At 36.5% G+C, this 144,179-nt stretch overlaps 10 protein-coding genes and 1 pseudogene across 13 annotated transcripts; 3 read left to right on the forward strand and 8 right to left on the reverse strand.

Moving 5' to 3' along the window:
• Positions 1-12,939: 12,939 nt before the first annotated feature.
• On the reverse strand, positions 12,940-19,405 carry LOC306855980 (granzyme K-like; annotated as a pseudogene). The gene is made up of 7 exons (XR_013785805.1): positions 19,289-19,405; positions 19,053-19,185; positions 15,990-16,099; positions 14,749-14,903; positions 13,549-13,626; positions 13,203-13,455; positions 12,940-13,111 (listed from the first exon to the last, which is right to left on the reverse strand). The product of XR_013785805.1 is annotated as a granzyme K-like (transcript).
• A 4,684-nt stretch (positions 19,406-24,089) lies between these two features.
• On the forward strand, positions 24,090-26,871 carry LOC306855981 (relaxin-3 receptor 1-like; the record flags this gene model as incomplete). The annotated part of the gene is made up of 2 exons (XM_079394944.1): positions 24,090-24,116; positions 25,639-26,871. The coding sequence occupies 2 exons, from the start codon at positions 24,090-24,092 to the stop codon at positions 26,869-26,871; spliced, it is 1,260 nt and encodes a 419-aa protein (XP_079251070.1).
• Positions 26,872-29,529: 2,658 nt separating this feature from the next.
• On the reverse strand, positions 29,530-43,298 carry LOC306855541 (membrane-associated transporter protein-like). Its single transcript, XM_079394301.1, has 7 exons — positions 42,255-43,298; positions 41,367-41,543; positions 38,490-38,836; positions 34,401-34,544; positions 32,289-32,412; positions 31,669-31,874; positions 29,530-29,786 (listed from the first exon to the last, which is right to left on the reverse strand). The coding sequence occupies exons 1-7, from the start codon at positions 42,703-42,705 to the stop codon at positions 29,571-29,573; spliced, it is 1,665 nt and encodes a 554-aa protein (XP_079250427.1). The 5' UTR covers positions 42,706-43,298; the 3' UTR covers positions 29,530-29,570.
• A 405-nt stretch (positions 43,299-43,703) lies between these two features.
• Positions 43,704-56,291, reverse strand: LOC306855542 (alpha-methylacyl-CoA racemase-like). The gene is made up of 6 exons (XM_079394302.1): positions 56,235-56,291; positions 55,640-55,894; positions 54,758-54,901; positions 53,020-53,180; positions 48,997-49,183; positions 43,704-46,271 (listed from the first exon to the last, which is right to left on the reverse strand). Exons 2-6 carry the CDS (start codon positions 55,884-55,886, stop codon positions 45,862-45,864), a joined length of 1,149 nt encoding a protein of 382 aa, XP_079250428.1. The 5' UTR covers positions 55,887-55,894; positions 56,235-56,291; the 3' UTR covers positions 43,704-45,861.
• Positions 56,292-70,241: 13,950 nt separating this feature from the next.
• On the reverse strand, positions 70,242-76,431 carry LOC306856038 (probetacellulin-like). Its single transcript, XM_079395005.1, has 6 exons — positions 76,179-76,431; positions 75,703-75,798; positions 73,702-73,819; positions 73,479-73,625; positions 73,236-73,366; positions 70,242-72,236 (listed from the first exon to the last, which is right to left on the reverse strand). Exons 1-5 carry the CDS (start codon positions 76,216-76,218, stop codon positions 73,237-73,239), a joined length of 531 nt encoding a protein of 176 aa, XP_079251131.1. The 5' UTR covers positions 76,219-76,431; the 3' UTR covers positions 70,242-72,236; position 73,236.
• A 407-nt stretch (positions 76,432-76,838) lies between these two features.
• LOC306856150 (sterile alpha motif domain-containing protein 3-like) lies at positions 76,839-85,365 on the reverse strand. Of its 3 annotated transcripts, XM_079395194.1 has the most exons (12): positions 85,270-85,365; positions 84,313-84,400; positions 81,643-81,757; positions 81,495-81,530; positions 81,207-81,398; positions 81,015-81,102; positions 80,747-80,899; positions 80,600-80,665; positions 80,265-80,474; positions 79,719-79,878; positions 78,092-78,171; positions 76,839-77,459 (listed from the first exon to the last, which is right to left on the reverse strand). In XM_079395194.1, the coding sequence occupies exons 2-12, from the start codon at positions 84,392-84,394 to the stop codon at positions 77,169-77,171; spliced, it is 1,473 nt and encodes a 490-aa protein (XP_079251320.1). In that variant the 5' UTR covers positions 84,395-84,400; positions 85,270-85,365; the 3' UTR covers positions 76,839-77,168. The 3 variants fall into 3 exon arrangements, with proteins under 3 accessions (XP_079251320.1, XP_079251322.1, XP_079251321.1); XM_079395196.1 differs by lacking the exon at positions 80,600-80,665 and having other exon boundaries at positions 81,845-84,400; positions 85,270-85,361; XM_079395195.1 differs by lacking the exon at positions 80,600-80,665 and having other exon boundaries at positions 85,270-85,335.
• Positions 85,366-88,454: 3,089 nt separating this feature from the next.
• On the reverse strand, positions 88,455-94,973 carry LOC306856106 (heparanase-like). Its single transcript, XM_079395130.1, has 12 exons — positions 94,496-94,973; positions 94,278-94,417; positions 93,695-93,823; positions 93,188-93,361; positions 92,891-93,062; positions 92,715-92,762; positions 92,526-92,619; positions 92,299-92,405; positions 89,550-89,664; positions 89,308-89,432; positions 89,053-89,205; positions 88,455-88,883 (listed from the first exon to the last, which is right to left on the reverse strand). Exons 1-12 carry the CDS (start codon positions 94,711-94,713, stop codon positions 88,724-88,726), a joined length of 1,635 nt encoding a protein of 544 aa, XP_079251256.1. The 5' UTR covers positions 94,714-94,973; the 3' UTR covers positions 88,455-88,723.
• LOC306856105 (helicase POLQ-like) lies at positions 94,817-104,097 on the reverse strand. The gene is made up of 18 exons (XM_079395129.1): positions 103,629-104,097; positions 102,971-103,550; positions 102,699-102,877; positions 102,371-102,571; positions 101,799-101,871; positions 101,605-101,702; positions 101,429-101,527; positions 101,153-101,298; positions 100,665-100,904; positions 99,609-99,750; positions 99,411-99,515; positions 99,113-99,323; positions 98,771-98,928; positions 98,385-98,483; positions 97,865-98,038; positions 96,165-96,278; positions 95,923-96,057; positions 94,817-95,266 (listed from the first exon to the last, which is right to left on the reverse strand). The coding sequence occupies exons 1-18, from the start codon at positions 103,821-103,823 to the stop codon at positions 95,183-95,185; spliced, it is 3,033 nt and encodes a 1,010-aa protein (XP_079251255.1). The 5' UTR covers positions 103,824-104,097; the 3' UTR covers positions 94,817-95,182.
• A 741-nt stretch (positions 104,098-104,838) lies between these two features.
• On the forward strand, positions 104,839-106,220 carry LOC306856086 (small ribosomal subunit protein bS18m-like). The gene is made up of 6 exons (XM_079395094.1): positions 104,839-104,966; positions 105,150-105,208; positions 105,306-105,389; positions 105,462-105,519; positions 105,605-105,664; positions 105,794-106,220. The coding sequence occupies exons 1-6, from the start codon at positions 104,894-104,896 to the stop codon at positions 105,868-105,870; spliced, it is 411 nt and encodes a 136-aa protein (XP_079251220.1). The 5' UTR covers positions 104,839-104,893; the 3' UTR covers positions 105,871-106,220.
• Positions 106,036-111,275, reverse strand: LOC306856085 (BRCA1-A complex subunit Abraxas 1-like). Its single transcript, XM_079395093.1, has 9 exons — positions 111,044-111,275; positions 110,826-110,916; positions 110,698-110,734; positions 110,330-110,396; positions 110,022-110,218; positions 109,805-109,924; positions 107,215-107,299; positions 107,000-107,114; positions 106,036-106,595 (listed from the first exon to the last, which is right to left on the reverse strand). Exons 1-9 carry the CDS (start codon positions 111,128-111,130, stop codon positions 106,219-106,221), a joined length of 1,176 nt encoding a protein of 391 aa, XP_079251219.1. The 5' UTR covers positions 111,131-111,275; the 3' UTR covers positions 106,036-106,218.
• Positions 111,276-111,665: 390 nt separating this feature from the next.
• On the forward strand, positions 111,666-118,443 carry LOC306856087 (glycerol-3-phosphate acyltransferase 3-like). Its single transcript, XM_079395095.1, has 14 exons — positions 111,666-111,806; positions 113,116-113,313; positions 113,597-113,663; positions 114,271-114,565; positions 115,073-115,147; positions 115,338-115,427; positions 115,892-115,985; positions 116,073-116,188; positions 116,274-116,329; positions 116,738-116,823; positions 116,919-117,047; positions 117,418-117,497; positions 117,882-117,957; positions 118,337-118,443. Exons 2-14 carry the CDS (start codon positions 113,170-113,172, stop codon positions 118,427-118,429), a joined length of 1,401 nt encoding a protein of 466 aa, XP_079251221.1. The 5' UTR covers positions 111,666-111,806; positions 113,116-113,169; the 3' UTR covers positions 118,430-118,443.
• Positions 118,444-144,179: the final 25,736 nt, after the last annotated feature.

Below are 144,179 nucleotides of genomic sequence, written 5' to 3' on the forward strand. Positions count from 1 at the left end.
ACTTTCTAATTTACAGTCATTAGCTACGACCAACAGGAAGTCGGCTATATTTATTTTAATGTGGGTTTTGTTTTTAAAACGGGCTGTAAACAAATTCATACTCCTCCAAACAGAAACACGTAAATCACACCAAACATTTTTTCTCATGATGCCAAAATACTGAAGATGCTACATTGCGGACGGATTTAGGATATCTTGAACGATGATTTAATGGCAATTTATTAAAGTTACAGAAAAGAGAAAACTTTTTTTTTTTATCTTTTAAGAGCAGCTTCCAAACACTTCATAAAAAATTACATACACAGAACAATACAGTCTGAGGATATGTGATTAATTTCATGAATTTACAATACACTATGGAGAGCAGAAAATTAAAACTATCAGAGATCTCCTGTCACTGCTTCTAATGTGTGCGGTGGGTGACTGGGTGGGTGACTGACTGTGAGTTCAGTGAGTGTGGAGGGGGAGAGAGAGAGAGAGAGAGAGAGGGTCTGTTTAAACTTCTCAATAAAATCCTTAAAAAATGCTTATAAAGCATTAAAGGTTTTGATAACACTTTATAATTAAGTCTCATTTGTTAACAGTAGGGAATGCATTAATTAACATGAACTAACAATGAAAAATATATTTTTTACAGCATGTTAATTCTTCATTGATAGTATGAACTTACAATGAACAAAATATTTTTAATATTAGAAAAATAGTCATGTTCAAAAGATAAAACTTTAAAATGTAATAATATATTAACACATTTTGGAATTGATTTTGATCAACATTAAATGGTATATATTTATTAATGATGTAAATTAACAACAGTTAAATAATGTTGTTTTTTAACATTGGTTAATTCACAAATAACATTAAATATTAACAATATATTTTTTACTTTATTCATTTGTGTTAGAAAAAATTATTCATGTTAGTTAATGGAAAAATAAATCATTAAAAAATGCTTATAAATCATTAAAACCTTTGGTAACTATAATAATTTCTCATTTGTTAGCATTAGTAAATGCATTAACTAACATCAACTACCAATGAAAAATATATTTTCACAGAATTTAAAGTTTTATATGTTGTTCTGTGTGTGTGTGTTTCACAGAGTTGATGGTTTGGATTAACCCTTTAATTGCCGTATCCCTTAAAACCAAACTGCCAGAGGGTTACTGTGATGCTTGTGCTCGCTGGGCACCGTTTTATCGATGCCACCGGGGTGGCGTATGCTGACGGCTTGGGCCCGTCATCGCTGCTCGCAGCTATATTTATTATTTTTTTTTTTTTTTTTTTTTTTTTTTATTTCAATCATCCGGGCACTTTTGGGGGCCTTAACGTGCCCGAAAACTCTCGAAAATTGGCACGCACGTTGGAACCTGCGGCCATTAGGACGCCGCTGAGGCTGGGACCCGGGCGTGGCACAGGGGCTCTACGGCGCCCCCTGGAAAATTGTCAGAAAGCTTGATGTATAGCTCACACATACTTGCACGTATTCATATGAAACTCGGTACACATATAGAACTCATTGAGCCGAACAACTTCCGCGCAGCATGTCATAGGCTCCGCCCAACAGGAAGTCGGCTATTCAGGGCTGTTTAAAAAGCGCATGCTCTGGAATTTGATATACTCCTCTGAGGATTTCCATACGATTGCCACCAAACTAGGTGAACATGATCTCAAGACATTGGGGACGCTAAATTGCGAAGATATTTTTGATATGTCGAACGGTTTGCCCGTGGCGAGGCGATGAAGTTATGGCGAAAAATGAGACCCAGGAAATGCCTAATAACGTCCACATACATTGTATGATGTATATCAAACTTCAGTGATTTGTTCGTTGTATGATGCCGATCGGATAGATGTGACTATTATGACTGAAAGTTATAGCGCCACCAACTGGCTGCAGGAAGTGTGTCGTTTTCAAAATGCTTTGAATTCAGCATCTTCTTTTACCTCGATTTGCTTCAAACTTCACCAGAATAATGTCAAAACACGGCCGATGTAAAACTGTGAAGGGAATATTGATATCTAAAATTATGTTGCCATGGCAACGTGTCAAAGTTGAAAATTCGTTTCTGGTGATTTTGAGGCAGATAACATGTTTAGAATGTCATGAAACTCAACACACATATCAGTATTAATGATAGTTAGACACTGGAAAAAGCTCATAAACGGGCGTGGAAGAGACACTCTATAGCACCACCTTTTGTCAAAAATGAGGGGGTTAGTTTTAGCTACAGACACCAAACTCGGTACATAAATTGTTCTTATTAATCCGGACAATTTTCTAATTTACAGTCATTAGCTACGACCAACAGGAAGTCGGCTATATTTATTTTAATGTGGGTTTTTTTTAAAAACGGGCTGTAAACAAATTAATACTCCTCCAAGCAGAAACACGGAAATCACACCAAACATTTTTTATCATGATGCCAAAATACTGAAGATGCTAAATTGCGGACGGATTTAGGATATCTTGAACGATGATTTAATGGCAATTTATTAAAGTTACAGTAAAAAAGATAATTTTTTTTTTTTTTTATCTTTTAAGAGCAGCTTCCAAACACTTCATAAAAAATTACATACACAGAACAATACAGTCTGAGGATATGTGATTAATTTCATGAATTTACAATACACTATGCTTAGGAGAAAATTTAAAAACTATCAGAGAGCTCTTAGACTGCTTCTGAGTGAGAGATCCCTGTCAGCCTGCAGCTGAGTGAGGGGTGGGGTGGGGTGGGGTGTGAGTGACTGTGTGAGTGACTGTGTGGATTGAGGAGCTGGGTGAGAGAGAGAAAGAGAGAGAGGGTCTGTTTTTTAAAATCTTTAAAAAATGCTTATAAATCATTAAATAAGGTCTCAATTCTTAACATTAGGAAATGCATTAATTAACGTGAACTAACAATGAAAAATATATTTTTACATCATGTTAATTCTTCCATGATAGTATGAACTAACAAAGAACAATTTTTTTAAAGCATTTATTAATCTTTTTAATGTTAGAAAAATAGTCATGTTCAAAAGATAAACTTTCAAATGTAATAATATATTAACACATTTTGGAATTAATATTGATCAACATTAAATGGTATATAATTATTAATGTTTATATATATATAATGATAGCTACAGACACCAAACTCGGTACATAAATTGTTCTTATTAATCCGGACAACTTTCTAATTTACAGTCATTAGCTACGACCAACAGGAAGTCGGCTATATTTATTTTAATGTGGGTTTTGTTTTTAAACAGGCTGTAAACAAATTCATGCTCCTCCAAACAGAAACACGGAAATCACACCAAACATTTTTTCTTATGATGCCAAAATACTGAAGATGCTAAATTGCGGACGGATTTAGGATATCTTGAACGATGATTTAATGGCAATTTATTAAAGTTACAGTAAAAAAGAGAAAACTTTTCTTTTCTTTTTTTCTTTTAAGAGCAGCTTCCAAACACTTCATAAAAAATTACATACACAGAACAATACAGTCTGAGGATATGTGATTAATTTCATGAATTTACAATACACTATGCGGAGGAGAAAATTTAAAAACTATCAGAGTTCTCCTGTCTCTGTGCTTCTAATGTTTGCGGTAGGTGACTGGGTGGGTGACTGACTGTGTGAGTTCAGTGAGTGTGGAGGGGGAGAGAGAGAGGGAGAGAGAGAGAGGGTCTGTTTAAACATCTTAATAAAATCCTTAAAAAATGCTTATAAAGCATTAAAGGTTTTGATAACACTTTATAATTAAGTCTCATTTGTTAACAGTAGGGAATGCATTAATTAACATGAACTAACAATGAAATATATTTTTTACAGCATGTTAATTCTTCATTGATAGTATGAACTTACAATGAACTAACAATGAACAAAATATTTTTTATATTAGAAAAATAGTCATGTTCAAAAGATAAAACTTTAAAATTTAATAATATATTAACACATTTTGGAATTGATTTTGATCAACATTAAATGGTATATATTTATTAATGATGTAAATTAACAACAGTTAAATAATGTTGTTTTTTAACATTGGTTAATTCACAAATAACATTAAATATTAACAATATATTTTTTACTTTATTAATTTGTGTTAGAAAAAATTATTCATGTTAGTTAATGGAAAAATAAATCATTAAAAAATGCTTATAAATCATTAAAAGCTTTGGTAACTATAATAATTTCTCATTTGTTAGCATTAGTAAATGCATTAACTAACATCAACTACCAATGAAAAATATATTTTCACAGAACTTAAAGTTTTATATGTTCTGTGTGTGTGTGTTTCACAGAGTTGATGGTTTGGATTAACCCTTTAATTGCCGTATCCCTTAAAACCAAACTGCCAGAGGGTTACTGTGATGCTTGTGCTCGCTGGGCACCGTTTTATCGATGCCACCGGGGTGGCATATGCTGACGGCTTGGGCCCGTCATCGCTGCTCGCAGCTATATTTTATTTTTGATTATTCAGTTTCTGTACCTGGACACCTACAAATTTGAAAATGTAAACTTTGTGTAAATAGCACAAATAAATATATAGAACAAACATATATTAAACTATTTCAAACAGGGCCCACAGGTACAAGCTGCACAGGTACAAGCAGCACCGGGGCCCCGCAAACCCCAGCTATGGCCCGGGGAGCAGTGACAGATCAGTCAACTGTCCCAAGCATCTTTCACACATGCAGTCAACAGTATTTTGAGTTTCTCAGGCCAACATAGCTAATAGCTTCAGTAACATTAGTTTGCGGATCAATGAATGCAGGAGAAGGGGAGAGATAACACGGATATGTGTGTGTCTGTGTACAGCAGTTAAACTGAATACAATGTTTATATCTCCTTGTTTCAGATGATGAGAGAGATGAGAACTCCTGGCCAGCCTTGTGGACTGAAGATCAGGCTAGGGAATTAAAATTGAAAATTGCCAGCTGATAAAACATGTGCTCCAGGGACCATATTCAGGACAAATGTAGCTCTTAACTGGCTGAGTTAGATGATTAACACAGTAGAAAATCAGTCCAGTCTCCCCAGCTGTAAATGTCATTGGCTGTCTTGTGTTGTTTATAATAAATTGACATGTTGATATCGCATAAGCAGTCTTTCAGAATGCTGTCATACATGTAGATGCATACGGTAGTGTACACATTAATGAGTGGTGTTTATGGTGTCGCTTTGGGATGGGTGAGGGAGGGAAAAAAAATCACAGTATGCTCACTACAAAAAACTAGACTACACCACTGAGTGACATACAGGATCGTGCATTAGGCGCGCGTTGTGTCTGTTATAATGAAACCATGTAATATAACGAACCGTGTATGTGCGCTCTCGGCGCACTGATCACTATAACATCACATTTCTGCTTGAATACAGCTCAGTATATTCACGTAGTTTAATACAGTGAGTGTTTTAAAATGGATGCTCGTGTGTTTTTGAGAAGTTTGCGAAGATCTGTGGTGTTTATGTACATATGGGCATCAGACTCCAAACAGCGTTCTGGTAGGAACTATCACTGTGGCGTCGAGTTCTGAATGGTTTCATTTTTCATTTGTATTTTGGTGTGTTTAATGATTCTGAATGCACCCATATGGACTGTAGTTTATATGCAGTCTTTTGGCATCTCCCTGTGGTATTGTTTGGTATGACTGTTTGACTCTTGCTTATGTTAAAATTACTTTATAATTGAGCTATAAATAATTTTAAGTTGTATAGAATATCTGCAGTGACATTTTTGCAAAGTATGTTTGCAAAAAAGAACATGGAATATTTAAATCTATTTTGAATTTGTTTTGTTTAAAAAAATACATGTAATTGAAAATTAATAACAAATACAACGGTTTTTGTGAATAGAAAAGTTTGGGCTTGCAGTATTGATTTGGAGAGGAGGGGGTCTAGGAATAAAAACAGTTGAGAACCACTGCTTTGTAAATGCAGGCACCGTTCTACATGGGTACTAAGAATTTAACATTATTTTATTATTATTTTTATTTAATTAAAAATTAACTTAATGCAATATAAAAATACATTCCAACAAGCTTTTTTTTAATTTTTTATGTATTTTATTATTTATTTATAGGCTACTATAAAGATGGTGCAACTTTCAGAAAGCAGCTAGAAAGGCAAGAGCTCAATTCTTTTCTGATATTATCAGTAAATACTCTCATACCCCTAAAATCCTGTTCAGTACCATAAATTCAATAATTAATCCCCGTACTTCCAATGAAGCAGAACCTTCTGCTCGCATTTGTGAGAGATTTTTGAGGTTTTTCATTGAAAAGATTGATGGCATTCGATCCTGCCTTATTCCTTCTTACTCTTAACACTCTGCTTAAATGTCCAGTTAATACAGCCAAATTTAATAGCTTTCAGCCAGTGTCTTTGTTTGATCTGAGGAACTTAGTGATGCAGCTGAAATCTACAACCTCGCCCCAGGATGTTATTCTTTCTGATGTCATTAAAAGTTCTTTTGTTATAATTGGTTCTAGCATCCAAACAATTATCAATTCCTGCTTAGTCTCTGGCACTGTTCCTGCATTTTTAAAGCATGCAGTTGTCCACCCACTGCTTAAAAAGCCCAAGGCTGGTGTAAAATGTTTGAATAATTATCGTCCTATCTCAAAATTACCTTTTCTTTCAAAAGTTATGGAAAAAGTTGTCCAATCACAGTTACTTCCGTTTGTAAATTCGACTCTGGTATTTGAACCATTTCAATCAGGTTTTGCAACCTATCATAGCACTGAAACGGCTTTGCTAAAAGTGATGAATGATTTACTACTTGCGGTTAACTCTGGTGAAAATGCAGTTTTGATTTTATTGGATTTAAGTGACACAGTTGTTCACGACATCCTTTTGTCACGCCTTGAACATTGGGTAGGTATTAAGGATACAGCATTATCGTGGTTTAAGTCATATTTTAAATCCAGGACACTTTCAGTGGCTATCGGCCAGTTTTCCTCATCATCAGTTTCTCTCCCTTGTGGGGTTCGTCAAGGGTCCATTCTGGGGCCCTTACTTTTTAATCTGTGCATGCTCCCACTTGGTAATATAATTAGGACATATAAAATCTCTTTTAATTTCTACGCTGATGTTTCTCAGTTATACGTTCCATTAAAATCTAGACATTCTCTGCAGCCTCTTATGGACTGTCTGAAGGACATTCAAATTTTGATGGCGAATAATTTCCTCCAGCTAAATAATGAAAAAACCGAGGTGATTATTTTTGGTCCCTCTAAAACCAGAAACTCTATAGTTAGTAACACAGTCTCACTCCATATGTTACGCCACATGCAAAAATTTAAGTGTTATTTTTGACTCTGAGCTTTGCCTTGAAATGCAAATTAGTTTAATTTAATAAATTTAATTTAATTTATGCATTTAGCAGACGCTTTTATCCAAAGCGACTTACATTGCATTCAAGTTACAGTTTTTACACTTTATCAGCTCTCATTTATCACATCATGATTAGACTACTCTAATTCCTTATACCTAGTTCTTCCCCAATCTTCACTGGCTCGTTTGCAGATGGTCCAGAATGCAGCGGCCAGATTGTTAACTGGTGCAAAAAAAAAACATGATCATATCACTCCAATTTTAGTGTCTCTCCACTGGCTTCCTGTCTCTTTTAGAATTCAATTCAAAGTTTTGTTGATTGTTTTTAAGGCACTTAATGGCCAAGCCCCATCATACTTTTCTGATCTTATCTCATTTAATTCTGCTCCTAAATCCCTCAGATCAGCTAATAAAGCTCTTTCATATGCCCCACGGTCACGACTTAAGTTTAAATGTGACAGAGCCTTTGCAGTAGCTGCGCCACGGCTATGGAATCAGTTGCCACCTGACATTAAGAGTGCTCCGTCTATTTCGGCTTTTAAGTCGAGACTTAAAATGCATCTTTATCATATGGCCTTTTCCTGAATTTTAATTTATGGATTATGGATTAGTATTATCTTGGATTTTAATTTGCATTTTATTTTATACTTTACTGTATTTTATGATTGTTTTGTACAGCACTTTGGTCAGTGCAAGCTGAATTTAAATATGCTCTATAAATAAAATGTACTTACTAATATGAGAAGTGCCCTTTTTTCCACTTGAGCCCCTGCCCCTCAAAATGTCTGTGCACGTCCCTGCTTAAAGGGATCCTATTATGCTCTTTTACAAAGTCTTGATTTTGTTTTGGGGGTGTACTATAACATGCTCTCATGCTTGGTGGTTCGAAAATCGCATTATTATTCACATAATTTACATTATAACAATACCTTTCTCCCCAGCCTGACACAAACGGCTCGATTAGTTCTGGGTTTGATGAAGGCCCGCCTTCCAAAAAACTAAATGTGTTGTGATTGGTTAGCTGTCCCAGTGCGTTGTGATTGGCGAACAGCTTAGACGGTGGTTCAGTACTGCCCCGCCCCTTGCCAAAGCAGCAAATATCAATTCACATAGACATATTATTATCTGTCAATTCAGACCCCGAGAATATTGAACAAGAGGATCGCGCAGAACCTTTGCACGCACAAATATTGCAATACATATTAAAGTGGTAACGTTATTGTCACAGAGAGCCTGTGACCTAAGACTAAAAGGACTTTTATTTTGAAAGGACTGCTGAAGTACTTGTACCCCCATAAACAGTTAACACCAATATACACACACAATCTACATGCCGGCAAATTAACATCGTATACTAGATGTGTGGTTATTTTTCTGTTTAGGTGGTGTGATAGGCTCTCTGCTTAGTTCCATGTTTTTTTATATAATTTTCTTTTCTTTTGTTGGTTGTTTGTTTTGTCTCAATGCTAAATGTTTTGTTTTGTTATATGATGTAACCTTCAAAGAAACCACACCAAACTCTTTTACAAATGTTAAGTTTATTTCCCCTGTAACAAACTAACATGTAGACATAAAATACTGTTATACTCACATTGTGGGTCACCTCTCTACTGGCAAACCCATGTGCAGCGACGGCTGCCATTTTAAAGCTTCTAATTGCCCAATTGGAAGGGCACTTCCATTATTAGTGACATCACAGGGGGAAAACAGGGAAATTATAATTTCTCAGACATTTTTCTTTGTAATGTGGAGACATAATTTTGTAATTAATAATGTGATGCATAGGTTGTATGTTAATACCATTTGTTTAATATATTTGTATAGTTTTATCTTGCTTTAAAATTATCATTTATTTATACATGGTATGTTCCAGAAGTGGGAGGAGCCTAACTCTATAAAAGGGCTCCTGGTAGCCATTTTTAAGAAGAGTGTTTGGGGTGTGGGATCACTCCTTGTATTTTTGGGCCTGAATATTGGCATAGCCAGAATACATGTGAAACTCTTATGGATTTATATATATATATTTCTTTTGCCTTATTTTTTGTTGCTGTATATATTTTTTCTTGGGAATCACTTTTGCACCAAAATAAACACCCTGGATTGAAAATTCTTCTCCATCATCACTGATTTTACACCTTCACCGACGGTACATCCTAACAGTTATTTTTTAAATTTTTTTTTTTTTTACTATTTTGATGAATAATTTTCTGAAAACAGTCGGTTTCCATCAGAAATACAGTGATATAAAAACGTGGAGTGCTCAACCAAGCTTTCTCCCCACACTCCAACCATTCAAATTTCAGTAGGCGGGATTTATTTTTGTGATATCACAAATACAGGAAAACAACTTTGTAGTCCAAATGAGCCGTTCGTTGTAGTTCTTGAAAAGGTTTTTTTTTTATTACGAAATATCTCCCTTTGGAGTGGACTTTGAGATTTGTAACTTTGTGGATCTTTTTATGCCCAAACATACAAACTACACACTGACTAATATTCAAAAAGTCAAAAAGCATAATAGGACCCCTTTAGAACTGTACAAGTAGGCTACAACGGCGTAAAAGGCGCCTTTGATATTATTTTCATCTAAACAATATATATATATATATATATATATATATATATATATATATATATATATATATATAATTTTAAATGTTGTAGATTTAAGTAGAAAATGAGAATCGCTAAAATTAATGCATATATTTTGAGACAAAGGTCTTCTTTATGATTTTCAGTTTTGTTTAAGATATTTAAAGCAACAGTTTTTAAATAGCCTAACGAAAGAATATGTTAAAAGTATGATATTTGGGGTAAAAAGCGTCTCTGCTGTTGGGGCTAAGGGGTACAGTAATTAGCATGATAATTAATAGATGGCTGACTTTTCCATTTGTGGACATGACATGGTTAGATTCAGATGGTAAATATCATATATTATGTTGGGTGTCCATATTAGAGATAATCACCATGCAATTTATTAATCATATCATATAATAAATATAATTTGTTGTTACTACTGTAAATATATATTCAATTATTATTGGATCTTCAATACTTTCAGAATCTTTACTTATTAAAATGGGTATGTTTCTGTATTTTAAAATATATTTTTTATATTACCATTTTAGTGACATTTATTGAACACATTTTTTTTTTTCAAATTAACAGAAAACAGTACAAACTTTGCTAAAGTGATGGTTTTGAACAAGTAAACAAAACATTATTTTAGCTTAAGTATTTGTATCAATACTGTGAGCCTTTTACCCTGTGTGTGGGGTAAAAGGCCCCTCTTGCCACCTCATACATTTGTAAGATTTTGAAACAAAAACAACTTGAATGATTTCTTTTCACATAAAATCTGTTGCTCCATTAATGTTCAATACAACTTACAGTGGTGTGAAAAAGTGTTGGCCCCCTTCCTGATTTTTTCTTTTTTTTTTTACATGTTTGTCACACTTTAATGTTTCAGATCATCAAACAAATTGAAATATTAATCAAAGATAACACAAGTAAACACAACATGCAGTTTTTAAATGAAGGGTTTTTTTTTATGAAGGGAAAACAAAATCCAAACCCACATGGCCCTGTGTGAAAAAGTGAAGTAGACCAAAAGATCCTCAAAAGCTACACATCATGTTGAGATCCAAAGAAATTCAGGAACAAATAAGAAAGAAAGCAATTGAGATCTATCAGTCTGTAAAAGGTTATAAAGCCATTTCTAAAGCTTTGGGACTCCAGCGAACCACAGTGAGAGCCATTATCCACAAATGGCGAAAACATGGAACAGTGGTGAACCGTCCCAGGAGTGGCCGGCCGACCAAAATTACCCCAAGAGTGCAGCGACGACTCATCCAAGATGTCACAAAAGACCCCACAACAACAGCTAAAGAACTGCAGGCCTCACTTGCCTCAGTTAAGGTCAGTGTTCATGACTCCACCATATGAAAGAGACTGGGCAAAAATGGCCTGCATGGCAGAGTTCCAAGACGAAAACTGCTGCTGAGCAAAAAGAACATAAAAGCTCGTCTCACTTTTGCCAGAAAACATCTTGATGATCCCGAGACTTTTGGGAAAATACTCTGTGGACTGACGAGACAAAAGTTGAACTTTTTGGAAGGTGTGTGTCCCATTACATCTGGCGTAAAAGTAACACAGCATTTCAGAAAAAGAACATCATACCAACAGTGAAATATGGTGGTGGTAGTGTGATGGTCTGGGGCTGTTTTGCTACTTCAGGACCTGGAAGACTTGCTGTGATAAATGGAACCATGAATTCAGCTGTCTACCAAACAATCATGAAGGACAATGTCCGGCCATCTGTTCGTGACCTCAAGTTGAAGCGAACTTGGGTTCTGCAGCAGGACAATGATCCAAAACACACCAGCAAATCCACCTCTGAATGGCTGAAGAAAAACAAAATGAAGATTTTGGAGTGGCCTAGTCAAAGTCCTGACCTGAATCCTATCGAGATACTGTGGCATGACCTTAAAAAGGCGGTTCATGCTCTCAAACCCTCCAATGTGGCTGAATTACAACAATTCTGCCAAGATGAGTGGGATAAAATTCCTCCACAGCGCTGTAACAGACTCATTGCAAGTTATCGCAAACGCTTGATTGCAGTTGTTGCTGCTAAGTGTGGCCCAACCAGTTATTAGGTTTAGGGGGCAAGCACTTTTTCACACAGGGCCATGTGGGTTTGGATTTTGTTTTCCTTTCATAATAAAAAACTTCATTCAAAAACTGCATGTTGTGTTTACTTGTGTTATCTTTGATTAATATTAAAATTTGTTTGATGATCTTAAACTTTAAAGTGTGACAAACATGCAAAAAAACATTCTGCAATTATACATTTTAGGCACAGTGAATAACACATTTTTTCTTAAGGTGGGCCCTTAGCCCCGTTGTACTCTATATTTTACAGAACATGAAATCTTACATTGTTATGATTATATATATATATATATATATATATATATATATATATATATATATATATATATATATATATATATATATATATATATATATTAACAGCCCATTCTGCTGTTCTGTCCTCGACGCTGTATGGAGTTTGTTTAATGTCCTCACCAGCAGGTCTCTGCTTGTTTTTGACACTTTGAATTATTTCGAGGAAGTGTCTAATTGTGTTTGCATACAACGAATATTCTAAAAGCCAGTGGGAGTTTACTTGATGTGCTTTGGTCTTAATGCATAATGTGCTCAATGTAATGGAAGTCAAACAAAAAAAAACAATACTAACTAAATAACCAATTCACTCATTAACTAGTGAAGTTTTGAAAATGTCATCTATCAAATTGAGGATAAAATGGAGTTTCGGTTGGCAAACAAACCATATAAATAAATGTGTGTTCACCAGACAATGTAGGTCATCTTCCAGTCTTTGTTTTATGAGAGTGTCCATCAAAAATAAAGCATAGTGGAAATGTATTCTTCACTAAATTTGTATTAATGCAATATCGGATACATATTGCTAAATTTGAATACTTGTTAAAAAAAAGTGTGAAAAATAATCCAGTATTGCTTTGTCAATATACATTTTTAGTTACAGCAATCTGAACTAATCAACAGTCTACATGCTGGAAATGTTTAGCTTCTTAAAAGGATGTGCTGTTGAATTGCTTTTTCAGTATATTATTGATCCAGAGGATGTGTCTTTGGGAGAGAAAGGTGTATACAGTTGGTTTCTTGGGATTACCGCATCCTTTTGACCCTGATACCACTTCAACTATGTTTTTCTTACATTCCAAAAGGTCCACCGGAATCTCCCTGAAAAAAAGAACACAAGGTTATTTTTCCTTTAGACAGGTAAAAGGATGATTTCAACCAGCCATAAATCCAAGACCACACTATGACATACCCAACAGGTGCCTCTTTTCTTGCTTGCCTCCTGCACACAGCATGTCTTCGGTGATCACAGGGTCTCCGTTGTAGTAGTGGTTGCATCGTTTCCTGTGCATCACTGACACCTCTAACATTTGCAGTTTATCAGAAGGTTCCTCGCTGTTAGAATCAATAGTTCCCCAACCTGTCACAACACAATTTGTTCCAGGTGGCACATCCTTTTCCTTTTTAGGGATTTTTTTGGGTTTTGCTTTCACTTTTTTGTTTAGCTGCAGAACAAATGGCAACGCACAAAAACATACCGTGAGAAGAGTCATACGCTCACCATGTCTAAACAACAACCACATTCAGTTTATCCTTACCTTAATGAGCATGATGTCATCTTGTTTAGTTCTTGCATTGAATGTTTTAGGGTACTCGTAACGGAGGATGCCAACACGCTGAGTGCACATTTAACACTGTCACATCAGCTTTCCTTTTAATTACAATGATTCATGGTTTGGGAATTAAGGATACTAATTGTTAAAGTTTTGCAAGCAATATTTTTATCCAGTCTCTCTTGAAACAAGGCTTCAGATGCTCAGCAGTCTGTGATTGTCGTTGTCTGATTCTCCTTTTCATGACTGGTCATACATTTTAAATAGGAGTCAGATCTGGGCTGCTGGTAGGCCAGTCTAGCACATTCACTTTGAGTCTACGAAACCACGCTGTTGTAGCACATGCAGAATGAGACCTGGCATTGTCTTGATCTAATAACCATGGACTTCTCATGAAAGACATCATCTTGATGGCAGTATATTTCTCTGTGCAACTCCAATATATGCCTCCATGTAAATGGTACCTTCACACATGCAAGTCACCCATGCCATTTACACTGATGCACTCATATACCTTGACAGATATTTGTTGCATCACTGCATAGAATTGATGTATAGCTTTCTCCTAGAGTAACAGAGTTTCAAGTTGCATTTCTTGATGCAGCAGCAGACTGTGGTAAATGACAGTGGTTTTCTGAAGTACTCCTCAGCCCATGTGGTTATATTTCACGAGTTCACACTTACATATAATAATAACGGAGCAAGTTTGCGTATTTGGCGTGCTGTCCGGGGGGAGGGCTCCGAGCTCGGTAATCATTCCCGAGCCCGGGGTACTCCCCTCGACCGGGGAGAGGGTACGAGCTCGGCATTTAGCCCAGACCCAAAGTGCTCCCCCCCAGCCCCCCCGTGCTGGGGTAGGAACCGGCTGTAGGTGAGGAGTCGGGGTGGTGGAGGGATGTTGGAAGACGAGAGATAATGACGGTAAGACTGCTGGGTTATTTATAGAGATTCTCTCTCGTGCTGATTGGATAGGTGGTGTAATTGCTGATGATGAATTGGCCGTGTTAATTATCTGCGCATGCTCCTCCCAAAATTTGTTAATAAAACATCACTTCACGAGTTCACACTTACATATAATAATAACGGAGCAAGTTTGCGTATTTGGCGTGCTGTCCGGGGGGAGGGCTCCGAGCTCGGTAATCATTCCCGAGCCCGGGGTACTCCCCTCGACCGGGGAGAGGGTACGGGCTCAGCATTTAGCCCAGACCCAAAGTGCTCCCCCAAAACGCTATTATTGCAGGACAGCAGCCGAAGAGGGGCTTGATAACCCCCAAAAAACTTGCATGGCTTAGGCTGAAGGGATGCTGGATACTGCTGTGGTAGTGGTACTTCTGTGGAATCTGGAAGTAGAGATGAGAGGGAGGTAGAGATGCAGGCTCCTGCAGGAGCAGTCACTGCTGCGGCAGTGGAGGAATATAGAAAAGGCTCCTGCGGGAGCATTCACTGCTGTGGCAGTAGAGAAATATAGAAAAGGCTCCTGCGGGAGCGGTCACTGCAGCGGCAGTGGGGAAATACGGATAGGGCTCCTGCGGGAGCAGTCACTGCTGTGGCAGTGGAGAAATATAGAAAAGGCTCCTGCGGGAGCAGTCACTGCTGCGGCAGTGGAGAAATATAGAAAAGGCTCCTGTGGGAGCAGTCACTGCAGCGGCAGTGGGGAAATACGGATAGGGCTCCTGCGGGAGCAGTCACTGCTGTGGCAGTGGAAAAATATAGAAAAGGCTCCTGCGGGAGCAGTCACTGCTGCAGCAGTGGAGAAATATAGAAAAGGCTCCTGTGGGAGCAGTCACTGCAGCGGCAGTGGGGAAATACACATAGGGCTCTTGCGGGAGCAGTCACTGCTGCGGCAGTGGAGAAATATAGAAAAGGCTCCTGCGGGAGCAGTCACTGCAACGGCAGTGGGGAAAATACAGATAGGGCTCCTGCGGGAGCAGTTACTGCTGCGGCAGTGGAGAAATATAGAAAAGGCTCCTGCGGGAGCGGTCACTGCTGCGGCAGTGGAGAAATATAGAAAAGGCTCCTGCGGGAGCAGTCACTGCAGCGGCAGTGGAGAAATACAGCTTGGCTCCTGCGGGAGCAGTCACTGCTGCGGCAGTGGAGGAGTACAGACAAGGCTGAATGTAGTGCTGTTGGAATGAATGGAGTGGGGATGGGCCGTTGAAGGTGGATATAGGAGATTTTAAGAGGGGTTGGCTATGGAGGGTCTGAAGTTCGGGTTCCCAGGGATGTATATCATTAAAGGGGTTGGCCGATTAGTGTTTGGTGAGCTTCCTTGATGTGGGAGCGGTCTGATCGAATATAGCTTTTGAAAGCTTCTGACTACCAGTGACCAAGCGCTTTAATTTGCTGCTAGGAAATGCCTTTATGGGCCGCTATGGTTGCTGCGCCTATTCGGAACGAATGGCTGGAAAAGTTTTCGGCTGGGGTACCAGATAGGAGCAGGACTGACTTAAGGTGCTTTTGGAACCAGAAGCGAGTGACGGGGCGGTTGGAGTCGTCTGTAAACAGGGGGTCGGATGGGAGTTTGGCCTGTGATTTCCTGAGGTGGAGAAAAGCTAGGAGGGCTTGGTATGGTAATATGGGCGATAGGAGGTTGAAGATGTAAACAAAGTGGCCTTCTTTGACTGGTCTGTTTTACTTGCTTAATGAAGTAAGAGATAGTTTCATCATCCAGCACCGCTAGATCAGAAATGGTGGGGTGAAATTATTATTATTATTTTTTTTTTTAACTGGACAAATCAAGCGGGCGTGAGCACCGCCACAAAAATCACGAATATGAATAAACCGGCAGTGCTGTCTTGAGCATCTACCCATATTGAAACTGATGCAGACCTGGCTGTCGGAGAAAAAAGGGCGGTGGCGAAGTAAAGGAGATGGGTTGGATGAGACGTTTGGAATGCTTGGCACGTAGCTGGTGGATTTGGACGGAGATGATTCTGGGCAGGGGGGAAAGGATGGGTTGATGAAGGGGCATAAGGTGGTGGAGTGGGAAATGGATCGGCAGATCGCGCATGTAATGTTACGGCAGCCTAAAAATATTCTGTTATGGAGTTCGGTGTCCAGGGCTCCCCAGTAAGGGGCTTGATTCCACTGGGCCACTCGAATGGCGCATTTAGCTGCAAATAGTTTATGGTACGTATAGAAGTGGGAGCCTCCGTATGATAATGCGAGTTCGGCAACTATCGCGAGATAGTCGCCGAGCTCGCGTCTTCTGTGGGGAAATTCGGTGCAAATAACTTCCGTGTAGCGGTTGAAAGTGATCGTGAATTCGGTGAATGATAAGAAACATGACGGGTTGTTAGCTGTGTTCTTTAAAGTGACGGAAAATTCGTCAATTTGGCGATCAGCAGACGGAGGTGAAATTGGCGACAAAAAGGGAAAAAGGTCTATATCCTACAAGATCTGTGTTCTGATGGAGTTGGCTACGGGGCTGGTTCCGGTGAGAGCACATTGGCGGGATGGGTAGGGGTGTGGCTGAAGAAAGTGAGAATGGACCTCGGGAGAAGGGAAGGGGAAAGTTAGCCGTTAGTTAGTGATCAGCAGAGTTTACACGTCACGTTTTGGTAACAGTAAGGCTCGCTTGGAACCTCGGCCGAGGTGGTACTAAAAAAAGTGTAGGATATCATAGACTGAATCAGACAATTTTTAAGATGCATTGGAACATTGAAACCTGAGGAGCTGGAATGCAGAGAGGCCTTAAGGAACAGGACGTCATAAATCTAGTTTGGGTCAAGCAACTCCCAACTAGCAAGCCTTTTTCACCAAACAACTTACAACACTGAGGACAAAGAAACACTTATTGATAATTCCAATTCAAGAAGGAGACTGTCAAATTTGTTGCAAGTAATCAAGACTGATGTTCACATGTAAACCTGTGATAGAAATTCATTAGCTACAGACTCTTTCGGGCGTTTCTCCACATAGAAGACAGACCAAACCAACATTCCTTCGTTCTCCTTAGAACTATACAAAGACTTTATTTTTCATATGCACATAAAATCATCCTAAAAGGACATTTTTATGCAGAACCCCACATATGATTTTAATATCCTTGTTTTAATCACTCATTGTGTATGTCTTGCTTTTAATCATTATTGAATAGCTCGAGCCTTAAAGATAAATATTGCATATTTAGTATGTATGAGCTCGAAAATGCATGCTGTGAATGTTTCTTCCAATCAATTCTTTGTCAAATGCATCATAGTCTTATTATGAAATCATGTTCAAAAAGCTATACTTTGCCAAAGCCTGTAAAATTCGGACCATGTGACTGATAACAAGCTGATTTATGACGTGAAGAACACACCCTAGCTAAGCAAGGACAGTTTCTAATTGGTCAGGACCATCCAGATGGGACGGTCCAGAAGCTGAGTTTAAAACCTCAGGACATCGTAAAATACTCTCTCTTGCCTTTTTACTCTCTCCAACTCTCGTCCCTCTCACCGCGTGCGTGCTGCTCTTTGAGCATGCTCAGGCCTCATGTGCCATAATGAGAAGGAAAACAACTTAGTCTCATTACATCATTTTATTTTATTATTTTACGTTGGTTTTCTTTTCTTTCCGTGGAGTTTCGTGTGTTAATGTTAAAGCTTCGACTGCACTTCTTCAAACGTCCAGCAAGCCAACGCCCAAGAGACATCACTTCAAAGACTACTGAACTTCCAGCCAATCAGACACTTCGGGAAACCCCCTGTCTGCAACGAGGACACAACCCCGTTACGCAGGCAAAGCAACACACACCTCCAGATTCTAACAGGTTCTAATTGGTGTATTTAATATAAATTTTAGCCTCATTGAGAAACTCAAAGCGAGGGTTAAATAAGTGATTGATGGTTGTTCAGGTCTATGCAATAGAACATATTGCTGTGAACTCGGGATTTCACATTTCCATTCTCTTAAACTCATCCTTTCCTCACTCTCTCTCTTTCTGCAACGTGTGAATGTGTGAATGCTTGTGTTCATGTGTTAGATTAGTTTATGTCTTAGGTTTATATAAATAAAATCTGATTTATATTTTAAAAGAGAAGTATCTTGTGTTTTCTGCTCACAAGTTAATGCCTTAATCTGTCGATTTCGTTACTGTGCTATTTAATAGTGTTTTCACTATATTTGGGATTTTAATATCCAGTGCAGAGTTTGTTATACGGCTCGTTCAGTGAATCGCCGTAACGCTGATTCTGTTCAAATCCCTATAAAATCATAAATGATTCCCTTTGAGCTAAATTAAACTATTTGTTTAAATTACGTATTAATATTAATATTATAATGTAATTAACCCTACAAAAGTACCAGGTGCTGTACCCAGTGGAAAAAACCCCAAAAGTGTGCTGTACTGAACTGTACCGTGCCGAACTATGCAGTGGAAAAGCGCCATAATACTACAAAAATATGAATGATCTCATTGGTAGATTTACATTTCCTTTCTGAAAGATTCTATTATACTTCACAAATACTTTACAAGTTTATTAATATGCTGAAAGTGGTTGCCTTACTCTTTGCATTGTGCTGCAGTTAAAACCCACTGGTCTTTAATCAGGATTCCTCCACACACATGCTTCTGGTTCTTCTGAAACCATCCATGGTTGAGTTTTTTTTTGCCTCCAATAATGGACACCTCAGAGCAAGCTGGAATAGAGATTTAAAAGGCAGTTACAGATTCAACAAAAACAAACTGATGAATATGTATTGTGAACTTTTTAATCAAACTCTGTGAAAGATAAATAATTACCTGCCACTTTAAAAAAGGTGAAAGCCATGAAGTAATACACAATCAAATATCTGCAAACATCCATCTTGGTGCCTGTTTTCTCAACCAAAAGTCAATGTGTTGCCTCAAACATTCAACAACATCAAATGTAAGAGCACTGAGGAAATAACTGCTTTTTAATGCACACTTTGGTTACTTTGTGGTCAGAGCAACATCAAAAGGTGTGCACATGTGGGAGTGTTTGCATGCAATGTGATGCATCAGTTTTTGCACATTTTAATAAGGTCACATTTAGTTCAATTTCTCTATTTCAAGAGTATACAAAACCAAGAGAGAAATGCAATTATTTTGCAATAATTACCTTATAATCTACTGTCATAACATTTTCTGTAAATGGTGTTCACATGAGAGTAGAAATAAATGTGCTTTAAAGCTGAGGGTGAGTGGTAAAAGCTCTACTGACTGTATCTGTGGCATTCTGTCAGTTAATAATGAAAATAAATTTTACCCATAACTCAGTTTACATCGACAGAAAGGCACTTACAAAATTCTGTGGGGCAATCAATGGACAGCAGCTGTTATCCCTAAAGACTTCCTTAGGGATTAAGGAAGATTGTATTTTACAAACTATGGGACAAGCTTTTTTTTCTGCAGTAATCAACATTATTGATGCTGCTGTAGATCGAACATAACAGTCCAACTATGGTAATATTTAGAGTAAACAGAGGACACTGCAGTATTACTAGATTCTTTCTAAAAAAAAAAATTATCCTCTATTAAAATGAGTCTAAGAGGGGATCTTTGTGACAAGAGTTCAGACATGTGTCTTGAAAGAGAAGTCTCATCGGGGGACATGTAGCCCTCACCGAAAGATTGATGTGAAGGTAAAGTGACTAACAGTTTTTCACACCTTCAGAAGTAAAGCAGAAGCTTCAAAGCAGAACGGGCGGTTGCATTCTCCTGCCGCGCCAACCTTACAAATGTGTGAATCACAGCTGGAGTCAAATGAAGACTCAAGAGGTTTTTATTGGGCTTCATGCGAATACAGAAGAAAAAAGAAAAAATGAAACCGCCTTTATAAAAATTAGTTACTATACTTGCAAATAAGAACATTTTACTTTCTTTGACGTTTACAAAAATAGAGCAATTTAACAAGAGCATCTGGTATTTATTATAAGAGTGATCACATAAATAAGTAAAAAATGCAAGGAAAATTATTAAATATCTAATATGAAATAGTTAAATAATTAAGTTTTATTTATACAACAAGCATTGGCATCATGCATCATTGCTCTTACTAATTGATTTCCACAGATCAGAGAAAAAAACATTCTAATCTTAATCCAATATAGACTGAAGAAGTGCACAGTTCCTCTGTCAGCGCACAAACACAATGCTGGATGTGGGATTAAAAACCCAAAACTGACAGGAGATCCTCAGGGGCTGTCAACATTATTCGGGCCACATTTTCCATCTGTCATAACGTAACCGCTGGCAACAGTTATTGCCTCCATTACAAAGGAATCAACGGATTGGATGGATTTCAAAATCGGCTAAAAGTTTCATCAGCGATGAGAGGTTATTAGAGCCAAGTAATGGGACTCTAATCTCAAGTAAACAGAATTTATCTTAATTAGCACCCGCCACACACACGATTCAGTACCACACAGAAATCTCTTTAAAGATCTTTGACTGTGTTTTTCTTGAACTTGATGTTCCTGGAATTCCCATGTGGGTTTGTTGTTGAAAGATTTAACAATCAATGAATGCCTTTCTAAACTTTGTTGCACAGATTTCTAAAGTGTGTTGCACAGATGCTATCGTTAAAGTAAGGGACATTTTACACTTCAATTTCCCATGAACTAATTTCTGTAACTAATTACTATTTTACAAATAATTATATAATACACTGAAAAACTAACAAAGTCTCAGTTCAAAACTACACACATTAGCCAACTATGTAACTATTAGTCCAGTGAATGTCTGTGAGTTCCTCTCAAAGATTTTCTTGTAAAGTCATTAAAAGATCCATGAGAATGGGAGATCTGTTTTTTAGCATGTTTCCTGGTTCAGAGCTGCATGAATGGACACATATTTAGCACACTACAATTCATACGGCTAAGGTTTGTGCATTTTAGCTGATTAAATTGGCTGTGCTTATACCTTGGCAGAGCGAGTCTGAATAAACAGGCAGCTTCAAATAAATGCCTTTGATGCAAACTGTGTGGTGTCTTTTTCATCAAGGAATTCTTGTGCTTGAAGGCATAATTACAGAGCTCAAGCACCTACAGAGTATTTATTCATGGACGTGGAAATCCGAGAGGCTTTATCTGATTCATGCCTTTGGCATGACAGCCATTACTTATGAAGCTATTCCCTGAGATCTCTCAAAAATCGCCAGGGTATTTATTTATATGTTTGTATATTTATTTACTGAACCTAAAATGATTTGTTAAAAGGACGCTTGTGGAAATGGCCTAGAGAGTCAGTTATCCGGCTCACGGATCTTCTCAGACAACAAAATCTTTTAATTTCATGGCTCAGGAGACTTGTAGTCCATCCAAAAATCATCTCATCCTCATGTTGTTTCAAACCTCTCTGACTTTCTTCCTTCTGTGGAACACAAAAAAAATATTTTAATGAATGTTTCATGCATCTTTGTCCATACAAAGAAAGTCAAAGGAACGCAGTATTGTTTTGTACTTTAAATGTCTGGTATTTCTGTCTATGATTAATGCATACAAACCTGTCTAGAATATTTTGTGAATTTTTTTTTTTTCTTATACAGATTTAATAACAGAACATAGGGAAAGAATAAGAACAAATTATTTGTTTTGTGTTCAGTCAATGAAAGACAGAACTGCTAAATAGACAGAATGTCACAATGACATTCAATGATATTCAGCAACAACTACCATCTCTCCACCTTAATTTTTCACAGTTCTTTTTGCCATGTAATTAATTCACATTTCATAAAATTCTGTCTACCTGTCATAGTCAGCAATTGGATTATAGGTAACACAAATGAAATGACACATGTCCAAGTGGGTCTGAGTTTCAGTACATCTGATTTACTCACTTGTTGAACAAATACAGTTAGAGATTAAGAGCTAACGTGTTTCCACCAATGTAGATCCAGCAAGGCCCTTGTTTGCTTCACCTATGAATTGGGTTCCTTTGGGAAATACAATGACAGAATGGTGTATCAATCGGCTAAATGAAAAAGCAGATGTGGCACAGTGGGGGCAGCTACCTGTAACAAGTTTGTGACTCATCCATCACTCAGCCTGAAGCAAACAACAAAGTCAATTATTCCTTAAGACAATGCATGAAATCAAACATAACTGAAAAACTACAAGGCTTTTTTTTTGCACTTGTTTTGGCGGAATGGGGAATATTCAGATGGCTGAAAAACTCTGTGACAAAAACATAACGTGAATATTTAAACATGTACACAGAGTGCCATGTCACTTCAAGTATGACTTTTGCTTTCCTTTTTTTTTTTGTGATGTCTTATGCTCTTATCTTGCCTAGGGCACCAAGAGGACCGTCACTGGTGCCCCCAGAAAAGCAATAGTTGCATGACTGCCTGGGAAAGACCTGCTTTTTGAGTTCCAAAACTTCCCTGGAACCATGCTGGTTTCACATATAGTCTGAAATCCTATGCATAAATTGATATAATTTATGCATTTAAAAATGCTTGGTTGGTTATTTATGATAACCTCAGCTTTCCCGGCAAATAAAGTCTGCTCAATTAAAGAAAAAAAAAACAAGTGAACATATTGCATTTGAATGTTGAGCATAACAAAATGTCATATTAATGCTCAACATACTTTTCCATTTAGTTTCCTTCTCACTCCATTTGAGCTTGTCATGTTTAATGAAACGTTCAGCAACAGATGTTTGCTTTGGTCTTTCTAATATAGAGTGAGATTGGGAAATCTTCCCAAGACTCACAACTGAACTGTCTGACCTAGGTTTGAACTCACAACATAACACACACAGGCTTGTGTTCAGTTTTGAAAACATGAGCTGAGACCGTGTAAGAGTACAAACCATTCAATGAGACAGAGCAAATGCTCTGAGGGAACAAGAACGCCACCCCCACCCCATCCAAGTCCCCTTGTTTGTATACCGTGAGGAGATCTTATGAATTATTTATAAGAGCACAAATAACAAGCTGCTGTGGAGACTTAATTAATGATTGATCGTTGGACTTCAACATTCTAGATATAGAAGTCTTGCCAAGAGTAATGTCTGAGGACAGCTTAAGTCAATAATTCCATAATACTAAGGATTTCTTCCAATTTTAAATAGATTTTAGAAGTTCAGAATTGGATTTGTCAGAATTTATTTCTATCTTCACTTGTTTTGTTTCCAGATTCAGGGTAGTAAAGGAAATGTTTCAGCTGACCTTGTCTGAAAGCAGAAGGACTATGCCTAAACCTATAAACCTCCAGTACAAGGCTATTTAATAGGAGAGTATAAATGCAAACTGGTTATCCTTGCTGTTAAGTACAGCCCCTGCTTGAGAAATATGAATACACAAATATATATATATATATATATATATCATAGAATTATAATATAATAATAGATTTAGCTAAATAAATAAAAACATTATGAAGAATTTTAGGCCACGTTCCAATTTAATTTCCTTTGTCCAATTCCTGGAGCTTGCACCTCTTACTCCTCACTTGCACCCGCACACTGAAAAGCCAAGCTCCGCCACTGGCACAGAAGCAAAAAATTGAGCCTGTTCTATGTTATGAGGAGTCTGATTCAAACTGACCTTTGAAGTTGTCACAATACCCGACGTAGCATGGTTGCCAAGAAACTATTTTGCCAGGTAGGCTGCTGTTAGCAACCGAGTCTCATTATTTAAGAACGGACAAGAGCGCAAAATGACTAAAGACTGTGACTCTGGTAAGCAATAAGAGATTACGGAAATCCAGTGGAACGTCCCTATTAACAAACTAGACTTTTGTATCTCTGCTGCCTTAATTATTTAACTTGGGGTATGGAAAACATCTGACTCTCATTCTGTCTTATATGATGTAAAAATGTTGAGGTAGAACATGTTTTTCAAAACCAAACACATTTACTGCATATTCTCTCTCCTCTCAACCAGATCCTAAATCCCACAGGCACAGCAAAGCTTAATTAAACAGGTTATGTACGCCATCAAAAGCTGATGATGAGGATTTGGAGAGGGGCAGAGATCACTTCATTAGATCTGACCTGATACATCTGATTATGTGCAAAAGAACCTTTAAGCTTATTTATTTATAGCAGAAGGCTACATGATAAAACATTTAAAGGTGCCTGGTGCTAATAAATATAAACCTTATGCCAAGGGGATATAATTTTGCTGTCTGGTGTTGTATCTATTAGTGTATTATGATCAGTATGCCATAACAATTTTTTTTAATCAGATAAAGTACACTAAAAAATCGAGTGAGAACAGGTGAAAACTCAGCATGTCTCTATCATATTGAAAAGGTATCATTTCAAAAACAAAAGCACTTTATATGCAAATATGTATCTTCAGTAAATTTCAGTATTCAATGTATATAAAACATGACAACCTTTTTCAAACAGTATGAAATTGACAATGATGAAAATTACGTTACTTACACTTCCGTGAAAATATGCCAGTGTGGTTTTAATTAGGCTAATTGTGTTCACTTGCTTACCCAACATCTGTTATAAAAAGAAAAAAAGAAATTGAAAGTTTTAAGAACGGATCTATCATTTTAAAATTAATTTTAAAACCAGCACACATGACCACTGCTAAAAAAAAATACATGAATTTACGCAATTAGATTCAAAACCTAATAGCCATTACGAAAATTATCTCATTGATAATTAGCCCCGCCTCCTCTATCTGCTCAAGTAATTCTTCAAAACTCAATACGGTGCATCAGTTCTTAAATCATTAAGATTTTAATTGTGGGATTTGTCCATTTATTCTCCCTATTCAACCATTCAGAGCACCGCATCACAGGGAGCACCACTGTCTGTGCTGCGTAAAAGCGCAAGCCACCCAATCCATTGACACTTGGCTGTTGGCGCTATAGAAACGCAGCGAGCTGTCAGTGCGTGTGAAGCTACGCACGGGCAACAGATTTGTGCGCTAAATAGGCTATGTGGTTAAATAGCCTCTCATAGTTAGATTTATTTAAATGGAATTAAAAGATCCCCTTGGTCTTAAATATTACCGTTGCAATGTGTGCGCAAAGACGATTTAGTACGCGGAAACCTAAAATGGCAATAACAGACAGTGGAGACGGGAGAAGTTGGAATGATAAGATTCAGGAGTGAGTAACTCGAGCAAGATGGAAAAATTACACTAAAAACGGACAACGCAGAAGACTTCCGAGATGCAAGACGAGCTCACCGACTACGCGTCTGGATATCTCCCGTTAAGTGAATACAACACTAGCTTCACGGGGAACAGGACTAATATCTCGTGGAGTGACTTTCAAGATCTCGCCGATTTGGATAAACCCGGTATTATGGGAGACGGATCCGCGGTCCTGAGAATAATCATCTCTGTCATTTACTCGGTTGTGTGCGCGCTGGGTTTAATCGGTAACATCCTCGTCCTGTATCTCATGAAGTCCAAACAAGCATGGAAGAAGTCTTCCATCAACTTCTTCGTGACGAGTTTGGCGGTCACAGACTTTCAGTTTGTTTTGACACTTCCCTTTTGGGCTGTGGAGAACGCCATGGATTTCACTTGGTTGTTTGGGAAGGCGATGTGTAAGATAGTTTCTTATGTCACGGCTACGAACATGTACGCCAGCGTGTTTTTCCTCACGGCTATGAGCGTCGCGAGATACTGCTCCGTGGCATCGGCGTTAAAAAGTAGGAGACGCCGGTTGCGTTTCCCCGCGCAGTGGATGACTATAGTTATTTGGATTGCAGCGGTCGGTGCCGCTCTGCCGAACGCGATATTTTCTACAACCGCCACGGTATCCAACGAAGAACTGTGCCTGGTGAAATTTCCCGACCGGAGCGGGGATGCGCAATTTTGGCTGGGTTTATATCACGCGCAAAAAGTTCTTCTGGGGTTCCTCGTTCCATTCGGAATAATCACTATCTGTTACCTGCTTCTCCTGCGCTTCATAACTAACAAAAATGTGAACACCACCAGCGCAAAAAGGCGATCCAAAGTGACTAAATCTGTGACTATCGTCGTTTTGTCTTTTTTCCTGTGCTGGCTGCCGAATCAGGCGTTAACAGCGTGGGGAATCTTAATAAAACTCAATGTAGTGCACTTCAGTTATGAGTATTACACCACGCAAGTGTATATTTTTCCAGTCACAGTATGTTTGGCTCATTCAAACAGTTGTCTCAATCCCATTCTGTATTGTTTGATGAGAAGGGAATTCAGAAAAGCGTTGAAAAAGCTTTTTTGGCAAATCACTTCGCCTTCTGTGACGAACATGAGACCGTTTACCGCCTCCACGAAGCCCGAGCAAGATGAGCACGGTCCCGCGCTGGTTCCGATCAGTCCCGCTGAGCCCGCGCTTATTTTTTATCCTCCGGGGGCTGTCATGTATAATGGCAGAAACGACCTTCTGCCTAACAGCACATAACGAGAAGTTGTTGGTGATTTGAAATGTTTCAGACTAACTGGCTAATAATTAATTAGTTCGTACGTTTTTTTCTCCGCCAAGGCGCCAACAGAAATAATTATCAAAGAAACCAATGCACAGAGTAAAAGAGTTCCGGTCTGGAAGACCTTTTGGAAGTGGAAGGGAGCCTCCCCATTCAAAACCTTTCTTAAAGTGATAGTTCACCCCAAAATGAAATTCTGTCATTAATTAGTCACCCTCATGTCGTTCCAACTATGTACATTCATCTTCGGAACACAAATTAAGATATTTTGATGAAATCTATGAGCTCTCTGACCATGCATAAACAGCAATGCAAATTAAATGTTCCCAGACCCAGAAACGCAGTAAGGACATAGGTAAAACAGTCTATGTGACATCAGTGGCTCAACTTAAATTTTGTGAAGCTACAAGATTATTTTAGTGTGCAAAGAAAACAAAAATAACAATTTATTCAACAATTCTTCTCCCCCAATTTACCGTCTTCCTCCATTTTTGAGAGTGCTTTCCCCAGAACATAATCAACGTAATCAGTTTGTTTCCGTTCATTGGAAAGTGCACACATTCGTCGTGGTACTCTACAATTTGGCGGAAGACAGTAACCCGTGGAGAAGAATTGTTAAATAAATAAATTTTGTTTTCTTTGCACACAAAAGTTACTCCCGTAGCTTCGCAAAATTTAAGTTGAGACACTGATGTCACATGGACTGTTTTACTGATGTCCTTACTGCGTTTCTGGGAACATTGATGTTGCATTGCTGTCTATGCAGGGTCAGAGAGCTCTCTGATTTAATCAAAAATATCTTAATTTGTGTTCTGAAGATGAACGAAGGTCTTACGTGTTTGTAACGACATGACGGTGAGTAATTAATGACAGAATTTTCACTTTGGGTTAAACTATCCCTTTAATTACACCGCTCTAATCCAATCCAGGTTTTACATTTTCACCCTCTCACTAGTGAGAAAGTCTTTACAAGCAGGAGGAAAGAGCTCTTTGCTCCAGGCAAAATCACACATATGTCGCTCCCTTTTTAACTTCAACTCTGCACTACTAATCATCTAATCTGGAACTGTGAAAATCAAAAAAATTTTTTACAAAAAATTCATTATAATATTTGACAGACTATTCACAGAGCACATTGCGGATTCATATAATTTAATAATGTAGTTGGATTCATACAATTTGTGACCCTGGACCACAAAACAAGTCTTAAGTCGCTCGGGTATATTTGTAGCAATAGCCAAAAATACACTGTATGGGTCAAAATTATCAGTTTTTTTAATGCCAAAAATCATTAGGATATTAAGTAAATATCATGTTCCATGAATATATTTTGTACATTTCTTACCATAAATGTATCAAAACTTAATTTTTGATTAGTAATATGCATTTTTAAGAACTTCATTTGGACAACTTTAAAGGTGATTTTCTCAATATTTAGATTTTTTTGCACCCTCAGATTTAAGATTTTCAAATAGTTGTATCTCAGCCAAATATTGTCCTATCCTAACAAACCATATATCAGTGGAAAGCTTATTTATTCAGCTTTCATGATGTATAAATCTCAGTTTTGAAAAATTGACACTTAAGACTGGTTTTGTGGTCCATGGTCACATTTAGCAATATAGCCTATCAGTTGGTTTACAAATAAAAATATTTTATTGTATTTATTTTATTTTATTTCATTATTATTATTTTTTTTATGAATTAAAGTGTTACCAATACCTGATTTATATTCACCTATTAATTCAAAGCAGGCACAAATATGTATTTTTGGTCAACCATTACCAAAAACAAACCATTACATTGCTAATAAACATCTTACATCACCCAGTGATTGGTTACAGGTTTTTTTTTTTTTTTTAATTACTCTAAAAAATAAGCAAATAAGCCAATATACTAACCTGACAAATTCAGGAGATGGCGAAGAACAGCAAAACACCTTAGGCTGGTTTAAGATGTTTTTTTCAATTGATCATTAAGAAGATGTATTATCATTATAGGCATACATGTGAACTGTGACTATGTATTTTTGGTCAGTTATTTATGTTTGATTAAAAGATAATTAATGCCACCTGCACAAAGACTTTGTCCTCCTAATTAAACAAACACACACACACACACACACACACACACATACATATAAGCATATACATATACATAGCCATATACATACACACACATACACATACACACACCCACACCAACAATTACAAGCCAAAACACTTCACATCTAAGGCACAGCTCTCTGCCAACAGTTGATAAATTGATTATCACTGAAATAAAATAAATCTGATATGTCTGAATCATGTCATTGTTTTGTTTAAAGTGAATATTATATGGAGTATTATATGGCAGACATGATAATACGCGTTCCCTCAAAAACAATTCACCTTAAAAGAGCTATGAACATGCATAAACAAAACATCCAAACCTTGCAATATTGGCAACTGTTCTTTGACTCCATATAATCTTTCCCTCAACCTTCACTGATGATGAAGGTTGTTATTTTAGAATGTGGCATGTGAATTGGAGTGCACAGAGAAAGTAGAGAACAGTAGTCTGACAATACCCACAAAATATGCCTATTCCTTTGTTTTTCCTGCTCTTTCTCAGTGAATAGACGAGATGGACCATCTGAAATGGAGAAAGTGTATTTATTTGAGGCTTAATCTGTACATCACATGAAGAGAGCAATAAAGAGGCAGCCAATTAGGGATACTGTTGAGGCTGAGAGAACCACGACAATCACACTGCCTGCTAGATTGACCAGGGCTCCAAGACCAGCTCCCACTATGATCTGAGCCAGCTGCACCATGCAGGTAAGGGCTGCACAGTCCATGCCAATGCCACGGCTCTCCAGAGCTGGTTCATCACTACCCAATTTCCTTTGCTCCTATGACAAGAGAGGTGTTTTGCATAAGAAAAAAGGTATAATCCTATACAAAATTTTCCACATGGACCTAAAACATCAGCAAACGTCTATACAGCATTGCAAAACGAAAATCATATGAGAGGTTTCTATCATCTGAAGTTCTGAAGTATCTTATACTGAACTGTGGATTCCAGAAAGCCTTACAGAGAGCATTGCTTGCTCTTTGATAATCATAAGACGGCATGTTCATAAACTTCCAAGCAAATTTCAAGCAACACATAACAATGAGAATAATTCAAATGCAAGTAACATGCCAAGTTGCATTTGCAATATTTAATCAACATTTTGATTATAATTCAGTCAGAATTTTAGGGAGGGATTTAGATTTATAATTGCATTTTCAGTTTCCTTGCAACTTTATTAACGATTCAGACATCTCAGGGATTTTAGACTGAAGCCAAATAAAGTGAAAAATAAATGTTTAAAAGAAGTGAAGCATCTTGAATTAAAAAATGTTTTTGGTAAATACTTCTTAGGTGAGTTTTTTAATTAATTTCTTTTAGGGAAAATCGTTGGTGTGTTTGATGTTTGCCAATGGCAGATCTATCAAACATCAGATTCTACAAAGCAAGCTAATAAAATAATTTAATTTAGATTCAATATTCATCAGTAGCAGAGTTTTACATATTTACTTATTTGATAAGTATCATTGTAATAAGTGGAATAATGTTCTGTAAGATGGTTTTTAAATCACTAAATAAACACCTTCAGGGTGCTAAAATACCCACCATCTGCACATAAGGGCCCTAATGATCATGTAAGGGTTTATTTTGTGATAATGACCAGCTGAATGTACACTAGCCCTTACTGACAGGCTTTTATAACTCTTTGCATTAGATGAAACGATAAAAAAACTAATTTACTTTTTTAAAGACACAACTGCAAGCAAGCTTGGTTTAAATACTCAATTTCACAAAATCTTTGCTGAATAAAAATTTATTTGTTTCAAAAGTATTTTCTTGTTTAAAAATGAATAAAACTTTCAATACACTGTTTAAAGTGGTCATGAACTACTATATAAAAATTATCCTCATCTTTTGATATAGAAGACGTAATTGTGCTATAAAAACATTCTGTAAGTTTCAGAACTCAAAACTTTCTTGTTTTGTCTAAAAACACCTTATATTGAATCTAATCTGCCAAAACGAAAGCTTGTGGAATGTGCCACTTCATGACATAATAGTGTCAGTAAACACAGCCTCCGCAGAAGATCAATGCCTGCTTCTACTTCACTGCCTGTTTAGCCCCGCCCACCGATTCACGCTTAAATGACGAGAGCAGCAAATGCAGTTCTAGCAGAAACCAAATGATAAACTGTATTTGATTAATTTTATTTTTAATGAAGTGCCAGACCATGACAGTAAGAACTAGGTCCTTTGTTCACGTCATTTTACCACACATTCGTTTACAAACAAAGCACAATTTTGAAGCAGCACTTTCAAAAAGACTATGCTGTGCTGACTATATTGGATCTGATGTCGCACCACACAAGTTTGAGTAGCTGTTTTCATTACGTGATAACCATTTCTACATATTCATTTGATATGTGCTGAGTATTTATGCATTTTTTACCTAAATCACAGCACACCATGTGTGCAGGATATAGGCTGTCAAACATACACGACTGCAAGCCAATCATAGCAGTGGGCATTTACCGCCGAGTCTATAATCCATCACGCCTATTCAAACAGTGTTCTGATGAGGGGGGTCAAAAACTGGACTGAAAAAATCTTGAAACGTTACAAGTGGACCTCAGAGAATAGTACAAAAAAAAAAAAAAAAAAAAACAGAGGCAGTTCATGCCCCCTATAAAACTACTCTTTTGTCCTATTGTATCACTGACCTCTTCAGCCTTGTGGTACTCCGAGATGAGGTTGAATGGGATTGTGTAGAGAGTGCTGGACATGACTCCAAACACACTGCACAACGTCAGTGTGGCCACAATGTTTGGAAACAGGCCGATCAGACCGGTTCCCAAACCAAACATAAAGTAGCCTATGAAGTACAGTCCCTTCAGGCCAATATATGGCAGGAGAAGCCTCTGCACATCTGGATGGACACATATGGAAATCATTAAAGCAGACTGCAACAATATCCTTTGATACAGAACAAATGGTGAATCGGATGAATAGCAAACACAGATTAACAGATCAGAAGTATTCATATCACTGATGAAACGTATTCCCTGATAAAATCCTCTGAAATGGCCTTTTCTGTGAAACATGACTTGAGGCCCTAATTAGAATGACAGGATGTTGAATAGGACTGTGATTCTCTCATCAAAACAGACTAATAACGCTGAAAAAGTGTATTATCCAATTTCAAACCTGAACTGACTTGGTAGGGCCACGTATTATCAAACTATAATTGAACAGTCTTCTTTTGTCTGGATGCATTAAGAAAGTGCAGGTTTAATAAAGTCAGGAAGAATGAACAGTTGAGTCATGGTTCGATATTACTCACATGAATAGAGCGCAGAGGAGATGGCGTTGATGCACAGGCCCCAGCAGCCCACTTCAACCCCTCTCTCATACGTTGCATATGAGGTGGAATTGTGTTCAGCATAGGGGTTCCCCTTATAAACAATCTAGAAAAGAATACACAGATCTCAGGGATGTTGCATAAGATAAAGCATATGGCAAGGTGATCCATTGGTCAAATGGGGGTAAAAACACTAAGTACAGAGCCAGAGAACCTCTCCACAGGTGTCTCTGCTTCCATTATGCTGCTCAAGAAGTACAAGAAAATCACAAGGCTTTTTCCATTTAGACACCACATGGAAATTCAAAGGGACATCATCTTCTGCTCTGCTGTGATCTTGTGGGTTGGTTTTAAGGCTACTGAGAGTTTTAGAAGTCTCACCTCAAATTAGCCTCTGATAAGGTTCACATACACGCTCAAGTCGAGGTTTTCATTCAAAACCTCAGGTAATAAGGTTCACACAGTTCCTTTAATGACCCTCAGCTTTCAAAGATGGAGACGTTTTCTTAATTTCATCAAGCCTTTTGTTACTGCTATCACAGTGAATATCTAATCATATACAGCCTGTTAAGCATATGTCTATTCACTGCATCAATGGTGAAATGGCCAGTCGTTGCCCTGAAAATGTTTCCACACTGTTGAGGTCATCAGAACAACTTTCTGTATACACTGACCGTCGCCTCATTTACCTCAATTCCGCACTAACCAAACTATAGTTGTGTGAGGGGAAAATAAGAGAAAGAAACTGCTTTCTTTTAACCACAACTCAAAGCATATATTGATCTATTCTTCAGGTTCATAATGCTACTCTTTCAGGAGCACTAAATTGAAATCTAATGGCTGGGTAAATGAATAAATGTGAATGAGTCATTAGAGATATGATAACTTTTCAGAAAATATGTTGTTTTTTTCTTTCTTTTGCTAAGCTATCCTTAAAGTTAAGCTTTCTTTCACGTAAAATCTGAATGGTTACAAAAATGTGATTAAGTTAGCAGCATCAATAGTTTTTGTTACACTACTTTTCAGAAGTTTGGCTACAGTAACTTTTTTTGTTTTTGTTTTTTATACTTTTATTATTTCACAAGAACACAGTAAATTTATGAAAAGCGACAGTGACAGTCAAGACATCAAAAACCGGAATTACCATGGTTTTCACAAAAATATTATTAAGCATCACAACTGATAATTATTTATCATATTTTATGTTGGGCGTCCATATTAGAGATAATCACCATGTTTAGAATGAAACCATCATATTTAAAAATATAATATAATAAAATATAATTTGAATTAATACTGTAAATATATATTCAATTATTATTGGATCTCCTTCAATACTTTCAGAATCTTTACTTATTAAAATGATTTTGTTTCTGTATTTTAACATATATATTTTTATATTACCATTTTGATGACAGTATATTTATTTAACAAAAAATATTTTTTATTTTTCAAAATGAGCTGAAAATAGTACAAACTTTGCTAAAGTGATTGTTTTGAACAAGTATTAACATTAGACATTATTTAAAAATATATATATTATTTTAGCTGATGTATTTGTATCAATACCGTGTGCCTTTTACCCCAAGCTGGTGAGGCTTTTACCCCGTGTGTGGGGTAAAAAGCCCCCCTTGCTACCTCATACATTTAGAAGATTTTTAAACAAAATAAACAACTTGAATGATTTATTTTCACAGAAAATCTGTTGCTCCATTAATGTTCAATGTATATACTTTTTCTGCAATCATACATTTCAGGCACAGGGAATAGCACATTTTTTCTTAAGGTGGGCCTTTAGCCCCGTTGTACCCTACTCTTTAAAATTTTGAAAACAAAGACTCTAAGATTATCAGCGATTACTAAACTAACATGATTTTACACCCAAGAATATATCAAATGGTTGCCTAACAGTTGTATAGTCATTCAGTAGGTCAGGGATTTCAATTGAAAGCACTAGAGTGTGGTGCGCTAAGATTAGGAGTGTCAGTTATTGTGTATTTAATGGCTGTTTTGAGCCCTCTCTATAAAGATAGGGATGTGCAAACGAAGCACAACTGGAAAAATCTAATTTCTTTAAATTCCTCCTTCACCCACCTGCCCCATGAAGTCAGTGAAGAAGAGCATGTTGCACAGGAAGGCCGTCCAGCCTAAAAGATGACTCACACACAGACAACGGTAATGGCTGGGCATGCTAATCATAGCTGACAGTAGAGATTTCAGGGTCATTCTCTTCTGCACCTGAAACAGAGTTATGCACAAAGCATAATAATATCTACTGAAAGGTTCAAAACTTTAAGGCCATTACCAAAGAATATTTAAGAATACAGTAAAAGTAGATGAGGCATTTAACAAACCAAGCTTTATTCAGTGAGCTATTATACACATATATATATATATACATATACATATATATATATATATATATATATATATATATATATAATATAAATATAATATAAAACAGAGATCACATGAATCATCGGGTTTTCCCAAACTTGTCAACTCCACGCAGTATGAAGATCTTATAGTTGTCTCTGCACATTATACTGGGATAAGAGAACGTACTCTACGACAGAAATAAGCTGATGCATTTTGAAGGTTAGTCTAACTAGTTATTTGAAAATATGTGCTGAGGAAACCCTAATATGGATGTTGTTTAAGGCAAAGTTATTGATGTAAATCATTAAGAACATAAATGTTTCTACAACCACAAAGGGTTATCATTACTGCAATATTTCTCTCTGTAATAAATCTGCTTTCTTCTTTTGCTAAAACTGAATCACTGATGGAAAATATATATATTGGTTGGGCAATGATGTGAATAGAGTAAGGTCTTGTAATGAATATGGAGATAAAATCAAAACTTAACAAAACTCAAGTACATTATTTAGCAAATTTTCACTACAAAAATGTGCAAATTTACATAAAACATGAAGATACTAGACTAATATATGCATGGAGCACATTAGTATTACTATTATCATTATGAATATTCAGTTTTACCATGTATTTATATGTACATATACATTATACATGCATTTTTATTTTAAATTTACTGGACATTTTTACAGATGGACATACAAGAAAAGCGGTAACACTATTTTTTGCAGTGTAATTATACATTGAAGTACTGAATAATATTAATTAAATACATGTACTTACTGTATGGTTAAGGTTAGGGTTTGGCTTAGGGTTACTTACATTTAATTATGCATAATTAAGTGTTAAAATAGTAAGTACATGTAATGTGTAACCTTAAGATAAAGTGTTAACAGAAATGCTTTTCTAGACTCAAAATTAAACTTGTCAACCTCACATTTCTCACTTTGCATCTTCCTTTAGCCTGTTGTACTGATTTAGTGTTTAAACACACTCATGCATGAAATGCAACTGATGTCTCCCTAGTGTAAATTCCCTCAGGTATTTACACTACCCTCTGTGTTTCATTTGAGATCTTTATCAGCCTAATTAAACTAGTGTTCTATCCGTCAGCCTGTGAAACAAGCCTCACATCACTGCATCAACAAGAACTATATGTTCTGATCATTTTGTCCAAGAGCAGTGTTAGGTGGAACAGAACTCTTTCTCAGGGACAGATGGCAGATTATAGGTTTGTAGCAGGTTAATGATTGCGAGGCTCAGTTGGTAGACTGACAGGATTAGTGAGATTTACAGTTCCTTTTACCTTAGTGGCATTGACAATTCGATACGAACATTAAATAAAAAGTAAGGTTTGATCAAAGTTACTTTGCTATTATGCGTTTAAAACTACAACGCACAGTGTAAATATTTTTTTACCTTATATTCTGAATAATACAGACATACAGGATTAGTAACCATAATATCGATTTACCTGGGTTAATTCATTTGTATGACTTACATATACATAATTCTGCATTAAAGCATTACTTGGTGTGACTCACTAGCATGATAAACTGCAGTCTGGGACTGGGTTAAGGGCCACACAGCGGAAGTTATGATTCAAAAGGAGCAACTGAATGGTGATGATCTGAAACAGGATTTTAGGCTCTAGGGTGCAAAAGTCTGAAATACTGTATGTAGCTTACGATATGTTTGTTAAAAGAAACATTTAAAAAAAAAATACTTAAGATTCTGCACTATTTTAGGTCATTAATCAAATAAATTAATCTACGTACTTAAAGAAGATGTTCTTGGTTTCATTGAAAAACAAGATGCTCAGTGCATTATTATTAATAATATATAAATTATTGTTATTTTATATTTTATTTATTTGTATTATAATAATAGGCTAATAATAATAATAATAAATATTAAACGTTTAAAGGATTTTATTATTATGAACAGTGACAATAACATTTTATTATTTAAAAATATTTTATTATTATTGTTATTCAAATTTTCCCTCTAATTATTATGCTGGAAATACACATTTTTGTACTAAAACAAACGCAAACCAGAATTATTTTCATTTTCAGATTTGACAATATAATGAATGAGACTATATTTATATATGCTATATTATGTAACTATTTTTAACTTCAAACCTGGGCCTGTTTTAATACTTAATGATCTAATAAAATATAGTGTGAACTTGGGGTGACCCCGAATAGTTGACGATTTGATGCTTCGATAGGAGGATATTCATATTCATATTCATTCCGTTGTTTCATATTCATTCCTGTTATTCGTGTTATTTGCAAAAAGGGTTTCTCCAACATTTAAAAGACATTGACTAATGCACAACGAATGAAAAGGAGAGAAAGGTATATGATCAGACCTTGGACTCGAACCCCTGTCACTAAAAGCAACACTGTATGGCCGCAATGAACGCAAATCACAGCACTACGGAAACGTGATACTTGCAGAGTACAGCTCACTGCATTTCACAAACACAAAGAATAATACAATTGTACAATTTGTGTACATAAGACAGAGAATAGGAAGATATACTTGTGCCCAATGAAAAAAAAAAAAAAAAAAAAAAAAAAAAATCACATGATGAAAGTCCAAATATTGGTTGCAATAATGTTGAAAAAAATCAGGGTCCTTGAAGTGGATCGCCATTCAGATTGACATTCTACTACACATGTCTGACCGCCTACTTCATTCCATGGGTAAAGTGTACAGATAGGCTTGTGCGCATTTGTGAGTTAAGGCCACGGAATGACAGTCTCAAAGGAATCCGCAAATACAAAAGCGCATATTTATAGACATTCTTAAGGCAGAACACTAATGCAAAGGACTTGCGATTTGTATTGCATGAAATAACTGGTACAGATACAGTATTTGAGGATCATTCTGAGAGTAAAGAAACAATTAATGCACTTGCCTTTGCCTGGATTGCCGTGTGCACACATGTGGATCTCTTGTATGCATTTGTGGATTTTGTGCACGCGTGTGGATCTCTCGCGTGCATTTGTGGATTGTGTGCATCTCTCGCATGCATTTGTGGATCGTCCTGTGGATCTCTCCCGTGCATCTGTGGATTATGTGCGCGAGTGTGGATCTTTCGCGTGCATTTATGGGACAATTTGATACCGTTTTCGCTCCATACGGGAGCGACAACCAATAGGAAAGAAGATGGTAGAGCTCATGTGATTGTTCTCCTCTCAGCCGTAGATAAACATACGCAATGGAAGAAAGTAGGCTCTGTTTCTCATTCATTTTTGGTTGTATGTACGAATTTAATTTAGATTTAGATTATATTTAGTGTTTTGCCTCCAAAATGTTTGTATTTAGCGGCAAGAAACCTGATTCGCTGTCAAGGCAACCAGTAGTGAGGACACCCACTAGCGACCTCATCGACAGCCCCTGGCGACATGCAGCGACAAAAGTCGCTGCTAGTGTGAATGGGGCTTTAGTCGGGGACACCCCTAGTGTGAACTTTGAGAGCCGTGTACATTTTTCACACCTAATAATTAAGTTACAAATAATATGGCCATAACGATTAATCAATGTCATCACATCACCACAAAGACCTCTTAATATGGCATTATTTCTTGTATTTTTAATCAAATGGAAAAAGCATGTGATCATTTTCATTATCGACCAAAATTAATAGTTTCTGTGAAAGGCAGCTCACAAAGGCTGATGCTCCAAGATCTGAAACAGGTCATTAAAATGTGAGGGGAAATTGGGTGCAGACTGAAGCCAAGAATAAAAGCCACATGAAAGGAATTCAAGGTAACACAAATGACCAACCTCACTGCTAGGCTGCTTGGCACTGGGCGTGACTGCATTGGCTTCACTCAGGGCAGAGAATGAGCGCTGCCTCATTTCAGGAAGAGGTGGTAGTTCTTTGTGTACCGCCCCGTAGCCGTTATGATGTTGGTCTTCCAGGAGCAGTGAGGCGGCTGGACAAGAGTCTGAACTGTGATCTTTCATCAGAGGTTTCTCTGGGATGCTGAAAAGGTGCATGGTGAGAAAAACGCCCCAGGTCAACGACGAGAAAAAATAGATAACTTGGTATTCTGAACCCAGTACAACACCAAGTGCAGAGTGACCCCAGTCCATGGCTCCAATCAAGTATCCACAGGCTCCACCTAGACCTGCAAGGAAGCACAGCAGATTGCTTTGAAAAAAATAAAATCACACTCGGAAAATCAAACAATTGAAAGTTTAGGTGGGATGTTCTCTGTTTGCAAAAACCAAAATGCTTCTCCAAATGTAAGACGAAGCGCTAAAAGTACTTTAGCAAGGGTTATTCTTGTTTTAGGAAGGAATTTAAATGTATTAGCTCTTGCTACACCAATTACAACAGTGACCTTTATAATGGAATAGTGTGCATGAGACAAAACAAGCTATGGACATTTATTTACCAAGAAATTATTTTGAATTAAGTTGAAAGTTTCTGTAGTAGTTTTACAAATTGTTGAAAAAATCTTTCATGCCATTATATTGAAGGAGTAGAATCCTGCAGCCAACGCAACCTTCATAAAATATGTATTTGTTTCTTCTTGAATAATTATTAATCAAAGTTACGTTTATGCATGTTAGAAAATAAGTTGAATATGGCTTTAGTCTGCCTTCTTACTCTCTAAGAAGCTGCTCTCAATGTGTGCGTGTGACCGTCAGGGCCAGGGCATTGAAAATGGGTCGTGGATGGATATTCCAGCATGACAATGACCCAAAACCCACGGCCAAGGCAACAAAGGAGTGCCTCAAGAAGAAGCACATTTATGTATTTATGTATACATAAATATACACAGAACAGACATGTATTATGCAAACAAAAACTTTTATTTTGGATGCGATTAATCACGATTAATCGTTTAACAGCACTACAATAGGTATTATAATAGATATTTTGAATTTAAGAAGTATCGAGTCGTAGTCTGAGGGCAGGTGGTTTTAGGGGTGAGCAAGTGAGTGATATGATGTGTGAGAGTATAATGATACAGTTTTGGCAAAATACAGAGAAAAGCTAATCAAATGCTTCATTTAAAGAACATTCAAGTGATTAATTAGTGGACATTTGCTATTTTTAATAGGTTACATTGCAGGGCATATTTTGTCCAATTTTGTCAGTAAAAGTAGACCAAACATTACAACAATAACAACAAAAAACTATGTATGGAAGGTTATGCACAATTACACACAAACACCCACCAACCTCAGAGCCACAGTAGCAATCCAGTCATGTGGCTCTGAAGTTCTCAGCTCCAACCCATGATCTCAGCACATGACTGGGCCTATTTGGATTAGGATACTTTGAGTGCACACAGACCCCTCTGTGCCTGAGCACCATGAACAGACTGACACAAAATCACCAAGTTTAACTATAACTGGGTACTCAGGAAGTTCTTTCAAGCATTTGCTTAACTTCTGGGGTGCTATTTTTCTAAATAATATAAAATACATTATATATCTTATGTAAACAAGTAATTGTTAACTAGCTTATTACTTTATTGCAGTTATGGACTCAACCAACTTTGCATGTGTGGTGGATAGGACAAAAGCTTAACATTTAAGCAAACAAACAAACAAATAAATAAACCTTAATAGGGAGCATGACCCGGGGTCCACTTCTAATATGTTGTTTTCACTCTTTCTTCTAAAGAGATTAAGACTGTGATGTTAGGATGCCTTTTTTTTTTTTTTTTTTTAGGTCGTGGAAGTACATGCGTGACAGTGATGAAACACACAAAGATGTCACGATTTTGACCAGTAAACAACCCAGATTTTGAGTTTAAAGGACGCACAAAAGGGTTTTTTTTTCCCCTGATGTCTTGTTAACACAAACGAATCCCTTGAAGGCATTACCACTGCCATACAGACAGCAGGATGTATGGTTACATCAGTAAAGCAGCACCAAAGCGCCCTACCGACCAGTGTTACAGATGATGAAAGAGGAAACAGGCCATTGCCATAGTGCCAACCAATTTCACATAAGTACTTGGAATTCAGTCCAAATAATACACTTGGAAGCTTTCAAAAATGCTTCTTCAAAAAACAGCTAAAACAAATGCTGTCAGTCAGCTTCACATTGCAGAACGATCTGTAATGTACAGCTTCCTGAAGCGGTAATTGCAGAGAAGCATGTGCATCTTAAAAATGGCACATCAAGAAAATAATGGGCTTTCCTAAAGAACTGACAGGATCGAAATGGCAAAAGCAAAAATATGTATCAGAAATGCAGCAGCCATAAAAGTACCCGGAAATGTATCCACATACTTAAAAATGTATAGTAGTATTCGATAACGCTTCGATTTAAAGAGTGCAAACAATCTATCCATTTTGACACCAAGGAAAGACATAAATGAAATAGTCGCTGAAGTCCTTCACACCAGCACACAAATGGTTAATAGTGCTTTAGGCACGTCAATCTAGCTTTATGTCATGATGCACAGTTCAGAACATCTCCACAGCAACAGAAGAGTATAAGGCACAGAGAGGTGTCAATTATGGAATTGTCAAGGTAACTATATAGCTTTTAAGACAAAAGAAAAGAAATTTCTCATCCAGCTTCTTTTGCTATGTTCAGCTTGTTTAGTCATTTTGCAATTTAGAAACATCAATAAAGGCAAATTTTCATCAAATGAAGCAAGGCCAATCTGATCACTCGTCGTTGCTCCTTACCTGTGAGTAAGGCATGATAATGAAGCCCTCTCTCCTTATCCCGATGAGAACACACATCAAACAAATAGGCTTTAATGGGCCCGTCAATGAAGTCCGCCGCAAAGTCAAACATCACCACTCCAAACATGACCACTACGATCGCCCATGTCCTTTTAATATCCCTGTCCTCTAGTATAGCTAGAGGAGAGAAACAACATCATGCTTAGTTTAAATCAAAAACACATTATGCATTAAATGCTAACGAATACTATTGAATATAACTTTTTAAAAAAGTCAAAACCTATGTTGCTCAAAAGTCCAAAAGTGCATAAAACATGAAGGTTTTTCTTCCAGTTGTTTACATTTTTTGTAGTCTTTTGTAATGCATAAATGGATGCACATATATATATATATAACTAATAACTAAATGAATTTGTTTACATTTTTGCCAAAGAACACCTAATTGTAGTAATTAAAACAGGAGTTTTCTTCAGTACTTTAAATGCATGTGCTTGGTATATTGATAAGTACTCTTTATTGCAAATGATTACAATTCTAGATTTGTAGTAGGATACATAGTAGGTAAAGATTCCCATAATGCTGGAAAAAAAAATCCATGCAATGTCCAGTTGTGTTATATATTCCACACAACTAGACTCGCATCTCCTTTGGTCATTAAAAAAAGCTATTTGATATAATGTGAAAACACAGTAGGAAAGTAACATTCTTTTACTTTTGTAGTTATTTGAAGTTCCTATATCTGCGTAGCCTTCCTTCCTTGGTCATTATTTCCTTCTTTTTTTAAATTCCAACCTAACATCATTTTTAGCCATCAAGGGATGGATGATTTGATACTAGCCAAGAGAAAAGTAGCTACTGGTTTCCATCATTTACTTGGGCTGCACCTACCTGATGTGACTGCATCTCCATTTAAAAATAAAGTCAGTCCCACTAACATCATAATCCCGAGCAAGAGTATGTACGGCCGCCTTCGGCCCCATGGGGACCTACAGTAGTCGCTTGCCGAGCCGATGACAGGCTGTAGGATAAAACCCAAAACAGGGCTGATGAACCACACCAGGCTGTACAGGCGTCTGGGGAGTCCAACGCTCAGCAACACCGGCGTGACAAAAGCCGCCTCAACGGCATAGCAAAATTCCCTTCCAAACATGACCATGCCGTGCATGATAAGCCTTCCTCTAGAGCGCTTCGGAGGCTCCACCGCTCCAAACACAGCTGGTTCCATGAAATCCAAATAGTCCTCTTTCGGTCCCAAATCCACCGGGTAGTGCTCCGCGGATGCGAGCGGGCTGTCCGGTGCAGAGAACCTGCAAGGCTGGTCCTCGGTTAGGAGAGTCATGGTTGTCGGTCTTGAAACTCTTAATTCCTATCACATAGTTGAGCGATAAAGCTCAAAACTAGTATTTACAATGTCAGCTGAGCTGAGAAGAAAAGGAGGTGGTCGTCTGGTTGAGATCAAGGAAGTAAGCCTCGCATTTTTTCTTGTTTTTGTTGCCAAAGGCCACTGGTGGAGTCCGTTGTAAGCATGTGATAAAGATTAGGAGCTGTGCATGTTCTTCCTCCAACTGGGTTAGAATAGGTTAGAAGTTCAGAACCAAAAATGTATAGTTAATGTAATAGCAAGTATTTATCAGATAAAGAGAACAGTTTGGGGAAACGGAAATGTTAGAAAAAAACTTTATGTAGACCTATCAAGTATCCTTTTGTGGTCTTGCATGGCAGGATGGCCCATTAGTTAAATCAAGTGACGTACCATGTGATTCCACAGCAGATGGCTCCAAGGGGGTTGGAAAAAAAGGCGGCGGCGATTTATAGCAGTAAAAGCACAACCCCACGCAATGCTCCCTCTCCATTCACACGACTATCTCCTGCTGCTTTTAGTTTACTCAGATCTGTCATGAGCCTTTCAATGAGTCTCTTCAAAAATCATGTGAGTTTCACAAGAAACATCATCCACCCTCCCTCTCGAGCTGTGGATCACAGGGAACCGGTCAGATGGTGCCACGTGGATTAAAATGCCACATTCCACACATATCTTCTACGTGAATGAATCTATTTCAGGCTAGAGTAGTAATGAAAAATTGGGTTTACTAGTAGTATTTGATTTGAGAAAAGATGATTCAGAATGTTATCAAAAGCAGTATTGTTTGAAGCCAGATACAGTCTTCAAAGTCTAAAAACTTTTTTAAACTCTGAAGTTTTAAAAACCGCTTTACAATTTCATTATTATCCTAACACAATCATCAAGGACAAGAAAATGTGTCTTGAACGGAGTCTCTTTTCTTAATTTGAAAATGCACTACGGTTTAAAAGTTAGAGGTCAGTGAGATTTTTATTAAGAAATTAATGCTTTTATTGAGAAAAGGTGCATTAAATTGATCAAAAGTGACAGTAGAGACATTTATAATGTTACAAAAGATTTCTATGTCAAATGAATGCTGTTCTTTTGAACATTATTCCATACTTTTTGATATGTAACACGGTTACAACAAAAATATTAAGCAGCACAACTGTCTGCAACATTGATAATAATGTGTTTACTGGACCGCAGATAAGCATAATAAAATTATTTCAGAGGGATCATGTGACATTAAAGAGTGGAGTATAATGTCTACTGAAAATTCATCTTTACCATCACAGGAATAAATTACGCTCCATAATATATTAAAACAGATTACAGTTCCTTTAAATTACAATAATATTTCACCATATTACCGTTTTGACTATAGCCCTGATTAGCATAAAGGCCAATTTACACCACACCAACAGATGCAGAGCGAATGCGTATGGTCTCCAGATTACAACACTTCAAGACCTGGGGCCTGTACCATGATGGTAGATGAACAAATTCAGAGTTACAGGACTAGTTTTGAGTTGACAAAACCAAACCACTGCAATCTGGCTTTGTTGGTACCATGATGCTGATCATCAACTTTCTTCGTCAACTCAGGCTTTGATCCCGAGTTTGTGGAGCACGTGCACATGAATGTGAGACATCACTGCCGAACAGCCAATCATGAGCCTTGGTTAAATGTTAAAGGATTGAAGAATATGATGAATTTAATTGCATTTACAATGAAAAAAATACTTGTTCATGACAGAAGACAAATAAAACAAATTATCTTGCTTTATCAGTGCAGTCACAAGTGAAACTTAATTTAGTTTATATAGTTGGAAATATACAGCGATAGAGACTGAAATGTAAGATCACGTAGTCATTTCTAAAGCATTATCTATTGATTCTACAGCTTATTTATATTACATACGATCTGTATATATTAACATTCATTTAAAATAAATGATTTATAATAACTGTTAAACATTGCTTGTGTGTAATGGATTAATAATAATATAAATCATAAAATATTTAAGTAATTAATTTGTAGGAAGAGAAACTGGGGGAGTTACTTTTTTTGTGTCAGACATGTGTCACTTTGATCACATCTGATTGGTCCAATTCCAGTTTGAGATCTCTAACCCAGAACATAACCTTTCCCGGAGCAGGTTAGCTGTGCAGTGTAAGTTACTATGGCAATGAACGCAGCTAAAAGCCAAGCCACTTTCATGGTACCTAAAACCCAGAATTGGTGCAAACTAAACTGAAACTTACCTGGCTAGCCAGATAATCCGGCTTCATGGTACAGGCCCCTGAAAAAATCCAATTCAATGTGTTCAGTCAACAAAAATAAGCATCGACCAATATCAAGAGATCCAGACAGGGTAACACACTGATCCAACAAAACCCGACAAATTTGTCTGTGTCTGTCGGTACAGTGTGAATTGGCCTTACTGAGCCCATCACTTATAGCAAATAAAGGCCACACAAATACAGCCACCTGTATCATAATCAAAAAGACCACTACCATGCTGTTCACCAAGTGCTATATTTTTATACAACCAGTGACACTATGACAGAAAGCTTAATCTTAATCTGAATCATTAATTGGTTTTATCCTAATACCATTATCTTAAGCAATCAGCGCTCCCTAATAATTAGGCAAAGGCAAATATTCCACTCAGCTATTCTTGCCGAAGGCACTTATTAGTCAAGTATTTCAAATCACAGCCAGAAGTGGAACACTTTAATCAACTACAAATAAAATGCCCTCAACAATACAACTATTAATTCAAAACAGTCTTTAAAAAAAATAAGTGAAAGTTGAATATCTTTTTTGAAAGACTGATGAGGTTGCTGACAAAAATAAGTATGTTAAAATTAATACAGAATATTCACAATAGGCTTTAATTAAATCCCACTTGAATTTCCCTGCAGCAATTACAAATGAGAGTTGAATTTTTTTGGATATTTCACTTAAAGACCAGGGTCATTTAGTCCACTTCCACTGCAGCACCCAGTGATTCACAAGGGAGAGTAATTTTGTTCTGAAATGCACCCTCACACTCACTCGACAAGACAGAGGAGTTCAAGTGCTCAGATTCCCGCGCTGCATCATTGGCCACAAAGTTTAATGAATCTCCAATCAGAGTCTTTGATTTATAGACGTGCTTTAGTTTCGTTACACTCTACGATACCGGCAGACAAGAGCTGTTCTATTTGCGCTTGATCAAACCTGTACTCCTGTAGCACAGAGCGAGTGTGCTCTCCGATGAAGGGGTCCCGGGAGTGACAGGGCTCCGCAGGGGAGCGGGACAGAACGGGTGCAGGTCGAGGGCTAATTTCCCCCTGAGAGTCCTTGAAGAACGACCCCCGTGCCTGGTTGTGGGGGTGTGAGAGTACCTCATTCAGTGACAGGACAGGGGTGACACATGCATCTGTCCCATCGAAGGCCTGACTCCACTCCACCTGGGTCTTGCTGGCAAACACACGGGTGAACGTTTGTCTGAGCTGCGGCCAATCAGATACACTCATTTGTGCGGGCAGGTCAGCATCGTCCAAGCCCAAACCTGTGGTGAGAGAGAATTAGATAGGGAGATAAAAAAAAGAAGAAGAGGAAAGCAATCAATAAAGGAGTTTAGAGGACAAAGATCAAAGAGATCATGAAGGACTGTGAATCAAGAAGCCATTAGTGCATTACACTGGCCACAGCAGGTGACTTATGAGGAGACAGTGTTCTATTGAGGGTCAAACTTGAATAGCAATAGAGTTATTATGGTTTTAAAGCAAGATTAAGCAATTGGGTCATCAGGACGTTGGGTGAATCCCTATGCACATACTAGTAAAGCATCCCGTGGCTTCTCCCTCATCTTGGCATGCCTGTGCAAAATCGACAACCATGTAGACAGAAAATATGACCCTGAGGATCTTCTGGTTCATTGTACTCAGATGTCATTCAGGTTTATTTCAGGTGAATTAAAAGCAGCTAGATGTACATTGTGTACTATGTTCACAGAAATATATGAATAAGAAAATAACACACAAATAAAAAAATTTATATATAATTTAATAGAAAAAGAAAACAAAATGCAAAAAAGAGAAGAGATAAAAAAAATAATAAGAACATGTGCAAACAATGCAAAAATATGAGAATGGCAATACAAGTATCAACACCATAAAGTAAAAAATTTATAATAAAAGTTTTTTTTAAAAAAGAACAAGAAAATAAAAAGAAAAGATGCAAATAGAAAAAAAAGATCTAAAGATGCAAAATTGAGAATACACACACACACCTCAAAAAATTACAATATCGTGAAAATGTTTTTTTTTGTAACATTTCAAAAAGTGAAACTTTCATATATTCTAGATTATTTACATGGAGTAAAACATTTCAAAAGACATTTTAAAAAATATTTCATTTTTTGATGATTAGAGCTTACAGCTCATGAAAGTCAAAATTCCAGTATCTCAAAATATTAGAATATTTACATTTGAGTTTCATTAAATTACCATCCCTACAGTATAAATTCCTGGTATCTCTTGTTCTTTGAAAGCACAATACTGGGGAAGACTGCTGATTTGGCAATGGTAAGTCACAGAGGGTCATTACTGAAAAGGTGTGGCTGTTTACAGAGTGCTGTATCAAAGCATATTAAATGCAAAGTTGACTGAAAGGAAGAAATTGGGTAGGAAAAGGTGCACAAGCAACAGGGATGACCGCAAGCTTGCGAATACTGTCAAGCAAAGCTGATTCAAACACTTGGGAGAGCTTCAGAAGGAGTGGACTGAAGCTGGAGTCAGTGCATCAAGAGTCACCAAGCTCAGATGTCTTCAGGAAAAAGGCTACCAAGCCACTTCTGAAACAGAAACAACATCAAAAGCATCTTACTTGGGCTAAGGAGAAAAAGAACTGGACTGTTGCTCAGTGGTCCAAAGTCCTCTTTTCAGATAAAAGTAAGTTTTGCATTTGAAATCAAGGTCTGGAGGAAGACTGGAGAGGCACAGAATCCAAGCTGCTTGAGGTCCAGTGTGAAGTTTCCACAGTTAGTGATGATTTGGGGTGCCAATAAGTCTGCTGGTGTTGTTCCTTTGTGTTTTATCAAGTCCAAAGTCAAAGCAGCCGTTTACCAGGAGATTTTGGAGCACTTTATGCTTCCATCTGCTGACAAGCTATATGGAAATGACGATTTCCTTTTCCAGCAGGACTATAGCATCTGCCCACACTGCCAAAACCACTTCCAAGTGATTTGCTGACATGATATTACTGTGCTTGATTGACCAGCCAACATGCCTGACCTGAACTCCATATGGAATCTATGGGATATTTTCAAGGTGAGATGAGAATCCAACAATACAGACGAGCTGAAGGCTCAATAGTGCCTCAGCAGAGCCACATGCTGATCGCTTCCATGCCATTCTTCACTGATGCTGGAGTTTGTGCTAAAGGAGCCCCGAACAAGTATTGAGTGCATAAATGAACAAACTTTAAAGAACTTGAACTTTTCGGTTTTGCAAATCCATTTTTTGATTGATCTTAGGAAATACTCTAATATTTTGAGATACTGGATTTTTTACTTTCTGTAAGCTCTAATCATCAAAATAAAAAAACTTTTGGAATGTTTTACTTTACATATAAAGAATCTAGAATATATGAAAGTTTCACTTTTTGAAATTATCTACAAAAATGTTAAAAGTTTAAAGTTTTTGAGATGTACCTGTATGTATGTATACATAAAAAAGAATAAGAAAATGAAAATTAACAAAAAATAACAAAAATTAGAACAGAAATAAAAAGATCATAAAATGCAAAAATAAGAGAATATATAATTAAAAAGAGTAAGAAATAAAATGAATACATTAAAAGAACAAAATGCTAAACTAAGAAGAAAAATAATAAATTTTTAGATTTAATTTTAATATTTGCACATACTTTGCATTTTTTTTTAAGATGTACTTTCCACATCAAGGTCAACTTTAGTAACCATATTTCAAATAAATTGTAATCATACTGTCTTAAAATTAAGATTATCAAAGATTAAAAAATAGGAATTTTAAAAACATCTAGTTTGACTGAAAATATATTTACGGATGAAAAAAAAAAAGAATTTCAGTAGAATTTCATGTATCTTTTTAGCTGCCTATAAATACATAAAAACAAAAAAATCAAAGTTTCATCAGACAGCTATTCTGAATTAGACAGCAAGCATGCATATTGCAATTCACACCATGAGAACATCCATTATTATATTCAGAAAATGACAGTACAGGACCATATTAATAAGAAAATGCACTGACCTTGAATAAGCTGTTGATAGAACTGAGGCTCAATCGCCCCCACTGCCATGTACTTTCCATCAGAGGTACGGTACGTATCATAGAACGGAGCACCACTATCCAGCATGTTTTCCCCACGTGGACGATTCCACAGGCCGAGGCTACGGGACTTCCACATGAAGGAGCCCACATATGCTGCACCTTCAACCTACACATAAATCATAAAAAACATGACATAAATACAAGCATCACTCATTTAATCCATTATTTGCCACGATTTTATCATGTAACATTTTTGGTATAAAGCAACAAGGTGCTTGCAATAATAATAATTAAAAAAAAATCTTATGAAGGGCTACATCCTTCGTAGAACTGTAGTTGGAGTTGTACATATTCATTAGGTCACATAATTCAGTTTACAATAAATTTATATGCATAAAATAAGTTCAATGCACTGAACAAGATAGAAATTTGATATGTATGACAGGGGAGGATTTAAGCAACTTTGTAATACAAGCACACCACAGTGAAACAGCCTGCAGTTCTGTAGAGGTTTGATTTCCAAATCATGGCACAGCACGACTCAAAAGTGGCCATATCATGAGTAATCAAAATGTCTTTGATCTTGTATGAATAATAAAGCTTGATGTCCTATGAAAACATAACGTAACCTTCAGATATTTCAAAAAGAGCATTTATCGAAACTAAACATCAAAAACTGAGTAAATTTTGCAGCGATATACTGAATTCTTCAAATGCACGACTGTCCATGTTTTTATTTCAGTCTGATTTAAAGAGTTTGTGTGGCATATTTCAGGACTGATTTTATAAACCAGTCACAATGTACTGTTCACTTTTCACAAAGGCTGTTGTTAAAAGATGGGGATTGCAAAAACTATGTTTGACACAACAATAAACTCTCAAAGTTTGTGTGAGCAGCAGCAGAGAAGAGCAATACATGCAGTTAATAATTTCACATGCAATGGGGACATTTCTCAAAGGGACAGCAGTAAAAAAAATAAAAAATAAAAAAATAAAAAGTCACTTCAGTGAGAGGGTGAAACTGGCAACGAAAAAAACTTGCTCAAATAAACTCACTTGCATAAGTAGACTTATGTTAAATATGTATGACATGACCTCTTAAAAGAATTATGGCACTTAGATCTTGAACTGAATCAGTTCTGAATGACAAATTTGGCATCAAGGCTGAGGTTAAAGGGTTAGTAGCAAGATGAAAAGAAATGTTTATATGTATATGCTTTAAATCCTCCAGATAGATACATAAAAATAACTATACATGCATTTCAAAGACTGTGACCTTTAAAAATGAACTTTAATGTGGATATACTTCATTTATTTCCCAGTGAACCCAGCCTTCAAAGAAACGTTGACGATCTGGGTATCTATTTGTGCATTTGATTGGCCTGTCTACCAAGAAGAAGTCACTCTCCCAAAAGACGCCTGTCGCTTGGCCTAATACTGAATGTGTTATCATGATATGCCTCAAAAAGCTATTGCTTCACACTTCCACCTTTCATATTGGTCAGAGAAAGACCTATGTATCAAAGTGGAATATTTAACTATAGTTAATGTTTATTACGGCTTGTTTGTTTGGATGTCAATGTGAAGATGGTCAAACAATATTTGGGATTTAAACCGACAGTGTACATACATAGCCCCAAACAAATGTTGCATAACACAATTATGAAATGCTAATGAAAATCCCAGGCCGCCTCTTAAATTTCTAATAAGTATTTAAATAAAAAACTTTGAAAGCATAAAGTTTTCAGGGTATAATACACCCCAATTGGCATGCAAGTGAAACACTATTTGCCTGCCTTGCAGGTTAATAACACTGACGTCGCTAAAAGCGGCTGTCAGTATCAAATGACAGGTTTTATCAGAAAGCGGCAAGGTGACTCTCACGGGAACGTGCTTCAGATATCTTTACTGCCTAACAGGCAAACATCTAATCATCATTAACACAGCTCCTGCCCACACTGACATTAGCTTGGCACACACGGCTATCAGGAGAAACTCTCCTCTTGCACTGCAGTTCTGCTCCAGGTCTGAATTGCTAATGTGAGAGGTGCTTCAATATTGAATTGTCACATATTAAGCTTTATATTTACCACTGTTTATTTCCTTAAGGGCTTAAAGTGGCAGAGATCAAACTGCGTTAGATTAAATTACATAACCTCAGTTGAATTAGAGCTCCATTGTCTGGTTGAGGTTTTCTAATGCATAAAAATGCACTTAGGGCTAAGTGAAATGTCAAATTTAATTAACAAGCAGAATGGCAACTGCTAATCATCTTTTTTTCCAGCAGAGAAAACCTAGCATGAACAAAAAAAGGCACTTTAATGAACTGACCAATGTGCCAGCAAACCGTACATTGTTTTTTTTTTTCCAACTGCTTCAACAAATGAATTTAATACAGCAATTGTGAAATAAACTCGGGCAGTGTGAATGAGACTTTATGTGTGCAAAAATCAGTTACTAGAGTAATTAATACTATGGAAAGAAAAATATTACAATTATTAATAACAATTATTCACCTCAAATGTAGTATATGTAAAAAATATGGCAATACTCATTTATTATTACGTAGCTTAAGTCACTCTGCAAAGACTTCAGATCGATGCCAACTATGAATCAATGTATAAAACTGTCAAATATTATCCTTATATTGTTATCAGTTGTAGTTGTAATTGCTGCCTAACATGTTCGTTGCTTCTGCTTCACTGAACTGAATATGACTTTAACCACATAACATGTATTATAGCTTTATATTAGTGCCACATGGGCATTACTTTGATACACTCACTGCCTAATAACAGAATACTTCCTAATTGTAAAATTGAAACGAGCATTTTCTGTAAATCTGCTTTAAAACAATATTGTAAAGAGTTATGTAAACAAACTTGAATTGAGTTTCTTTTTTCTTTATTTTTCCCTTGCTCGTTTTTTATGTTAACTTATATTGGCTAAATAAATGTTATAGCATTCTATAAGCTTCATCATATGATTCTCTTGCTTATCAGCAGTAGATATACAGCTGATTTAGACTGGACAAGCCAAAGAGATTCTCTCACCATGGAATTGCTCTAAGAACAAAGCAAATACTTTCCTCAGAAAATGAGAGAAAATGTCAGATGCTAATAATACAGGCATGTCATTTTTACAAATATCAAAAACAGTAGGAAATGTAAAACTGTGAGGGTTTAGAATGTATAATTACCACATGTTAATGATGATTAAAAATATAGGTGAGACCAATGAAGTATGAGAATCTCGGGAATCAGTATAAAAAATAAAAAAATGTAAAAAAGCTGTGAAGCGAGTCAAGCAACCTACTCCTTAGCGGTGCTAGTTTTCATACTTTATTGGTTAGCAAGCATTAATGAGGCGCATTGCAGCCAAATATTTCATAGTTTGAACCACAGGTCCAAATTCAAATGCATAATATTTGTGAATAAGTGAAAAAAATTATTTGCAAAACCGTTTATTTTCTTGATTTTTTTTTTCAAAGTGAATTACATTTCATTGATATGGAGGAATATTTCGGCTCTCATGGACCCAATGGAGAATGAGCAAGACCACAATATCAGCAATTCCTTACTTACTGAGTCAGGATTACTTGGAAAATAACCGCTCTAACAGTACTCACACGTAGCAGTGTTAATGAAAATAGATAGTGCCAATATAAGCAACTTGAAAGGAAAACCAAGCAATTATTGGAAAATCCAGATTGCAGAAAACTATTGACAGGCTGGTCAGAACATGGTGCGCTTATATTGAGATAAACAAGGCTTGTAATTGCCTCATTCCATGCAGTGTCCAAAACAGGTAGGGAAAAATGATTTTTTAGCACTGTGGCGGGGGAAAACAATTCAGGGCACCCTCAGTAAGCTATAAATTTAATGGTATGGAATGAAAGCATGCCAGCACAAGTGCTTCTTTTTCCAGTCAGTTGCTAGCTTTAGCTAAGCAGCACAGGAAACAATCACATTCAAAATTTTATGATGAGGTGCTGTCTCTTACCATGCTGGCATCAATGATCTGGCCTTGCCCTGACCTGCTCCTTTCCAGGAGAGCCAACACAATCCCAAATGCACACATGAGACCACCTCCAGCAAAGTCTGCCACCAAATTCAGTGGAGTGTAGGGTTTCTCTGAGCTACGGCCCAGCATGGACAGCAACCCTATTACAGACAGAGAGGGACAGGGACATCCTGAGAACTGAAGAATAGATGAATAATTACTTGAACAGTTATTTTTAAATCTCAGTTAAATGTCAGCTAAAAATATCACCAATTAAGCCACTTGCATCACAAGCGAGCATTTGTTTCCATCCCCTGCGCTTTCAAACTGGTTTAATATTAGTTCTTGTTCAGTGGTGTTAAAAAAAGTGTAGCAAATGAACAAAAATAAAAGAACAATCAATGGGCATTATTACAGTGAAAGCTTTAAATAATTCAGATTTAACACACAAAGACTTACCAAAAGCCAATGTCATCATAAATAATTACGTTAGCACATAAAAGGTCACAGCAAAAAGACAATAAAGGCTCAAAAAAATGCAATCAAACTTGTATAATGCTCTCATTTAGTTGGTCCTGTCCTGACCTTCACAACCCACTGACAGCACATCTGGCACATTATACATCGCATAGCAATGTTCTTTGACATCAATAAAACTGTTATTTGACGCATGAATGGTTCAAGACACTATTTAAACCTGGTGTTGTTGTTTTGCATGAAAGCAACACTGAAATGCACCTGCCAGGACTATCTTATATTAACGCACATATGACTTTAATTTAATAGTCAATGCAGTTGGCAATTGCTTTTATCCAAAGCAACTTAATTTTAATTCTATGTATACATTTTATCAGTTAAAAAAAAACCCAACCCAAATAAAATCACTATTATTTAGAACAAAACTTTACTCAAGCTTTTATTGTAATAATGACTGCATTGTCTTCAGCTCCTATTATACAATTTAAAATTATGATTTGAAGCAGAAACATACATTTACTATCGCCATGCCTGAATATATTGAGAACATTAGGTCTGTAAGTCCTGCACCGATTTAGGCTTCTACATATTCTGTAGCTTTTTGAAACAAATTAATTAAAAACATAAGCACTGGACACCACATGGCTAAAACTGCACCTTACCTTTTTGGCTGATAAGCAGAAGCCAATTTCACAACAATGTGAAATCTCACATCCACACATATGGAAAAAACTGCACCTAGGCTAAGTGATATTTTAGCTTAAAAACTCTGTAATTCACTAAAAGATGACAGTTTTGGGGAACTATTCATTTTGAACCTACAAAAATTGTGGATATGCAATTTTTTGGAAGTCTTTTTGAAGCTGCATTCATAATCCATTCGGCTCAAAAATCTGAACATTTGAATGGATAAGATGTGTAAATAATAAAAAGGAAAACTCAAATAAAAAAATTCCCTCATGCTCAAAGATCAACAGCATAATTTCATAAATTTTAATGGCACCACAGATCCAGACTGCTCCATAGGGTTTCAGTCTGCAACCTAACAAGTGCTGGTTTGCGGTCATGTCTCAGTGTGGAGGACACAAAAGTTAAACTCTGGTTGTACGAAAAGTGTAAACAAAAATTCCACCAAAGATATTTTGAACTTCACATAGCTCAATCATTGTAATCTACTCTGATTTACAATCACTGTGCCTAAGGGCATTCTGGGAAAGCTCATAAGCAGGCTCCTCTGCACCTGTTTAACATGGGTCTTTACCTGACACGGCCAGGTAATTGATATCATGTCCAGCAGCCTTGGCATAGGATCCGCTCTGACCATAGCCAGTGAGTCGTGCATAAATCAGGCGCGGATTCTCTTTTAGCAAATCTTCAGGACCTAATCCCATCTTCTCCATAACACCTTAATTATGCCAGAGAGATAAAATAATAATGCATAAAAGGAAAAAACCTTGGAGGTGAGTAAATTTTAATTTAGAGGACCAGAGGTTATACTGTAGCAAATTATTCTTGTTTGGAATTAAAATCAGGGAAGAAATGGCAATCACTCATTAATCACCCCCCTCCCCTACCAAATTAATCAACCATGCTTTCATCAAAACAACTACAATTATTTAGACAAAATGCACAATATGGACAGAGGGTAATGATTTAAAAAATAAAGAACAGTTCATTTGCAAACAAAAATAACTAATTGTGACAGAACACGCTGCGTCAGCTTGCATTAAAATGAAAGAACATTGATTTATTTTGTAATTACTGTTTATCAAAACTGCCATAATAATTAAGATTAGCAGAAGCAACATTCACTATTAGAACTAGACAAAAGACAAAAAACAAACAAATATTTTATATTATTTTTGAGTTGTACTTATAATCACAATATAAGTATATACATATATATATATATATATATATATATATATATATATATATATATATATATAAAAACCGCTTTTATTAAAAATAATTTCATATTGTGTCAGGAAGGAAGATACTACATTCAAGCAATAAAATACACCCTGCCAACTAACTAGAAAAGGATTACTTGGCAAAAGCTGTGTCTTTGTGTGCAGAATATTATGAGGTTTAAGCATGTGAATGTGGAGTCATGTTTGTTTCCTTTAATGAAGACACTGACCTTTACGATAGGGCTCCAGAACCACATCTGACTGGACACACAGTCTTTTCAAAACAGCGACACCTTTGGGGTTCTTCAGATTCAAGGCCACTGATTGTTTGCCTCTTGCTTGAGTATCTACAGTCATTGCCACCTTTGTCCGGTCTACCCGGATCACTCTTGCACCGAAGTCCGCCAGTATCATCCCGCAGAAGGGCGCAGGGGCCAGTCCTGCAAGCTCAATTACACGCACTCCTGCCAGAGCCATAATGGAACCTGTTCATAAATAAACTCTAATATTAATGCTTTCAAATCATTATGCAGTGCAGGAGTGGTGGAAATATACTAAAACATATTTGTACGATATATTACACAATGCGCAATGTTCGAAAAAAAATAAGATATTAATACACCATGCATAAACAAATGACAATTAACTGGGTCACAGTTCACTCCAGCTGTCCATTCCAAACTTATTATTAACTGTTAAATCAGTAAACGATCAGTATCAACAACAGTTCGTTAACTATTGATCCTGTCCAAAACACCTCCGGGCTAATAACACATGATAAAACAGCACGAGTCGTGACTTTGCAACAAAATACACACATCATACCTTTTAAATATTGCACTTTTTGACGAACCCAAACTGTTTGGCGCGTGTTTATGACGTGTGCGCACAGGATTGTGGATGTTGTAGTTTTAATGATCTCTCTCTCTCTCTCTCTCTCTCTCTCTCTCTCTCTCGCTCTCAAAATATACATTTTAAAATATAAATTGTACAACTGACAAAGAAGCAAACAGATAGAGGTAAGTAATTAAAAACTTTTTTGTGACTTTCCATTGTGAAGGACATTATGAAGGGCACTTTCATCCATTTTTAATTTGTTTGGTTCTAGATTTAAATAAAACAATTTCAAATATTATTTTGCTTATAAAACAAAAGACAAGAGAAAAGAGACCAATTCAGGACTGTTTCCTTTTCATTTAAATGGTTCTGCTGAAGCATGAATGTACCTTTTGTAGATGATTTATGACCATTCCATTTCTCCCCACCATAGTCTGTCTCTGTGGTAATGCATTGAAATATTGAGTATGTATACATGACACGGTGCAATGAATGATATGGCTTTTTATTTCATCATTTATTTTCTTTAATCTTTCTATTTCACTTTGTATTTCATATTCGGCTCTGAAAATGCAGGATTGATCCTTCAAAAATATGTCATGCCTTAATACAGTTCCCAAATATTCTAGTCAGTCAGAAATGAATCATTTAAAAGGTGCTAAATAAGTGACAAACAGGATCAGATTTAAAACATTGCTTGGAAACTACACACTCAATATTCCATGAATAAATGATACTTGTAAGCCAGGTTTGAACTGACAGGAAAATGTTTGGAGACTCACTATAAATTCCTTTCTCAACACTGTGCTACATTCATGAATGGCCTTCACAACAGCAGTCTTTCACAATATATCAATTCATTAATCAAATCAGTAGGGGAAAAGACACGCAGCTCATAATATTGAATATACCATAAGAGTTCAGGGATTACAATTTTAAAGATATTTTTAATGTTTTATGTATTGTGTGGGTAAACAACACCAGACCGTATAAAAACACTCTCACTGACCTTGATTCAAGGAAAAACACTTCCAACACATTTTTAACATTCATTTACATTACCTTTGGGTTATAATACAAATCCCATTGATTTAGAACTGCATTGGTTTTATGTTCCCTAGTTACATCAGTGGAAGAGTCTTTCCTTTGCAGCAGAGCTGATTGAGTTTCAGTTAGACTTCTGTTTTTCACTGTTACTTGAGCTCCAGATCCATGAGCATCATTTTTACTGTTCAGTACAGCGGTGTAGGCCTAGTCTACGTGATAAGCAGGTATACAGCGTATACCCACTAGCAAAGGTCAAGGATTTCCGTATACCCACTTAAAAAAGCACGAGGGAAATTAGATTGGCTGTAATGCTCAAACAGTGATAAAATTGTGAATCGTGATGCCCCTAGCCGAAGAGGAAAACCCCCACCCCCGGTCCGTGATTGTGCCCTCGTAATGCCATTTCGCCCCTGCCCCTCCGGAGGCCTGACTGTAACAACATCTTTGTGACAGAACTTTCACACGTTCATTCATAAATTCGTAAACACACCTGGAGCAGTGGGCAGCCATCTATTACTTTTACGCACACGGGGAGCAGTTGGGGGTTTGGTGCCTTTCTCAAGGGTCTCACCTCAGTAGTGGTATCGAAGGTGGAAGAGAGCGCTGGTTATTCACTCCAAAATCAAAATGGCTTGGTAATTGAGACTGTTTAGGTTTTTGGGTGGAAAAAAAGTAGTGAATTTTTATCATTGTAGGGTGGTTGTGTCCACATACTGCTAAGACACATTTATATGCAAATGAAGATATTTTGCATCCAATGTCTCCTTTAAAATGAAAATATTAAGTGATGAAGGATTTTGAAAGTCTGACAGTAATCAGTGTTGAGTTCTACTGTAAGGTTAACCCTGCCTGCTTTACATATTTGAAAATGATTTAAAGTTGAAAACATTAGAAATTTAGAAAAGTAATCAAATGTAATCAGTTACATTACTTTAATAAAGTACTTGAAAAGTTACACTACTTATTACATTTTAAGTAGGGTAACTTGTAATCTGTAACCTTTTACATTTCCAAAGTAACCTTCCAAACACTGGCCACCAGAATAGAATTAAACTAAGTGCAGACTTTAATCTTTAATTCAAGGGTTGAACAAAAATATAACATAAAAAGCTTAGGAATTTTTGTTCCTGCTATCTCTCTGATGGATTTTTTTGTTTTTGAAGCCTAACAACTGTTTCACTTGCATGGAGAGCTCGTTGGAAAGCACAATGCGGGTGCAGAGCAATAGCTTCCAAATGCAAATGGCACACTTAGAATCAACTCCAGAACTTTTACCTGCTTAACTGATGTAGAAATATGGGCACACATGACACACATACACATGAAACCACTCTGTTCTTTAGCTAAACAGTTCCAGTGCATCATGACATTTATATGCAGCATTTATTGTTCTACTGCAATTAATACTGTATATCAAATGGGGTTGTTATTTGAATCACCACTTTCTGTCTAAAGTGTTTCATTTATTTATATCAAAATGATTCAGAAATTGTTGTTACAATTTACACCTCCCTTCTTACAGGCATACAGTTTCAAATCAACACAGCCAAAGCAACATGACAGCAACTTCACAGAGTCATTTTGAATTCATTGTCAGACTTCCAACAGTGTTGAGGCAATTAAAATCAACCTTATTCTCACTGAGAAGGCTTAGTTTTGCTTATAATTTCTTGTCGGCTCATGAAAGAAACTTGATTGCTCTTCAGATGAAAGGAGCTGACGCGACTTGTCACTTCCTAATGAACTGATGAAAGCGAGAAGTGCCCTCTCTTTGAGGACAGAAGAAATTTCAGCAGTCATTTAACTAATGTAAGTCTTATTTGAGTTGGTAAATTCAACGAATTCAGCTCGGCACAAAAGCATCTATTTGTGTTTGACATCTCTGACGATACACAGACAGAATGAATAGCTTTACAAGAATTTCATTCATTTGCTGCATGTCATTTTGATCACATTTCTCATAATGAAATCAGACATCGGAAAACAGACAAGCTCTTTTAATTTTCACTTTCTTTGTGTTTAGAAACTTTTCTTTGTGCAATATAATCAGTACAACAAAGCATTTCTTTCTCAGTGAGTAATTGCTCCAATAAGAAACTAAAGTTTCCTTTTTGACATTAGCTGTGTTCCAAAATCTAGTGAGCTGCCTTGCTGCTTACTGCCTATGCATAGCATGCACAGGCCTCTGGAGGGGCAGGGGCGAAATGGCATTATGAGGGCACAATCAGGGACCGGGGTGGGGGTTTTCCTCTTCGGCTAGGGGCATCACGATTCACGATTTTATCACTGTTTGAAACTCATTTCCCTGTTATAAAGACAAAGCCTTTCAAGGTAACAAAATATAAAAAAGTATGGCAGATATTTAGGCCAAAGTGGGTGAAGATAAAAATCTTTGTCATTATTTTATCTTTGTTATAAAAAAATGAGAACAAAGATACACATTACAAATACACACAATATACAAATAAAATAAACAAGTGTTTTATTTTCAGGTACAATAGGTGTATTTAGCAGAGCATTCAAGAAACTGAATGAACAAATATAAAAATAAAACACTATATAGATTGATTCCTATTAAAGAAACTGTATTACAGTTTTTCAGTCAAGAATAGTGCGTGATTTTTCTCTTTGGTGTTTTATTAACATTTAAAGGAATAATTCACCCAAGAATTAAAATAGGCTAGTGTTTTATTTGTATACCTTCATTTACTCACTCAAAAGTTATTTTAAACCTGAGTTTCCTTTTTCTGCTAAACATAAACGCTATTTTGAAGAAGGTGGGAAACCTAACAGTTGCTGGTCCACAGTGACTTCCATAGTATTTTTTTCCCCTACTGTCAAAGTCAATGTGGACCAGCAACTGTTTGGTTACCAGCATTCTTCAAAATATCTTCTTACTGATGTGAATGTATGTGGCACTGTACAGTATATTGATATGTCGGCGCCAGAACTGCAGCTGATAGAATGTGCGCTGTAGCAAGATACAACGATATTTCTTCAAAAGCAGATTGTGGAGATTTATACTTATGGCAGCAATACAGTTGTCTGATTGATTTTATGGTCTCAAGCATTCAGAAATCACACAAAAGAAAATAGAGCAGTTTTACTATGAAAACTATGGTTCATTTTTGTAAGGGTTGTGATGTCCACATGTTTTTTGTTGAAGAAATTATAGAGGCTGTGTCATCTATAGCACAAAGGTGGCCAAAAATAAAAGATTAAGTGGATATTTGAATTAAATGTTTGGTCAATAGCCTATTAAACAAGGACTTGATCGTCCTGTAAGTGTAACAGCAACAATGACCAGGCCTTTGGCTCCCTTTGCAGGCATTTGTAATAACATGTAATGTTGAAAAAAACAATAGACACCATCACAAAATTTGTAATGGTTTTGCTGGTTATAATGGGACTTGTATTGGTTTTAATGGAAACTGTAATGGACCCTGTTGGTCTATACTGGTAATTGGTCACCTTCTATTGGTGGCTTGTTAAAACCAATACATCCTAATGGAATATGTTCCAAAACACACTACAGAAAACCATTTTTTATGGTTTTAATGGTTAAAAGTTGATGGTTTGTAATGACATTTGTGATTTATTTGTGATGGAGTTAGAATTTTCTGTGATGGTCTATATTGGGTTTTTTTCAGCAAGGTTGCCTCATTGCTTTTATATAATGCATTTTAAGACATTTAAAGGCTGTCAGCCTGCATTCAGCCGCAAACATGAGGTGCGAGCGGTTGTGGATGCGGGAATGGCGCGTCAGGGTTTGTTTTTGAGCAACTGGGATGGTGCCTATGCACCATAGGCTATGATTGCCAATAATGTGTAGGTAAGCCTGAGTACATATATAGACTTTGTTAATTATGTAATCAATGGCAAAAGGAATGTCAGAATCATTGATGAAACAAATATTGAATGTCTCATATCAACATGGAATTATTGGATGCACAATAGTTCTTGGGAATTGGGAATTGGATTCATTTTAAATGGCCAAGCAGAGAATCAATTGTTTCATATGTGTCCCAGCTACACTACACTGCATGTGCCAATTATGTGTAAGCAAGAACATCACAAGGACACACATAATAGCTGGTTTTCATAGAGATTATTTATAGACAATTCAGTTTTACACATCACATCTGATATTTTGACTGGCTGCTGTGTGCCATGTATTTTTTCAGTTATTCTCGTTGTAAATTGTATAAATAAAAAAAGAAGAATCCTGTCTTTCTTCCTGTCTTTCTCTCATTTAAAATGCCAAGCAATGAACAAGAAATCAATTCGTAAATCAATCAATCAACCTCACTTTCTCTCTCTCTCTCTCTGTGTGTGTGTGTGTGTGTGTGTGTGTGCAATCTTGTAAACAAAACAAAGAGTAGGCTATGTTTTACAAAATGTTATAGATTTTTATTTACAGATCATTATTTATTTTATTTTATTTTATAGATACAGAGATATAGTTATTTTATTTTTCATCATGGCGATGCCTTTTTAGTCTGTCACATTGCTTTATTACATGAAAAATATGCTGTATTTTGATGAATATATATAAGTATGACTAATGCAAATTTATGAGAGCTGCATGAGAGTCTTTTAGTGTGGAAAAAAGCACTTGCAAATTAGAAAACTTTGTAGTCATCTGGAGATGGGCATCACTGCCAGTGTTTTAATTCTGCAAGAGTGTGTGGCTGACATTTATACATTCAGTCTGGGTTGTCTTGAAATTCAGAAGACATGGAAAGGGTTTAAGGAAGGGAAGGTTATACTTTCATAAGCTGTAAACATTCCCAATTAAGCAAGTGGGACATTTGTATTGATATGTTTAATTAACCCCCAAAAATATTTATTTGGGTAGAGGACCTTAAGGCTTTATATTCATTTTATCCTCCCAGATCTTGCTCACATATCTTAGAGAGCTTTTAGCTGAAAATACGCTGCATAATCCAACATTCCCCAGCAGCGGTAGAATTTCAACAACACAGATTCTGTATCAAGTCTGCTCTATAAATGTCCTCAGCTATTCTCATTTTCTCATGTATTTTCCATCAAAAATTGCACAGCTCCTTCGAATGATATAAATGTCTCAGGAGAGATCTTACTTTGAGCTTTTATGAAGAACCTTTCTGTGAATCTCAACTGCAGGAGAGACACTTACATAAGAGGCTTAAGAGAAAATGTCACCAAATATGAAATTAGGCTTAAGTAATTCACTGGCGTATTACATTTAATATTTGATATGTAAGTAGGCTACTGCCTGTACTGTATAGACAATAGAATGAAATATTCGCACACTGAGTCACTTCATATCATTTCATAACTACTGTAGCAGAACAGCAAAATCTGCCTGACATATTAAAATAGACAAATTTAATGTTTGAATAAAATGGCAATTGAGTGGTAATAGATGCATCTACATACTGTAATAAACAAATATGTGGAAAAATGTTATTTTTCTATATTATGTTATTCCAAACAAATGTTGATCATTTGTTAGAATTTTTAACTTGTGACATTTACACTCAGCTGTGTCCTAAATGAAGACATCATAGTAATTTAGGCAAGGTGGTCTTACTGTAATTTGAGATTTACCTGCCTGATTAAATTTTCCCCAGGTTCAAAAAGGGTTCAATATCATTATTATTCTCTCTTCCTTAACATCTTTCATCAGTCATGCATGACTGAATTATGATGACTGTGGCATATATTGAACAAATACATGCATGATATTGTTAACTCGGAATGAGATTTTATTTTGCACAAGTTCTTTTGAATATGATATTAATATTATAATAAATAAATCCTCTTTGTCATGAACAGAGCTTCTGATATATCTGAGAGTACATTAAAGGCAACTGTTCAATTTAGTTTCATATTCTTGATTATTCATGCTGTCCACTGTTCAGAAAATTATGCAGTGGTGCTTAATATTCTTGAAGATCTCCTCTGTACACAGTTAGCCATTATTCAGGGATCAAAGATTCATGTTCTTTTCATTCCTTTATGAAGTTTTGCAGATGTTATTTAGCTGTTAAAAAGATGTGCTGGCTATAAAATAAAATAAAATAAAATAAACAATTCTAAAAAGAATAATAATAAAATAAAAATCTATCCCTCACATTCTTGTTTTCATTTAAGAAAAAAATAAGTATTTTTTTGACACTACTGCAACAAACACCAAGGCAGTGTGGACAGTTCAGTGGGTCAGTGTTAGACCACTAAAGACTTTTTAAACAGCACCTGACTACTTGAATGCAATATGATAATTTCTCATGCACCTGTATGTTTAAAATTCAGCTCACACTGCCTCTGTCTCACCGAACACCTTTTGCCTTTAGTGATTACTGTCACATAATGTTCTTTGTGTTTCCATCTGTGCATCGATGGGGGTGAGCAGCAATATGCATCACATAAAAGCAACATAAAATCACATAATCACATGAAAGCAACAGAGGATTCAGTATTTAAAAAAAAAAATCATGCATTTCTCTGGGCTGGATTCAATTTTGTGATGATGCCTGTGATCGGAGGAGAAAAGAAATGAGTAAAAGCTTGTTAAAAATGAAAGACAGCAATATGAATAACCATTAAGAGTCTTAAAAACTATTTCCAAGCAGGTCTGTCTTGTTAAGGAAGGGGACCTCTTTCCTACTGTTCTTTACATCCAGGTTCAGCAGGGGTCAAGGTGGTGGATAACACACTGCCTTTGATCCTCAGGGAAGATTGCATAATCCTTTCTGTAAGGAACAGAGACAAAAAAAAAGTCTGTGAAACAGGTTGTAATAAAGGAAAGAGACTAAATTCACCTACCTAGTGAAATACAATGCAACACCCCCACACATCTATGATGGAAAGAGAGCTGTTAGAATGTCTAGTTCTGTAAAAAGATCTTCTTTCAATTAGTATCTCTGCACCTACAGAGCTGAGATTAAAGCAGATGTGGAGATGCAGGAGAGGGTGTTCAGATGCTGGTGAAATTTTCCGATGTAACATCTGTGTCGCAGGTCACTGAGTGTTGTAGTGACCACAGCACATGGCTTTCTTCTACTTGTCCATCTATCTATCTATCTATCTATCTATCTATCTATCTATCTATCTATCTATCTATCTATCTATCTATCTATCTATCTATCTATCTATCTATCTATCTATCTATCTATCTATCTATCTATCTATCTATCTATCTATCTATCTATTAGTTGACAAATGTAAATTGTGTTTACAAAATTTCTTTACAAAACTTAAAAAAAAATGCATTTATGTATGTTAATATACAGCGCTGGGATAAAATTCAGTATGGCACTCTAACAGCTTTTTCTGTTTGCATCACTCTGTTGGTTTTTGCAGGTTGCATTGTTAGCATGTTAGTGTCTTTTGAGTCATTTGAATAATTTATTCTGGTACAAAACATTGATTAAATCGCAAAGAAAAGCACTGACATGCCCTGTCCCAAATAGCACCTTAAACCCTTGTGGTCTTCCTCACATGGTAAGGATGTAATGCCGCTTTGACTCTTAGGTAGAAGTCTGCTGTGGGTTCAACAGAAGTGTACATCGAGAAAGCTTAAAAAAAAATGAATGCTGAAAGCTAAAATGACAAATGGGACACTTTACATCAGGTCCAGAGGAGCTACCTTCCTGTAGCTTTCAGCTCCATCCCCAAACAAACACACCAAAACCAGCTAATCATTGTTTTCGGGGCAGGAGCACTGCTGTATTTATTAATGGGTTATTGAATCTTTTATTCAACTGATGATTTAATATGCTCATTCATTCAGGAACAAAACAAGCTACCACTATCTTTATGAGCGAATCAGTTCAATGAAAGGTTTACTCACAGTAGTAACTAATTTTGTTCCTGAATGAAGCAGCATTTACTCAACTAATTAAATTCTGTTTTATTCCAGAACAAAACAAAGGAATGTCTTTATGTGTCCTTCGTTGAAACGATTCATTCAAAAACATTGAGACGTTCAGGAATAAAACAAGTAAACCACTCTCTTTATGATTGAAACATTGAATTGATTCAGCTGATCAAAAATGCTAATTGACTCTTACTAATCACTAATTCCAAAGTCCACAATCCAGTCCGCAAACAATTAATAATGGTAATATGTTCTTGTAAAAAGTTAGTAGTCTAATTCTTTCAGCTGCTGATGGTTTTAATCTAACATTTACACACAGAGAAAAAACAATGGTTTAAAAATATGTGATGGAGTGGATGACATTTAAACTAAAGGGCGGCAATAAACTTGTACGTCTTCATACAGGCCAACTGTGCCATGTAGGAAATCTCACTCAGATGTCAAATCAGTTGCTCTTCCTCACACTGTGGCAGCATGGTTTCTGAGCCAATTAAGAATAATGAGCAACACCTACCTCAGTAGGCTATACCAACATATGACGTCTGTGTTAACATGGGCAACACCAACAATTACATAGACATATCGTTTCCAAAAAAAAAAAAAATGCTTTATTTGAGCTGTCAGTGTTTTGCCACAGTAGATTGTCCTGTTTTTGAGACATTGTCCAATGTCCTAATCTGAAATTGTGATTTTCCACTCGTACCCTGTTGCTCCACATGTTCTGTACACCTTCCATTGTACCATTCACCAAAACAAAGGTGAATCAGATTTTGTTATTACTATATACAACAGGGTGTATTTATGTAAGCTATAGAATGTCTAGGTGAATTTCAGACAACAGGAAGCAGACAAAAGAGAGCAATTCTGTGCTTTCAGCAAACTGAAGTAATCTCAAAAGCACCTCATTAAACAGACAATGAATCTTATCTTGGCTGAAATAAGTATAGCTTGATGTGAATTGTGAATGCATATGGCTCTATGCATTCACTGTGGCTCTCACTGTGACTTAAATGGCCAGTTCCTGTTTGAAAATGATGGCTATAAAGGCTTTTATGAGAAGCAAACTAAATACGTCCACCACTGCTCAGACACAAAGTCAACTCTGCATCTGACATCCTTGTAATTAAGTGATAGCATGACGGATGTTTAAAAATGCTCTCTTATGGTTCACATCACAAAAAATATTACCCTTGTTCCCTGTGCTTAGCAATTTTCAAAATAAATGACTACCCTGCTAGTGATTACTGTTCTTTGACGAGTCAAACAAAAACAGATCTATCCTCTGACAAAATAAAAATGAAATGTTTTTTTTATATAACAATTGCTTATGATTTATCATGCATGCCTTTGATTAAATAATAGACTTATTTTTTATCATATGCAACAACCCACATATACAGTCATGGCCAAAAATATCGGCACCCTCGGTAAATATGATCAAAGACGGCTGTGAAAATAATCGGCATTGATAATCCTTTTGATCTTTTATTTAAAAATTGAAATAAATGTTTTTCTCTAATACACATTGGCCACAATTAACGGCACCCATTTATTCAATACTTTATGAAACCTCCATTTGCCAGTTTAACAGCTCTAAATTTTCTTCTATTATACCTGATGAGGTTAGAGAACACCTGACAAGAGATCAGAGACCATTCCTTCATCTAGAAACACTCCAGACCCTTCAGATTCCCAGCTCCATGACGGTGCTTCTTCTCTTCAGTTCACCTCACTCATTTTCTACAGGGTTCAGGTCATAGAACTGGAATGGCCATAACAGAATCTTTGGTTTTGTGCTCAGTGACCCATTTTTGTGTTGTTTTTGAGGTTTGTGTTTGGATTATTGTATGGTTGGAAGATCCAAACATGGCCCATTATAAGATTTCTAACAGAATCAGTCTCTTATTGATTTTTTATCTGTTAGTATTTGATAGAATCCATGATACCATGTGTCTAAACAAGTAAACAATACAGCAGTATATTTCATTGTACACATGGGGTACTTTTAATCCCTGTGTTTACCAAAGACATCTTGAGTGTTTGCTGCTAAAAAGCTAATTTTTTTAGTTTCATCTGACCATAGAAGCCAGTCCCATTCGAAGTTCCAGTCGTGTCTGACAACTGAATATGCTGGAGATTGTTTTTGGATGAGCTAGGAGAATTTTTCTTGAAACCCTCCCAAACAACACTTGGTGATGTAGGTGCTGTTTGACATTGTTTTTTTTTTGTTTGTTTTTTTTTTTAAGGTTTTCTCACCCCGAGACTCAACTATTTTCTGCAATTCTCCAGCTGTGATCCTTGGAGAGTCTTTAGCCACTGAAACTCTCCTCCTCATCATGCATTAGGACGATATAGACACACGTCCTCTTCCAGGCAGTTTCGTAACATATTCTGTTGATTGGAAATTCTTAATTATTGCCCTGATGGTGGAAATGGGAATTTTCACTGCTCTAGCTCTTTTCTTAAAGCCACTTCACAAATTTGTGAAGCTCAGTTATCTTTTGCTGCACATCAGAAATATATTCTTTGGTTTTTCTCATTGTGATGGATGATTAAGGGAATTTGGGCTTTGTTTTCCCTCCTATTTATATTTCTGTGAAACAGGAAGCCATGGCAGGATAATTTCATGTTCATACTCACCCTGGAGTGCTCAAAATTATGAATATGAATATACTTCAGAGATATTTTACTCATAAGAATTTCTAGGGGTGCCAATAATTGTGTCCAACGTGTATTTCAGAAAAACATTTATTTCATAATGATGTTTCCCCCTATTTTAAATTCTTATTATCCAATGAAAGGTTAGATTTTTGGGAATATTTTTAATAAAAGATCAAAAGGATTAACAATGCAGATTAATTTTCACAGCCTTCTTTGATCATATTTACCATGGGTGCCAATATGTTTGGCCATTACTTTACCGCAGTAATGTTTTATTCAGCAAATATATTTTCAAAGCACTGGTCAATTTTTAATTCCTAAAGTTGGTTTTCTATTACAAATGTTTATAATAGAAGCTAAAAATGTAAATAAATTAAAATAATTAATTTAGATTAAATATGCGGTAACCAGAAGTTTAAAAAACTTTTTAATTTAAGTAATATATAAGTACACTTTGATGTTTAGCTGTTCTAATTACATTCAATTTTTTAATATTTAAATAATTTAATAATTAAGTCACCTTGTGGCCCTGGTTGAGAACCATTGATTTAGATTCCTTTCTTTGTTTCTGACTAAAAATATACAATACATGGCATATTTTCAAGTTATTAATGACTGTGAAAGAACATAGGATCATTCGTCTGTCTCTGAAGATAAACAGTATTTCTGAAGATGTTAGCTGTTACCATGACTATGTAATTAAAGCAGCATGGTGCTGTAGACGTCATAACTGTGCATCTATAAGCTCACAATATTTATCCAACAAGAAAAGCTTGAAATTATATGTATTTCAAATGTTTATTTATTTATGTTTATACACAGCCCCTTTTTAATATTTGGTATTTTTAATCAAGACAGCATCAACACTTGGCGGACCTCCCAATGTGCCTTTTTTTTGGTAGATTAATATTAAATCATATTCAACCACACTCAATTTAAAACCGTCTCACATTGTTGGCTAAGAATAACACAGCAATTTCAAATCACCTTGACATTCACTGACATTTTCATTTAACCCTCTATTTCTGTATTGTAGGGAATTGCTCCTGCAGCCACCTCATGCAGGTCTTTTCTATGTCCTTATGTGTGGTACATCCTTTTACACACTAGAAGCATGAGAAGGAATGAAACATTATTCACCTTCAAGACCATGTCAAGATCACTTCTTTGAGACCTTGAGAATAATATAAAGATCCAGGTTTAAACCACACAATTTAGAGGCTACAAAATGGACCGGATCCAATCTGCTGGGTCAAAGCATGGTCAATTACTCAAAGCCACTTGCTACAAGTGCGACACTGTATTCTGGTCAAGCTCTCCACAGCTCTCTGACGGACTTCCAGCTGTTCTGTGACTATGAAAGTGTTAATGAGATGTGCAAAATGATAGCATTGTTCCGGCTCCCGAAGAGAAAGACAAGTGCAACAGATTAGAGACATCTGAATGTGGATTCTGACCCTAAAGGTAACATAAATTGCATTGTGGGAATGACTGGGGACAGAGGGGAAAACATTTATAAAAATGGTAATCATCTTTTATTTTTATGATGACACAAATGCTGTTCACTTGGCAATTGATGGGCGAGAACTTCTTGTGTCGTCCTGTAGATGCCAGTGTGTCCTCTTTAAAAATATGCTTTTACATTAAATGAAAATTCAGTTGTAAATATAGCAACTGAAGTGACATGTTCAAGACACAGAAAGGTAGTAATAAGATCGTTAAAATAGTCCTTGTGACATCAGTGGTTCAACCGTAATTTATGAAGCCACAAGAATACTTTTTGTGCACAAAGAAAACCGAAATAACGACTTTGCACTGTGGTACTCTCCTGAACGTATGTCGACTGACACAGAAGGGAAGAAATTGTTGAATAAAGTTGTTATTTTTGTTTTCTTTGCACACCAAAAGTATTCCCATAGCTTCATAAAATTCCAGTTGAACCACTGATGTCACGTGGACTATTTTATCATAGAATAAAACATGAAAATATCTTGAGTTTGTGTTAACCACATACATCATTTCAGGCATTTAAACAAAAGCCCATTGACTTCAGGACAACTGAACCCTAAGTGCGAAAATGCTGACTTGTTTCCAGGTTTTGGCCTACAACATGATCCCTGCAGCACTCTATGAAATTGAATCAGGATATGGGCTGTCAAGTTCCACAATAACAAAAAAAAAAAAAACATAAAAATTTAATAAAAGCTGTCCATATGACTCATGAGCAACATTTCAAGTCTTCCGAAGTACATCAACAGCTTAATTTAAGACATTATTCACTGTAAACCTACACTGAAAATAATGATTCATTGAATTTACAATTTATTTTCAAGTGGTTGCAGTCAATTTATTTTAGCTATACATTTAAATAAACAAATTTAGTTGACTAACTTTCAACAGCTTTTTTTTTTTTTTTTTTTTTTAAATGTAGCTAAAATAAATTGTGTGCAATCACTTACCTTAAATTTTTTTTTTTTTATAAATTTGTTTTCAGTGTAGTTATTCATAAGGTTTTTGAGTCTGTTTGTCAATGAATCAGTTGATTCAGTTCACAAAAACGAAACGATTCACTCTGACCAAAATCTGACCAATTCTCGAGTTCAGTTTACGGTCTCACTGATGAAGATATCATATGGCTTCAGAGGACCTGGAGAAAAAAATGGTGAGATCAGTGAGACACCCTTATCTCCTGCTGAAAGCATGTTGTATCGGTTACCCATTTCATTTTCTCTGAGACATGCCTTATGTTTCATTTCCTGCTACTTTAGTTCAAGGGAAAATCAGCTGATATCCGTCACGAGTCTTTGCTATGCTAGGTGGAACAGAACCTCAAAAGGCCCTCAGTTCTTCATATAATCTATATCATCCTTTACATCTTGCAACAAAAATAATTTTTAAATCTCTATAGGTTTTGAAGACGGGCTTATATAGCTGTCTTGTTAAGTGTTCTGATGAAACATTTGACACAGCTTTGATAAATATCATGGAAAAACATCTGCCTCACAAGAACCCACCAACTGTGGAGCTGGATTCCTGTCGTTAAGGCGAGCTATTTATGGCTGTTCTTGAAACACGAGGACGTGCTGGTCACACCAGCCAGTTTCTATTGGCATCAGCCCACACTGAGGATTCAAACATTTATGAGTAATAAAAGTTCTTAAGACAAGACGGCTCTTCAAAGCTTTATCTATAATGATAAAGGTTAAATAATCCCACAGACTGGATTTTTGAGGGCAGCTGTAACTAGGGCAAAAAAAACAAACAATAAAGCAGATGGAACATTTCTTGGAAACAGGATTGGTGGGCAGTTTATCTAGCTAAGCACTTTTGCACACTCCATGGACATTTTCCACCTTGGTGTGAAGAAATTATTGGTTTATGAACCACATTCACATTGTTTGCAGAATACCATGCAAGCATTTACAGTACCACAAAACTGCATTTCTTACAACCGACTGAAAATTAAACTTTCTTATGTAACATTACAGTAATACAAATACTGACATGAGTAAGTTCAAAAATACATTTTATGGTATGAAGTAAATACAGCTTTGCATTTGAAGAAAATCTCAAATATTTTAGTGTTTACAATTAAAAAGGGGGAAAATAAATCTGAACACTATGTGCAACACACTTCTAACTATATCAATAAAGTTTGTCATTATCAAATATTTCAGAACCGTACCACACAAAACACTCAAAAAATATATCAAAAGGTTTTCTCTTTTTCATTTAAAAAAAAAATTGCTGTTCACGTACAAATATTTTTGACCAACCTCATAATTTCAAAACATTTTTATTTGTTATGGCTAATACTTCTCTCTCAAAAAACTCAATGGATGTCACATTAATGGTAATTTCATCATTTAAAATATACTCTTTTAACACCAAACATGTTAATAAATAAACCAGAGAACATTTAGTTTAGAGAACATTTTGGTCCGTTAATGTCGGGAGAACTACTTCCAGAAACTGTTGAACTAACTTAATATCTTAGCATCTATCAAATCTAATTTATGGTAACTTTTTTTTCAATATGTGCATCATATGCGATATAGGCCTATAATTAAACCAACACAAATCGGCTTTGTGCCCCTTCAGCATATTGCACACCACCTCTTCAATTATTTGAATTATGATAAAGATTCTCATTACAGCCATTCTGAAGGCATATACGTTCAGTTCATCTCCAACTTTTCTTCTGAAAAGTGTGAAAATGAGTTGTGGCATGAAGAATGAGGTAAACAGTAGCACAGAGAATGGCAAAGGTTGCCTGACACACCATATCTTCAAAGTTAATTTAAAGTCCACTCAGGATTCCTGTAAAGCACCGCTTTCATCACTCAGCAAGACGAGTCCTCATTTCCACACCACAATCACGCCATTACCAACCCTGGCAGGTTCACTTCACTGTTTCACTGAAAGAAAAAGATCATTAGACATCTATTTGAGCTAAAAGTTGATCTGACTGCCTGGCAACCAAAGTCTGAACAGCGTCACAAAAGCCACACACGTCAAAGACATTTTGCTTATTGTTCCCATACTTTCCCCTCATAGAGCCTGCTGTCTGTGTACTTCTAAAATGCTGACAGGTCAATGTCCTTGTATGGTGTGGAAAGACTGCCATTCAGTTTTATAGAGCTTGAGTGCAGATCACTTTCTAATTGGATTGGAGCTCATTTTTTATTTAATAAATAAGGTTGATATTTTGTTTAATAAAAACATCTGACGATGGGTCACCATGAAAAAACTAAAAATTATAAAAAAAAAAGGAAAAAAAACTTTTGTTCTGATATCAATACTTCACGAAGAAGGTTGGTAACCATATATATATATATATATATATATATATATATATATATATATATATATATATATATATATATATATATATAAAATTTTCCGTTATATAGACATAAAATGTCATCTTTTGTGTTCCACAGAAGAAAGATCTGGAACAACGTGTATTTTGTTTACAGTATTTTTATTTTTGGATGTTCTATCCCTCTAATAGACAATTTCATCAGGTGCCAATATACGTAAACATTCGCAAAAACCATGCACAAAACAAGGCAATATAACAGAAAATATAACTCATAATTAATTAAATATGGGTTCACTTCCTACAAACAAACATGGTTTGTACTGACCACAGTGCATTTTATGCAGTTAATTATTAGTTGCCGATTGCATGAAATCATAGAAAATTTAAATCATTTTCAATGATATTTTGTATATGATCAACAATATGGTAGTGCATTGGTTTGCCACTTGATATCCAATGTAAAATAAGTCCAATGTAAGTCCCGAACCATTTGAGAGCTGTTGGTTTACATAATCTGAAAAGTAAGTGGCCTTAATGCACCACATGGTTAATATAAACTGAATGAGGCAAGAGAAGAAATAAACACACTCACTTCATACAGCATTTGTGTCGGATGTGTCGGCTGGAGAAGCTAAAGCTTCATGTGCGTTTAGTGAACTGAGCTTCTCATCTTCATCGCTTGTTTCCTTTTTTCTCTTTTTTCTACATGGTTTATATCGTTTGCTGTGAAACAAGATAGGAAGATGGCAAAAGAAAGACATTCAAGGTTAAAAAACACTGAAGACTCTTCTAATCTGGACTATGAAAATATGAAATAATGTATCACATTACTCACTGTGTACAGATGCATAGGAATACGATAAGCAGAATCAGAAAGACCAATCCTGTCACCACACACGCGATGACTATTTTCTTTCGTTCTTCTACACGAAGATCAAAATCACGATATTCGCACCGAGTGCCAAGATAGCCCGTTTCACATCTGTACAAAAAAAACTAATTATTCAACATTTTCTTGATCTCTGATTGGTTGCGTGATGGATAGGTCAAAGTTTCACCTGCATGACGGAGTGTTTTGCTCCTTTACAAAACGGCAAACACCATGGATACAGTAATGCTTGTATTCTTTTGGACATTTAGAGAAGTGTCCACTCCATATGTGGTCCCCATTTGAATCTGCACAGATTTAAAGCAGGGTTACATATCAACATTAAACACAAACAGAACCATTCAAAAGTTTAGGGTCTGGAAGATATTTGAATGTTTCTGAAAGTCTCCTATGCTCATCAAGATGCCATTTATTTAATCAAAAATAGTCGATCTCAGAATGTAGTTTATTCATGTGATGGCAAAGCTGAATTTACAGCAGCCGTTACGCCAGTCTTCAATGTCACATGATCCTTCAGAAATCATTCTATACTGATTTGCTGCTCAAGAAACATTTCTTATTATTATCAATGTTGAATGTATTTTTAATTAATACTGAAAATATTGAATTACTATTTTGTGTTTTTTTAAGGATTCTTTGATGAATAGAAAGACTTTACTTTTAAACAATTTAATGCATCCTTGTTGAATAAAATTAGTGTATTAAAAACTGTTAAGTAAATTGTAGTAGGGATTCACAAAAACATCTGTTTGATAATTATGTTCATGTTATAGGCTTATATAAAAAGTCTAAATTACTTTGAATTAATAAATTATAAAGCAGGAATTGTGTGCGCTCAGAACAAACAAAACAAAAGGTTCTCAGGTGCGTAGAACAAAAAGAACAACGTTTTTAGTTCAATAGGTAGCTGAATTTGTCCGCACACTGCAAAAAAAAAAAAAAAAAAAAAAAGACCAAAAAAGGTCTACCAAAAATCCAATTATTTATTTTTCATATGCAAAAGTGACAAAAGTCACTAAAGCACCGAAGAAAGCATGGGCTGAAACGTCTGCTCTCTGGTCTGTTTTATATGAAAAATAAATAATTGGATTTTTGGTAGATCTTTTTTGGTCGGTTTGTTTTTGCAGTGTGCACAAATTCAGCTAACTATTGAATTAATAAATTTAAAGTGAATACCAACAACTTAAATGCTACAAGGATATTTAGGCATCACAATACTATAGTTTACAACATGAAAATTATACAGCAATATTCAGATTGGTTAAAGATTACATTTAATAGAGTCATTAAGATGTTTGAGTTTTTAAAGACACTTTAAATGTATGTTAGCTAAGGGCAAATGTGATCTAAACGTAACAAATAAGGGTAAAATTAACACACAATAAATATCCAATATCCATCAATATAATACATTTTAAAAATAACTAATAAAACTCAAATAATTAACATAATATCTTTAAAATACAGAGTAATGTAACCAGGGTTGTCTGTTTACTCATTTACAATATTATGTGTGTCATTATACAAGCCAAGTGTAAAGGCCAAACTCAGTTCAAAGGATTGAGTAAGAGAAGAGACCGGTCTACAAACACTGAAATTTGAGCTTTGACTTCAGAATTAACTAAAAGTTGAATGGAAAAGGATCTAATTACCACCTCTGGCCACATGTAACATGATCCGAGTTCAGTCAGAGAGGATTACCTGCTATACAGAGATGCTAAACTTGAGCTTGGGAGCGTTATCGCTTCTTAAACACAATTACAAGGCTTAAAAGGGACTAAGAAGCAGGGTTATTATCATAACAGCCTAATTCTCCTCAGTGAACAGATTAGAATATGTCTCATGTTAAGCAAATGCATTTGGCAGAATTTTGCTGTGCTCAGATAACACCAGTGAAACTTTTTCATGCCATAAAAATCTTTTAATTTAATATCCGATTTATCTCTTCAGCAGGTGGTCAGGCTATACTTTCATGTCATGCCCAGGGGAAGCCCATTTTTTACATCACAACGGGGGCAAACACTGTTACATCTCACGTCTTCAAAGTCAGTGGTAGTCGAACCTCAATGCAGCTTCAAAATATGCTTTCTGCATGAGGTGAGGGTGAATCATATGGAAAATATCGAAGGCTTGGTTTGCTCATTTCACTAGGGGTGCCAATGGTTTTTACCTGTGCAGTTGTCATGGTGATCGCAGGACACAGTCCTATTCGCTGGGGTCTTAGTGGTATTCCATTCAGCTTGGGAGTATTTGCATAGGACAACAGCTGAGGGCAGACAACAAACAAATCACAGGTGGCACCATGCTTGCTTTGCAGCATTCCAGGCAAATGTTATTCTGGATTATACAGGCCTTTTGATTGTGGTTACACTTTGAAATCCCTCCCTTCATGATTAACCAATTGAATGTCTTCTAATGTGCTAAAAATAGAAACTTTCAAAGTACTATAAAAGAAGACAGACACTCAACTAAAGCAAAGACGCACCCGCTGCTGATGTCACGAACACATTCATAAATACAAGTGACTAAAGAACTATTCAAAGAAGGAAAAGTTGGCAAACGGGTACTTCTACAATCTGCATAGATGTTGCAAACGAACAAAACACAATGAAAGGCGTTGAATAAACCAACAATGGTGGATAGTACCTGGTAGTATTCCCAAAATGAATTTGCGCGTCCTGTCCATTTGTATACTTTGCGTTGCGCGTCAAAGCGAAGACTTCATTACCCGTGTTGCTTCAGATGTCATGTCGTTCATTTTACAGCGATTACTTTATTAAACGACTACATTCAGTTGCTAGACACTTTTCAGCTGTCTTCCCAATGCTTACCTTGGGGTTTCCTCAGATTAATAGGGGAGTGACGGGTCGGCTGGCGATTATTGAGCCGTGTGTGGGAGGCGCTAGTGAGTTTTCTCCGCCTTTATGTGTGAATGAACATTTACTGTGGGCTTTTGCTTGAGTTTAGATCTGTAAAGATGTTTCACTTTTAGTAGGCAAAGGATTCATGTTGTACATTGCATACAAATCAGCGTTTCCTCTAATGGCATGTCAATGTTGCCATTTAGTTAGTACATACAGTACACTCTTAAAAGAAATGGTTCTATTTAGAACCAGAAATGGTTCTATCACCCGCTTCATATATGGAACTCCAAAATGGTTCTATATAGAACCATTTAAAAGGGTTCCATAAAAAGAACCCCAAATGGTTCTATGAATCCAAGTTAAATGGTTCTAAATAGAACCATTTAAGGGTTCTTTATTATTAAACGAGTTATTATTAAATAAGAAAATATAAACAATCCAGGAAATTCAAAAAGTTTAAATTTATTCAATTGATTCTACAAAAATATTAGTGTCATATTTAAAATTACACCTCTGTATACTTCTGTATTAGACAGCAAATTTCACATTTACATTTAAGATGTTTAATTACATTTAACCATTTAGTTTGAATATTTCATTTAAGCATTTTCACTTTGCAATAAACATACATAAGCTTGTTTATGTACATATACAGTACTTCACTTTTACATGTCTCTCTGAAATGAGGAAAAACAAATCATTTTTGATATTTGACAATGCAGATAAAATCAATACATGAACAATTAAAACATCTATTAAATGGCACTACAATTCACACAAGTTGACTGTACATTTTCAGTACAGGTATTGGTGTTCTTGTGTCATGCTCTTGTCTTAGTTTAAGCATATATTTTTGAATAAAAGTCATTGTGTGCTTAATGTCAACCGGGTATTGCACATTGAAAAGAAAATAGACTGCAAACAGGCATTCCACAGCCTGTGTCATGTCGATGTCTGCCTCTCTTATGATGTTCACATTGTCCATTATAATGCTGACGCTTTCAGCCTTGAAGGGATCAGGAGAGCCGTTAAACACAATGGTTGGTGTAGGACCTTTGGGTTCCTGTAAAACAAACATTTCACCTTTTGAGTGCTTTTCACCAATTAACAGAAGTCATCAAATAGACTTAAAATTACCCCATAATATACTCACCAACAAGCCAAACAATGTGTATGACTTTGTTTCTTCAGTTTAACACAATCTGAGATATATATACGTTCATGACACAACACAGATATGACAGCTAAGCACGTGACACAAGAACCAACAAGCCTCATAATTATTGATGTGGAGCTGATGTGCCACCCCATTGGATGTTATTCCTTTATCTATACATAGTCTAACTATAGCAACCTATCTTGGCAAATTTAATCTTTTTATCTCACTAACGTACCATTTGTACGTACCATTTTGCTTTAGAAGACAAGTATTAACCCCTGGAGTTGTACAGATTTCTTTTATGATTTAAATTGGGGTGCTATTCAATAACATTACAAAGCAGTGTAAACAGTACAAAGCTTATGACTAAGGAAGAGTGAGTAAATTATAGGGTACATTTAATTATTAATTTTTTTTTTACAAATTTGGCATAAGGGTGAGTAAACTGACTAATATTTTTATATTTGCATGAACAGTTCCTTTAATTCAAGTCAAGTGCATCAAATGTTAATGAAACTACAGAAGACTATACTTACACTATCTACACAGTAGAGGAAGCTGGCGTTTTCTTTAAAAAGTGCTGGCAATAAAATGAGTGCAGCATTCCTAACGAGACCTACAAACAGATACAAATTATTGTATATTAGGTACAGAAATCAATTAAAGGGATAGTTTACCCAAAAATGAAAATTCTGTCATCATTAACTCACTCTTGTCATTTTAAACCTATATGGCTTTCCTTCTTCAGCATAACACAAAAAAATATATTTTGAAGAATGTTGGTAACCGAACAATGCTGGTACCCATTCACTTCTATTATATGGACACCAAACCAATGCAGGTCAATGGGCACCAACGTTGTTTGGTTACCATCCTTCTTCAAAATATCTTTTTTGTGTTCTGAAGAAGGAAGTCATAAAGATTTGAAATGACAAGTGAGTAAATGATGACAGTTTTTATTTTGGGGTAAACTATTCCTTTAATATTTGCATTATTTTAATACATGTTTTCACTCATTCAATTTATAGTAGCTACAACCTTTACATTGACACTAGAGATGCACCGATTACAATTTTCTTAGCCGATTCCTATTTCCGATTTTTCATTGAGTTTGACCTGCCGATTCCGATTTCATTTTTTCTAACCACTTTACAGCACACACAAATATTTATTTTCTATCTTTTCTTTAATAGAACATTTTGAATAGAACATAGATAATTTTTTAACAGATAAGCACTATAAAATAGAACTATATAAATTACTCCTGGTGTGGGAAATACACAGCATCCTTGCAGTATAAAGATATTTCTATATTTCTATAATTTCTGGCTAGTTTAACTTTATTTTTTATAATCATAACCATACTTGCAACCAAAACTGAATAATGAAAACAAGTTAAATGGGTAAATCTTCTACAAATATTTTTGAGTCTTCGTTTTCTTTTCTGACATAGCCTACTGGAGTTCTAAAACACACTAGACATTCTTATTCTGTGCATTTTGAGCACTTTTTGTATGAAATCATTTTTAGTTTGTCTATCAAAAGTGTGCTTTCACTTTAATTGAGCGTGAGCAGCAGCAAAAATAGACCCGTGCCGAAACCCGCGCTTCACTGCTGCTCACGTGACGTGACGCTCCTGATCTCAAAAAAAAAAACGCGCTGCTCACACGCCGCTGACATTTGCGGTGTGAAACGGCCGTAATTCACGAGGTTTCCTATATGTGCACGTGTGATGCTGGTGTTGCGTGATGTTAATCATGCGGCGCCCGAGGGCATTTGATCGGCATAAAATCGGCATATGTCAGACTGACCGGCCGGTCGCCGGTCATGGCCGATCACGTGAAAATCGGCCAATTCCGGTCACCAGCCGATCAATCGGTGCATCTCTAATTGACACTGCATACAATGCAACTTTACACTGGGCATGGAACTACAGAGCCCAGGAAGTCACCTGTGTGAGAAAAAACAACAACAATCCATGGCGACTGTTTTGCAATCTGTCCGCTCAGTTTATAAACCGTACTCACAAATTCTCAAACTGTTCCCTCAGTTTAACAAAACCGTCGCCATGGATTATTGTTGTTTTATTTCTCACACAGGTGACTTCCTGGGCTCCGTATGGAACAGATAGGTTGGATGGGGAAAAATATATGGTGTTGTTACCTTCTGTGATTTCCTCTGCTGGTCCAATGACATTGGCGTAGAGTTTTTTTTGACTTCCTTCTTTTGCACTCCTGATGATGTTTGGGGCCATTTCATTCAGAGATGTTTCCATGTTCTTTGCCAAGTCTGTTCCAAACCTCATTGTCATTTCATGCAGCATCTTCAATACAAACCAGTACAATTACTTCAGGTGCTTATATCCAAATTACACACTTTCAGCCAAACAAGTACCTTAAAGTCAGCATGAACTGGAGGTTGCAACTGACTACCATATAGTGATGTTTTTCCGGGACAGAATAATAAGTTCAATAAGAAAAATAGTGGGTGTGATAAAGTAATGAAAAATACTTCATATTTGGCAGACGCTTTTATCTAAAGTGACTTGCATTGCGTTCAATCTATACATTTATCAGTATGTGTTCCTTGGGATACCCTTTTGTATTGCTAACACATTGCTCTACCAAATGAGCTACAGGAATTCACAGAAATATAATTACACTGATTTTTCTTATCTGCCTGGCACAAAATGTAACAATGTTTACTCACAAGCTGTGGCACTCCAAGAAAAGGAAACTGCTCCATTACTTCAGCTGCAGGCCTGTCCATAAGCTGTACTCTTTTGAAAAGAGTGCGCTTCATCCGGTTCTTGACCTCAGAGTAACTGGGATTGCTTTTATGCAACTCCAGGGTGATGGCATTAATGTGTTCCCGGAAACTCGTCTCATCCTCACCCATTACTTCCAGGTCCAATACAATCTGAGGTAGGAAGACAGTATTGTGCAGTACGTAAATATGAATCAAAGTCACAGAATAAAATATTTAAGATTGAAACATCAATCTTAAAAACTGATGTATCACTTAAGGAACACCAAACCAAATACCTCCTGTGAACAAGCAGAATCTTTATATGCCATTATATCCAATGGTTCTCTTCTACATTTTGCACTCTGAAATAATTGTCAGCATGTGTTACATGTTAAGACAAATTTAATCTGCCTTTGACATCAAATTTATTGAACTGAACTTGCCTCTTGTTGTTGAGTAAGTCCCTCAGAATCGGTTTGTCCAGCACACTTCCTTTTAATCCCATACTTCTCCTTCATTTGCAGGACGATCGATGAGCTAACCAAGGGAATCCTTTCTTTTTTAAATTTGTTTCTAAGGCATTCCAACAAGGTATCCTGTAGACACATGTATACTTTCTTTTAAAATAGATTTTTTTCTGTGTGAGATTTTTTTTATGAGCAATGATCTCAATATTTTCACAATATTAAAAGAACTGCAATATGTTCATACATAACCAGAGGAGCTGCCATCCTTCAGAAATGGAAAGCGGGTGATCAAACTCCCCAGAACATCTCCATACATTTTATGATTTGGGTACCTAAGAAATATAATCAAATATATTATTTCAGTACCCAACAACCAACAAGTTTAACATAAAATACATTTAACTGTTATAAAATACAATGAAATACAATACTGTACCAGGTGTGCTTAGTGATGCTGTCAAACAACACTTGAATCAGTAATGCACGGATGTGAGACTTGTCCTTCTTCTTAAAGCCAGGATCCTTCCTCTGCAAAGCTGCTTGCAATTCAGGGGGAAAGACATGCAGGTTGTATACTGCTGGCCAAGGTTGGGCAACAAATGAGCCCTCATTCTCACAGGGTTCTTGTCTGTAAATATAAATACAATGTTTAAATCTTTTATACAGGATTTTATTTTACTTGCCACAATACAGTTTGTTTAAACTTCAAAACAATGATACATACTGAGTACAAGATATTTGAGGCACTTCAGTTTCCAGGCTGTTTAAAGAAATATAAAAATATAAATTAGGATAAGGATTTTAAGGCTTGGTTAGCATTCGTTTGTTTTATATTTAACAACAATGTTTAATATTTAACAACACAGACTTACTTTTTTAACTTACTAAGCTCCTTCATAAATGTCACCTGTTGTTTCATTACAGGAAAAAGTCTTTCCACCATCCTTTCTGTGAGACCCAGCAGAGTCTCCCCATCAATTTGCTGCTCTGTAAAAAAAATACCAAATATTTCATATTCTAAAGAAGAAATAATAAATAAGAGAGAGACATGCCACAGAAGTACAATATATTTACCTAGAAGACTGCACTCTGTGGTATAATGTAATATACTTAGTATCATCATGCACATATGTGTCAAGAGGATGAAATTCTTTCTCCTCCCCTGGCTGCACCAGAATCCACTCCTTCTGGTCCTCCAATTTGAAAGCATGGTAATGTCTTTCAAATGTTATTGGTATCCGCAGCTTGCCAAAGATCATCCAAGCACCCCTGAACCGCAAAATCTTCACAATCTTCATAAAGATTGGGATGTCCTCCTCCACAAGATCTATAATTAAGTTGTCTCCCACACAGTATTTCACGTTGTTGGTCATAACAGAGCTACACACACCAAGCCTCTCATCACCCTGAACATCCTCTGCCTCACTTTTTCCAATCACACCTTTCTGTATCTCCAGTGGTAATGCTCGAAAAGGTACTACACGTTCACCCTCCGTGTAGTTGTCCTGACGCAGGGAATCCAGCGAAGTCAGTTCCCAGCACTGCCTTAACTGGTGCCTCTTGGCAAGAGTGTAGCTGAGATTCTTGAAGTTACACGTGTTGTGGGCTAATCGCTTGAAGTATTGGTGCTTTCCCTCGAATCTCATGCACCACAGCTGTTTCAGTGGCCCAAACTTTAATATCAGTTGTGGATAATGAATGAGAAAGTGTAGTTTTGGAGTGAAAGTCTCAGGGAATACAGACTGGAAGGAGGACAGGAATTCGCCTATCTGAAGGCTTAGAAAAGGGATGCTTTTCCTTTGTATGGTGGGGGACAAAATCACATCTCCTATATCCCTACACTTCAGGTAAATGTCCCAGTGCACCTCACCTTCTGGAATGTAATGTCCAATGAGAAATGGCAAAATCCTGAAGAGGCACCAGACCTGAGCAGCAGACCCTGAGAGTGTGTTTTTCTTTAGAACAGAATCTGGAAGTTTCTGAGGGAGGTTAGCCCGTTCATTCCTCCCTATCTTAAATGCATCCAATTCAGCATTTATCTGACTTAATGAGACAATGTGCAAAAAATGTAATGCCTGGATAACTCTGGTAATCACAAGAGGCACCACACCCTCCAGAAAATCGTGCATTAAGTCAGGGGGAAAGTTTTTTGTCACATCAAAGTAGTTCAGCTCAGTGAAAGGGCACTCACTGACCACACCATATGTCTGTTTGGATATTCCAGTACTTTCCCTGAGTGCTTGCAGATGGTACTGATGTACCTGAGAAGATCGGATTATTACATCATCTTCGTTAACGTGAGACCTTAGGTCTTTGTAGCTAATCATACAAAAGCGACAGATCCGTCCACTGCTAAAACAGCAGGTGAAACCTGCCAGGCTGTGAGCAGACAAGTTGTCAGCTGAAATAGTGGCAAGAGCGCATTTCAAATTGATGTTCTGACCATTTACACTGACCTGCAGTCCTTCAGTGTACAACAGTTTCAGGTCATTAATCAGGGGCAGCAAGATGTCGCTGTATGAATACTTCTTTATAAATTGATTTCTTACAAGTAAGCACAAATGTATATGCCTCAATTGTGATTTGCAGTTAGATTCAAGATTGCCAATCATAAAATAGAAAGCTGCTAATTTGTGAACTGATCTTTTAGACCCCAAGGGGTTTACCACTTCATATTCATCAGTGTACAGATGTAATCTTACAATATTAGGATCTCCAAAAAAGGGGCTCTCATGAAAGAATTCTCCATCTGTGTAACTGCTTAAAAAATCTGTACTTGGGACTTGTTCACAGGTTCTTCGATATGATTCAAATATGTCATGTTTCTCCAACTGAGTCTTCAGAACATCAATGATAGGCACATACTGAAATGTGTCCTCCTTCCCCTGGCTATTGGTTCCAAGAATGTGTTTAACTGGCTCCACTAAATGTAGATGTTCTTTGCAATATTTGAAAAGTTGATAATCTGACTGAACATAGGCAAACACACTTTCAATAAGTGTCTGATTATTTAGCAAGTTATCCAAGTCTTCCTGTTCCTCTAGTCTAAATCCAGATTTGGTCAAGTGGAATTTTATGATTTCAAAATAATTTTGTTGGAAAAATTTCGAGATGAACTCCAAGCTGGAAACAATGGTATCCTGAGTTGCTTTAGGAAGTAAATGTTTTTCTTGAAGATTTAATATAAAGAGGGCTACATGCTGTCTCAGTCCCAATAACACAGTTTCTAAATCAATTCCAGGCAAAGAATTTTGGTTGTTCTCTAGCAGATCATCTTCAGGAAGCTCCTCTTCACTTTCATTGTCTTCTTCAACTACAGTAGCCTTTTCAAATAGGGGATGTTGCAAAGCTTGTCTGTGCTTTCGATAGATATGGTTTCTGTAACTTGCAACAGTTTTATATCTTCTAAAACATCCCTCAATGTCACAGGTAACACTAAAATCTGCTTGGTGGTTATGTTGCACTTGCAGGTGAGTTAGAAACTTTGTGAGTTGAAACTTCACAACATCACAAAATGAACATTTATATATTTTGATTTGTACCTCTGAAACTTTCTTTTGCATCAATGAGGTTTATAGTTTGAAGCCAGTGGCATGTGTCATCTACTGACCATTTGTCAACCATGGTTATCTGGGGATAAAAGAAAACAGAGCATAAATAACACTTCACAAACCAACTATGCATTAAACACACCTAAACATGTTTTGGCTTTAGAACATTTGAATGCTAAATTAAACCATGTGCTATCATCACTTTAATCCAGCGCATGCGTCAAAGTAAACAGACGAACGCTGCACTGCAACTGTGCACACGCACAGTTGAGTTTTCAATGCAGACCGGCCGGAAGTTCTTAACTGTAACGTTAGCAGTGTCCACTTTCCTGCTGCGTTTAGCTCCAACCCTTATAAAACACACCTGAACAAGCTAATCGTTATCTTCGTCTGTTCTGGGTTGGAGCTAAAAACTGCACGAAAATAGATCTCGCGTGCCAAAGTTAAGAACTTCTAAACCTTTTAACATAGGCCTGGGAAAAATACTCACCGCAAACTGAGTATGTGTGAAACTGCCACACACATTCACATATCATTCACCTCCGTCTTCCACCGGGTTCACTTTTATTTGAATCGGCGCCGTTTATTTGAACGAGCGCGCGCTTCATTGAAATTAAAATTCACGCTTCCGACTCGAAGCTCGTCTCCTTATAACACAGCTATCTTATTGTAGTTGACAATTTCATTAACATTAACAAGGAAATAAATGGATACTGTATCTTAATTCATTTAAAAACCGGAGAAAAATCAATTTAACAGGGCTTTCTAAACCGACGGCCGACGAAGCCCGTCAGTACTAACGTTACACGACAGCAGTGTTTTAACTGAGGTAAAGTGTGCTTCTAGTATCAGTATTTAACACTAGGGCTACTCTAACCAATATAAATATTAACTGTAATACTAAATATTTCAGCAAAATCATTTCAAAAATGTAAAAACTTAACTCACCTGAGGGTTTGAACGGGTAGAAATGGCGGACTCGGGACTCTTCTGTTTGAAAAATTAACTGTCACTTGTCTCGAGGTTCATCTTCGCCAATCCACCAATAGGAATTCAAAGATGACGCAACGCATGTACGCCACCAGGGAGCATTTTTACGATTATTTGTTTTTAATGTTCCCTTCGATAGATTAAAACCATCACAATATGGTATACAAAATAAAGGAAATTATTATTTTTCTTCACAAAATGATTTGTCAAAAAGTTAAACTATAATATATTAGGAAATATAAGTTTCATGCTAATGTACAGCTCATTAATATTTGTTTTCTCTTGTTTTTGACTACAGCAGTCATTCTCATGGGTCTTGACTCAAAAAGCTTTGTGAATTTGTTGTGTAATCTTTAGTTTACACTTCAGTCATAAAACATGAATTATAGAACCATTTTAATAAAAAAAGGTTCTTTGCTATGCAAGGGTTCTACATAGAACCATTTTTTTGGTAAAAGGTTCTATTGGCCAAGTACTGAACCCCAGGGTTCTATATAGAACCTCGAGGAACCCTTTTATTTACATAGCCTACTTTATGATGCTTACATTGCAAAAGCATTAGATTTTTTTTTCAATCACAGATGTATAGATTCATTTGCACATTACCTTTTATTTTTTTACCTCAATGAGACATTTAGGTGAACGTATTATTTAATATATAAACGTTATATATTAACTTTTACATCTATATACATTTTCTCTTCTTTTTTACACACTAAAAAAATAGCTTGAGATCAAATAATACCTGGCAGTCCTACTTTAGACCACCTGTTGAAAACCCCTGGACTCCAAACCGTATAGCCGTAGGCAAAGAATGGCAGCAAGGTTTAGAGAGAGGCTAAAAAACTTTCAGTAAAATAAAGATTTTTATTGAGTGCTGAAAAATCAATGATCCAGCATCACACTATATAATCTTGAAGTGGAAGAGCACCAACTCTGACACCTTGTTGAAAAAATAAATTAAATCTGAAAAAAAAGTTTTCAGAGTATTGAACCCTCAAGGGGGTCAACAAACAATTTGAGAGAAAAGTATTTACAGTGGCCAAAGTTCACATGTCACCTATTATATTAAGTATGTTTATGATTTATGACCACATTTACAGATTTTTTTTTTTTTTTTTTTCAAATTATGCTTTCTGAAGACAGAAGTTTTAATCAATTCCTATTTTATTATATTGATAGTCTTTTTAGTTAAAAATGGTTTTGTGAAAGAATAAAAAGTGTGATATAAAAAAACCCTATGTCATATGTGTGCCCTTGGCAGCAAAAAGTTGGAAACCCCCCTGGTTCTCTGAGAAATACTTCAGTCAGGGTAGCCCAAGGGGTAGCCTAAATCTCTGACACTGCCTAAATCCCCTCAAGTTTCCAGACGACGCCTCTTAATGAAGCTGAGAGGGCTCTGTGGACACAGCACACTGCTGGAGTGAGGGCTTGTGTTCATTGGCCGTGGGATTTCTCATGGGAGATGGAGAAGATGTGTGACTGGCAGAGGTTGCCAGAGTCTGCTCTCCTCGTCGCACACAAGCTGCGTATTATCAAGGGCCACTGCAAACAACGACCCCTTCAGCATCTGCCATGCTCAACTTAGCACAGACACCGCAGGGCTTACTGCACTCGTTCACGAGAGAGCCATGCAATCCGTGATTTTCAGTAAAATGTGCTTAGAATGTGGTAAAGATTGATTGCATATTATTTATTTAAGAATTGAACAAGTAATAGAAAAAATCTTATGAAATAAAGAGAGGAACATTAATTTTCACCAACCAATTACATGCATTAAGTAAAATCTTTGATAAATAATTATGACATTATTAGATAATAAGTCATAATTATAAGATAAAAAGTCAAAGTTAGGAGATAAAACATCATAATTATGATTTTAAAAAAATTAGTCTAATAATTGAGTCTAAATTATAACAAAATTAATTATGACAAAGTATGAGATAAAACATCAAAATTATGAGTCATAAATGACATAAAAATGAAATTATGAGTAAAAAATTATGAGAAAGTCATAGTTATGACATAACCCAAAATTAGGAGAGAATACAAGTATGACAAAAGTAAAAATTCAGAGATAAAATATGAGACAAAGAGTCATGATTATGACGTAAATAAACACAATTATATTAAATTGAACAAATTCAAATAATATTGAAATTATGAATGAAATGATTTTCATAATCTCTTCATTTCAATATTTTATGTAATAATTGATTTATCAAAGCATTATATATATATATATATATATATATATATATATATGATATATGATTCCTTATCTAAATAAATAGGATTTTTTAATGAACCTCTTCAAACTTTGTGACAACAGGATATGCCAAATAAAAGGTTAAGTATTTATCCCAAACTAAAACCTCACAATACTGCAAATCACCAACAATGAATAAAGTTTGTGGTCTTAAAGGTCTGTGGTCTACATTCATACATTATGTAATGTGGCTTCCAAAATGATTCCTTTCCAATTCAGCCTCTCAACAGTGGTAAACATCGCCTCCCGGTGGGGAAAACACCCCACTGCAGAGTTTTGACACAAATTAGGCATTGATCAAATGTTCAATAATTTGCTATTATTAACGTGACTGGTTAAATAAAACTGCGGTCATTGCTTCACAAAAACAGCTTTCCTTTTGAGAACAATCCACATGCTGGTGGTTTATTTTAGATGAGGTTATAATGCCTTTTCCATGCTTTTTCGATCAGTTGAAATGTTAATGTTAAATGATTATATACAACTTCCATCCTCCTCTACATTAAAATAAATCAAACTTTTTTCACAGATTACACAAGCAGCCAGTCAAGAAATATGTATCTGTATTTATACCAGCTGTGTTCTCACTTAAGATATCCCAGATGTTTCATTTTTGTCTAATGTAGACTCTCTGCTACAATCATCACACACAGAGAGTAACAAGTGCAATGAGACCTCTTATGTCTACTCTTTGAGAGGATTCTTAAATGTCTAGATCATTTTATGATACATCTCTAAATTTAGCTAAACACACACACACAGATGTGAATCACACAGACAGAAAATGACTAAGAATCAAAAGGCTTGATTGCTATAAGCGCAGAGGGCCGCATGTCTGCATGGAAAATAATGGATCACTTCAACAACAAAATGTCCTGACAAATGAGCACTTTGATCAGTTTATTTCAACAGATGTAAAATAGATTAAACCCAGTGCATGTTGTTCATGAAGTATTAAACAAGTTCTTTTTGGCTTCATCTTGATATTTGTAATAAATATGAATTTTCATAAATAACAAAACAGTTATAATATATTAAGACACTGATTCAAAGTTCCCTCACATAAAACAGTGTCACAGCAAAATATTGTCATCACACATTTTGTGTCCCTGATTCTCCAGTGAAAGCAGTCTTTATGAGAGCTCATTTGCATACCGGAGCTTGTGCTTCAATCAGAACATAGAATGCAAATGAGAACCCAGGCAACTTGATGTGTTCTCCAGGTGACAGCTCACGTCCCTTCAGCGGAGGTAGTGTTCGGTCATCCACCATCTTCAGCACTTGTCCATTCAATTTGACTGACCTAGAAAATGGAGAAATATTACAATTTAACAATCTCAAGGTTGTTACTACAAATAGTTGAACATTCTGTGTAGTCTCTCTGATAATATGAGGTACTAAATGTATAATAATATGTAGTATAGCATGATTGCATTGCATAGTCCAAATATTGTGAGATCATGAGACATTACCTGGAATAAAGATTCTGTTCGCCAGTCTCAGCTGACTGTAGCACAAATGCATTAATGGTGCTGTTGGCTGTATGCCCAGGCAGACTAATCGTGACTTCATTTTTGTTTAGGTTTAAGGCAAATAAGGTCACAGCACCTGGTCTATAATGTGTGCTGAAAAAGAAAAAGATACCATGTGTAAAAAATCTGAACCTTTTTTTTAGTTAAGTTAGCCATCTTTTGAAAATAAATCACTGTGAATGAGAATACAAGTACCTTTTTCTGTTAGTGCAGTGAAGGTAAACCCGTATTGGTTTCTTTGGTCCTGAATTCATAAGAACTTGTACTTTTAAGACCTCTGGACCAACAAGCCTTTTGTATAGCAATGATAGCCAGTAATCCTGCCATAATACAAAATTGAATTAAAAAAAACAAAACAAGGATAATTGACTAGTCCACATCCCTGGGCCGATACAGAAGTTATGCAACAAAGATGAAACACATAAAAAAACACTTACTGGAAGAGGATCTAGGTTATCATCCACTAAATGGTACGTGCCAGAACCAATTAACACCTGTCTGATGACGACATCTAAACCAAGCTTGGCAGCAAGCCCCAGTTTGTCCAACCACCTTCAATAAACAAGACAGATATAAATATAATAAATTAATATTTTTTACTTATATATATATATATATATATATATATATATATATATATATATATATAAGTAAAGATAACAACCCCCGCAGCATGTGGACAGGCATTAAAGCCCTAACGGACTATAAGAACAGCCCCTCGTTGTCCAGCCATGATGCCACGCTTCCTGACACCCTGAACCAGTTCTTTGCGCGCTTTGACGGTCACTCCAACAGCATGGAAATCCAGACAGCACCATCACCCATAGAGGAGCCGGTACCTGTCTTCGAACGCCATCAGGTGAGATCCACGCTAAGGAGGATCAATGTCAATAAAGCAGCAGGACCAGACAAAGTTCCAGGTCGCACGCTGAAGTCATGTGCTGACCAACTGGCGGGGGTGTTCACCAGCATCTTCAATCTGTCTATGCAGCAGGCTGTAGTCCCAACATGCCTTAAATCAACTACCATTATTCCTGTGCCCAAAAAAACAGTCAGTAAAATGTCTGAATGACTATCGCCCAGTCGCTCTGACACCAATTATCATGAAGTGCTTTGAGAGACTTGTTCTTTCACACATCAAAGCCAACATCCCTGCTGACCTGGACAGCCTACAGTTTGCTTACTGTAGGAACAGATCAACAGAGGATGCAATCTCAATCGCACTTCACACCACCCTTACTCATCTGGAGCATCCCAATACATATGTTAGGATGCTATTTGTAGATTTCAGCTCGGCATTTAATACCATTGTGCCATACAAACTTGTAAACAAGCTGAATGACCTGGGACTAACCACCACACTCTGTTCATGGATTTTGGATTTCCTCACCAACAGACCACAGAATGTCAGGGTGGGCAACCATACATCATCTGTTATCACCATTAACACAGGAGCACCGCAGGGATGCGTTCTTAGTCCAGCTCTCTTCACCCTATTCACACACGACTGCAAACCCATCCACTCCTCTTCTAACACCATAGTGAAGTTTGCTGATGACACCACTATAGTGGGAAGGATATCAGAAAACAATGAGTCTCACTACAGAGAGGACGTCCAACACCTAATCAAATGGTATGGGAACAACGGTCTGGTTCTGAACACTGCCAAAACAAAGGAGATCGTTGTAGACTACAGGAGAGTCAAGAAAACAACACCACCCCCCCTCTACATAAATGGTGAGGAAGTTGAGAGGGTGAATGACATCAAATTCCTGGGTCTACACATAACAAAAGATCTCACATGGACCATTAACACATCCCACTTAGTGAAGAAAGCTCAACAGAGACTTTTCTTCCTAAGAAAACTCAAAAAAACAAAAGTGCCAACCCAGCTCTTAGTAAACTTTTACAGGAGCACAATAGAGAGCATCCTCTGTCACTGCATCACAGTGTGGTACTCCAGCTGCACTGCAGAAAACCGCCGAGCTTTGACCCGGACCGTCAAAACTGCTCAGAGGATCATAGGAATCAAACTCCCGAACCTTGACATGATCTATGCTAGCCGTCTACAGAAGCGAGCTAGCAACATCATCAAGGACCCAACTCATCCAGGACACAGACTTTTTGTACCCCTCCCATCAGGGAAAAGATATAGGACAATCAGAACCCGCACAAACAGACTAAAGAACAGCTTTTTCCCCAGAGCTGTAGCCTGTGCCACCCCCCCCAACACACAAATAGTTAACCCTTCCTCTCTTCTCCCTTCCTCATGTTTGCTGCTAATGCACAAAGACACTTATTGGACATTAATGTTTGCACTAAATTACCACATTGTAAATAGTGTTATATTTTATTATCTAGACACTCTATGGGACATTCATGTCTGCACTCAACTACTATACTGTAAATACTGTTACATTTCTATCCTTAAATTTATCTTGTCTATTATTATACTAAGTGCCTTTTATTTTATTTTATACAGTAATTTTATACTTTTACTACATTTACTATGTTCTGTGTGCTGCTTTCTTGTTTTACTGCTGCTGGCCTCTGTGAGCTACCAAACAAATTTCGTTGTATAACTACAATGACAATAAAGTCTCTTTACTTATAAAGTCTCTTTACTATATATATATATATATATATATATATATATATATAAACTTTATAAAGATTTATGGTTCAAATAAATTCAAAGACTCCTGACAAGATTTTCCACAAAATTATTAAGCATCTCAACTGTTTTCAACAGCAGCAAATCAGTATATTAGAAAAATTTCCGAAGGATCATGTGATACTAAAGACTAGAGTAATGGCTGCTAAAAATGCTGCTTTTCCATCACAGGAATAAATTACATTTTAAAATATAATACAACAGAAAATAGTAACTTAAAATTGTAATAATATTTCACAATATTACTGTTTTTACCACATTGTTTTTTATTAAATAAATGCAGCCTTGGTGAGCATAAGAGACTTCTTACAAATAAACTCACATTAAATTACAATTAGGCTACTTAAATGTAAAACCATTTTATTTTTTAATTAGAACAATTAGAATAATTATGGAAACCTGTTTATCAATAACTACCCTTTTTTACATTTATGTTGCTATTTGTATTTGATTGCACATTGGCTGTTTTAATTTACTTACAATCTTTCATCTGTAATTTTTTTTTGACTTACATGAAACCAGCTACAAACGTGTCAGAGAGTCCAACAGCACCTCCACCATATGCCGAGCTCGTCTCTCCTAGCCAAACCTTCTTCCCCGGAGAAACAGATTCAACAATCTGAAGGCAGAATGTTTATCACTTAATTTCAGTCATTATCTAGTCACTGCTGAATGTGAGAAATTTGAATGCCACAAAAGACTTCCTGTTTTAATATATTGAGCAGGATTACTCTGGTACCTCAAGGACCTCGTTAATTTTTGTTGCGAGAGTATCAAGCACTTCAGGGTCCAGGAAATCCTCTAAAGACGTGTCTCGGCCATTCACATAATAGCTGTTAAGAAGAAAAAAGGCGAACAAGTTCAATACAAAGACAAAGAAATCTAATTTATTTATGATTTTAGTGAAAGGAAGTAAATCATAACTTACTGATGCCAGGTGCATGCAGTAACAGCCTTTGCTCCAGTCTCCAAAAACCTATAAAAGTCAATGTTCAACCATGTTACGTTTCTTCGATACCCAAATGCATTAGTATTACTGATGGTGCAGACAAGATGCATCTCTGAAAAATCCATTAAAAACAAGAACTTTCTCTGAACACTTACCCAGTTAACAAATCTTTCCGGTGATCTCGTGGCTGACTAACATCTGGTCCATATAGTCCCGTCGAGTGGTAGACCGCAGATTCCTGAAGGATTTGATGCAAATGGACAAAATCCTGACCGAGCTGGTACCCATCCACTCTGATCCCTGCTTTTTTCTCATAGCTGTTGGGTTCTACAACAAGAGATTTAATGCTGAGGCATCAACGTAATAACAGATAATCATATAAAAATTATTAGGTAATTTAAAACAGTAAAAGTGCATATGCATAAATTCAAATGAAAGATCCCAAATCCTACCATTCCCCAGTTCCCAGGACATCACATACTGCCTGGACTCACAGTACTTCAACAGCAATTCTGCATTTGAGCTGTTCCATGTGTTTTCGCTGGTTCGCAGCAAAGCATTCAAACCGAAGATGAGGTCCAAACCAGAGCAGTTCGCAAAAGCATATAGCAGATCGACTGCATATTCTGCAAGAAACACAGACACTTGACTTTTATGTTTTATGATCAGTGAAAATCTGAATACAATAATGGGTTCAATAATAACGATGGCTCAGGGACAGTCTGAGAGAGCTTATATATATACATATATCTACTGTATAGCTGCTATAGTTAATAGCTGCCATAGTCTTTTTGTAAAGAAGACTGTTGATTAAAAATACAACTTTACATTTTCTGACACCTAAACATGTGCCAGCAGAATTTACATTTTTGCCAGAGAACACTATTTTGTGGAACTGACTCATGATAAATTCCCTATTAGGTAATTAATTATTTAAAAAGAAGTGAAATTAAACGTACCAGAGAATTTAGTCTTTTTGTATTTCCCCTCTAGTTCCTCCTGAAGTAAAGTCTTTGACTGTAGGACCCATTCTTGCTTCAACCTATTTTCCAGAAATGGAGGAAATTCAAGTCTCTCACATAATTTTCCTGTTGGAATAACAGTAGATGTGGCTGATTAAATAAATCCAATAATAATAATAATATTTAAAGCATAATAATAATTAAAACACTCTCGCTCTCTCTATATGTATGTATATGTTTGTGAGAGAGAAACCATATTCAAAGTATTTGTATCAGTTTCAGTTTTGGTCAAATGTGGAACAAAGTTATGTGATGCAATATAGCTTCCAGTAAAAATCACCTTGAACCCAGGTGGTAAAATATTGTAAAAAAATAAATAAAAATTGCTCAGAAATATAAAGGTATGTGTGTCGAAATAAATTTGACAACATTTTATGTTCAGGATGTTTGTGTGAATCAGTTCATTAAAGTCATGCTGTTGAAGTCAGATGACAACACACACCGCAGTCAGCTTTCTCAGCTTGAGGATGTGGTTTACTTAAGTTTTAAGTCATGTATTGATGCTAAGTGAACAGGTTACCTAGAACAGCGCTGCTGCTGTTGTCTCTCGCTTGAAAATATCTTCCGCGTGGGTTGAATTTCATGAAATCTTGTTTGGTACCTCCAAATCTCAGAAACGCTGGGATCAAGGCTTTGGCAAGGGTTCTTAATTTCGGTGAACTGCATAAACACCATATTCCTTCTTTTAAAGTTACATCACAACTTTATTAATTTGAGGTCTGCTTTAAGAGAACTTACTTCAGTAGGTTCATGAACTTCTCCTCGGCGATTAAACTCGCATCTATGGCCACGGAGAGAAACCTTTCGTCCACCCGTCGGGCAACATGGGACAGATCCAGGTCGACGCGTATTGACTGAACATCATAAACAGATATCACTGTTTTGCCCCCTTCATACAATGCGCCAAAGCAAGCAAGAGCTACAATCGTGGAAACTGCTGTGGCCGTAGACTTCATCTGTTCGATCCGCCGGTGTCGTCCTCACTCGGGCTTTGTTGGCATTACTCATCCGAAACACACAGGCGAAATATTACTTGTTTTTTTTTTTTTTTTTGGCACTGTCAAAACTACTTCCCTCTTTCTTGTTAGACCAGTTCATGACAATTAAAAATCCTGGGTGTGGCTTCAGGATTCATTTATTTGCATACCTTAATTTGATTGGCTGGCACTCACAACAAGAGAGGCAGCGCTGGAACTTTATCATGCTGTTTGTGATTGTTTTCCCTTTATGGCAGACTGCTTATAAAGTCTTTATGACACAAAATAACACATGACCATGGTAATGAGTAACAGAGATGCTACTAAAAACGAGGTTACTTCCATTTTTATTTCAGCCAGACATGTAGGCACAAAATAGTTTACATAATGCCAAGTAGATTAAATAATATACATGCTATTTACATCATATAAATAAAAATAAACAAAATTACAAAGATGAGATATCAGATGGAAGCATAAGCAGGTCATCCACCTCCTCCTGCAAGGCCTCTGCTTTCTCTTTTATTAACATCTGAAATTGAACATCGAGAAAGTTAACATTAATAAAAAGGTGTTTTTTTTCTTATATGTACATCGTAAAAGTATAGTTCACCCATAAACTAAAATTCTTTCATACTCTCATGTTATTCCAAACCTGTATGACTGACTTTCTGATGTGGAACGAAGAATTTCCTGAATGTCCTGGTCAGTCTTTTGAATGCATTGACAATATACAGTGACAAATACATTCTGAATAACCAAAAATAATTACAAAAATAGCCTTGACACACTCTGAGGAAGGCTGAAGGGTGCATCAGTGTGCAGTGTTTTAGTCATTTTAAATGTTTCTATTGTAGTGGCCATAATGCAAATAAAGGATTTTTAACTTTTTTGGACTGGAAGAAGTGCATTGGATTCCTAAAAGAAGCCTTCTTGAGCTGAGCCATCATCACCATGTGAGGAAACACCTTTATGATGCTTTTATGATGGATTTGATGTCAACATTTGATGTCAATGCATGAAAAAAATTAAAAATAAATAAAAATTCAAAGAAATTCTTCATTTCTGAAGAAAGTAAGTCATGCAGGTTTGGCTTGAGGGTGAATATATGACAATTTTTAATTTGGATGAACTTGAAAAGCTAAACTGAAAATATAATGCTGCTATATAGTGTAATATTGTATTTACTTTTGCTGATGCAATCATTTGATTTGCTTGTCTTTTGAAGAGGTTTTCAATAGTTTGGACCAGAATTTGTGGATCTGCATTGGCAAGATGTGCCAGTGTCTTGTAACCAGCGTTATACAGCTGCTTAGCACGATGCTGAAGTAAAAGAGAATGAAAGAAGAAAAAATAAAATCACAGCTCTCAAGCAAATGTTCTGGTCACAGTTATTTTAAAGAGAATAGATGAGCAGCAACAACACACACCTCCATGACTCCAGCCACCTCCATGAGTGGAATGAGCTCGGCCTGCACACAATAAGTTAATCTATGGGTCAGCTCTGAGAGAAGAGCCTTGTAGGCCCAAAAGTCCTCCAGCTCCTAAAATGGACAGACAAATCTCATAGTACTCCAATCCATTAATGACTCTAAGATAGGAACAGATGTACAGGTACATCTAAAAAATTTAGAATATTGTGAAAAACTGCATTTTTTTGTAACTGATTTCAAAAAGTGAAACTTTCATGTATATATTTTAGATTCATTACATGTAAAGTAAGACGTTTCAAAAGTTTTTTTGTTTTAATTTTGATGATTACAGCTTACAGCTGTAAGATCAATCAAAAAAAGGATTTGCAAAGCAGAAAAGTTCAAGTTCTTTAATTAAAGTATGTTCAGTTATGCACTCAATACTTTGTCAGGGCTCCTTTAGCACAAACTCCAGCATCAGTGAAGAATGGCATGGAAGCGATCAGCATGTGGCTCTGCTGAGGCACTATTGAGCCTTCAGCTCGTCTGTATTGTTGGATCCACTGTTTCTCATCTTTCTCTTGAAAATATCCCATAGATTCCATATGGGGTTCAGGTCAGGCATGTTGGCTGGTCAATCAAGCACAGTAATATCATGGTCAGCAAACCACTTGTAAGGGGTTTTGGCACGGTGGGCAGGTGCTAAAGTCCTGCTGGAAAACCAAATCAGCATCTCCATAAAGCTTGTCAGCAGATGGAAGCATAACGTGCTCCAAAATCTCCTGGTAGATGGCTGCATTGACTCTGGACTTGATAAAACACAATGGACCAACACCAGCAGACGTCACGGCACCCCAAATCATCACTGACTGTGGAAACTTCAAACTGGGCTTCAAGCAGCTTGGGTTCTGTGCCTCTCGAGTCTTCCTCCAGACATTGATTTCCAAATGAAATGCAAAATTTATCTGAAAAGAGGACTTTGGACCACTGAGCAACAGTCCAGTTCTTTTTCTCCTTAGCTCAGCTAAGATGCTTCTGACGTTTTTTCTGTTTCAGAAGTGACTTGGTAGCCCTTTTCCTGAAGACATCTGAGCTTGGTGACTCTTGATGCACTGACTCCAGCTTCAGTCCACCCCTTGTGAAGCTCTCCCAAGTGTTTGAATCAGCTTTGCTTGACAATATTCTCAAGCTTGCGGTCATCCCTGTTGCTTGTGCACCTTTTCCTACCCAATTTCTTCCTTTCAGTAAACTTTGCATTTAATATGCTTTGATACAGCACTCTGTGAACAGCCACTCCTTTCAGCAATGACCTTCTGTGACTTACCCTCTTTGTGGAGGGTGTCAATGATTGTCTTCTGGACCATTGCCAAGTCAGCCGTCTTCCCCATTAATGTGGTTTCAAACAACAAGAGATACCCTGAATTTATACTGTAGGGATGGTCGTTTAATGAAACTCAAATAAATATATATAAATATTCTAATATATTGAGATACTGGATTTTGACTTTCATGAGCTGTAAGCTCTAATCATCAAAATGAAAACAAAAAAACTTTTGAAATGTCTTTACATGTTATGAATGTAAAATATATATGAAAGTTTCACTTTTTGAAATAAATAACGAAAAAAATGCAGTTTTTCACGATATTAAATTTTTTTAAGATGTACCTGCATATTTGGCAGCTGATATGTCTTAAACGATGCCTGGAAGTGCCCTAACCTCAGTGAAGTGCAGCACGGAGGAGCCAAACGCAGAGGCTGAGCTGAGAAGAGTCTGTACAAAGCCTCTGGTCAGCTGAAATCTATCAGACACGTTCCAAAGGTTTGTCTCCTTCAGTAGGGAGTACAGCACCAGAGCCAGATAGAACCTATTCACTACCACAATGTCCACAGACTGAGACGCAGGTAAAAGAAACAGGAACAAAAACCATCATTGTGAAATCCAGGTCTGATGATGTTTCACTTTAAATCATAGTAAATCATTATTTTCCACCTCGGAAACTAAAGAAGGGGTAACTGTAGATTTAGCATTAACACTCTGCAAATCCTTTAAGAGGATTAGGATTGAAGTAAGACTATATTCAAGACACGTTTAAGTTTTTTAAAACATTGTCAGCTAACGATATCTGTTTACAGCAGTTTCAGGCTTATTATACCTGGGCTGTTTAATCCAGAACAAAAACGGTTGTGAATGGCTAGTATAGTATACTGAAGTATGAAAAGAATGCTGTTTTGCCAACCTTCCTCACGCTCTGTCCCGCGGCCTTTCTAGCCACAAAACTTTCAGGCACTCCGACCGCAGTGGCCATCTTCTGCTCAGCAGCTGACAAATTCGTAAACTGGTACAATGAAACATTTGTATTAGGTATGAATACACAACTGAAACTAAAGAAGAGTACATTAATGACATTAATACAAATATAAACACTGTTGCACCCTATATGTCCTTAAAGGTGGTGATCTACTGTACTGTTCCAAGTTTGAGGTCAGTAACTTTGTCATAAATTATATAATAAAATGTATTAAACTGTCCCTTTAAACTCTAATAATATTTCACAATATTACTCTTTTTACTTTATTTTTAGTGTGTAAATAAAACAGGTTTAACCCAACAAAATCATCCCACCTGCCTGAAGTAGATCATCCAGTCTGGTTTGCATTGATTCACCATGTCATATGGAGTAACCAGATACACTAAGTGAAGAAAACTATTGAGGAGTAAACCCTCCAGCCCTTTCGATAAGTCTCGGTAGAGCAGGTCACAGTAGCTTAGGTCTATTGAACCTGAAACAAGTAACAATTTAAATGGAAAAGATTAAAAAAAAGGAGGCTCTGAAAAACCTACAAATGTATCACTTTTAAACTGGGTTGTATTGCCACCATGTGGTAAATGAGTAAATACCTAGAATTATTTCTTACTCATCAAAACATGACATTATTCAAATCCTCATGCCATGCTTAGTTTTACCTTTGAATGTTGCTCTCCCAAGCCTGGTGATTTGGAGAATGTTTTGATTATTTACATCAGCAGAGACTTCGATGAGGCTCTTCTGCTTCAGGGTCTCTATAGACTCCACAGTAAGGTCCCACAAACTCCTCTCTGGACTGACCTGAGCCTCCTGCACACTAAGCAGTGTGCCTTTCATGAAATCCCTCACTTGTTCTACAGTTGTAGTTATCTGAAATCAAAGGAAACACATTAGTGTTTGCACTTCTAAACTAGACATCATTTCTCAATTATCACTGCATCAAAACATTTCACAAACCTTCAGCCCAATGAGTGACAGGACAAGACTGAAGAGGCCCCTCCCTCCATCGTGTAGAAGGTTACTGTAACACTTCTCCATGGGAGTAGACAGCAGTTTTTTGGCCTGCAGTAAACATATGCATCCATCCATCCATATAATACAATACAATACAATATAATATAATATCATTCATTTAAAAAAAATCTGATTCTTTACCATGTTTATATCTTTGTCCTGCAGGATCAGGATACTCTCACCCATGGCATCAATACCTGCTCGTCCTGCTCTGCCTACCATCTGTTTGTACTGACTCATCTTTAAAAACTCTGTAGCTACATATGGGGACCGCAGAATGACCCTGAGAAGTAGCATATGGATGTGATTAAGAAACACATATCAATAGAGGGTGTGCACGTGACGTTACCGTCAGCTGGAGTGACTGTGGTTCCACCCACTGAGTGGCAAAAAGACTGAATGGCAGCATTGGTTTTCAGCGTGAATGCTGTGACAGAACACACAAAACACATCTAAGGCAAGAAAGAGCTTTGCAATAGCTTTGACAAGAAATCGGAAGAATATTTTTACAGACTGCTGAAAGCTACATAAAAGAGAAGCAGGGATCCCTGCAATTCAAAGAAACAAATGGAATCCAGGCAGCGTAACACAGATCTGCAGTTAACATTTTATATTAATATGTTGAATTTTGTGGTAAAATCATACCCTATATATTGTATTGTTAATATACCATATTGACAACTCATCAGTTAAATATTTACTATCTTATATTCTGCATAACTGGATGTTTTTAAATAAACACTGACAAAAACTATACAAGTGTTTGGCCTGGATGATATGACAACATACTGTATATAAGGGATCACCCGGATTTAGACCAACTTATTTTTTATTTACAAAATGCGTTCACAAGCAAATTTGCTTTATGTATTTCACCGGCGTTGAATTAATGTCAGATTAATTAATGGCACATACAAATGTCAGGAAACACGATTGCTGGCTGCATATCAATATCCATGGACCACTGGATCTGTGGTAAGTTGTAAGGAACACTATATTGAGTCCAACAACCTTTAGTTTAAACTGATTATCATTTGTTTTACTCGAGTTTTCACAGCTTCCGTATTAAATCCAGTCATGCAGCAGGCTCTTTTGCCACTCAGTTCGGCTGAGAGGACATGTTCCGCCGGTAAAGTGACGTAAATGCATACCCTCTATACAGATTTGAGGCTTTCAGATGCATAGGCCTACACGAACCTGCGTGCAGGAAGGTTGATGCCAGCAGCGAGAGTAGAGGTGCAGGTGAGGAGGCAGAGCACCCCTGAAGAATAGGCCTCTTCTACCAGTTTCCTCTCATCACTGGTCAAGCCGCTGTGGTGGTAGGCCAGGCCAAAGGGCACAGTCTTCTGCAGCACAGGACACAAGGATCCATTCCCACTGCTCTTCAGTTCACCAAGAAGAGTGGCTTTCTCTGCCTCCTTATGTTTCAAAAACTCCCTGAAATTTTTTTTTCATTTCATAAATCAAAACTCTGAAAAGTGATTTTGAAGAATGTTGGTAACTAAACAGTTTTAGGTCCCATTGTCATCCATAGTATAGTATTTTTTGGCCATAGAATGGAAGTCAATGGGACCCAAAACTGTTTGGTTACCAACATTCTTAAAAATGTCTTCTTTTTTGTGTTCTGCAGAGGAAATCCACTTTTGGGTGGATTATCCTTTTAAGGGCTCTAAAGGTCTACTCACTTATTTAAATACTTGCAGATCATTCCAGCTAGATTCTCGCAGTTCTTCTTGGTGGCACAGAAAATAAGGCAGGACTGCTGAGGGATGACTTCAGTAGCCAGAGCTATGATGTGGTCAGGGTCCATTTTCTGCATTCCACTGGAGTACTGAGAAAGTCCATCGCACAAAGGTTCAATGAGTTTAGCAGATCGATATCTTATTGAGTTAATAAAAAAAAAAAAAAAAAAAAAAAAAGCTTAAACATGTGGAGCTTTGGCCACAAATGATCATCAATACCTTAAAATCCAGGAGTCGTGAGAAACTGAAGCATGTCTCTTCCCTTGGGTCGACTTCATATATGCTGTCCTTTATTTTTACATACTCTTTCAGCTCAACCTACAGAATCAGCAGTTATTTATTTGAATTGAGTTGATCAAATTTAAAGCCTTATTAAATCACAGTAAAAGTCTTACAGGTCTGAAATCGTTGGTGTAGTTTTCAGCTTTCAGGAAAGTCTGAAGATCTCCCACGTTGCCTAGAGTTGCACTCATACCAATAATTTGAGTGGATTCTGTGGAGAAATGACAATGGATTTGTCAGACCATCACACAAATGAGTGACCATCACACAAATAGAGTACTGCATGTGTGAGTCTTCAGATACTCACTGCTCATGTACAGAACCTTTGACAAAGTCATCTCAAGAATTGGCCCCCTGCTTCCATCACCAACCATATGGAGCTAAAAAAAAATCATTTGAAAAGCTTATACACACTACTGTTCAAACGTTTGGGGTCATTTTTTAAAAAGAAATTCTTACTTCTACTCAGCAAGGATGCATTTAATTGATTACAAATGACAGTTAAAACCTTTACATTGTTACAAAAATGTATTTCAAGTAAATGGTGCTGAATCCTGAAAAAAACAATTAAGCTGCTGTTTTTTGAGCACCAAATCAGAATATTAGAATGATTTCTGATGGATCATGAGATACTGAAGAATGGAATAATGGCAGCTGAAAATTCTGCTTTGCCATCATAGAAATAAATTACATTTTAAAATATATTAAAACAGACAACTTTTAATTTGTAAGAATATTTAACAATATTACTGTTTTTACTGTATGTAAATAAATGCAAATAAACTTTACCGACCTCAGACTTTTCGGTAGTGTATCAAAGCAAAACCGAAACACAACAAAAAATATACTTTAGTAATAATAATAGTTTGTGATACATACCTCATCCACAACAACCAGACCAATATTGTCTAGACGGTCATTTTCAATCAGTGAATTGACAAGACTGTGTCCCTTCTCAATAGTTGTGACATACAGAGAGTTTTTATTTCTTCTCTTGACCGGAGGAAACCTCCCTTTACTGCCAGCATACTCTTCGACCATGAAGTCCAACTCAATGCCAAAGCTAGATAACCCTCGAACCTAAAGGCAAATCAATGCATATAAGTGTATCAACAACACAGTAATAATGATCTAAAATGGCTTGATTTACAACTGTCCCACTTGTTTAGATGATACATAAATCATACATAAATGTGTAAATGTATACCTTTTCCTGAACCAAGGATATGTACGGCAAAATAAGCAGTGCATCTTTCTTTCTACACAAGAGCTCTTTAAATATGAGAATCTCTGCCACAAGAGTCTTTCCTCCACTTGTTGGTAAAGAATAAATGAGATTTCCCCTTTGTTGCACCGAATCCAGGGTCAAACACGTCTTCTGCCACTCTGAATTCAAAAGAACAACAAGAGGATTAAAACACTGATTTACCAGATGCCAATAAGGACAAAACTGGAATGTAAAGAATGTGAAATACTTACCATACAAGTCCTGGATTCCCTTTAATCTCAAAATAAGGTTTTTAACTTTGGACGGGAGACCAAAAAAAGGGCCCAGGTCCTGCTCAGCTGATATAAACTCCATGGCATGCATGGCAAAACTTATTTCTTCAGTCATCACAGCTTCCTTTTGTTGTACTGTCTTGGAGAGAGTACTGGATGTTGCTGCATTGTCAAGCAGTACTTTCTTAAGATGATCTTTCATGCTTCTTCTGGCCTTTGGGGGTGGCTTGTTGACAGTGAGATCTGCATGATTGACAGCTGGCCTGGGATCCATCAAATCAGGGGTAGAGGTTTTATGTTTACCCCTGGAAGGGCTTTTGTGTGGAGTCGTGACTGCTTTTTGAAATTCAAGTTGAGAGCTCGGCAAAGCTCTAGATGATGAATCTCTGAAATCCTCTGCTAAGACTGAGTCTGAAAGCTCATCCTCACAGGCATTTGGAGTCTGCTGGTCATGACACTGCCTCATCTGGAGCTCCACATCTTCAAGCTTAGCCAGAAAGGAGCTGTCACCCACAATGCTGTCATAACCCTCAAATAAGTCCTCATTGTCACTGCAGCACTGCATAAGAAAAGAAACGCCATTGGCATGCTTGAAGCAATGTACATCTTTCAGTGAAAGTAAGAAGTGTCTGCTTACCAGCTCTGTGTCTTTATTCCTACTCATGTCTTGAATATGAATGTGTCCTTCAACAGTAGAGCATGTTTCTGATGTGAAACTTGACCGCTTCTTGGCTGGAGTGATGTGACTTCTCATGCTATCACTTGATCTCTTTCTTGAGTACGAAGTGTTGCGCTTTACCACAATCTCGTGCATGTGGTTGTCAGTATACATTACTAGTGTAAAGCTTCTGGAAACTGATATTACAGCATTGCGTGATAATACTGGCGTACTGTATGGTCAGTAACTGACAACAACAAAGAAGCGAAGCTGTTTATTCATCCATACTCAAGTCTTTACGATAGTTAAGTAACTTACGTTAGTCACTACATCAAAACCATTACAAAACAACTAAATATCTATTATTACAAAATAACACTTGAATAATGAGCGGCGACACACTAGCCAATGTTTATCAAAAGCGAGGACTTTCGAAAAGATGAGTGATGGAGTTAACCAATGGGAGTTCGCCTTTGGACCACGTGACAAAATGCAAAAAAATTCTAAAAACCATAAAACTTCAAAATCCCTTTATATATTTTCTTTTTATTTTATTTATTATTGAAACTACTTTTCAAAAGACACGCAAAATGATCCATACACTTGCAAAACTATAAATCTACAAAAGTTTTTTTAAACAATTTTTCTATTAGTTTATTATATTTTATTTGTATTATTTACCATTGATTCTTCGTCAGTGATTTTTTTCTATTAATTAGGCCTATATAATATCAATAACCAAAACTTTAAGTTTTTCGAATGTATTTAAATGTTTCAAAAAACGAGTGAGAAAACTGATTACAAGTGTTTCGAGAATCCAGAATGATCCATAGACTTCCATACAAAAAATCTACAAAACTACTACAAGCTTTTTATTCAAATTTTCCATTTTTATTTTATTTTATCATTGATTCTTCAGCTGTGAAATAATATATCAATAGCTAAACATGTTAATATATCAAAACCTTCTCTTTCCAATATTTCGCTGATTGCGAGTCTTGCAAAGAAGCAAAATCTATAAAAAATGACTAACGTTAAAGCTTTTTATACTAACTTTTTATTATTATTTACCTTTGCCATTTCTTTTGTAAATCAAAAGGCCATATTTATTTTAAGGATATCCATGTTGAAGTGACGTTCGCTTGCTCCGATCTGGTAGGTGGCAGTAAATTGCAACAAACGTAACAATAACCGCAAAAGAAGCAGGCAGAAACTGTCATGGTGGCCTCCTGTTACATCGAAGAATGCTTGCCCTTTCTCTTAGTCGCCTGTTATTACAGGCTCTTCCCAAGCAACCGGTCACACCTAGGGCTACAGGTATCTCTGCTACATTATTTTAGTATGCAAAATGTTTTTCAGGACTGTTACCCAGTAACTAGTAAATTTTCGTAAGCACGCAGCTTCTTTATCAATAATAGACATTTAATATTTATTTAACTAGGTGTTACAGGAAAATATAGTCATGAAATATTGCAAGTCTGTCTATTTAATCTCTTCCAGCACAATGCATCAGAAGTCTGACAACATCTCAGCAAGAACCTCTAAAGAAAGATGATATGGTAAGTTTTTTTTTTTTACATGCGTTAAGTATTGAAGATCTCTGAAACCATTTGAATACTTATTTGCACTAATATTACAACATGCTATCTTATCCAGCCTATGAAAATGGAAAACCCATACAAGTCCCCCCCGAAAACTTGCATCCTGTGCAATGTAACTGTAGACTTCAAAAACGTCCAGGTTGGTAAAATGTTATAAATTAGTTATAAATATTTTAATTGGCAAAATAATCAAAAAGCTCTTTTCCTCCAGCTGTTGTCCCAGTTTATTTCACCACACACAGGCAGAATATACGGCAGACACATAACAGGTGAGAGGACTGGGTTCAAATGGTCACATTAATGTTTACATAAATGGGATTTTGTAATTTGGGACACCATAACTCTTGCTCACAGGCTTGTGTGGGCTGAAGCAGAAAGAGGTATCGAAGGCAATAAAGAAAGCTCGTTCAATGGGTAAAGAATTTATGGTTCTAATTTGTTTTTTTTTAAAGAATTAAATATTTATGTGCTTTCAGTAAAATTCCATGAATATACAGTAAAACCAGAGTATTTGACTAACAAAGGTCTTTGTAATGTCCACAGGTTTTATGTCAGTCACTCTGAAGGATCCACAGTTTATTAAAGACCCTGATATTTGTGGCATCAAACATTCTGAATAAGTTCTGTATGAAGACTGACACTGCAGACCATCCTTTTGTTTCTGTAAAGCTGTATAATCTATCAAATGGGGGGAAATAAACAATGGAACATAATTATAATAACCTGATGAGTCAGAAATCCATGTAGAAAATGAATAAAATTCACTTAAATAAAAACACCACATATGTGAATTCAGTATTTAATTTAAGGAATTTATAAACCTTTACAAATACAGTTAAAAAAAAAAAATTAAACAATTAACAAAATAGAAAGCATATTAAGATAAAGGCAACCTCCAAGTATAAAATTTATGCTTTCCAGTCATGGCTAGATTGCTGTACCAATAAAACCAGGCTAAGTTTCATTCTTTAAAAGGTAGGAGAGATATTTCTGTTCTGTCCGTTCATATCAATCTCTGTATCTGACTCGCTGTCAGAGGCCGACTCGCTGGTGTCTTTAGTTTTCCTTTTCCTTTTAAGTCTTTGAGGATAACCAGCGGCAAGGCATTTTTTCCTGAGTCGGGGGGCTGTGTCCTTCTTCCTGGGGTGTTGATTCTCCAAAATCAGAGGCAGCTTGGTGGGAATATCAATGTTATGGTCAGTATTACAGCACAGTTCTGATACAGGGTGACCCTGGACAGTGAGGGTTTGTGTCCTTAATGAAGGCGCATCGGGGAAGAGCGTTCTGAGAGCTGAGCACAGAAGTACATTCTCTTTGGGTTCATCTGGAGAGGCATGTTTTTGGGCTGAAATAGAAAGATACTTATAGAGTTACTACTGCTACATTACAACAAGATATGTAAGGAAGCACACACTAAAATACATTTTTTATTTTTAAGTATTGAATTTTTTTTTATTTTTAGTTAAAGATAAAGCTGATCTATGGTTTGTGCAAAATGGTATTTAAAAAAATAGGCCTAATAATCTAATGAAACCGAACTTTATGCAATGTTATACTACTACAATGAGAAAAGGAATAAAATTGATAAATTAAATACAAATATATGGTTACAACTGCTACCTTAAAATCTGTATGCAAGCGCACAATACAAGACTGAAGCCCTTTTGTTTGAAATCTGCAGACAAGCCCAAGTTTGTAGTGTGTAATTGGCCTTGGAGGTTCCCATATAAAATGCAATAGAGATCTTACTTTCATTTTCCTCCGAGTGTTTCTTCTGTTTCGTGATTGCCTCCTTGAGCTGTTTGATTTCTTTTTGAAACTTCTCTACTGCTCTTTCACTCTTCTCCACTTTCTTACACACTTCCTGTATAACAAGAGATGCATATGAATTGTTCATATGATTTACATATACTCAAATCACACTGGATAAAATTTTGCAACTAATAAGAAATGTAGTGACTAACCTGCATTTCTCCTAATAGGGCATCATTCATGCTGCTGATATTTCTGACCTCTTTTAAATCATCTCCTGAGCAGAAGAATTTTGTCCTGAGTGATAAGAAAAAAAGATCACTTCTAAAGAAAAAGATTTGTATATAAAAAAAAAAAAAAAATACTATGCAATTGTTTCCTAAATGTGTTTTTACTGCAGTACTATGTGGTTTCATTTTTCTTAAAATTAAAGAAAGTAAAAAAAGGTAATTCAGAAAGCATCTTAACCCTTAAAAGAGGTGTGTGTATGTGTGTGTATATATATATATATATATATATATATATATATATATATATATATATATATATATATATATATATATATATATATATATATATATGGCAACTGGAAAAATGCAGCAGTGATGATTTGGGTCTGTCACAACCTTCTATAAGCAAAGTGATCAAAAAAACAATTACAGCACTTTCGGAACCTTATTGTGTCGCTGTTCATTTCCTATAAAGTATGTTAAGCATGACAGCATGGTAAATAAAAAATAAAGAATATATATAGGCTACATATATAATGCGTGTGTGTGAGAGAGACAGAGAGTATGGTAAAACAGGAAAAATTACACCTGTAATTTCAACGTGAAGGCTTATAATAAACCCTACTCTTAAAAGCACTTTTATTTCCTTCTTGGACAACCAACCAATCACAGTCTTCAAAAGACTGTGTCATAGCTAGCAACGGGTTCAGCCCCGCCTGCTCACTAAGATAAAAGTATTTATTTTCCTCACTCAGAGTTGGTGTCAGATTGGTCCTGAATCACTTTTAAGCTAAGACTCCCTGTTGGGCAACCAGTTGGGCAAGAAGTAACAGCTGCTCTTGCATCCAGTTTGGTTTTCTTTTACGTTTGCATGTCTTACTATCAGCCATGATAATTCTACTCTGTTAATTAAAAGGCTGTTTACATGCATATTCACTAATTATGGGGAGCACACAAGAGGCTGACAATTAGCTGAACATATACTTGTTTAATTAGTGACACTTAGCGTGCATTTTAAAGTCCCCAGGTGAAAAACAAGTGCACTTCCATAATGTACTTAAAGTGCTCTATTTTCGCGCACTAATTTTGTACTTAATATACTAAAAATGATCCTTTAGTACTCCTTAAGATAAACTTAAGATCATCTAAGTGTACTCAATTGTGCTATTTTGAGACACCATGAATATGAACTAAAATGCACTTTTAACATACTATCTTTGTATTTAAAAAAATTTATTTAGCTACCACTTGTAGTACACTTGAACCCATCTTTCATACACTAGTACACTCAAGTGTACTACAAGTGGTAGCTAAATACATTTTTTAAATACAAAGATAGTATGTTAAAAGTGCATTTTAGTTCATATTCATGGTGTCTCAAAATAGCACAATTGAGTACACTTAGATGATCTTAAGTTTATCTTAAGGAGTACTAAAGGATCATTTTTAGTATATTAAGTACAAAATTAGTGCGCGAAAATAGAGCACTTTAAGTGCATTATGGAAGTGCACTTGTTTTTCTCCTGGGAATGTGGCAATTATTTTTATTTTTAAACCTTTATTTGAATAAACAAATTGTCTCAGCAGCTTTGTGAATAGGTTTTAAGAGAAAACTCTTAGCAAAAAACCTTTACTGCTATTTAGGAAAACTCTTGGAGGCAAGATAAAATGTTTTGTGAATACGGGCCCTGATCTCTAGATTTGGCTCTGACCCCTCCTTAAATGAAAGTCTATGGGATGTTTTTGCATTTTTACCATCTACCAGGTAAAAAAGTTTGCCTTGGCAAGCAAAACCAAAAAGACTTGAAAGATATTTGTTCACCCAAAAATGAAAATGTACTCATCCTCAAGCCATCCATGACTTATGAGTTTTCTTCATCATAACAGATTTTGAAAATTTTAGAATGACATCATTTGCTCACCAATAGATCCTTTGCAGTGAATGGGTGCCGTCAGAATGAGAGTTCAAACAGCTGATGAAAACATCACAATAATCCACACCACTCCAGTCCATTAGTTAATAGATTGTAAAGTAAAAAACTATGTATTTGTAAGAAACAAATCCAGCATTAACATGTTTTCTTTGCTTTTGCTTCTGGCTAAATTTTGCTTTCATCAGTGAAAATACAATCATCTAGTCTGAATCAGGAGAGAAATACATCCAAATCAAGCACCATTTACATGCAAAAACAGTTCTAAACAAGCATGTCTGTGTATTTTGATGTGAGGGATATCAGGGGATGGACTTTTTTTACTGAAGTAAGCGTTATTATGAAATATAGACTCATTTTGTCTAGAAGTAGAACCAGTTAAAAACACCTTACTGAAGGAACTGTATAGCGAAAAGCTGCATGTTTGTAACAAACAAGATGTTTATTGATAGACGGGTTGTGTGGATTACTCCCATTCTGACGGCACCCATTGACTGCAGAGGATCCGGTGGTGAGCAAGTGTGATGTAATGCTAAATTTCTCCAAATCTCCAATCCAATGAAGAAACAAATTAATCTACATAAGCAAATACATTTACATTTGAACTATTCCTTTAACTGCAAATAACAGTCTGAATGTACCGGTGTTGATTAACAGCTTCACTCTGTCCTAAAGATGGACATGTGCCTGACACTCTCCAGTAGTCCTGTTGTTCAAGGTTTCCCAGGTTGCTCACAAAGATGGGGATGTTGATGTACTGGCTGCATGGAGATAATAAATGCACCTTAGATCTCTAAGCTTCAAAAGTCTACCGAATGTTTGTGTGGCAGATTTGAGTGTAAAATCCTCAGATCTCACCTGCTGTGCCATATGAAAGCTGAGAACTCGAGTCGATGGGTGGAGCCTGATGCTGTTGCCTGAGACGGCGTGAACAGCAAGAAAACAAGTTCCTGATTGGACAGAATCTTTCTCATATTCTGATGAACCACTTGTTCCATGAAGGTCATTTGCTGTTTGGTGTTTCTTCTTTGTCTGTACCAACCAATCACATTCTCCTTGACACAAGTACACGTGTAATAAGAAAACACAATTTGTTAATGCAAATCACATTTTGGATGTATTCAGCGGTAGAAAAATTAGCAAATGTTCTAAAATGTAGGAAATACCTCTTGGTAATCAGACAAAATGTGTCTTATATTCTCCTCATTGACATCACCAACATTACTGTAGAAGCTTTCAAGAGGATGTAAGGCAATGGTAAATAAAATTTAAATGTTTTTAAAAACTCTATATCAATTGGTGAGTTGTGGTCTAAAAAATGGGCAAAACACTAATACATAAAAATGCTAAATGAATAGTAAAACAAGTTTCTCGTCGCAATGTTTGATTTTCAGTGCATATTTGATCATTTTTGTATCATAAACAACTTTGTACCATACCGGGTCACCACTTGATGTCAATGATAAAGCAAAACCAGTTGAGAACCACTGCTTAATATAAAAAGAAAAAAATAAATGCTGAGCAACTGACTTACCTATGGAGTTTATGACAAGGGATGTGTTTCTGAATGTCTGAAAAAGAGAAAACGTCATGACACTATAGTTTTTGGGTTTCTTGTTGCAACTATTATATGAAAATATTAAATAATTCGAGTCAGTTTACTTATCGTGTGCTCAAACTGTATGTGATCAATTTGTGAGTCTGTGATCCTGCAGTTCTCCTCTCCTACACTCTCTCCAAGAATAAGACCTTCCTTTAAACAGAATACAAATATAAACAGAAGTTATAGGACGGTGGAAATGCTTAGCAGACATCTCTGACAAATTAGTTTGCAATTTAATTCATAACCAAGGATCACACTGGGATCTTTTAGCACTTACCACATCCGCATCACTGTTCAAATGATGAAACATCAGTGAACTCAACACGAAACCCGATATACGAACAGTTGTGTTGAATTCCTCCATGCTTTTAGACTAAACCGTGTGTTAACTACCGCAACCTCATAGTTTTAAGTTACCAGGCTACATATGTAAACTTTCTGCGCTCGTAGGTTTCCTTTAGTTATTCTCTGCATAAGAGACGGCGGTTTGCAACTGAACACGAACTTATGCTGCCACCACGTGGTGCGGAGTGTTTTACGACTTCTGCATTGACGGTAGTTATCGTGAAACTACTTGTGTTTTTTTTTTTTTTTATAGCATATTTTTGTTTTGAGGGGAATTTTAGACAAACGTTGCATGGCTGGGATTTCATATTTGCAAAATGTATCACTGTCACAGGCTACTTCCCAGTAAGCAATTGGAGAAACACTGTGCAAATGAATATTTTTTAAAGAAAAACAATATATATTTTTATGTTTTTTAAATATTTTATGCGTTATAGATAAACGTATCGTTTAGCGATACATTTTCACCAGATATAGTGCGTTTATTAAGGTTGTAAACAACACGAATATGATAAGACATTTCCTAACGTACCGCAAGGTGGCGCTAGTGCATCATTTATAACATATGTGTCCGAACTTTAGCCAGTCATACGAAAACTTCGGACATAGTTTGGAGATTTTGGATATACAATATATGTAACATCGTCTTCAGACGTCTGGAATGAAGAAATGAAAGTAATCGAGGTGTTGTGAAGGTGCTGTATTGAATCTTAATCCTCGTTTGGTTGCTGTTGTTTTAACGCTCATGTGATCCTGTTGTTAAGCGGTTTCTGATAACGGAAAGGAGGACTACTCAAGAAAAGTTAACGTTTTCGATCATTATTTTATAGGCTATTATATTAAAATCATCTAGTAGAATTGTATTTAGATCATATGCATTTCTGATAAACTGTTAGGAAGTGTCTAGGGGGATTACGGAGACCCATGTTTCCGCCGAAATAAGCTACTAACGTTACAGCTATTAGCCACAAATATCATATCATTTCAGAAAATACCATAATAATTACTACAGCTATCCACAAATGTCATATCAAATAAATAAAACATAAATCCCACAGTTAATACATCTATTAGCCACAAATATCATTAAAAATGCCATAGCTACTACAAATTAATAAAATAGACATACCATAGCTATGTACAAATGTCATAAAAAAAATTAAAAATACCATTAAGTTACTACAGCTACTCAGCTATTCTACCAACAGAATAATAAACTTGTAGATCTATTAGCTCTCACTATAAAAATTATATGAAATAAAATGTGACCCTGGACCACAAAACCAGTCTGTATGGGTATACACTGTATGGGTCAAAATTGTCGATTTTTCTTTTATGCCAAAAATCGTTAGGATATTACGTAAGCATCACGTTCCATGAAGATAGTTTGTAGATCTCATACCATAAATATATCAAAACTTCAGCTTTGATTAGTAACATACATTGCTAAGAACTTCATTTGGACAACTTTAAAGGCGATTTTCTCAATCTTTTATTTTTATTTATTTTTTGCACCCTCGGATTCCAGATTTTCAAATAATTGTATCTTAGCCAAATATGATCCTATCCTAAAAAAACAATGGAAAGCTTAATTAGTCAGTTTTCTGATGATGTATAAATCTCAATTTAAAAAAAAAAAAAAGACCCTTATGACTGGTTTTGTGGTCCATGGTCACAAATTACAAAGATATTCATAAAGGTTCTTATAAGCTGTTTAGTTTGCATAATATTTTTTGTTAAGTAAAATCATAAGCCAAAAATTATAAGGTTTTTTTATTTTTTATTATTATTATTATTTAAAATTTTAGTGTCTTAAAACTGTTTACAGGGTTATTCGTTTTAGGGTGAAGTCAGCAATAAACAGGTCAGATGCTGTACAGTAATACAGAAACAGGCCACCAACCACATAAAAAATTTCCCCAGAGGCAGTACTAACACACTGATTACAACATTTTAAACACACACCACCTCTGTTTTGGCTTTTACCTTCACCCGCTTGAGCAGATGGCCCGAGCACAGAGCCCCGTCCCATAGACTGACAGGAAGGAGAGCAGAGAGATGGAAGGTGCTTGGGAAATCGCATTCATGCTCTTCCAGGTGTGGCTGTCCATAGTAGTGTGGCTCATCGTGTTACCTGCCATGTTCGGTGTGTCCCTGGGGTTCACAGATATCTACATCAAGGTGCTGGTTAAGACACTGGAGGTAAAGGCACTAAATCATATCTCATCATATATAAATTAATTGTAGATGCAAACTTAGAAAACTTTTTTCCTTTACCTAGACCTGACAGAAGTTGAAAATGCCAAGACAAACTTGCAAAAGAGGGTCAAAAGGCATAAAACTAAAATAAATTTCATCATCAAGAGTTTCGTTTTTAGAACAGGACATATTGAGCTTTGATTTGTACATAACAGTTAAGCTATCCCTGAATATAGAAAGCACTGTGTTAAAGGTTACCTGAAAATAAACTTGTGTTCTGTGACAGTGGGCGACTCTCAGGATACAAAGAGGACAGAAGGAACAGCCAACACTGCCATCACAGTTAGCCAACGGTGAGTGAAATGATGTCTGTCAAAGCAAAAAAAACATTTGTAAGTGCAAAACATCATGTGCATAAAACATAAGTGTTCGATCTCAAGATAATGTCATGTGAAGCCACAGTTTCCTCTTTGGAATTATTGATGCTGCATATTAGACAATAATAATAATAATTAGACAAACTAAAGCAAGTCTGCTTTAGTTTGCTGCTTTTGTTGTTTTATTAATATATTCCTTTTTAGCATTTACACAGTTTATATGATAACAAATGTCACAAGCTTTCTGTTTTAGTTGACAGCTCTTTATATAAAGTAAGAAAATAATGTTTGGAATGCTTTTATTTTTGGCCTGATGCCTGTCAGTCATGGTCAGTCTACTGTAATTGGTATTGCAGCAAGTGGTGGATTTCATAATTTCAGTTGATCTTATTTCTGAACTTTGTCCAGCTTCAGACAAGGCATTTTTTGCTTGGACCTGGAGCTCAGGACACACATGAAATCATGCTTACATTATTATATCCAGACAAAAAAACAAAAACAAAAAAAACACATAGTGGAAACGCATTGTGCAGTTTTCTCCTTCTCCGTCTGGTCTCATTTCAAATTCATAATGTGTTATCAGGGATCATTGAGAAAGATGATGGCTCTATGGAGGAGGAGATCGGAGAGCTGCGGCGATCCCATCCTAAAAATCTGGAGAGGGGAGACTTTACACTGTGCGATGCCTTCTATTTCTGTAAGAAAGGCACTGAAAACATTGTTGAGGATCAGGTGACTCAGCGCTTCACATCGGAGGAACTGGCTTCTTGGAACCTCCTCACACGAACCAACAACAACTTTTGTTACATCAGTGTGCGGCTCACCATCATATGGGGCCTGGGAGTTTTTATACGTTACTGTATCTTGTTGCCTCTCAGGTGAGACTGGACTGATATTTCATTCATCAGATGACATTAATTCATCGAGGATGCATTAAATTGATCAACAGTGTAATCTTTTACATTGCTTTTTTACAAATGTTATTCTTTTAAACTAATCATCATATAAAACTAATCATCATATAAAAATCTTATAAAATATGAAAACAATGCATCATGGTTTCCACAAAATATTAAGCAGCAAAATAATTTTCAGCATAATAATAAGAATTATTTCTTGAACACTATCCTTGGATCATGTGACTGAAGACTGGAGTAATGATGCTGAAAATTCAGCTTTGTCATTACAGGAATAAATTACATTTTGAAATATATTAAAATAGAAAACTTAATTTTACATTCTAATAGTATTTCAGCTGAGCATTTAGATTTTTTTTAAAAATGACATTAAAGCACATTTCCACTCCCATTTCTCATTATTGTGACCTGAATGTTTTTTTTGTGATTGACCCATATATTTAATCATGTTATTGCTCTTTGTCATAGGATCACGTTGGCTTTTATCGGATTGAGTTGGTTGGTGATAGGAACTACTCTTGTTGGATTGCTTCCTAGCAGCAAGTAATTAATATTGCATGACATAATTAATTATATCATACCCTCTTGTATTTAATTTATGGACTGATTGAATTAGAAATATTTTAAACCAAATCAGCTAAGTTTGTTATATATGGATGGAATGCTGATGTTTAATTTCATAGTAAAGTTTGAAGAAGCATTTCCTAACGTGAAGGGTCTGTGTCTCTTTCAGTGTGAAGGACTGGCTCAGTGATTTGGTTCATATTACATGCTACAGAATATGTGCCAGAGGCCTGTCCGCTACCATCCGCTATCATAATAAGTGAGTCACTGCTTCTTTTTTGATCCCAGTCTTTCCACTTTGATCTCACTGGCTTTGGGTTCCCTCTGCTTCTCTGTGTTTTTCTGCAACGTTGTATATATATATATATAATATATATATATATATTTTTTTTTTCTTTACATTTTTATATTCGTTTAAAACATGCCTAGAAACGTTGTGGAATGTGGAAAAAAGTGTATTTTGCCAACCAAATGAATAAAAGAATCTGAAGAATGACTGAAGTGGATACAAGCAATTCAGCAGCAACATAAGAGACTTTTAGTAAGAAGTGCTAGAAATTGTGAAGACTTACATTGTAACTTGTAAGACTGAGATGGGGAAAGGAGAATTATTATGTCTCATTGTTATTCTCGGCCCATTCACGGACACCTCTTTCTTTTAATCACTCCCTAATATAGTCAAATGACCACTGTTTCTTATATCTCTCATGGGATGTGTTTCAGAGAGAATCGGCCGAAAAAAGGAGGTATCTGTGTTTCCAACCACACTTCCCCGATTGACATTGTCATTCTGGCGAATGATGGATGTTATGCTATGGTGAGTCACTCTGACTATATCAGCTGTGTGACATTGTTTGTCTTTAGAGGGTCTCAGGTGTCTTTAACACAATTTCATTGTCCTCAGGTAGGTCAAGTTCATGGAGGCCTCATGGGGGTCATCCAGAGGTCAATGGTGCGGTCCTGTCCCCATGTGTGGTTTGAGAGATCCGAGATGAAAGATCGCCATGCAGTTGCCAAAAGGTGACAAAGTGTGTGTAGATCAGTCTTATGGAGCATAACATGTCCTCGCTTAGGACATAAAACCTCAATTTTGCTGTTTCTGCAGGTTGAAAGACCATATTGCTGATAAAACTAAGCTGCCAATCCTGATCTTCCCAGAGGGTAAAAGTTATATTCATGTGATTGTGTCCTTATGCAAGCCTCTAGTAATGCAGTAATCTACTACAAAAAAAAATTATAAAAGTGGAAGCTTTAGAATAAAAAAAAACCTTCTCACAATATAAACTTGCAGTTATGAGGGGGAAAAAATTAGAATTGAGAGTTGTAATTACCTTTTTCATTTTTTGTTTAATGATTTAAACTCATAAGTTTAAAAAAAGTCAGAATTGTAAGCTGTAATCTTGTAATTATAAGAAAAATTACTTTTTTCTGTGGTGGAAACAAGATTCCATATACAAATATAAATCATAATATACATATTTATTTTCTATATATATTACACATTTATTTGAATAAATCTCTGTCATTTGTTATCCTGTTCCCTATGGTCTGTCTTTGTGTCTGTTGTAGGAACTTGCATTAATAATACATCAGTCATGATGTTCAAGAAGGGAAGCTTTGAAATCGGTGGAACTATATACCCAGTAGCAATCAAGGTATCGAGTAGCCTACCAACAACCCAGTGTTTTCTTACTGCAGTATTACGGTTACCCTCTAAAAGGGACACACCTCATGTACTTCTCTCTTTCAGTATGACCCTCAGTTTGGAGATGCCTTCTGGAACAGTGCCAAGTACAACATGGTGAGCTACCTCCTCAGGATGATGACCAGCTGGGCCATCGTGTGCAACGTGTGGTACCTCCCACCTATGACTCGACAGGTAAGCAGTAACATCCATCTATCTATCCATTCTCCAAATTGCTTGTCCTTTTTAAAGTCACAGGGATGCTGTAGCCTAAGCAGAGACATGAACATAAACTCATTCATTTATTTAAACATGGGAACCATAATCAAACCTGTTTAAAATCATCCCAGAATGCACCAGAGCTTGCAGAGCTGTAGTATAAGCATAGAGTTACTACTAACTACTTTAAAGAAGCTTGAATGTAAGATAGGTGTGATTTGTGTATTTTTTCCCCACTTCCATTTCTGTTATTACTTAGTTTTGATGAATTTGTTGAAGATTTTACGTGTCTAAACTTTTGACTGGTAGAGCATTGCTTCCTATCTATTGCATATGTTTTTCGTAGGATGGAGAGGATGCTGTTCAATTTGCTAACAGAGTTAAATCAGCCATAGCACATCAGGGAGGACTGGAGGATTTGTCCTGGTAAGAATACAAACAACCCTGCACAAAAAAAAGCTGAAAAAAAAAAAGTTTTACATTTACACACACACATATATATATATATATATATATATATATATATATATATATATATATATATATATATATATATATATATATATATATATATTAGTATTTGTTATACTAATTATTATAATTTTCTACCTTGAAGAAAACCTAATGATTAAATGTGGACTGTAAACATGCATTAATTTTTTAAATGTCTGTAGAATGCCTATAGAATGTATATTTATTAGTGGATGGCAAATATGATGGCAATATAATCTCAACATGACCAAATATTGGCCTGGTTTATATGAGTCTATCACACATTTTTGATATTCACAAAGTATAATTGTGTTACAGGGATGGAGGACTGAAGAGGGAAAAGGTGAAAGAGTCATTTAAGGAGGAGCAGCAGAAGATGTACAGCAGTATGATCGTAGGCTTGGACTTTAATGAAGCCTCTGTTGGTCCCGCGTAAATTTAATTTCACACTATTTATGAACTTGATCTGAAAGTGTAAAACACTTCTAGCTCAGCGACCGGACACAATCATTCAGCATCCATTGGTGTTGCTCCTTATGATTCAGCAATATTTTTTTAAACTGGAAAAAGTTTTTGTGAGATCTGAACTTGTCCTTCTTTGTTTTGTTTTTTTATATGTACAGAAATCTTAAACTTGTGATGATATATAGTTACAAGATATGCCGAAACACTCAGATTTTCACTTTGTTCTCAATCGTTGCTTGGAGTTAGTTATTGTATAGATTTGCATGTTAAAATATCCACTTTGTGCATGTTCATATTGTATTTCTCAGGTCCAGTGGGCTGTTCCTGTGTGGACACTAGAGGTCACTGTTACCAAACGAAAGACACATCAGACAGCTCACTATCGTGATTGCCTTTCCTAATAAAATAATGAAATTAAATATTCATCTCTCCAAGCATCAATCGTTTAATTTAGCATGATATTTAGCAGTCCTATAATAGAATCGCTCCTATTCTCAAAGTACACAACGTGAGTGAAAGCAGCGTAGAATGTAAATACACAACAATTACATTAAGCCTTTTCAGGACCCGGGAAAAGGCAAATCTGTCTCCCTTGTGTCAATTAGTGATGGGTGATGCACAAAGCACCATTGAGCTCTTGATTGCAGGAGCACCAGCTCATTTTACTTAGAGCTCCATTGAAACGTCTGCCATTATAAAGTCATTAGGCGCAAAGATTTCGCTGCGGAAAGTGGACAGAAAGTTTCCCAGCACGGGGAAAAGGAGAGGGTGAAGTCACGGTAAATTCAAAGAGGAGACGGTGAGCAATATGTGCTTGCTGCGATGGCAGTTTAATAAAGAAAGCATAGAGTGTGAAATAGAACATAGTTATTCTCTGGAGCAGGCTTAGCTTTCTCTCTTTCTCTCCGTCTCATCACCAGACGATCCTCCAGCCCCCGCCAAAGGCAGCGGCGGGCTTTAATAACAGTCCTGCAACTTAAATTGCTTGAACAGAAATGTTTGTTCTCCCCTAACAGGATTGTAAATTATTAATCGGATCTGAAGCCGATTTTATAACCTGATTGTTGAGGTGGGATTCTCCACGAGCAGTGCTCTGGCACACCATTTACTGTGATGTATGTGTCTGCACATCTTTATATCCAATTTAATGTGATTCGGATAGATTTCAAAGCGACATCATAAAAAGCATGGAAGTGACCCCGGCAGAGCCTCGAATGTAGACTCCAAGCGACAGGCGGCCACGTCTCGGTATTTTGATTCGATTTTCCCGATTTCGGTTTTTACCCAGATGTGATCTATACAAATGTAATGCCAGTACACTCAGTAAATATGAATAAATCACTAAATTAGATCATTTTCCTGGAGAATGTAGTTCAAGCTGGACATCATTTTAAATCACGCCTGGAACTGACTGGCCTACCTAATTCTGAAGGGTAAATGACCTCGCTTCTTGCCGAGGACCTGCCATTAGTTAGAGCCCAATGTTTTTTAAATACATTGTTCTACCATCTTTTCTGCGACTCGAGTGGACCTCCTACACTAATGCATGAGATCTTGAGGTACAATACATCTCTGAGGGAAAAATCAATAGAGGAATACTGGAAGAAGACTCTCGAAAAGCTCGGCACCTCACGGGGAGTTTAGTGTTTTAGAATATGCTCAAATACAACCTGGATAAAACATGATTGGAAAGCACCTGCTCATTCTTTGTATTTGAATTCAATCATTTACCTCAGACAATCTAATTACCTTAAATTGTGTTTTTAATGATTTTTACATGCCATATTTTGTTTATGTGAGCAGTGCACTGCACAAAATTGATGCTTCTTTGCTTGTTTCCTGCAAGACCTGACTGAAAAAAATGGATTACCGAAAACATATACGGTCCAAATCAAAGAGCTGGCAGGGTGTCTGAGGAGAGGAAAAATAATACAATGAAAGAAGTGTGCACGGCTTTTGTCATGCCTTAGACATGTCCTCTCCCTGACCATAGCTGGAACCAAAGGATGTGCATGATGCTTTCACATGGTACACCGTGAATCCAGCTTTCAAAACATGTCTCATCCTCAAACTGAATAGAAGTGTTTAAATGCAGCAAAGAGCAGCATCTAATGCATACATTTCATGAGATATATAAGAAAACAATATGTAATAATATAGTTGTAATATATAGATTTCATTAACTTTAAAATCAAGGTAACACATTCTTCAACAGGTGCGTTAATTATGCGGTTGATCAGTCCACCAGATGTCAATATGCTCCTAATGTTTCATCAACACTGACTGTCTACTGTATATTGGCAGGATACAAGAAGAGAAATCATAAGCCCAACTCTGATTAACATACCTTAATGAAACAGGCTATAATTGGACCACATTGATTTTTTTCCCCCTTTTTGACTGAGCTTAAATGGAGTCTGAACTTCTTTGAGTCTGAGGGCTGATTGATCTGCGGCGAGATTCAAGACTATTCAGTATGAAAAATAATTATGTTCTTATAATCAGCTCAAATTTTGATACAGAATCATTGCTTAAGATGTATCTTTTAATTCAGGCGTACAAGTTCCCTAACCGGGGGGGTTATTATAGTTAACTAAAACTGAAACTAAAACAAACGCCATAAAAATATTACTTTAAATACAATAAATGGTAACTGAAATAAAATAAAATGAAATATAAAATACTTTTTATTTCAGCCAGATGCCAAAGCAACATTTCTCACAACAAAATTATTAAAACTTGAACTGAAATGAGAATAAAATGGCAAATGTAAAATTTAAAATCTGATTTAAAATATCAATAAAAACTATAATAGTACCTAAATGATACTAAAATAAAACTGATTAAACAAGGCTTAAATGAGTTAAAATAGATGCATTCAAAAACATGCTAAAAGACTAAATAGAATGATTTTAGATACTGATGTAAATTAAAGGCAAATAAAGGAAGGGGTCAAATTGGCTATTTTTTTTATTTAGTTTCACAGTTTGTGTCAGTATTGCAAAATAACTTTTATGGCTTTCAAAGGAACCAGACCGTTTGATATGATTCAGCTCAAGTAACAAGATCATAAATTGTTGCTTTCTGTGCGTATGCATGTTTCTCTTTTTATGGAGAGAGAGGCAGAATTTCACCTTGAATGCGAGAGCTGTCGCGGTTCACCGTTCCAGGCGTTTTACCCTTTACTGTGATTGCTTTTGTTTTTCGGGTCAGCTCTCATCTATGCCTGCAACTTTTCCAATTTATCAGGACTTGTTATATGAAGACAAAAGCTACAGTGAGCGCAGGCAGATTGTACACAGAGACATTTAAGAAACAGCAACAAAGATGTGGAGTGGCACGCATTCATGCTTGGTGAGCAGTGCTTATAATCACACCTCCGTGAAACACACTGTGCAAGTTCATCAAATGAATAATGAAATAATGGTTGTGGTCCATTAATATAAAATTATCCTGCCTCATGATTAATTGCATTAAACTTATGAAAGTGTGTTTTTTGTGCAAATCAAAGAGGGGAAATGATGGATGATGAGGAGGTATGATGAATGAAGAAAGGCTGTGAACTAAATTGAAAGTGTACTCATCCGTTCTCCGCTCAAAACTAATGATGAATTGACCATGTCACATTGAACAATACACATTGAGCTTTAAACATAAACCCGGTTTGAAAGCAGACATGGCCTCAGCAGGTACAGACTCTGAATCACATGTCTACTGGAGAGCATTCAAAATGTATGATTTTTTCTGGTTATTGATGCTATTCTCTTTAATTTCCACTTTGAAGTCAACATAAGACTGATGTTGAGCATTTTAACATGAATTATATATTTATATATAACTTCTACAGATTGTCAAGTGATTATATTTCTGAATGCATTCAAAAATACCGTGGGGGCTTTTAACTTTTTGAATCTGACCATTATGATATTAATAACCTCTGTTTCAAACTTTTTAGATTACACTTATCTGTTTTGATCATGCTTCGTCTCATTCCCTAAATCTGACTCTTTGTATCGGTTTACAAAGGAAGTTGGGACAGGCAAAAGAAAATAGAAAATGAACAGATTGTTTTTTTTTTTCATATTGCAAAACAATTGACTAATTGACAAACTGCCAAAGATACAGATGATCAAATCCATATTAAGACAGCATCTGGCCAGGTTCCAAGCAACATTGTGTATTGTGAATAATATTGCCATCTGTGAGGTGCCGACAGTTGGGGATTAAGAAATTACACGATTGTAATTAATGTTGAGAAGATAAAAGATGTAGAGCGTGCGTAAAAGTTCCTCTTCTTGTTTGGTTGATCACCCACCCATCATGTGACCAATCAAAAGTGATTCTCAAACTTTAAACAACTCTTCAATATGGAACTAAATGCTTGGCATTAAAAAGTGCAAACTCATCTGCAGTATTGTTTTAAACAATACATATTTTTTATTTTCAGTATTCACTATTGGGGTTGGGAAGATTTTTCAGTGCTTCTGAAAGAAGTCTCTTATGCTCACCATATTAAAAATAGTGCAAAAACAGTAATGTTGTGGAATAGACTTTTTAAAATGACTTTTTTATTTAAATAAATGTTTTAAATGTGATTTATTTTATGGTAGGAAATTTACAAAATATCTTCATGGAACATGATCTTTACTTAATATCCTAATGATTTCTGGCATAAAAGAAAAATTGATAATTTTAACCCATACAATGTATTGTTGGCTATTGCTCCAAAAACATACGTGCTACTTATGACTGGATGTGTGGCCCAAGGTCACATATGCTGATTTGATGCTCAAGAAGTTTCTTATTATTCTTATTATTGATGTTGAAAACAGCTGCTTAACATTTGTGTGGAAACCATAATATTTTTTTCAGGATTCTTTAAATCAACAGATATTTCAAAAGAACAGCATTTTTGGAAATAGAAATCTTTTGTGACATTGTAAATGTCTTTACTGTGCCTTTTTCTTACTTAAAAATCTTACTGACGCCACACTTTTGACCCCAGAATCATATAAAAAAAATTATAATTTCTATTTAGAGGTATGATAAACATTCCATGGACTTCCATTCGCTCGCCACCAGAGGTCACTCCTCCATCACATTGACTCTCACATTGCACGGACTGTTTCACATTTACCCCGGACTACATTTCCCAGCAGCCATTTTACTAATCACACACTCACACCTGAGAACTATCACACAATCACACACCCTACATAAACCATGGACTTCCTTTCACAGATCGCCGAGTATTGTTCTACGTATAGCACTCTCCTGGTGTTAGCTGCCTTACCGAGCCATTCTGTGTTTCTGTTTAGTTCCAGTATTGTTCTGCGTTTATTACTCTCCTAGTTTTAGCTGCGATACGGAAACTGTTTCTGATTTTCTAGCCTGTGTTTCCTGGATCTACCGTTGTCTCGCCATTTTGACTCTGTTTGTGCTTCACTTGGACTATTGCTCATGTTTCTGGATTGCCCCTCTTGTCAAGCCCTCTGGGTAACTTTTGCTGTTGACTGACTTGCGCTTGGTTTGGTAATCTTGGTTTGGTAATCACTAATCTGAGTATTCTTGTTTCTCGTCTGTGCCATACCTGTTTGCTGGTGTTTTGACCCTGCTTGTGTTTTGACCACGTCTCTGTATAATAAAGCTTGTAAATGGATCCGCACGTCTCTCGTTCACCCCGTTACAGCAATAATGTGTTTTTTCCCCACATCACAGCCAAACACAAAGGCTCTTGTTAGATCACAGAGAGACAATGATGGCAGTCACACTATGTACTTCCTGCACAAGGCCCAACCACCAGAGCGCTGCCGATATTGAAATGCACTGCTTCAATTTCATCTTCTCCAAAGAGAGAAAAAATTAAAACAGAGGCGGAAAATATCAGCTCAGTGAAGCCGCTCACTGCAAGTTCACACAGAAATGAATATTCTCTTTAATTTGTCGGGCTGCAATGGGTTTGGAGCCCCCAAGACAATGTTGATGGATGATGTTTTAATGCTGCTGAATGTTATTTTTACCGAACAGGGAAAACGATGAATTTTTACTTCATTGGCAATGATCGTGCCCTACGCATAAAAGTGTGGCAGGCGTGCGTCACCCATGAATAAGAGCCTCTCGCAGCAGATGTTACTTCGCTGAAAGCAATTCTTCAGATAAGATTTGCAGAAGATTAATTGTGTACAGCTGTTTCATGGCCCGGTGCAATCTTAATACATTTATGATAAGTTTAAAAGCTCACTAGACGCAGCAGACGCTCCCAAGTGAGACTGCACCGAGAAAGGGAGAGCTTTATTCCCACATCTGGATTCATATCCTCCATCATATTCATTATTGCCTTTGTGCCCGCCGCCGATGGCAGCGCGGCTTATTATTGTGCAAAGTGCAACAGCGCTCGAGTCCTCAACCCGATTCCTTTATCGCCTCTTTCTTTCTCCTAGCCCCATATTTTCCTTTTTTTGAGAGGGCAAATTATTCAAATCTGTGCAAATGAGTTGTTTCCATTTCTCGCCCCTCTGGGTGGAAATTGAAAGTGACCCGGGTTGACCCTCCTCCATTAATCGTGGCAAATTGCAGCAAGTGCACAATCCGGATCATAGTAATGGTACAGGGACCCCCAATGACTCATTAATGAGGGAGATATGACCCAGCTGGATTCTTTCACTCACACTAGTTAAGAACAATCGTGGTGTTATGACCCAAACCAGGGGTCTTATGAATTAGCTTTTCATTTTCCAAGGATGAACAATCGGCGTCCTCGGCCTGGTCATGTGCCAAATGTTCCACGTATGGAGCCAGTTATTCAAACGAGAGGCTTTTGAGGTTCCTGAGTCAAAAGAACAGCGGTGAGAGGATGTGATCTGGCAAATGTTTAACCTGGAAAGATGGCAGATCCCCTGAGGATTGCAGGGATTTTATTTCACCTTGCATAATAAAAGCTGGAAAAACTAACTCAGATATATCATAATAAGGCCATTTTCTGTCTGTCTTCAAACAAAATGTAAGCCAAAGCAAACCGCTAGAAAGTAAAACTGGATTCTATGCAAGACTGCCACATAAAAAAATATTATTTTCCAATAAGGGTGAGACGATTCATTTAATGGGACATATATTTATGACATTTTCATAGTGTATTCAACATTATGTACTGTACGCAATACACACAGCAGGGTTATTATAGATAACTAAAACCACAAAAAAGTTACTTGAAGTAAAATAAATGTAAACTGAAATGAAATTAAATAAAAATAAATCTTAAAACGTATTTCAGCTGGTTTGCAAGGCAATATTTCTCATTTTCATTTAGTTTACTGTTACTTGATGTAATAAAAAAGCTAAATCTAAAATTGAAATAAAAAATAATAAATTACATAGACATTTTAAAAAACACTACTGAAAATGACAAACACACAAAATTGCTAAAACGAAACAAAATAAAATAAAAACTAACTCAAAATATTAATAAAAAATATAATATTAGCCCAATGATACTAAAACAACACTACTTAAAATAACACATTTAAAATAATATTGTTAAAATCAAATAAAATGAGTATCTATCATTACAGTAATAAAATAAAATAAAATCCACAACAAACCATGAGGGTTTAAAGCTATGTGTCTTATGTTATGTTCTGCACATCACTAACACTGATCAGTCTCAGATATTATTGGCCCTGCGCTGCTGTCCAACACATCTGTGCCATCATCACTCTCATAACTGCGATTCATATTATTACTTCCTTGCACATTAAAGTGCAATAAAAGCCAGTTGAGCATTAACTGACAGATATGTCATAAATAACACGGGCTAACCTTGAGTAATGTCTCACTTCACAGCCACCTTGTGCATCGAACATGACTTAATATGGTGCAATAAAATGAAACCTTCACTTCATAAATTTGCATGATTTATATGGGAGGTATTAAATTAATTTAATGCTATGAATATGCAACAACATGAAACCGATGTAGCCGCATAATGTTAATTTTTTCCCAATATGATGAGGGGGGGACTTAATTAGCGACTGGTTGCTATTTCCTTCCCATTTTTGCTCAGGAGGAAAAAAAAAAATTACTTAATGAACTTAATTACTCGTCTCCACCAATGCAGTTTGCATCTCATTTCACTTGCTGGGGCAAAACTTCATTTTATAAATATGTGGAATTATTTAATCCAGATGTACGTGACTTACTACACTTTTATGGTGACCCAAGATGTATGAACAGGAAGCCAGAACACATTCAGCAAGATATTTGCGATGTACATCTGGAGAGGGGAACACCAAACCATTCTACGCGTCATCAGTGTTAAATGATGATCCAGTTTAGGATGTAAAATGTGCCAGACTGCATCGCCAGCAACCAGCCACCAATAAATTCTCCTTCCTCTATAAATACACGCGGCCTGTGTCCGCCGCCCCTAATCTGACATCATCATTCCGCTCCACCTCCCGTCCCACCTGTACACCTTCACTCAGATAACTGTCACATATGAAAAATAGGATGCCTCCTTAGCAAATGCCTCATTCTCTGCAGATTATTTACTTTTAATGGGCGGGGAATGAGAAAAGCACTTAATATGTGGTCACTAAAGATGTGATTTATGGGGTCAGGGGAGTGATAGTGGCACCCTCTGTTTTTGCTCTTTTGTTATAAATCTATCAAAGCCCAGGGATTTTTATAACAAATTGTGTTACAAACATTCCTTCTGGAGACAAATCGCTCAACAGAAAATTTGATTATCTGTTTCTACTCCTTTGGTGAACAGATAGAATAGACCTGCTTAATATAGGAATTTCAAATGAATGAGAGTCATTTACTGTAACGCACTATTAAATGGAAATGCTCAGAAATCAAATATGTATTTATATATGAGAGTGTGTCATCTGTTTGACATTGGAAGGCTATGACTGTATATTATAAGCCACGGTTCCTGCATACGCTCTCCTGCTGCTGAATCTTCAGCGCCACAGCAAACAAAAGCACATTTTACCTTGAATGCGAGTTTGCATTAAGCATTGAATGTATGTGATGCGATAAAAAGGCTGTGCATCACTAAATATGACTGTCTTCGCAACGTGCACGGAAAAAAAACAAACTAACAAAAAAAGTTTTAATAAAAAAAAAAATGCCGGTTCTTTTTAGTGAATCAAATATATACAGCATGACCAGCATAGTCTAATTGACAAACAAAAAATTTAGGGGTTGCTTATTTTCACTGAATCAAAAACTTACAGAATGGCAAGTGTAGTCCGATTAACAAATAAATAACTCTTAAACTGCTGCTTTTTAGTGAATCCAAAACATGCACGATCAGAATAGTCCAAATGATGAACAAATTACTCTTATGAGCTGGTCCTTTTTAGTGAATCAAATACATCCAGCACGACCAGTGTAGTCTGAATACCAAAAAATTCGTTGATTGTTCTAATGAATAGTTTAAATCAGTCTGATGAATCCATCAATGCGGTTACTAAATCAACAAGTGGTTCACTTACTGAACTGCAAGTTGTCATTATTTTCAGTGATGTCTGTAGCAAAACCAAGTTCGTGATGTCTGTTGAAAAAACCAAGTTCGTTTCAGTATAATTACTGGCTGATTTTCTATAAGACATTATGACGTTACACAGAGTAAGCCACACAGAGTAAATACATATAAATAAAATTAGTAAAGTGAACAGAATTAACCATAATTATATGATACTGTCATTACACTTTCAGCTCATCAAATGTGTCTGACTGCTTTGAATGTATTCAGCTTTCAAATTATTGACTGTATGAGAATTCATAATTCTATTATTAATATCCTGTATAGTGATAAAAGAAATATTAGCTTATAAGTTCTATTTAAAGACAGTGAGATGACTTCCATCATTTGTCTTATTTAAATATCAAATGATATCATAAAATGATTAATTTTCTAGACTTTTCTAAGTGTTAAATAATCACAGCAATTTTACAAAACCTTAATCAAAACTAGGAAAAAATGTCATCAATCTTCAAAAAAAAAGAAGAGAGTATTATAAAGGTAATTTGACATTTTAATTCATTCCCTTTTAGATTATGACCCATATTTTAGATGGGAATTATTCATCACCGACAAGGATGATCTAATTGCATTGTGCCATATCAAAGTTGAAGAGAGGTTCAGTTAAATGCATGTTTTGTGTCTCCTCCCAGTGTTTAACGGTCACTCATGAAATCTCACTTTTTCTCCCCATTTCTTGTGCAATGCCTTGTAAAAATCCTTCTCATCGGGATATGTCCTGATAAGAGTTACTTTAGCAGAAAAGGACAGCTTGTAAACTGACACTCACATCAAAGCTTTGATCAAGCCAAGGTCTAAATCATCTTCAGACAAGAGCCATCTGACAAGAGGAGGGTGCAAGATAGAGAGTGCTTTCAAAAGTCTTATTATTTGTGTGCAGAGAGAATATTTGCTATATAGCTTGTCACAGATTGAATTTCTTCACGTCTAGTTATAACCTTCATGAAGCGGATCAATTGAAATGCGTCAGCGGTTGCTGGAGCGGTTACAGGATCCCTGTGTAGTAAGTAGACTGAGAATGTGATGTGGCTAATGTTTGTGTTTAGAAGGTGAAATGGACAGAGTAGCTCATTATTGGGGACTTGAGCCCTCTGCCACTTGTTGATAGGCAGGGCGAAGATGAATCACTAGATTATCTCATGGCCACGCTCTCAGAAGATGAGAAAAAGGGCATTTGCCTGCCCATGTGGCTGCATTCTCATCATCCTTTTAATAACCTGTAATATTGTAGCGGGAGATTTTTCTCACCATGAATGTGATTGATGGCCTTTAACCGTGAAACTTCACAGCAGCAAAGTAAATTGACCACACAGCTAAACATACAAATGATTAAAAAAGGCGGGGGTTCGCTTCAGACCTTTGAGCAAATAACCTTTATTTAAGATCACACCATTTCCAAGAGCAATTTATAGTCTATTGACTTGAAAGACAGTTTCTTTTCAGGTGCGGAAATTGTCTTACATTGCAGATGAGATGGTGGAGCTGCAATCGGGGGTCGTTGCAAGAGCAAACATCGTATTAAAAATACAGGAAGGGGAGCGATGATATCTGGCAAATGTGTTGTTGGGGTCGCGCCGCAGACCATTTTAGCCCCACGGCAAACAAAACCGGCACTTGATCACACCAAGTCAAACATTTAAGATGATCAGGAGAGAAAACAGCAGTCGCTGTCAAGCGAGGAAAATTTTCAAGTGCCATTTCTCATTATCTCCCAGTCGCTGACGCCTTGACAGGAGAAGATCCTTCTCTGCCACTCAAGTCTATCAATGTCAGAAGAAGGCTTAGCAAGAGACTCATACATTTGGATTAAACAGTCAAAGTCATTATACAGAATGTAATTGACCTTTTAAGATACAGCCGTAATAGCTTTCCTCTCCTCTCGCCTTGTCAGCCTTAAATGGCAGTTTTCTTATGAAGTCCCTGCGGGATTTTCTCTCGAATTAGAATCAGAAATGCTTTATTTTTCAGCCTTTGAATGTCAGTGCACTGTGAGAAAAACTATGAATCGTACAAACACCGCCAGCAATTAGGATTACAAGAAAGGTCTCTAATTTTACGCTGGCTTGCCACGCAGATCTGGTACGGTAGAGCAGCGTAAGTGACGTGCTCATGTGGAAAATCAAAAAGGAGATGCTACGACAGCGCATTATTTACCTCACGATGATATTTTTGCGGCACATACCGTATCGTGTTTGTTTGTGTATGTGAGTGGATGTTTGTCAACATTTAGTATTTCCAAAGACCTCTCTGCAGCGATATTCAGTATGATGCTTTAAGTTTTGGTACTCGCCGGAGACTCTCTCACCTGTCTGCTATCAAAGCCGAGCCAGTTATTCACCATCTCATCAGCACTCGCCTTTTTTCAATTTCAGGCCCAAGGAAGATACAGCTCTTTGTACAAGCAGCTGGCGTAATTGAATTTGCTGCAGAAATGGCAGGCTCGAAAATTTCATTTTCTGCGCGTATGAGTGTCGGAGGCCCGAGCAGACAGGCGGCCCCTCTCTCTAAACTTATCTCCCCTCTCGCCCATCCTCCCATTATGTTCTGCACTAGACTGAGTTGCACCGCCTGTGTTTTTCTCGTGTTCGCCCTCCCTCAATCCCTCTCTCTGTCTGCAGGGCACGTTACGCCGGCGAGGGACAGACTGGATCCCCCTTCTCTCATCCTTCTCTCTGTCTTTGTCCAAATCCTTGTCCTCCGATAATCTCTGTGAGCAAGGGGGCTTGTCAGTGTGGCAATTCCCCCTAAATGCCTTCCACAAATAATGGTTTTCAGAATGAGCATTAACAGGTTTGATTACATGGAATGGCCCTTTTAATTTACAGCGGGATTCTATTGATCACAGGAGTGCAGATTAAAGCGTTCAATGAAGCCAGTGATGAGGTATTAAGCACCTGAAGCCCCTCAGGGGAGCTGTGAGGAGCAGGAGGCAGGCCGGCGGCCCGGGCTGTGTACAGTTATTCCCCTGTAATGAAGTGCCTCTATGCGGCGGCATGAAGCACGGGCGGGAAAAATAGATTGGAGAAGATGAGCTCTTCAAAGTCATTTCTCGCTCTCTCATTCTGGCGCATGCTCCCATCCTCCTGCGCCACTCCTTCGGCAAAATGCCCCAGATTTACTCAGCTGGGCCAATGCAAGTTTTATGACCTTATTGCTTTTTTACCATGGTAATAGTTTTGAATCAATTTATCAATCTGCAGGAAGCATCAGGCATGTTGACCTCAAAGATCAAGTCCAGGTCATTCCATCAATTCACTGAGCAGGACCAAGATGGAAAGTGAAAAAAGGGGTGGGGAAAAAAATCCCCCCTTCCTCTCCCACAAGTCTGCTATAAAAGACAGTGTTCAGAAAACATGAAGAAAACCTCTAATTGTTGTTTAATTGTCAGGTTTTGTGGAACAACACACCATAAAATGTTGTTGCACGCGAGTTTAGCGAGGGTAGGGCCCTGCGAGTGATAAATGTAATCCTCGCTGCATGCACTTTCATGAACCACTTATTTTTAAAACATTTTCTAGTGTGTTTGGTCATTTTTCGAGGCTGTGTTAGTCCTTGAAGATTTATTCTCTGTGTTTGAAAGTCTTTTAATTTGGTAATATTCCCTTGGTGTCCTTTGTTTGGCTTGAACAAATGCCAATTAATGCTCTATTTCCCCAGTCGAATGGGATCTGAGCTCTCTAATGCAATTCAATTGAATTATCTGAACTGGCTACTGTACACCGAGTAATGGTAATGCAATAATGTGATAATGACAAAATAGCTTTTAAGACCTGCCTTTCAAAACGAGCTGCATTTATCAGTAATTACAAAAGCATGCATTGCTAAAGTCCTGTTTTTTTTCAATCACATCTCATAAATATAATGTGTTCTCTCTGATCATTTAATACACAGATAACTGGTTGCATTAATATGGTTCTCGCATATGCATTCTTTTGCAAATGTGGACGGAATACGTACATACAGTTACTTTTTAATGAATCAAACGCATACATACAGCACAATCATGTTGGTCTGATTCCCAAACAAATGATTCTAATGATTCTAATTTGTCTTTTTAGCGTATCAACAACATACAGCATACATACATTTGAATTGATGTCATACTTTGGCAGTAAAATTGCGGTTATTCCTTAAAAGTACTAAAAGAATCCTTCATGGATCCATTAGGGAACTGGAATTCATTAGGAATTCTTTACAATTTCCACCCCTAGAAAATGTATAAATAATAAAACACAGGAGGATTACGTCACAGAAAACGGCATACCATATATATTTGTTTGCGCACACACAGACACCAGCTTAAGTTTCATTCCTCCTATTTTTATAGCTGAGCCATGTGAACAAATTGTCCATTGTGAGGATCTACCCCTCGCTGTCTCCGGTGGCCTTTTCTCTTTCTCCACAATGGGGCAATAAGTCTCTGTGAGCCCCAGCAAATCAGATCCCAATGAGCCTCTTTAAGGCTGTTTGAATTTCTAATGAATAACTCAGTGCACAAAAATAAACATGTTGCTATTGATCATGCCATGAAGATTTACACTAATCTAATAACTGTGGTTAGCGTTTGGCTAAAGTCTACGAGCTCTGTGTTTTATCCATGGGGAGCTGTTGTCTCTGCCCTGTTATTACTGTACGGATCATCTGACTAGATCAAAACCCAGATTTGATATTCAAAACCCCTCTCTACATGAAACGGCCTCAGTGGAATATTTATTTGCCGTCAGTATGTTCCATTAGGCAGTGCTGGGAAAAGCAGGATCCACCAAATGCGGCTGGAAGAGTGTGTGTGTGTCATATATACATATTTTTGTAGTTTACCTCGCTTGAGTATATCCGTGTTTCTTTAGTGAGAGAAAATAAATGATAAGTCTTAGAAATTAAACAAATACCTTGTTTGGGGGCAGTACTAGATGGAAAGCAAAAGAAGGCTTGGTGAGATTCTGACAGTGCTTTCCCTATAGAAATATACATTATAGTATTTCTCTTGGCGGAGATTCAAGACAAGATGTGAACAAAAATAAAGGAAATTGTTATTCAGTAGGTGTCCAACAGAAAAAGAATCTTTTGGTGCCAGGTCTTTCCCTTTATATATATTCACATAAAATGTTAGATAATTAGAATGGCTATAATTTATGCATGGTCATTCACAAATAATACCCACATATATCAATAAATATATAGTAGAGTTGACTTGCACAATATTCACTGACCATTAAGAATCCAACTAATGAAAGCTTCATTTCATGGGTAAAAAATAAGGAAGCATGTTTCCGCCATGGAATAAAAATGAAATAAAAAAGATAATTGCAATGCTTCAGAATTTTTTTTCTTACAAGTATGACAATAATCCAGATTCGTGATACATACACTTAAAAATCAGACTTTTTTCCTCACAATTCCAAGTTTACATTGACAATATAATATTTCTTTCTGCCAGAGAATAAAAAATAAAAAAGGCAATTGCAACTTCTCATTTCACAATTCTGACATTTCTTGCAATTGCAAGTTTATATTTCACAGTTATTACTTTTCTACTCAGAATCGCAGGTTAAAAACTCACAATTGTGAGTTAACATCTGAATTCTGAGTTTATATCTCACACGTGCAAGAAAAAAAGTCATAATTGTGAGTTAAATGTTGCAGTTACCCTTTTCTTTAACCATATATGTGGCGGAAACAGAGTTCCATAAAAAATGGCATATTCAGACGTGACAAAATATTTTCTAACTAAATGTATGTGCAATTAAAAGCTTTTAAGAAGTCAACAAACTGAAAATATAAATTTTTTTAATCCAAATTTTTTATTCAAATTTACCTTAAACTATGAATGAATGATGTTTTCACTTCAGATGTGTGGAGAAAACCTTTATGAAGCAACATGTTTTGATGCCTTATCCTCTTAATTCTGACTTAATGTTTTGAAACGTTATGCAACATGTTAAAGTAATAAATGATTGCAATCATGGGCAAGTTCCGTGATTGATTATTGGATGAGGCTATCCGGTAGTTTTTAACTTCTCCCTGTGCAGCAGTGTTGCCTCGTCCCTGGGGTTCGGGATGACGATGGGTCTTTAGAGCCTGCTGTAATGAATATTTAAAATCTATCTTACATGCAACTGTGTCAAGGACACTCAGTGGAATACAGTTTTAGAGCCACTCCACAACCATTAGAGGTGAATACTGCATAAACGCTCTCTGTTCGAGCTGCTCTGTGAGAATGGGTTTGTTTGCATGCTAAATAACAAGCAAATCGAATCCAAAATCATAAGATTAGATACAGTGTGTTGTATTTAGATCTACAGCGCTATGGAAATTCACATGCATCTTCACAAAAACCGTCAATGAAATAAATACATTAAATTGGGAATAAATTCTCAACCAGGGATCTCCGGAACATCACATCATGTTTGCTGTGCCGCATTCCGAATTCCATAAGGTGGGAAATCAATCTCTCGGTGTGATGGCCGTGCACTGATGCTCTTTTAAAGCACAGGGAGTTTGTGTACTCTGATAGAGAGGTCACTGCGATGGGCGCTTTATTCAGCGTATCCACAGACCTCTCACTGCCCTGACCTACAGCATTCCCAGAAAGAGGTTCAGTGTACAATGACTATTATTAGATTAATACTGCTATCTCTCTCCCCTTAGAGGTCAGCCTTAAATTGAGCATTAAGCAAATAGCTAATGGAATTTAGAGGTATAATAATACAGGGATATGGTGAGACAATTCTATTAACAAGATATAAATCATGTTGAGTGTGAGGTAAGTGTTTTTTAATTGATTGATGGAAAAGACGATCCATTGGTTTTCTGAAGACTAACAGCCATTTACCGTTTCCTCTGCAGTAAAAGAGGCAAAAAAAAGGAAAGATAAGGAAATTACTCTGTGCAAGGGGATAAATTATTCAGAGAAGATAATCATTTTGTGCTGACATTCCTAATGTGAAGAAGCATTTAATCTCCACTCCACTGGGACAGAGGACTTTGGGTGAAGGTTTTTATAAAGATTAAAGCGGTTTCTCCTAGATAGTCTATGGTTACTTTAGTTTACCTGTGTTCAAATCAAAACACCACACTGGATGTGGTGGGAACATGACAAAAGTGTGTAAATATGTTAAGACCAACTATGACTAAATATAAAAAAGGGACCAGGACGCTTTTGAGATAGATCATATGTTATATACCTTTATATTATGTAATATATAAATATATTATATTATATTATATAAAACAATAATGTTAAATGTTAAAATAAATAATTTTATAGTTATTACTAAATTTGTATTATTATTAACTCATATATTTGCATTATTATGTTATAAAAAGTTTATAGAGAAATAACAAAATATTGTTTAAATCATATTAATATTTTAATATTATTTATAATATGTTACCCTGGACCACAAAACCAGTCATAAGGGTAAATTTCTTTTTAAATCGAGCCGAATAAATAAGCTTTCCATAGATGTATGATTTGTTATGATAGGACAATATTTGGCCGAAATACAGCTTTGAAAATCTGGAATTTGAGGGAGCAAAAAAAAAATCAAAATATTGAGAAAATCGCCTTTAAAGCTGTCCAAATGTAATTCTTAGCAATGCATATTACTAATAAAAAATTACGTTTTGAGATATTTACGGTAGGAAATTTACAAAATATCTTCATGGAACATGATCTTTACTTAATATCCTAATGATTTTTGGCATAAAAGAAAAATCTAAAATTGACCCATACAAAGTATTTTTGGCTATTGCTACAAATATACATATGCTACATATGACTGGTTTTGTGGTCAAGGGTCACATATTATATTTTATTTAAATAATAAATAATATCAGAACAATTCATAAATACAATATAATTAGAAAGTGTGTCAAAATGTCAAGAGCTCCTGACATCTAAATCTAAAAAAGAAAAATCTACTAACCATCTTTCCATCTTTCATGGTAACCATAATATGTTGTTTACATTGTAATAAATATTTAACAAATAACACTTTTATAAAATTGTATATAAAAAATGCAATAATATTTATTACAGTAAGTAAAAAACACAAAATTTGAAATAATTTAAAAATGAAAACAAAAAAGTTTAAATATTGTAAAAGATAGGTTTACATATTTAAAAAAACAAGTTTATTAAATGTTATGAAAAACAATCATTTAAAACAACAAAAGTAAATTTCTTTAAAAATAAAGTAATCATTTTATATAAAAAATAAGAATATTTAAAAGTGCTCCATATTTAAGACGTTAATTAAGACCGATATTCATTATTATTAAAAAGGTCCATATTGAAGTTGGCCATACCTCTAACCTATCAATTTTTTTCTGTAACCAAAGAAAGAAAACCAATCCAAACACGCAGACACAAAGTAAAGTTTGTAGACCAAAGTGACCCCATGTCAGGACAAACACTCACTTATCTGTTTTGAGCAATGGCCAATATGTTCTTCCCAATATTAACTGAAGAAACGAGAGATTTCTCTGTCCTAGATGTAAACATCCTGTATCTCCAGAATCAACAGATGTCTGCATCTGCCCCGGGCATCCTCCGATCGCTCATACGCAAATCCCCTCACAGTATACACACATTGATTTGGCCATAGATCCGCGGTGTCAGGATGATGTACATTATTTACAAGTGGCTGTTCTCCTCCTGTGCTATTTTTCACCTCACCTCTCCTCAGGGGGCAAATTAGAAGAAAGCAAAAAAAGCGTGAGCTCCCCGATAGCCATCTAGCATGACGAATTATGAGTGTTACAAAATAAAATGACAAACAGGGCCTGCTAGACCGGACGTTAACAAGGCACCGATCAGCTAGGCCCAACGTTATCTTCTCTTCATGTTTATTGCAGTGAGGGGCTCTTATTGCCCCGGCCCTGACATTGATCGACAGCTTCTATTAAGCGTCCTTCCCCGAGCAGCTGCCAGGAGCAGATACATTAAATAAAACAGTTATTGCTTTTCATTGGCTGCCCCGTAAAATATTGCCGCTAAATAGCTCCTGCCATCAGATGCGCTTCGCTACAAGGTTTTAATTTGAGAGACTGTGCATAACGCCGCGCAATTGACACCAGCCTTTGTTTCCTCGCTGTAATGATTGTGTACATATCGTTGAATTGATGGTCTGTCGCCTTTGTTCGGCTTTAATGTGTGGCCTGTTTGTCAGGCAGAGACCGATGCCTGAACATGGATTTTTATCTCTTCTCCCTCCTCCCTCTGCGTCTTATGTTTCCTCCCTTCCTCTTATCAGAAGGCCGGTGCGCTGTGGCGGCCTTAAGCTCTTGTCTAGCAACAAGATAAGGTGGTTTTTGCTGGCAGGAGACAACAAAAGCACGGGCCGTTACAACTCTTTCTGTGCACGGACAATATATATACATGGCCAAGATAAATTATGGACGTGAAATGGCCTCTGGTGTTTGTGTAACACAGATATATTTGAATCCGGACCCCTCCTCCTGCAATCTATCCAGTGTTATCGTAACGACGGCAGGGCAGCTGCGCTCTGCAGCACGGATGTCATGCCTCTGTTTTGTGCGCTGCATATTAAAAGCTTTATGGAAGCAATTAAATGCACGCTTAATGGCGAGGAGTTGGCAGAATGAATGTACAATTGAATTAGCAGTTATGATGGGGCACAGTCCAAGACGAAGTAAATGGAATTACCTCACACATTTCTCTCGTCCCCATCAGGTTTGGCAGCATGACACCACATAATTACCCCTTTGTCACATATATTCTCTCATTGATCTAATTTTCACACAGCCTGCGCTCTGGATATCCACTGATATTCTCCATGGATTTTTTGGAGATGCGATATATTGGAGCTGACTCATCCCAATAATAATTAGCCCGCTAAGTGGCTTCAGCAGTGAGAGAGGGAGAGCAAAACAGGTTGACCAAATTCAATTATGTGGATACTCTCACACAGGCCGGGCTGATCAGACGTACAGCAGCTGTTCTGTGTTCGCTCTGTGTTACAGATGCACCATCACAACACTTCTAAAGTAACGGATAGAGGAACGGATAGCTAAAAGAGATAAAGTGAGTTAGTTATTCACATAATCTACTATGTGATTAAAAAAAAAAACACTAAAAATTCTAAAGCATGGACCTCACTGATCTTGCCTTAAAATATTTTTTCACCTATACTCACAACTATGGGAAATGTACATTTTTTGTTGAGCGATCAGCAAACATTTCACAAAATTATACTACTATAAAAGTTAAAGAGTAATAATAATAATAATAATAATTTATTTACACTATATAGCGCCTTTCAAGAACCCAAAAATGCTTTGCATAAAGTTGATGAATAGCATGAACAACAAATACATACAAATATACAGTCACATGATCAAGCAAATAGAGCAGAGATAACCCATGGAGCTTTGTTAATATATTATTTTCCAACACAACAAATATATATATATTTATACAGTGCCTTGCGAATGTATTCATACCCCTTCATTTTTTTCACATTTTGTTATGTTGCTGCATTATTTTAAACTGCTTTAAATTACTTTTTTCCCCCACATCAATCTACACTCCATACACCACATTGACAAAGCAAAAACAGAATTGTCACAACTTTGTAAATTTATTAAAAATAAAAAACTCAAATAAGTACATTGCATAAGTATTCATACTCTTCACTAAATATTTAGCTGAAGTACCTTTACAGCCTCAAGTCTTTTTTGTTTGATGCGACAAGCTTTGCTCATCAACATTTGGCAATTATCTGCCATTCTTCTCCTCACCTCTTCACCTCTCAAGCTCTGTCAGGTTGGATGGTGTCAGATGCACATTTTCAGATTTCTCCAGAAATATTTGATTGGGTTCAAGTCCAGGCTGTGGCTGGGCCACTCAAGGACATTCAAAGCGTTGTGTATAAGCCACTCTTGCTGTGTGCTTAAGGTCACTGTCCTGTTGGGAGGTAAACCTTCTACCCAGTCTGAGGTTCTGAATGCTCTGGACTGGGTTTTCATTAAGGCTATCTCAATATTTTGGTGCATTGCGCTTTTCTTCTACTCTGATGAGTCCCTCAGTCTCTGCTGCTGAAAAACAGCCCCATAGCATGAGGCTACTACCAGCACACTTTACTTTTGGGATGGTACTCTGCAGGTGATGATCAGAGGTGCTTTTTTTGTAAATTCCAAGTGTGTTTTCTTTTGTCTTCACTGAGGAGAGGACTGAGTTTGGCCACACCGCCATAAAGCCCAGATCGATGGAGTGTTGCAGTGATGTTTGTCCTTCTGTAGATTTCTCCTATCTCCACATATGATCATGGAGCTCAACTAGAGTGACCATCAGGTTCTTTGTGACCACTCTAACCAAAGCGCTTCTCCATCAATTGCTTAGTTTGGCCAGAAGGCCAGCTCTAAGAAGAATCCTGGTTGTTTCAAACTTGGTGGGGATCCATCAGTCTGGAAAAGGTTATAAAGCCATTTCTAAAGCTTTGGGACTCAAGTGAACCACAGTGAGAGCCATTATCCACAAATGGCGAAAACATGGAACAGTGGTGAACCTTCCCAGGAGTGGCCGGCCGACCAAAATTACCCCAAGAGCGCAGCGACGACTCATCCAAGAGTTCACAAAAGACCCCACAACAACATCTAAAGAACTGCAGGCCTCACTTGCCTCAGTTAAGGTCAGTGTTCATGACCCCACCATATGAAAGAGACTGGGCAAAAATGGCCTGCATGGCAGAGTTCCAAGACGAAAACCGCTGCTGAGCAAAATGAACATAAAGGCTCGTCTCAGTTTTGCCAGAAAACATCTTGATGATCCCCAAGACTTTTGGGAAAATACTCTGTGGACTGACGAGACAAAAGTTGAACTTTTTGGAAGGTGTGTGTCCCATTACATCTGGCATAAAAGTAACACAGCATTTCAGAAAAAGAACATCATACCAACAGTGAAATATGGTGGTGGTAGTGTGATGGTCTGGGGCTGTTTTGCTGCTTCAGGACCTGGAAGACTTTCTGTGATAAATGGAACCATGAATTCAGCTGTCTACCAAAAAATCCTGAAGGACAATGTCCGGCCATCTGTTCGTGACCTCAAGCTGAAGCTAACTTGGGTTCTGCAGCAGGAAAGTGATCCAAAACACACCAGCAAATCCACCTCTGAATGGTATATATATATATAGTATAATATGGTATAATATATACACACACATACATACAGTCATGGCAAAAAATATCGGCACCCTTTGTAAATATGCTCAAAGGCGGCTGTGAAAATTAATCTGCATTGTTAATCCTTTTGATCTTTTATTAAAACAATTAACAAAAATCTAACCTTTCATTGGATAATAAGAATTTAAAATGGAGAAAAATATCATTATGAAATCAATGTTTTTCTCAAATACACATTGGCCACAATTAATGGCACCCTTTTATTCAATACTTTTTGAAACCTCCATTTGCCAGTTTAACAGCTCTAAATTTTCTCCTATAATGCCTGATGAGGTTAGAGAACACCTGACAAGAGATCAGAGAGCATTCCTTCCTCCAGAATCACTCCAGATCCTTCAGATTCCCAGCTCAGATGTAGGTGCTTCTTCTCTTCAGTTCACCTCACTCATTTTCTACAGGGTTCAGGTCAGAGGACTGGAAAGGCCATAGCAGAAGCTTGGTTTTGTGCCCAGTGACCCATTTTTTTGTTGTTTTTGAGGTTTGTGTTTGGATTATTGTCTGGTTGGAAGATCTAAACATGGCAGTCACTTGTTGATTTTTTTATCTGTTGGTATTTGATAGAATCCATGATGCCATGTGTCTAAACAAGGACCTCCAGCAGAAATATAGGCCCACAACATCAAAAATACAGCATTATATTTCATTGTACACATGGGGTACTTTTAATCCCTGTGTTCACCAAACCCATCTTGAGTGTTTGCTGCTAAAAAGCAAATTTTTTATTTTCATTTTACCATAGAAGCCAGTCCCATTTGAAGTTCCAATCGTGTCTGATAACTGAATATGCTGGAGTTTGTTTATGGATGAGCTAGGAGAATTTTTCTTGAAACCCTCCCAAACAACACGTGGTGATGTAGGTGCTGTTTGACAATTTTTTATTAATGTTTTCTGACCCCGAGACTCAAATATTTTCTGCAATTCTTCAGCTGTGGTCCTTGGAGAGCCTTTAGCCACTCAAACTCTCCTTCTCATTGTGCATTAGGACAATATAGACACACGTCCTCTTCCAGGCAGTTTCGTAACATTCATAACTGTTGATTGGAAATTCTTAATTATTGCCCTGATATTGGAAATGGGAATTTTCCCTGCTCTATCTCTTTTCTTAAAGCCACACAATTTGTGAAGCTCAATTATCTTTTGCTGCACATCAGAAATATATTCTTTGGTTTTTCTCATTGTGATGGATGATTAAGGGAATTTGGGCTTTGTTTTCCCTCCTATTTATATTTCTGTGAAACAGGAAGCCATGGCTGGATAATTTCATGTTCATAATCACCCTGGAGTGCTCAAAATTGTGAATATGAATGGGAATATACTTCAGAGATATTTTACTCATAAGAATTTCTAGGGGTGCCAATAATTGTGTACAGCGTGTATTTGAGAAAAAACATTTCATAGTGATATTTCCCCCCATTTTAAATTCTTATTATGCAATGAAAGGTTAGATTTTTGTGATTTTTAAAAAATAAAAGATCAAAAGGATTAACAATGCAGATTGATCAATTTAATGCATTCTTGCTGATTAAATGTACTAATTTTTACTATTATTTATTTGTTTAATTTCAATGGTGGTGTATATAATATATATATATTTAATTTTTGTAATTTTTAACAGTAAAAAGATAAACATTTTAAATATTTCAGAGACAAAGACTGCATAAATAAAATATCTGTGAGAACAAACTCAAAGTTTTATAAATGGGAGAGAGATGTTGTCACAAATAGGTGTCATTTGTCCTCCAGTGGTCACCCTCAGATGAGGAAGAGACGAGTACTGAAATCATGCATCATAGCAGCTCACCTCTGTCAAGCCACGGACAGTGAAAAGTGCAGTGTACAGTCATACTCTCCCTTAAATGTTAAGACTGTATGAAAACATTTCAGCAATATAAAACCGTTACTTAAAGTCTGATAACTAAATTACATAAAGAGAGGCGTGTGGCAGATTTTAGGTCAGTTGGTTTTTTTCTGCATCTGGAGAAAATAAAAAAAAAATGTATAAAACATAACAGATCATACAATTATGATATTCTGAATTTGATGTGAAGGGGCTCTAGAAAATATACATGTATTTTGTTTCATTCATTATTTCATTCACATATGTGCAGACTATTTGGACTTGGTGCGCACAGGCCACGCATCAATATATTTATTAAGATAATTTACATTTTCTTGAAAATAAGTTGATGCTTATTTTAGACCCTGATGAGACCCGGAAGTGGAAGTATGACAGTATCAGCTTCCTCTCTTGACGATTCTTAATCCTGGACATGCCGCAGAGAGCAGACTGCTGCTGAATATGACGTCCTTGCAGATTAAGTGGTCACTTGTTCAACTTTCGCCATTAACCTGAGTGCACCAGGCAGTTTGCACTCTCCGCTGGGCTACATTGGCACATTTATTGTCTGGGGACAGACTAATGGATCCCAGTTAAGGTGTGTTAACAATTTTTCTATCGATTAATGAAGGGAAATCATAGCCAGACGAACTTAGCCCACAAGATTTAGTGGCTTTTAAGGTAGTAGGGACGAATATAATGCTTTAGAAAGAGCTACTGTACATTATATATAAGACACCTGCTACATTAAGTTACATTAAGGTTTAATACGTCTTCATTACTGGCAGGGCGCCCAACCCCTTCAAGGTTGAAATAGAGATCCACCTTTCATTATGCCACTTCTCATTGCTCTGTGGAGAGATATCAAATAATAATGGAACTATTGAGACAGTTCTGCTCGAGCTGTTAATGCTAATCGATGTATTAAATATTGAGCATTTCCATAGCAGAACTTTGAACAGCTGCCACGGCGGTCGCCCAAGATGATTCAGGATGCTGCCACGGGCCTTACTTTTCATTTTTGTTTAATTAAACAAAGTAGACCATGATAACGGCCCTATGACCTCTGAACTCCGACCTCTGGGAAAGTAGCTACGTACTCGGATGTGATTTATGGTACTTCTAGATAACATAAAACTCAAACGCTTTGGTTTTTACAGTGTACGGCTGCTTTACTTTGCAGCAGAAATTTTCCATTGTACATCCTGGATAGACAAACAACGATTGCCCCCAAAGCCTTTTATGATAAATATTACTGTTGTTTTTGCAGACAGAAATTATGCTTTAGATTCAAAAGTTTGGCGTCAGTAAGATTCGTGAATGTTTTTGAAATAAGTCCCTTATGCTCACCAACGCTGCGTTTATATGTTAAAAATGCAGTAAAAACAGTTAAATATTTTTACGAATTTACATAACTGATTTCAAATTTAAAATATTTTAAAATGTAATTTATTCCTGTGATGGCTAAGCTGATTTGTTAGCAGCCATTACTTCAGAGTCACATGATCCTTCAGAAATCATTCTAATATGCTCACTTGGTGCTCAAGACTCATTTTGTGAAAACCGTGATACATTTTTTTTCAAGATTCTCATAAAGTTCAAAACAATAGCATGAAACAGCATGATTTTTGTTGCAATGTAAATGCCTTTACTGTTACTTTTTACCAATTTAATGTATCCTTGCTGAATAAAAATATAAATTTATTTGAAAAAAAATGTTTACTGACTCATAACTTTCAAATAGTTATTTTACTCATGATGTTCATTTCTGCTGTGATATCCTTAAACTTATCACACAATCTCTTCTCCACGCCTTTTCAGAGCCATCGTAATCACGTCCTCTATGTACATAAATGCACAAACACATGACAAACGTCAAACAAACACTCAGTAGGCACACTCAGAATGCAAAGATCCCACGGCAGAGCTTAAACAGAGCGTCTCGGGGCCGACCCCGAGAGCAGGGGTGGCCATGTTAGATTCCTGTGTGCCGCACACAACGCAGCTCAAATAAACCCAGCACAGTGAGCCGGGGTCAGGCTGCCTCTGCTGAGGGATGCACTGCAGTGCCAGTTGTATAGAAAGAAAACAGGGTACCCAGCAGGACGTCCCGCACAGGGCCCAGCCAGCCAGATATTCAAGCCCGCTCCCTGTTTCTCTTTCCTTCAGAGTGTCCAAAGCGTTAGTCATGTTTGCCTTGCAGCTCTTTGATGAGAGTAAATATAATTTGCTCTCAGACACTTTGATTCTGTCAAAAAGCAGCAAATCAACAATAATTTTCAGTCCTAAAGAATGTAGCACTATAGTCAAATACTGAGATTTCATTTTGCAGTAGTTATGTAGTAGTTATGCAAAATTTGTCTGTAGTATGTCAAATATATGGTACCATATCAGTCATCAGTTTATATTCTATTTATATGTTTGTTTGTTTTTTTTCCCTTTTTATGTTTACTATTGAAATGTTGTTGTTGTATGCATTTGTCAATTTGATTTAATTTCTGTATTTTCTTAAATGGGTGTGTATAGATTATTTACAGAGTGTTAACTTTTAGTTTTAGTT

The sequence above is a fragment of the Barbus barbus genome (genome assembly GCF_936440315.1).
Source record: "Barbus barbus genome assembly, chromosome: 36".
NCBI classification, from domain to species: domain Eukaryota; kingdom Metazoa; phylum Chordata; class Actinopteri; order Cypriniformes; family Cyprinidae; genus Barbus; species Barbus barbus.

Excerpts from the sequence above, each read along its gene's own strand:
- LOC306855541 (XM_079394301.1), bottom strand. The coding sequence starts at position 42,705 with ATGACTCTCCTAACCGAGGACCAGCCTTGCAGGTTCTCTGCACCGGAC. Across the intron at positions 38,837-41,366 it reads TTATCATGCCTTACTCACAG|GTCTAGGTGGAGCCTGTGGA; the intron begins GTAAGGAGCAAC and ends GCTTCCTTGCAG. Across the intron at positions 32,413-34,400 it reads TCACTGACTTCATGGGGCAG|ATTGTTTATAAGGGGAACCC; the intron begins GTGGGTGAAGGA and ends ATTCTTTTCTAG.
- LOC306855542 (XM_079394302.1), bottom strand. The coding sequence starts at position 55,886 with ATGGCTCTGGCAGGAGTGCGTGTAATTGAGCTTGCAGGACTGGCCCCT. Across the intron at positions 54,902-55,639 it reads TCTGGAGCCCTATCGTAAAG|GTGTTATGGAGAAGATGGGA; the intron begins GTCAGTGTCTTC and ends GGCATAATTAAG. Across the intron at positions 49,184-53,019 it reads AGATCATTGATGCCAGCATG|GTTGAAGGTGCAGCATATGT; the intron begins GTAAGAGACAGC and ends ATTTATGTGTAG.
- LOC306856038 (XM_079395005.1), bottom strand. The coding sequence starts at position 76,218 with ATGGACAGGACGCGCAAATTCATTTTGGGAATACTACCAG. Across the intron at positions 73,626-73,701 it reads CAAAACACTCCGTCATGCAG|ATGTGAAACGGGCTATCTTG; the intron begins GTGAAACTTTGA and ends TTTTTTGTACAG. Across the intron at positions 73,367-73,478 it reads TTCCTATGCATCTGTACACA|CAAACGATATAAACCATGTA; the intron begins GTGAGTAATGTG and ends CTTGTTTCACAG.
- LOC306856150 (XM_079395194.1), bottom strand. The coding sequence starts at position 84,394 with ATGGTTGACAAATGGTCAGTAGATGACACATGCCACTGGCTTCAAACT. Across the intron at positions 80,900-81,014 it reads ATGGCAGCTCCTCTGGTTAT|GATACCTTGTTGGAATGCCT; the intron begins GTATGAACATAT and ends ATGTGTCTACAG. Across the intron at positions 80,475-80,599 it reads ATTCTGCTTGTTCACAGGAG|ATTGTATTGGACCTGGAAGT; the intron begins GTATTTGGTTTG and ends TTCCTACCTCAG.
- LOC306856106 (XM_079395130.1), bottom strand. The coding sequence starts at position 94,713 with ATGAAGTCTACGGCCACAGCAGTTTCCACGATTGTAGCTCTTGCTTGC. Across the intron at positions 92,763-92,890 it reads CGGAAAGATTTGTTAACTGG|GTTTTTGGAGACTGGAGCAA; the intron begins GTAAGTGTTCAG and ends TGACTTTTATAG. Across the intron at positions 92,406-92,525 it reads AAATTAACGAGGTCCTTGAG|ATTGTTGAATCTGTTTCTCC; the intron begins GTACCAGAGTAA and ends TTCTGCCTTCAG.
- LOC306856105 (XM_079395129.1), bottom strand. The coding sequence starts at position 103,823 with ATGTATACTGACAACCACATGCACGAGATTGTGGTAAAGCGCAACACT. Across the intron at positions 102,878-102,970 it reads GGGAATCCAGGACTTGTATG|AGTGGCAGAAGACGTGTTTG; the intron begins GTAAGTATTTCA and ends TTTTGAATTCAG. Across the intron at positions 98,039-98,384 it reads CGGGACAGAGCGTGAGGAAG|TCTGTGGACATTGTGGTAGT; the intron begins GTTGGCAAAACA and ends CCTGCGTCTCAG.
- LOC306856086 (XM_079395094.1), top strand. The coding sequence starts at position 104,894 with ATGCTTGCCCTTTCTCTTAGTCGCCTGTTATTACAGGCTCTTCCCAAG. Across the intron at positions 104,967-105,149 it reads GGTCACACCTAGGGCTACAG|CACAATGCATCAGAAGTCTG; the intron begins GTATCTCTGCTA and ends AATCTCTTCCAG. Across the intron at positions 105,390-105,461 it reads TAGACTTCAAAAACGTCCAG|CTGTTGTCCCAGTTTATTTC; the intron begins GTTGGTAAAATG and ends CTTTTCCTCCAG.
- LOC306856085 (XM_079395093.1), bottom strand. The coding sequence starts at position 111,130 with ATGGAGGAATTCAACACAACTGTTCGTATATCGGGTTTCGTGTTGAGT. Across the intron at positions 110,397-110,697 it reads CCTTGTCATAAACTCCATAG|CTTCTACAGTAATGTTGGTG; the intron begins GTAAGTCAGTTG and ends TCCTCTTGAAAG. Across the intron at positions 107,115-107,214 it reads CCCTATTAGGAGAAATGCAG|GAAGTGTGTAAGAAAGTGGA; the intron begins GTTAGTCACTAC and ends CTTGTTATACAG.
- LOC306856087 (XM_079395095.1), top strand. The coding sequence starts at position 113,170 with ATGGAAGGTGCTTGGGAAATCGCATTCATGCTCTTCCAGGTGTGGCTG. Across the intron at positions 113,664-114,270 it reads GCCATCACAGTTAGCCAACG|GGATCATTGAGAAAGATGAT; the intron begins GTGAGTGAAATG and ends ATGTGTTATCAG. Across the intron at positions 117,958-118,336 it reads AGATGTACAGCAGTATGATC|GTCCAGTGGGCTGTTCCTGT; the intron begins GTAGGCTTGGAC and ends TGTATTTCTCAG.